The sequence below is a fragment of the Phycomyces blakesleeanus genome, assembly GCF_001638985.1.
Source record: "Phycomyces blakesleeanus NRRL 1555(-) unplaced genomic scaffold PHYBLscaffold_6, whole genome shotgun sequence".
Lineage (NCBI taxonomy): Eukaryota > Fungi > Mucoromycota > Mucoromycetes > Mucorales > Phycomycetaceae > Phycomyces > Phycomyces blakesleeanus.
The window spans coordinates 708,584-815,415 of record NW_017265139.1 but is presented as its reverse complement, the minus strand read 5'-3'; the positions used below and the strand labels follow the sequence as shown (position 1 = coordinate 815,415).

Below are 106,832 nucleotides of genomic sequence, written 5' to 3'. Positions count from 1 at the left end.
CAGTAGTGCTTATCTTGATGATGTCAGTAAAAGAGTATCAGACTATAGCCCTCATTATCTATATCTATTTCTTTAAGTTTTATACATAAACAAGAAAATAATGCTATTAGCTAAATATATATTCACTATCTCAAAAATATTATTAGTACAACACAAATAATATAAATATGTCTTTTCTACCAATGTGTTTAGACAGTACTACTTTTTTTTAACTGTTAATTATTAGAAGGCTGTTTTTCTTTGCCTTTGGTATTAGAGAGTAATTGATAATTTATTTAAAAAAAACATAAATTATTTGGTCATTAATTATCCTAAATATACATATACCTCTTTATAAAGCCCAAAGAATATCTAATTGCTCACAAGTAAAGAGTACGTGTCTGTTTCACCGGTGCTCTTTTAATGGTACCCCCTTGTCAACTAAGCAGTATTTTAACTTACATCATAATTATTAATGAAGAAGAATCTTTCCAACCACGGGAATTATTTACTGACAGGTGTTTCACCTAGCATTGACATTACTGTAATCATTGCTATATCATCATTATGAGAGAGAAAAAGAAAAAGAGCCGCAAGCATTTTGGTTAAAAAATAAAGAGTATATAAAGATGTCTTTTACATTTAATAAATAGCACCAAAATCCTCTTCGCAGCTTTATTTTATATATTACATACGTACCAACCCAACCAATATGTCTTCTTCCAACGCCAGCCAGCAGAGAGATAGAATATCTACACAGCAATACTAATGTGATCAATGTGTCTTGTTTTTTGATAACTACCAGAAGCTGCAAAACCACAAGAGAATTCACAGAGGAGATTCAGTAACAATGACTGAAATTGACCAGTCTATTCTGGATGATGTTGACATGTACCATGACGAAAATGATACTAGTAATGAAGATGAATCTGTTAGCAATTCAGGTAATGAAAAGAGCTGTAATTGTATTATTTATTTTCCAATTACTAAATAATGTATTACAGAATATACTATGGAGTCTATGGAGCTTGATAATACTATTTCATATAAGTGCGCATGTAATTTTGAGGACAGTGAGGGTGAAGCTCACATTTACGACAGCAGCCGAATCAGTACAAATACTTTTACCAAGGCCGAGTTGATGAGTATTCATCTGTCTCAATTGATGCTACAGCATAGAATTGCTAGAGCAGCATATAGAGACATTGTTCAATTTATAAACACTGTCATCCGAGACTATGACGATATAATGATGGGTAAAATATTATATTTTCTGTTACCTTGTACTTTAATTCCAGATCACTAACATGTAGTGATATCGTTTTTTTTAGAACCTGGGGCTAAGATCAGTCATGGCGAAACTGTTGATGCTTTGCTCAAGTCAAAGTCAAGTGTCAAGGGCCATGAGTATGATGTCTGCTCTAGTGGTTGTCGATTGTATGGCATTAATGACGACCAGGAATCTTGTGTTAACTGCAGCAAACCGCGATACAAGACTGATCCCAATCAAAGTCAGACACCAGCCACCAGTATGAAACTTATGTCAGTTGGGGATATGCTTTCTCAAATGTTGGCAGATCCAGCCACAAGAGAACTCCTCTGTTACAGAGCAAACCAGGAATCTGTAGCTGGTCAGCTAACCGACATTTTTGATGGTGACAATTACAAGCAGTTGGTGCAGCAGGGCCTGTTCTCCAATCCCGATGATATTGCCATTGAGCTTTATACCAATGGGTTTGTCAATCAAAAGAAAGGCAAAAACTCATATACCATCATCCATTGCATAATATTCAACCTAGACCCATCCATCAGGTAATTAATTAATTTATTACTATTTATTATTATTATTACATTTTTTTTAAAAAAAAATTACTAATAAAATACTTAGATATACCAACAAATACCTTTTGCAACTGGCAATCTTGCCTGACCCCAAGAAGCCAACTCATTTGGACTCCTTTCTTATACCCATCATCAATGAATTGCGAGATCTTGAGGCACATGGCTTGGTTGTCAAGCACAATGGAGTGGAGCTTTGCAGATTCAAGGTCTATCTTCTGCTTGCTTCTGGCGATATTCCAGCTGTAGCTGATATGGCCCACATTGGTTCCCATACAAGTTTATTTGGGTTGCCGTTTTTGTGAGACCAAAGGCAAATGCCCTACTAACAGACGGCATGGCATGTACTTTGATGACATTTCCGCCCGGTTAAGACCTTTGGAAGACTTCAAAGTAGGCAACCCTGTAAGTATACAAATGTTCAATTAGCCATCTTTTTTTCATACTAAATAACTGCTTGTAATAGTCGAAGAACATATACCAGCCAAGCATATATACCCAACTCTCAACCTTCTCTGGATCATCATTTTTTGCATTAGATGAACTTCATTTAATTGCAAGAGGGATTGGAAAGCTTGTGTATGACCTGATTACCGTCACCCTCACAAAGGAAACCAAATTTTATTATACCCATCCAGACAATACCCTCAATACCACTGAATACCCTTTTCATATACCAAGAGCAGACCTTGTAACAATCGGAAACTGTATCACCAGCTCACGAAAATATATACCCACCTCATTTCAAGGCAGTTTTGACAACGTATTTGCCAAGATCGATGGTACTCGCGCAGTGGACTGGCTTGACTTTCTCTTATACCTTGTCCCCACTTTGGTCGTGCCTTATTTACCAAATAGGGCTGTCAAAACAGCTCTATTATCTCTCATGAAAGGTTGCGCGCTTGCCTTGCAATGGACGTTGACATCAGAATTGCTTGATGAGATGGAGTCGTAAGTTATTATACGTCTCATATATTATCATTACAAATAGCTGATTGTTACTATTTTTTAAATATTAATAATAGATACTTCAAGCACTGGCACTCGTTTTTATACCAACAAGTCCAGAATAATACCCTGTCTCGTAGTGTTTTCCGACCAGTGCAACATTACCTGGTCCATATACCCTATATCATCAAGCAGCAAGGCCCCCTGCGATGCTACTCCACTCACTCAATGGAGAGAGTAATTGGCGTCTTCGTGAAATTGATAAAGTCCAAATCAAAGGGTGGCCAAAACGCCAGTTTTCTCATCGAGCAATTTGCGATTCACAATTATACCAGCACGGCAATCAGCATCTGTGATGAAATCAACCTCATTTGGCCAAAGCCATATGGAAGAGAGAGCTACATGGACCTTCCTAATGATCCTAGTGGTGCGCAGTTGTGGGAGCCATTTCATCAGTTTGTTAATTTGAATGATGATTCGGTGGAAGGTGTAGGCGGCCCTAGTGTGAAGGAAGCTTTATTGAAATACTACCGGAGAACAACAGGCTTGACTGGCCACGAGTTTGGTGACTCTGTTGTTGTTGTAGCTGCACGTCTGTGAATGGACTCGACTGTATATTCCTCATGCATGTACCAAAGAAAGAAAAACGAGACCAGCCGTGGCAACCATTACGTGATGTTTACTTGCCCCTATAGAAAGTAAGTATAATATTTTTTGATATACAATCAAAAGTTGCTTACATTCTATTTATTTATTTATTTTAGCAACTGTAATGTAATTGTTCACAGCTGGCTCGTCGGTACAGTACAGTTCTACTTTCAGCATGTAGATTTCTATGGCTTCCCACACTTTCTTGCTTTTGTGGAGGTCATGAAGGAACATGACACGGCTGGTCATGACTCATCAGTACCTATCGTCAAACAACGGTCACAAAGCACCCGTACACTAGGCCACCAAACGCAACCAACTTATGCAGTTATAAGTGTAAATGACATTTGTCATCAAGTTGGTCTGGTCCAATACCCACCGAATGGAAACCAGTTTTATGTAATCGCGCCCTATTATATCTTTAACAACAACATGTGCATTACTAAAGGCAATCTTTCCATTCTGTAATCCTTTTTATTTTTATCTTATTTTTCTATATGCTCTATATCCTTATATCTTTTATATTTTTTATATCATCCTTGTATCTTATATTCTTTTTTTAATTTTCTCTATTTCTTATGTTTTTTTTAATCTCTATATGCCCCGTCTTTCTTTTCTTCTTTATATACCCCGGTTTTTTTTCTATTCTCTATACACCTTATGCTTTTCTCTTCATTCCCTATATGCTCTATATGCCATTACGCGATTTAAATAAAATCAAATTGCCAATTCATCAAGATAAAAAGAATATCTAAAAAAAAAGAACGTAGTTTAAAAAATAAAAAAATGGCAGTTATGTTACCATTTCATTCACACATTCCAAAAATTATTAATCTTAATAATTGTTGACATCTTTGATATTCAATAAAACATATATTTCAATACTCAAAGTGGTCATTACAACTTACAAACATTTTTTACAGTATTGAAAATATTGTACAGCAACAAAAAAAGTGTTTTCATGTTACTTTTTTAAATTGCTATGAATGACATTACCATCTTACAATAAACTGCAGAGATTTTATTGGGTTTCGACCAAAAAAATGGCAGTTATGTGCCTACTTTCGGCCCAACTGCCATTCATCCCGCCGTAGTGCTGCCCACAAAACCTGTGGGTTCACATCACACACCAGCATCAATGCATATTACATATGCAACCGCAGATTCACTCATCTGCCCAATAACAGAGGCATGAACTATTTTGCATTTTTATTCTCCAGCTGGATAGTTTGAATGGATGAAGAGAACCGCCAATTTGCCATCACATAGAAAAATGCAAGAAACGAGGCCAAGCAAAAAAGGATGGAGAAAGCAAATGGTGTCCGCTGGTCAAAGCTCCATCATCTTCCTTATTTCAACACTGTTGAATGCACCATAATCGATCCTGTGCACAGCCTCTTCCTTGGTACGACTAAAAGAGTCATGGAAAAGTGGAGAGTGGTTAACCTTATCACCAAGATGGGATCTAGCCGCCATGCAAGACGAAGCAGACAAGTTGAAAGTTCTTGTGGGTTTCACTTCCTTGAGAAAGAAAATCGCAATGAATTTTCCTTTTATGAAGGCTGGTGAATGGAAGTCCTGGTGTCTCATATACTCCCTTGCCATTCTGCTTGGCTGTCTTCCACAAGAGCATTTTGACTACTGGATGTGCTTTGGCAATGCTTGTTGCTACCTTACCATGCCCAGCATCACATACTGCTACCTAGCTGAGGCTCATTTTTGTTTGCAGTTGTTTTGCCAAAAGAGTGCGGAATATTATGGGGAGCAGTTTATCTCCCCGAATATGCATCTACATCTCCACATACAGAAAACAGTGGTTAACTTTGGACCGTCGTATGGATATTGGCTATTCAGCTTTGAACGCTTTAATATTATACTTAAAGCGTATAATACAAATGGCAAGGATGGTTTTGAAGCAACATTTATGAAGAAATATATGGAAAATACATCTAAGGCCAATCTCATCCATACAATTATGCCCCTACTTAAAAACGAAAATCAAAAAACATTACTGAGTGAGCTTACAAACACCAATATGCCACTAATCAATATGCCACCAATCAATATGCTACGAAATTTTAACTTGAGTGTTTTCCTTAACTCTATGAACAATATGCATCAAATCAGAGGTAACGAGCCATTAACTCAAAGCTGCTATCTGCTCAAACTTGGCCACTATGAACCTATGAGAGAACAAGAATATGCCCATCTCCTCAACTTTTACCATATAAGATATGCCAATATAAATCTACGAGATTATTGGGAGGCAGTCGCCTATATGCCGTTTATAAACAATATCATTCAAAAGATGTCATCCATAAATCTTCTTGGCCAGGTTTACAAAAGTGAATCATTTATACAGTCATTATTTATAAGAACTAACAGCACTGCAATCAAAACGTATACTGGTCAAATACAATACATATTCTTAAATGACATCATTGACCTTAGACTATATGAACCAATCTGCCACACTTTTGTCTACGTAAAATGGTACAACTCTGCAGTTGAGAACGCAACAGAAGTGAGAGATGTTGTGACTAATGACTTTGAGTTCTTTGCAGACGACTTTCATTGCATATTGCCAGTTCATTGCATCTCATTATCTGCTGCCATTGGTGAACCTGTAAATGAAGAAGGAGTTGTCAAGATAGTTATTGTATCAATTCTTAGAAAAATATATGCTTAGTTCAAAAATAAATATGTTTATGTAATTCTATCAAAAGAATTTATGTTGGTTAAAGATAAGATGATACAAAGAAAAATTTCTTTATTGCTTTATGGCCCACTCAGGCAAAGCAACTGCTAGATTTGCTGGTGGGTCTATTCCAATATCAACTCTCTTTCTTTTGCTGATAGAGTCCCCTTTCTTTCCCAAGTTGCTCTTACTCAATTTGTCTACCTCTTTATAGAGTATCTGAAGCTATATATTTGTTACAAATTATATAAGTAAATGAAGTATGGCTCTAAAATAAAACATTTTTTAATTATTATTATCTCATTGCTTCTCCAGCTTGGCTTAAGGACTGTTAGCTCATTTTCTCCATCTGACTTGGCATTGGACACTAGGCATTTCTGAAATACAAAACTGCAGTCTTTATTTCCCATGAAACTTTCAAGAGCAACTTTGTGCCTTTTAAATGTGACATTGTGGTGGTTGAAGAGCTATATATATATATTTATACATGTTTAAGAAACTTGCAGTAGTCTTCCGCTGGTTTCTTCTGCTGGTCTTATTGTTGCCCCTTCTCTTTTCAACTATCATGTTTGACTCTTGATGTTGAGTATAGTGTATTTTTCTTATAATTGACAAAAACAATTATACTCTGATCGTTTTTTTCAAGACCTAAAAAGTGTTGTCAGAAATGACAAAACCGAATATCTTTTCTGTTTATTTTGTTAAGAAACAGTTTCTTTACAAAGTAAACAGAAAACATGTTTAGTTTTGTCATTTGCAACAGCACTTTTTAGGTCTTGAAAAAAAGCGGTATTTGAATTTAATAGCAGAGAAAAAGAAATATTGACACTATATTTTCCATTTATAATGGCAGACGATGAGAATTGATCCCCTAAAATAGTAATATTATATATTAGTCGGTGTTTAAAAGATCTTTTGTTGTGAATATATGAAGTTAAGACTGCATAAAGTTCAATATTTAGGATTTTTTAAAAAACTGGCGAACATTTAATGTCATTTTCATATATCGGCATTTGAAATAAAAAAATTGGCACAAATCTTGAAATTTGCAATTATTAAGAAAATATACTATAATATAGTGATTTCTCACTATATTGACAATATCACTTGTTGGTACAAGTGCAATCTGTGGCTGGTGCTCCAGATACGCAAGGGTGGAGAGTGCTAGCCCAGTGTTGAACACACTAGTGAACTTGGCAGTCAAGTCCCACCCAGACTTATCAGCATTTTCAGACATCATTAATAAGTCCGTGCTATTAAACTTGGGGTTCTATAGATACTCTCTCAACAGTCTCTATGCAATATTTTAGATACATACCACAATCATTTTACTTTCTGTACTTATCAACACCTCAGGGCATCTCAGACCTGACTTGAATGTCCCTTCAGTAAGGGCACCAGAGCCTCTGACTGGAAGAGGTCTCTGCGACAAAGTTCTATCTTTGATGACTTTTTTGATGGTCTCTAGAGAAGCCATTATGTCTGCAATGCTTCTTTCTATTCTCCCAATCGTTTCTTGAGATAGACCCTGTTGGACTAGGAGACTCAAAATATCGACTTTCCTCTTAATAGAGGCAAAATACTTGTTGTCAACGGTTTTGACTGACTCAACAATATCATCACCATTGGGTCTTAGGGCAATAGGAACAGGGTTGAATCCAGCATTTTGGCTGACTGAGCTGTAGAAGAAGTTTCTTAGGGAGATGTTGGATAAGTCGAAGTTGGACATTTTGTATAAAGAAACAAAGAGATAAAAATAAATATTTGGCAAATATATATATGTTTATTTTTTACATATTTTGTTCACTACTTTCCTAAAGTCAAAGGGTTGAGAATTTATGTAAAGTTTAATTAAAAAATCTTTGTTTTTAATAAAATTAATAATTTATTTAATTTCAAAATATTGATAATTATAGTCTTTTTTTAATGTTTTTTTTACAAGTGCATTTTTCTGATATTCAGTGACTCGTATTGCTAATTATTTGAATCTCTTTCTTTTGCTCATATTTCTTACTGAGAATTTTCTAAGTAGTAATTTCCAACTTCTTTCTTTTTTCTCTTTTTATGTATTCTTTCATAATATTTTGTAGTTGATAATTAAGACATATGCATCTTTTTATACAAAGTTTGAATACCAAGATAAAAACAAGACTCCTTTAAAGATCTTCTTTATTAATAATCTTTTTCTTCTTTTTTTGTCATTCCTAGTCTTTTTCATTTGCACTAGTCATTTCTGAATGAAGTATAATAGTAAGTCTTTTTATTGTTCCAAATTCATCTCTTTCTATTATGCATCTCTATAAATGCTTTTTTTAATTTATCTAATTAACTATATTTTTTATTTAAAATAGTTAGCCATACAATATGTAAGTTAATTAATATATATTCTTTTAGTATATACATTGCTAAGAATAATCTATTCTGATATCTGTACTAATATAAAAAATCAATTTAGTATCTAAGCAATATCAAAGTATTTATTAATATTATTTTTCTCATGTATATTACACTGTAAGTAATATTAAATACATCTGGCTTAGGATAAAATTGACTTACTTCCAACTCCACTAAAATCAAAGAAGTACACCTCTGTTTTTCAAGGTTAACTAAGTTCTCAAAGACATGATTCTTAAAGACAAAAAATGAATGGAAGATTTTATAATATGTGTTGCTTATTTATATTAAAAATTGATAGAGGTTTAATAGTTAATAGCTTCTCCATGCTTCTTCCTAACTAATATCATATGATCTTGAATGCTCAGGAAGAACTTCACATAAGTACTTGCTGTGGTTTCTGCTCACTCCTCCAACAAAGCAACCTCCAGTTCTTTTAGCGTGGTAGGCTGAGATCTTCTATCTCTAACCTTGTTATCAAGATAGCTCCAGATATTCTCAATCGGATTGAGATCTGGACTTTTTGCAGGCCATGGTAAGATAGCCACATCGTTTCTTTTTTTCCACTGTTCTGCCAACTTGCTCTTATGTGGCTTGGCATTATTTTCTTGGAGAAGGTAGGTGGTGGTGTTCTTGTCAGGAAGAGCAGCAAGAAATGGGAGATAGTTGTCTTTAGTGTCTGGATATACATTTCTTTTGTCATCTAGTCATCTAATATAACTAGTGGGCCAACACCTTCTGCCCAAATATATCCCCAAACTGATACTGAACCATCTAACCCTTGCACTGCTGGTATCAGACAGTCATTGTCATATTTCTCATGCAGTTGGCGCCAAACATATTGCTGTCCACCTTTCTGAAAAAGGGTGAATCTGGACTCATCACTCCAGATTACTGATGTCCATTCATCATTCCAATTTTTTTTCTCCCTAACCCATTGCAAGTGTGCCTTCTTATGTGCTTCATCTAGATAAGACTTGGCTACAGCAACACAAGAGCAAAGGTTCATATTGTGCAGATATTTGCGTACTATTACTTGACTGATTGAGATGTCATGCATCTCTTTAACACTGCACGTGATGGTAGCTTGTTGTGTGCCAGACGTGGCATAGCGGAGATACAAATAGCAAGAGAAGAGAATTCAATAGTAAGAAAAAGATAGTCTTTATTGATTGATATTTTGAATGATATTTATACTATTTGTTAATTGCTAATTGCTATATAAGTGTTGAATAATGTTATTATTGAGGATAGTCCCAATGATCAATATTTGGGGATTATATAAGTGATGTGAGAATATGATATGTTAAGATAGTTATAATAGATAGATTTAGCTATGTAGGTGCTGTGACTGTTAGAGCATCTGCTCCTAACAAGCTAATGTGACACATCTATTTTTTTTGTAGTAAACTTCAAATAACGAATTGCCCATGGTGATAGCTTCTTAGAGAACCCAGGATTCTCCTTCTCAGCGCATGTCTTCTTTGTCTTGTATTTTTTAACTATATGATAAACAGTTGATTGGGGTATGCCTTCTGCGTCTGAAATCTTATAGGAGCTACATCTTTCTTTATATCTTCCAATAATCATTCCTTTTTTGAAATCTGCTGTCTTATAATATGAGTTGGTTGTTTTAGCTTTATTGTTCTTTGACATTGTGATTTGTTTTATTAGAGAGATTACAGAATTAAAATAAAAGAAAAATAGAGGATGGTCTTCTTGCATAGAAAGAAGTCATGGCAGAGTTGGAAGTGAGTCAACTTCACCCTAAGCCAGGTGTATTATATTTTCTTCTATTCATTCACTAATTATTTATGACACTGCTCTTAAAAAGTGCTTTTCTTCTTTCAATCTAGTATTTAATATCTGATTCAGAAAACAAATGAACAGTGATATCAAACAAGAAATATCCAATGGTTCAATATATGTTTAAAGAAGAAGAAACTGTGAATTACAATATTTATTGAGAAAACATTTTTTTTTCTATCAAATAAACCAAAAATTGAAAAATTATATAATAAATTTGATCTATATAAAATACCAAACAAAAAGTCTGGTTATAATTGTGAGCCTGTTTTGCAACCTGTTTCGCATCCTATTTTGCATTCTATTTCACCAGATTTTGAGACATCTGACCAATAGAAATTGAGTAAAATTTTGTCAATCCTTGATATGATTGGCCCATACTTGGCATTCATATCTGGACTGAACACCCCAATTGAGAGCTGATGGTCAAAATATGATGAGAATATACACTAGACCTCTTTTGTATTTGAGAGCTAAATAAAAAATACTACTAAATTTAAGCAGAACATAAAATGATATATTTCACAAGAATAAAAACATCATCTACATAATTAAATACATATTTCCAACCTATTAAAAGACCCCTTTTACGTAGGAGAAATTGGTTCTTTAACTCAATTAAAATGGTATTTAAACTCAGTGAAATTACATAATTTTTTCAGTAACACTAAATTACTTTTTAAAGTAGAGTCACTTTGATCAGATGAGACTTTCTATGTATATTACCGGACATATAATTATCACTAAAATTACAAGGAAAGAAATCAAATATTTTTTTCCTTTTTTTAAAGTGATTTTTAAAGGCAGTTTAGTAGAAAACAAATATAGAAAATTATTGACTGAAAAAATAGAAAATTTTACCTCAAATTTTTCAAATATTGAATAGGGTAAGAGGAACTTTTCTAATTTTTGTCTGTCACATTACACTTGTTTTATTTTTAGATTTGGAAAATTTTAAAAGTTTCCCTTATAAAGCAATAATTTGCACTTTTCCAAAATGCATGAAGGTCTCTAATTAGCAGGGAACGGTCAAAAATTCTCAGAATAATATTACTAAATTGAGCTTTGACTATAGTATGAAGAGATTGTATAAACAGGTAGTATAAATGGGTAATATACACTTAAAATTGATAACAGTATAGTGTAATTTAACATATATATCAATAAAATTAATTTTTTTAAGCTGGTTAAAAAAATACCGAAATCACTTCTAATAAACAGTTCAAATATAACAAGATTTACAAGACTTTTCTCTATCAATATAGATTGCTAGCTTATCTTCTTTTTATAATTTGTTTTTATCTTTCTTCAAAATTAGATGAAAAAAAAATGAATTTTAGTAGTATTTTAAAGAAAATTCACAATAATAAAAATCTTGTAAAAATTATGATTTTAAATTACCTGTGTTGTGGTGATTGAATTTTTAAAAGAAGTTGTTAAGAAGAATTTAAGATTTGAAAATGAGAAACAAACATTTGTGAAAACTTGTATAAAGTTTGTTTATTGAGAGAATATTTGATATCAAAATTTGACAAGGTTTCTATACTGAACTACTACTGCTATTTTTATTATTTTGAACTGGGAAAATTATATGAACAGAGTCAGATAATCGATCCTATCTGAGTCTTAATCTGAGCAACATGATCTTGAAATAATTAATGTATAATTATTTATACAAATGTGTGTAGTTTCAATGAAGTATTAACATCAAAAGTAAATGTGTTTATGAGCTATAATTATACTTATAATAATTCACTAATGTGTCTCATATTATAGTGTTATAATCATATGAAATACAATCACTATCATGTATTTTAAAGCTATGTATTGAATAATAAAGCAATTAGTAGACATTTTTGATTAGAATAGCTGAGGACTTATATTATTTCCTCCAGACCTATTCTCAATTACAGCAGTAGTCAATACTCATTTATGATAATATATAATGTAAATATGTCTTTAAACATCTTTCTCCAGTTCAGCTGTTATGGACAGTTTGAATACTTTGCTTTATAATTTTTACTATAAAATTTATTTTTATACTTATGTATAAGATATATCTTTAATAATATATCTCAACTGTTTTTATTATTTTGTACAAAATATATATTTTCAAAATTTTTGTAGTAATATTAAAAGTATATAAATTCTGAATGTAATGTGTACTTAAAGAAGTAGACCAAAGTATAAAAATCTTTAAATGAGCTGAACATTTAGTGAAATATTATTTATAAAAAAACAAACTAAATATAATTATACAGAATAGAATTCTCTTTCTACTCATGTCAATAGTTTTTTATTTATATATGTAAAATATTTAATTCAATATATTTAAAAAAGTTAATAAAATATAATCTTCAATATAAAAACATACAAATTCTTAGAGCATCTACAGTGGTATGTGTAACTAAAATAATTTTGGAAATTAAAAAGCCGCATTTAAAAGAGATAATTTAGACTATACACAACAGTCTGAGTAAAATTAGCAGTGTATGTAAAAAAGCTCTGGATGTTTTTGTGAATTGTTAAATTTAAATAGCCAGTAATTATTAATAAGAAATAATAAGTTAAAACTTTTAGTTAAGCAATTCACTGAGAATGAAAAAATCTAAATTTTCTAGTTAAATTAACATTCTTGTTAAATTTACACAGACCACTGTGGATGCTCTTAATGTAATAAATATCTAAAGAGGTATCACCAAAGTATAAAAATCTTTAAACACTACGGCGGGATGAATGGCAGTTGGGCCGAAAGTAGGCACATAACTGCCATTTTTTTGGTTGAAACCCAATAAAATCTTCGCCGTTTGTTGTAAGATGGTAATGTCATTCATAGCAATTTAAAAAAGTAACATGAAAACACTTTTTTTGTTGCTGTACAATATTTTCAATACTGTAAAAAACGTTTGTAAGTTGTAATGACCACTTTGAGTATTGAAATATATGTTTTATTGAATATCAAAGATGTCAACAATTATTAAGATTAATAATTTTTGGAATGTGTGAATGAAATGGTAACATAACTGCCATTTTTTTATTTTTTAAACTACGTTCTTTTTTTTTTAGATATTCTTTTTATCTTGATGAATTGGCAATTTGATTTTATTTAAATCGCGTAATGGCATATAGAGCATATAGGGAATGAAGAGAAAAGCATAAGGTGTATAGAGAATAGAAAAAAAACCGGAGTATATAAAGAAGAAAAGAAAGACGGGGCATATAGAGATTAAAAAAAACATAAGAAATAGAGAAAATTAAAAAAAGAATATAAGATACAAGGATGATATAAAAAATATAAAAGATATAAGGATATAGAGCATATAGAAAAATAAGATAAAAATAAAAAGGATTACAGAATGGAAAGATTGCCTTTAGTAATGCGCATGTTGTTGTTAAAGATATAATAGGGCGCGATTACATAAAACTGGTTTCCATTCGGTGGGTATTGGACCAGACCAACTTGATGACAAATGTCATTTACACTTATAACTGCATAAGTTGGTTGCGTTTGGTGGCCTAGTGTACAGGTGCTTTGTGACCGTTGTTTGACGATAGGTACTGATGAGTCATGACCAGCCGTGTCATGTTCCTTCATGACCTCCACAAAAGCAAGAAAGTGTGGGAAGCCATAGAAATCTACATGCTGAAAGTAGAACTGTACTGTACCGACGAGCCAGCTGTGAACAATTACATTACGGTTGCTAAAATAAATAAATAAATAGAATGTAAGCAACTTTTGATTGTATATCAAAAAATATTATACTTACTTTCTATAGGGGCAAGTAAACATCACGTAATGGTTGCCACGGCTGGTCTCGTTTTTCTTTCTTTGGTACATGCATGAGGAATATACAGTCGAGTCCATTCACAGACGTGCAGCTACAACAACAACAGAGTCACCAAACTCGTGGCCAGTCAAGCCTGTTGTTCTCCGGTAGTATTTCAATAAAGCTTCCTTCACACTAGGGCCGCCTACACCTTCCACCGAATCATCATTCAAATTAACAAACTGATGAAATGGCTCCCACAACTGCGCACCACTAGGATCATTAGGAAGGTCCATGTAGCTCTCTCTTCCATATGGCTTTGGCCAAATGAGGTTGATTTCATCACAGATGCTGATTGCCGTGCTGGTATAATTGTGAATCGCAAATTGCTCAATGAGAAAACTGGCGTTTTGGCCACCCTTTGATTTGGACTTTATCAATTTCAAGAAGACGCCAATTACTCTCTCCATTGAGCGAGTGGAGTAGCATCGCAGGGGGCCTTGCTGCTTGATGATATAGGGTATATGGACCAGGTAATGTTGCACTGGTCGGAAAACACTACGAGACAGGGTATTATTCTGGACTTGTTGGTATAAAAACGAGTGCCAGTGCTTGAAGTATCTATTATTAATATTTAAAAAATGGTAACAATCAGCTATTTGTAATGATAATATATGAGACGTATAATAACTTACGACTCCATCTCATCAAGCAATTCTGATGTCAACGTCCATTGCAAGGCAAGCGCGCAACCTTTCATGAGAGATAATAGAGCTGTTTTGACAGCCCTATTTGGTAAATAAGGCACGACCAAAGTGGGGACAAGGTATAAGAGAAAGTCAAGCCAGTCCACTGCGTGAGTACCATCGATCTTGGCAAATACGTTGTCAAAACTGCCTTGAAATGAGGTGGGTATATATTTTCGTGAGCTGGTGATACAGTTTCCGATTGTTACAAGGTCTGCTCTTGGTATATGAAAAGGGTATTCAGTGGTATTGAGGGTATTGTCTGGATGGGTATAATAAAATTTGGTTTCCTTTGTGAGGGTGATGGTAATCAGGTCATACACAAGCTTTCCAATCCCTCTTGCAATTAAATGAAGTTCATCTAATGCAAAAAATGATGATCCAGAGAAGGTTGAGAGTTGGGTATATATGCTTGGCTGGTATATGTTCTTCGACTATTACAAGCAGTTATTTAGTATGAAAAAAAGATGGCTAATTGAACATTTGTATACTTACAGGGTTGCCTACTTTGAAGTCTTCCAAAGGTCTTAACCGGGCGGAAATGTCATCAAAGTACATGCCATGCCGTCTGTTAGTAGGGCATTTGCCTTTGGTCTCACAAAAACGGCAACCCAAATAAACTTGTATGGGAACCAATGTGGGCCATATCAGCTACAGCTGGAATATCGCCAGAAGCAAGCAGAAGATAGACCTTGAATCTGCAAAGCTCCACTCCATTGTGCTTGACAACCAAGCCATGTGCCTCAAGATCTCGCAATTCATTGATGATGGGTATAAGAAAGGAGTCCAAATGAGTTGGCTTCTTGGGGTCAGGCAAGATTGCCAGTTGCAAAAGGTATTTGTTGGTATATCTAAGTATTTTATTAGTAATTTTTTTTTAAAAAAATTGTAATAATAATAATAAATAGTAATAAATTAATTAATTACCTGATGGATGGGTCTAGGTTGAATATTATGCAATGGATGATGGTATATGAGTTTTTGCCTTTCTTTTGATTGACAAACCCATTGGTATAAAGCTCAATGGCAATATCATCGGGATTGGAGAACAGGCCCTGCTGCACCAACTGCTTGTAATTGTCACCATCAAAAATGTCGGTTAGCTGACCAGCTACAGATTCCTGGTTTGCTCTGTAACAGAGGAGTTCTCTTGTGGCTGGATCTGCCAACATTTGAGAAAGCATATCCCCAACTGACATAAGTTTCATACTGGTGGCTGGTGTCTGACTTTGATTGGGATCAGTCTTGTATCGCGGTTTGCTGCAGTTAACACAAGATTCCTGGTCGTCATTAATGCCATACAATCGACAACCACTAGAGCAGACATCATACTCATGGCCCTTGACACTTGACTTTGACTTGAGCAAAGCATCAACAGTTTCGCCATGACTGATCTTAGCCCCAGGTTCTAAAAAAAAACGATATCACTACATGTTAGTGATCTGGAATTAAAGTACAAGGTAACAGAAAATATAATATTTTACCCATCATTATATCGTCATGGTCTCGGATGACAGTGTTTATAAATTGAACAATGTCTCTATATGCTGCTCTAGCAATTCTATGCTGTAGCATCAATTGAGACAGATGAATACTCATCAACTCGGCTTTGGTAAAAGTATTTGTACTGATTTGGCTGCTGTCGTAAATGTGAGCTTCACCCTCACTGTCCTCAAAATTACATGCGCACTTATATGAAATAGTATTATCAAGCTCCATAGACTCCATAGTATATTCTGTAATACATTATTTAGTAATTGGAAAATAAATAATACAATTACAGCTCTTTTCATTACCTGAATTGCTAACAGATTCATCTTCATTACTAGTATCATTTTCGTTATGGTACATGTCAACATCATCCAGAATAGACTGGTCAATTTCAGTCATTGTTGCTGAATCTCCTCTGTGAATTCTCTTGTGGTTTTGCAGCTTCTGGTAGTTATCAAAAAACAAGACACATTGATCACATTGGTATTGCTGTGTAGATATTCTATCTCTCTGCTGGCTGGCGTTGGAAGAAGACATATTGGTTGGGTTGGTACGTATGTAATATATAAAATAAAGCTGCGAAGAGGATTTTGGTGCTATTTATTAAATGTAAAAGACATCTTTATATACTCTTTATTTTTTAACCAAAATGCTTGCGGCTCTTTTTCTTTTTCTCTCTCATAATGATGATATAGCAATGATTACAGTAATGTCAATGCTAGGTGAAACACCTGTCAGTAAATAATTCCCGTGGTTGGAAAGATTCTTCTTCATTAATAATTATGATGTAAGTTAAAATACTTCTTGGTTGACAAGGGGGTACCATTAAAAGAGCACCGGTGAAACAGACACGTACTCTTTACTTGTGAGCAATTAGATATTCTTTGGGCTTTATAAAGAGGTATATGTATATTTAGGATAATTAATGACCAAATAATTTATGTTTTTTTTTAAATAAATTATCAATTACTCTCTAATACCAAAGGCAAAGAAAAACAGCCTTCTAATAATTAACAGTTAAAAAAAAGTAGTACTGTCTAAACACATTGGTAGAAAAGACATATTTATATTATCTGTGTTGTACTAATAATATTTTTGAGATAGTGAATATATATTTAGCTAATAGCATTATTTTCTTGTTTATGTATAAAACTTAAAGAAATAGATATAGATAATGAGGGCTATAGTCTGATACTCTTTTACTGACATCATCAAGATAAGCACTACTGATCGAAAGGGGTGTTGATTGAAAGTGCTGATGTGAGTTAAAGCACACCTTTTTCAAAAATGTACGGTTTCAGTCAAAAATGCCCCTTGGTAAATAATAGTAATGACAGTTAAAATTATTTTTACCTTTGATGACAGCATCAATCAAAACGCGTTTTAGTCAATAATGATAATAAGTATGATATGAACTTGAGTATCATAACATTTACTTTAATGTTGATAAAAAGGGGCTAATTAACTATATGATGTTCAGATGTTATATAGCTACTGTAGAGTATATTTAAAGTTATAATTTTAACTGGTACAGGGTTTTGTCATCGAGAACTTTAACCAAATTTCATGCTATATCTGCAATATGTATAGAGTTATATTATTATATCATATACTTTAAAACGTTTAATATGCAGACAGTGCAAAGTATGAACATTTATACATATAATATTGATTTAAAGTCTAATTCATTTTATCTTTATATTTCTTACAGTTTTGTTGTGTCGACACAAAAAGACTGTATCATGTTCACATGAGCTACTGCAGACAGGTGCAGACAGGTGCATACAAGTGCATAAGCATCCCTTCTTTTATATGTTTTGTTTGTACATCTGTCTGTATCTTTTTCATATAAATAGCTATCAATTGCTTGTAATAAATCGTTGCCTTTCTCAAACTCAAATCGCTCTTATTCTACTTGTCTAAACTACCACCTTTTCTTTTTAACTCACTGCTTATAGCTAAAAAAAAACTTAAACATGTCCGATATTAACACAACTCTCCTCAACTCAATTCAAAAGATTGAGGTTGATCTTGCTGAAATCAAGCAAGCATTGCGCGAGCTTCAAAGGCGATTCAGCAATCAATTTGCGCCAGCAGTCAGTGCGGAAGATCTAACTACAATGCAACAAAGCATTATTGAGCAGAGTTGTAAGTCATATATATTCTGTGCTTAGATGTTTATTTACTTTATTAATATTGTCATACATTTTTTGTAGCTCTTGAGCGCATTGCCAAGTCTGTGAAAAGAGCCCAGCTCACAGAGTACCCTGATCAGCTCGGTAAGCAAGTAATCAATACTGGCGGTGAGTTCAAAGGAAAAAACGAAGCACAAAAATACAATCTGTTGCTTCAGATTCTTCACGAGCAGGACTGGAAGGCGCGCTGCAAAGAAGTTCCACAAGGGCAGCCTTTGCCCCCATTAGTCCCTCTTTCAGACCATGATTTGACAGTAAAAAGACTGCATCTCAAAACATTAGGCCGTACGGTAAATCATTATATCATTGACAAAGACTATCCTGCGGCCTCAAAAGAATGGAAGAATATCCCAGAGAAAAACAGGGAATACTACATGATGCATTTGGAGAGTTTGGCGAAGAATGGTGGATTGCACATCCACCAATGTAAAAGAATGTGGTGTGCAAGAAGCCTTCTTCGGGAAAGCTTCAAGAGCGACAACCAGACACACAAGAGAAGAATGGCAGAGAAGAACAAAGTAAGTTTATCAATTAACAAATCTATATATTGTAAACTTTAATCAACATCGTTTCCTTTTATTATGCTATAGACACAGCGAGACATAAGTGATTCTTTGCTTTCTTCTCCTGATATGTCAGAAACTGGTGATGTTGAGTCGCCCATAATGGCAGATGTGCTGTAAGTTACCATTGTTGCTTTTTCTCATGCGCTGTTAATACAAAACTAATATAAACTTCATACTCTTTTATGTAGGTCTCCTCCACCCACAGCAAGTGTTGAGCCTGCTCACAAGAGAAGCCGAAGATCGTAGTTTGGCAGCTGTGATTGGCTGAGTTTGATTTTTTTAGTCTGTCTTTAGTACTTTTTTTTCTTATCTCGTCATTTTTCTTTTTATGTTTTTTATTCCTTTTTTCTTTCATATAAAAAATTTATTGACCTCTTTCATATGATTGCTAATGTTGTGATTACAAGAATTTGAAGCTAATGTACAGCATCTACAATTCCACTACATTCAAATATAAAAGGAAATAGTATATAGCCTTTTTTTGAGAAAAAAATTAATAGTAATATTTTTGTACTGATATATTATACTTGGGAGTCGTTCTATTATATGTAAGTATATTGAGTAGAATAAACACTTTGAGCTTTCTAACAAGATGCTTATTCCAGTTGTATGAATCAGATTCGAATTAGCTTCATGTTACATGACTTGAATCTTTGCTCAAGTTTTTCTTCTTCTATGATAACGACTTTCTATAGTGCTTATGTTTTATTGCTTTTCTTATATATAAATCTTAAATATTAATACATTCTTTAATATATATATATATATTCTTAGAGTAAATGCTTATTTTACTGAACAAGTAAGCATATTATATGAAGGTAAGCATTATAATAATATTATATCTATTTATTTATTTTAAGTTTTTTCTCCAATATTAGTATATTTGTAGAAATCGGTAAAAAATAATAAGTGCTATCTAAGATATATTAGAATACCCAAAGTATATGAAATAAAATTTGAATAGTAGTGTTTTACTGCATACGTTTTGCAGTAGCTAAACAGAACCATTTTTTATTGCGAGTGGCCGATGGAATTGTTTTTTCATTATTACTATTATTATTATCATTTTCATTTAATAAAACATGCATTGAAATAAAAATTCAATTCAATTAAACCCGATTCAATATTGTATAATAAAAAACAGACCATTCTGTTAAAGCTGCAAAGGAAAAACAAGAGGTTGTGCTAGAATTGAAAGCAATAGAACAAAAGAAAGAATGTAATAGAGGAAAGGAAGGACGCTTGATTTTTTTTTTGAAAAATGGTAACAGTGCCTGTTTTGGCTTTTTACATAATAAATAACTGCCATTTTTTACCATGTAAAAAATGGCAGTTATGTTATCAAAGTGATAACATGTTACCATTTTCTCTGCCGTAGTGCTGCTCTTTTATTCCACTATCAAGGTAGCTCTTTGGTGCTTTTATCTTTAAGAATTATAAGGGATATAGACTCCATGATCTTATCTTTAGCTTACAATAACTAGACTTAATTTATTATATACTTCTGCTCATAAATTATATGGTGTAGCTATAGGTTAGCATTTTTTTCTACTTTGAAACAAAAAATAAAAACCAATTTATTTGAAACACAATTTTTTTGAAGCATTTTTTTTTGAAAACGCATTTTTAAATCTGTGATTTATTTTGACCAGAATTTATTGCAGATAATTGTGTCTATATATGGGCATGTAAGGTACATCTATATTCTTATACAAGAAATTTCTCTGGCGATTATTTGTTAAAGAGCACAGTTATAAACTAATCCATAACAGGCAGGAGGTGAAAAAGTGGGTAAGTCAACTTCACCCTTCTGGGCGGCCCCCTGGGCAGACCCCCAGTGAACTCCTGGGGCATCTCTTTTTTTCCTGTCGTGTATCTTATTGATCATATACTTATTCAATCATAACATTTTATTAACGTAGTCTATTACTTGCAAGAGAAATATCATTGCTAGCTTTCTATAACAATTCAAATAATAACAATATTTATTTATTTATCTTTGACTGAACCAAATCTTTCTGTTCACCCTTGCCTTTAGTCTTCATGTTGTAATTTTTGGTCTAGTTTTATGAAAGCAACTAGTACCCTTCCCAATATTTCTTAATCTATTCTTTCCAGATATTACAAAAGCTGATAGCTGCAAACAAAGTTCTTATCTTATACTGTTAAATATGCTTACTTCAAAAAAAACAAACTGGTAATAACAAACACTAGCTATATACAATATTGTTTTATGACAATAACAATAATTATGCTTAGCTCATTATTTTTTGAAAGAAAATAAAGTATATTCTATTAATAAAAAAAATATGAATAATTAAAAGTAAAATTTATTATTGTATTTAACAAACAGTGATTCTGAAATGCAGTAAGACTATTATATTACTTTTTGCAAATTAAGAAAATTACTATTCTTTATGTAAAGATCTAATGTAGAATCAATTATAAATTAAATTGCTAAAAGTACAAATCGATTTGAATAGAATACAGTCAAAACTCGATTTAGTAATATTTGATTTAGTAATGATTGCGATTTAGTAATATTTTTTTCAGCACTTTTATTCGCAGTCACATAGAGCAAACCTGCAATATTGCTAAAAAACATATGCGGAGTAAGAAAAAATCCATTTGATTTAGTAATAGTAATACAATTTGGCTTCTTCTAAAAGTATTACTAAATCGAGCTTTGACTATAATTACAAAATGTAACTCAAAGAACAGAGTTCAGGAGTGACAGAAATGAAAAAGAAGATTGGAAAAGATTAGGGTATGAATATCGAATGAGTAAAATAAAGAGAAGAAAGATTATCAATTTCAGCAATTCTAGAGAAACAACATTTTCAGGATGAGAGACAACATTTTGACTTTATCCCACTAATTGATTGTGACTATCTGTCCGGGGCCCAATGTCTTCTCTCCAATCCTTCAGGGCAAAATGGTGTGTCCTGAAATTGTTAATTCAATATTTGATTATAAAACCTTCTTTTCTATTATTTACTCATCTTGTAAGAACTTACTAATCAAATATATTAGAGAATAATGTTTTTCTCAGAGATATCAAAGACATTACTTTGCTTATTGCAGATTAGCAACTAGAAATTACAATGTTAATAAGTACTTTCTAGAATTTATTTCAATATGAGCCCTATCAATAAAGAAATCCGTGTTTTAATGGAAAAGAACATTTTCCTGTCCAATAACCTCTCCTCATCGCACCAGTTAATGCTTATAATGACATGCAGCTGGCAATTGCAAAGATGCAAGAATATGCCCTTGCCAACAACTTTGTACTTGTCATCAAAGATAGTAAACCAGCTCGAGTTTACTTGAAGTGTTCTTAGGGTGCACTGGAGAAATGATCCTGAATACCCTTGTGTGAAGGTTCATGGTTACATATGGATATTTAGAGCAATTTTTCATCTCAGCATGTTTTTTGGTGTATATGTTTATAAAGTCATGTTGTAATTTTCTATTGGCTCAGATATAATAACCATCTAAGTTATTTTATCGTTATTATTATTATTATAAAGTTTGAACAAATAAAGTAAATGTAACACTTGTTTCCCTTTTATCTTAACATTTATATCAAAATAAACACTATGTCCTCTACTTCTGAACTTTATAATAAGAAGTGTTATTGCACAAAATGCAGTGATAATCAATAAGGCTACAGCTTTGTTTCTACACAAACCCTCCAGCGTCACAATAAAAGAGCAAGATATGAAGACATGGAAAGAAGTGAAAGAAGTATGTTTTGTTTTTCATTTTCATTTTCATTTTGGTTATTTTATATAATGTTTTATTTCAATAGATGTATCTGTTCAAAGAAATCTCATGGATATTGATTTTGAAAGTAAGAAACGTTAATTGTGATAAAAAGAGAAGTAAACTAAAAATTGAATTCTATATGTAGCTACATCAAACCAACAAACTGGACCCATGGAAGCAATGGGCGGTCAGACCAACTCGCCTGTTTGGGAAGGAGCCCCAATTTCTGACGATGGGGTTGCTTTTAGCAATGAGTCGAATGGCGAAAGCAGTGATGGTGATGAAAATGACAATGATGAAGAAAGCAATGGTGGTGAAGAAAGTGAAGACAATGAAGAGAATATTGTTGAGATTGAAGTCAAAGAATTCGATACTGAAGGTCAGTCCGTGTTAATTAACTAATAAAAAAAGACCCAAAAAAATTCAAGGAAAAGAACCAAAAAAGAAAAATATGAAAAAAGGGGGGGTGTTAATTTTTTTTGTTTTTTTTTACAATAGATCCTTTTGCCACCCCAAATATGCCTGAAAATCCGGTACACAGGTTCATTGCTACTTTTGTGGTAATGTTTGCTTCCTGCTATGTGGTCAATAAGGGCGCTGTTGTCTAGATCGAGTTCATCAACAAGCTCTTGTCGATTTACGAGCAGGATTTCCAATTGCCCATGAGTCTTTCTGGTCTCCAAAGCATGACAGGATTCTCAGCCATGACAAAAGGGATTAAGAGATTTGTCGTATGTCAGGATTGCCACAAGGTGTATGAGGAAAGTGTACCTGCTCCTTTGAATTGTGATTTCGTAAAGCTTGGTGCATATACCATCTGTAATTGCAAATTAATGGTCCAATCATTGTCTGGTGGTTTGGTCGCAAAGAAGTCTTATGTATATCATTCTCTCACACGTGCTCTTAAAATTCTTTTCCTCCGTCCCGATTTCGAGCAAAAGATCATGCACTGGAACCAAGAATTCAAGATCACTGATACATTGTGTGATGTTTACAATGGTGAAGCCTGGAATGATTTGAAGGACAATGACGATGAAATTTTTGTTGAGCATCCTCGTTCATTTATGCTGACATTAAACATCGACTGGTTCCAGCCTTTCGATGGTACTAGCTATTCCTGCGGTGCTATCTACCTGGTGATTAACAACCTGCCTAGAAGTGAGCGCTTTAAGGCAGAAAATACAATCCTTGTTGGCCTCATGCCCGGACCAAAAGAGCCAAAATCAGAAGAGATCAATCATTATCTCAAGCCATTAGTCAACGAAATGATACAGCTCTATCTTGGAATACAGATACCCACCTACCAGCAAACAGACGGTGCAACAGTTCGTGCAGCCTTATTGATGGTTGCATGCGATATATCTGCTGCCAGAAAGACTAGTGGGTTCACCGCGCACAACAGCACATGCACCTGTTACAAATGCGACAATCAATTTTCTCATCTACCAGGCACTTCTTCTGTCGATTTCCGTGGATTTGATTGTGACCAGTGGCGCCATCGAAGTGATAGAGCAAACCGTGTGCATGCTGAGGAGTGGAATAGTGCGAGTACACCCTCAGAAAGGCAGCAGCTGGAGGTCGAATATGGTGTTCGATGGTTGCAGTTGTATCGTCTTGGATACTTTGATCTAGTACGTGGAACGATCATTGATCCCATGCATAATCTTTTTCTGGGAACACCAAAGAGAATGATTGAAACATGGACAAAAACCAAAAAAATGAAAAACAATGATCTGCTTGCAATGCAGACAGTTGCAGCAACAATGATATTGCCCAGCGACTATACCAAGCTGAAAACGAAGATAGGAAAGGGCTTTTCCCACATGAAAGCAGATGAGTGGAAGTTTTGGGTATTGATGTACTCTCCCGTGCTTCTAAAACCAGTTCTTCCGTCCAATATGTTCAATGGCTGGATGCACTATGTAAAAGCATGCCATATACTTGTAAAGCCGTCAATCAGTTTCATCGAAATAGACCAAGCACACAGATATCTACAAGAATTCTGTCAATCTTGTGAAGATACATATGAACCAAAAGTTCTCACCTGCAACATGCACCTGCACCTCCATCTTCATGACACAATTCGTGATTTTGGACCCGTGTATGGCTATTGGCTCTTTGGTTTTGAGAGATACAATGGTTTGTTAAAGAATAACAAGACAAACAGAAAAGAAGGGTTTGAAACAACCTATATGACAAAATTCACTGCAGACGTATACAAAGCTGATTATGTACGAAATACGTTATCATGTCCAAGCCTCATTCCATTCCTTCCTCTTTTTGAAAAACTTACCTCTATGACCGCACCTATAACGACCTATGCCACTTATGCTCCAACCAACCAACAACCTTTCTGACTGCAACAATTTGTAGACTCATCCTTAAGTCAAGCAGCACCTATCAAAGGCAATGAACCACTCCCTCCATCCACCTTTCCTTTACAGTCCTTAAAAGAATCAACAATGAGTGATATTGATTATCCTCAATTGTTAGATTATTATAAAATCGCCTATGCCATGCCCAATCTCATATCTTACCACGATGCCAGATTGTCACAATATTTTGTAAATAACCGAATCACAAAATTGAAATCAATTGATCTCCTTGGCCAAACATATATTGGGAACAACAGTTCTGGTAAGCGCGGGTCACTTGTTCAAGCTTTCTTCCGTAGCAGCAATGGCTGAACTTCAAGCCTATATACCGGACAAAGTCAGTATCTTTTTATACATTCATTTACTCTGCCTCCTCATCCAAACCACCGAGCATCAACATTACATCAAGACCAGCATTTTTTTTGCATACATCCGATGGTATAATTCGACAAATGACAATGAACACAGAGATGAAGGTATTGCAATCTGCTTGCCAGAATTCTCTGCTGATAATTATCACAGCATCTTGCCTGTACATCGCATACACTTAGAGGTCGCAACTGCTGTAGATGTAACTGATATGAACGAAGAAAGAATGCTGGTCATTCCTATGCCAAAAAAATACTATGCCTGAAGCCTTTATGAATAATTATGCACTATGATTTTTTACGAGAATAATTAAATAAAAAACAAAGAACAAGTAATGCCTCTTTATGCATTTTTTTGGTTATTTAAAGTATAAGACGTTATGAATGAAGAAAAAAAGAACAAAAAATATAAACTTTATTTAGGGCCCATTTCTAAGAGCCCACTGAGAAAACTGTGATGCAATTGCATCAGGGACTGGTCCTTCAACAGTTTCGCCAAAAGTACGTGACAGCAATTGATGGCTATTTAAGCCTAAATCAGCTACCACTTTGTTGTCAACAAGTGTGATAAAGTGGTTGTACTATATTAAAGACATTAATATTTTATTCAGTATAATACAATATAATATATTAACTAAATTAAATATTTCAACTTTCAAAAAACTAAGTACCTCATCACTTCTCCAATCTGGACGACGAAGACGAAGCCCACTATAAAAAACATGAGGCGAAGTGCCATCGTCTGACTCACCAACAGACATAGCCTCTTCTATAATGAGACCAGAGCAATCTCTTTTCATCTCGTCATCAATAGCAGTCTTGTTAGACTGGTACGCTGTTTTGCGACGTTTCAAGTGCTGTTGAAAATATTAAATTAGTTTTCTTTTTTTGCTTTAAATTAATGACTTAGATAAGAATTATTCAAATAATAAATAAATAAAGTATAACTTACCTCCTTTTCGCGGCTACTCCTTCTGTTGCAAGCATTGTCTGACTTCTTTTTAGCCTGAGACTTATTAGCTGCACGCTTTCTGCTAGTGAAGTTCGTGTAGACAAAGTCACGAACATCACTTTTTCTCAGTCCTGCTCCTACAAAATTTCTTTCCAAGTAGGCAACGAGGTTTTCTGTCAACTCAGTGTTTGGTGACTGGTTGAAGTTGGCAACCGTGTTCCACCTTGGCTTGCCATTGTTGGCTTGAATTTCAGCCAAATGTTTTGGTTTGAACTTAGGGTCCCACAAATGCTCCCAAAGAAGTCTCTATTGAATCTTGGTAAGTTATTAAAGATATAATTTACTATATGTATGATACATACATAGGCTTTTGTTTTGTTGACTGATTTTGCATCAGAAGCCATGGTGGGAGAACCAGCTACATTCATTTCCATGCTCACAGGAGCAACAGCATGCACTAAAGCCATCAGCTGACTCTGCAAAACAGCAGACACAGGAGTATTCGAAGTTTTTGCTTTGATATCAGCAACGTCTTTCATGACAGTAGTCATGTCACGATGCAAGATGGCAAGAGAGTTTGTCATCTCTCTCTCAGCAGGAGTGCGTCGAGTGGGATAGCTTTCATTTTGGTTAGACATATTCTATTAATTTAAAAATATAAGTTCAAATATGTATTAACTGTTAATGCTTTTATATTCTTTGAATAAATTTCTATTATACACTACGATTATATTTATTATCAAACATACCAAAATAAAAGACAGAAAAAGATGGGGAGATAGAGAGAGAAAGTGTGAGTATAAGTAAGAATAATTGTAAGAGTGCGTGAGCAAGGGTGAGTAAGATTGTAGCAACAACGTATATTTATATTTCCAAAAAAAAGGATGTCTAGTCTTGATTGATCTTGGTAAAAAGAATATATCTAAAGTAACTTCTTGTACACACACTGTGTAAATTGATACAAAGATTGCTTTTAGATACTACACCATTATATCTATTATGCTTTTTGGATATTTTTTTTGAGTTTCATTTTTTTTAATTACCTATTTTGTTTTTTTTTGTATTTTATTTACTTATTTTTTTTTATTTTTCCATATTTTTCCATATTTTTCCTTATTGACCATTTTCTTTTCTTTTCTTTCTCTTTCTGATTTTTGTTATAACTGTGAATTTTACTGGTAAGATACATTCTTCTTAAAAATACTTCTGTACAGACAACAACAAGATTAACACATTCTGTTGTCATAGATACATATATACTCTCTTAGTGTTTTACTATATTTGCAAACTTTTTTGGTAACATATCTTCTTTTTTTTAAAGCAATTCTTTTCTTCAAATGTAACTAAATAATAATTATTATTTCAGTTGTCATAGATACTAGCGTATTTTTTCCTTCTGATGTATTCTCTTTACAATGGCCATCCGGATTAGTCCAGGTTAGTAACTATACTTCATGTCATCATCCTATAAAATTATTCTGACTTTTCTCCTTTTTTATAGACAATATCGCCAAAAATATTCCCTACGATTAAACAAGACCATCAACACGGTAATATTTTATTTTTTATTTACTTTTAATATTTATCTGACAGAATATAATTTTTATTACAGATGAATGTTCATCTGCAAAACACGCAATGAATCAAGAACCTCTATCTCTTGGCGCCATCATTGACATGGTAAGACTTCTTCTTTTATTCTCTTAATATGTATGATAGTATTATTTATACTGTATATTAATATATGTTTTTTACTAAAGGTTATATCAACTCTTGACAAGTACTATCTAGGTCTACAAATAAATTGACTTTCTTTGGGTACGTTCATTACATATTCTGTCACCCAATTCACTCAAACTAACTTCTCTATATTATTTTCATTGTTAAAGAAATTATACTTGACGCCATGCCTCGAACTCTCAAAGTTTTATTTTTATCTTCTTCAGTCATTATATTGTATGTATCCTCAAATTAATATATCACTCACAACATGTAAATATTTAAATACACATCTAACTTCTCTTCTATTATGTTAAATATTATCTGTGCCAAAGATAACTACTGAATATGAGGGTTTACAAACATTATATATAAAGCACTGCTTGATTTGAGTCATATGAAGGATACCGGTGAAGACGGCCCGAGGCATATAATATTATTCCAATACTATCAATCTAGAATCATTCTATTTTTTCTAATAAATACAAAAATAAACTATAATTCAAACCAATAATAATTGAGTATCAAGTAATTGGGGAGCAGATAATCTATGACCTCATAATAAAGAGTGTTACTGATTGGCTTATAAGCAATAAAATGTCCATGGTTCTAACTATTCACCCAGGGATATTTCAACAATACACATGCGACGTAGTCCCTGATTATTAACCTTTAACATGGAAACAGATTGTATTACAGCAAAAAAACAAAGTTTGAAATAAAGTTTTCTTGGTACTCTATTATATACAAAGATATAAAATTACTATTGACTCCAACTTCACTAGTGCTATCGAACTTTACACTTGTAGATAGCAGGTCTGTGCACATGTAACCAGATCAGCTTTGGTATCAGTGGAAATAGGCAAAACCCCACTGTAAAATGCAGAATATTCACAATAGTATGCCTGAATTTCCCGGTGTGTATTTATTGTTATTTTTCCAGTGGTGGTCACTATAAAAACACCCAAAAGATTGACGACAACAACCATAAGAAAATTCCTTCTAGTGGAATGATTGGGTGCCTATATCTCCTTAAGGTATCCTACAAGAAGGCAGCCAAAATATACTTTCTCTTGGAGGCCACTCATGAGATCCAAGCCTTTCACAATCATCTCCTTGACGATGAATATATGGAGTTTATTTTGAAGGGCAGACTCTCAAGAGTTACAACAGAAGATTCTATAATGATAACAAAGCTTATCGAGACAAATACCAAGACTCGTGAGATTCAAAAAGCAATCAATAAAGAAGCATACTCTGACCATAAGTTGGACATTAAAGACATTGATAACATGAAGGCAGCATATGCTTGTGTTTCTGCCCCTACTCTTCAGGATGATAGAACAAAGCTCATCAAAGCTATGGAGTTGAAGGGTTACCAAGCTCACTATGAGACTAATAAGAGTGGGTGCCTCAAGAGAATTCTGTTTAGCCACCCCAAAATGTTGGAAAGAGCCCAGAAACTCTCTAAAGTTATTGTGGTGGATGCAACATACTCGACAAACAACTTGGGAATGCCTTTTATTTGCATTGAGTGTGTTCACAATCTTGGAGGGAAAGCCTTAAAAGCTTTTCCAATTGTATTTGTCTGGGTCTCCAACGAGCAAACTGGTTCTTACGTTTCATTTTTGGAACAAATCAAGGCACTTGTTTTTGAGAACAAGCAATCAACCATTCTGTTTGTAACAGACAAGTGTTCTGCTTTGCTGAATGCACTTGACACTGTTTTCCCAGAAAACAAGAAGCTTTTGTGCTACTGGCATATGCTGAACAGTGTGGAGAAAACTTTCTCTGGGAAAACAAAGTCTGTAGCTGAGAAAGAAGAGCTTATGGATCATATAAGCCACATGATCCATAGTAGAACTAAGGTGGAGTTTAACTTGGCTCTCCTAAAGTTTAACAACACTTGTGCTGGACTAGAAGTAGATGATGGCAAGACCAGAGCACCGGCATTTACCTACTTCTCTGAAAGGTGGTTGCATTGCAAGGATAAGTGGGCAGGGTATATCACTAGCAAGCTTATGCATTTTGGGTGTACCACCACTCAGCAAGTAGAAAATGCTCATCAAGCTTTTAAGAGAGGCATCTCTGTTATTTCTTCTCTGGGTTGGCCTTTGAGAGTGTGGCCAAATACATTGAAAGGCTAGAGATAGATTTCTGAGCAACAAGAATAAGAGAAACAAACACGATTGATGCTCTTATTAGACGAAACCAACGTCTCTCATATCTTTTCATGAAGGTGTCAAAGCGAGTGTTGCTTGTACTTGACCAGGAGCTCCATTTACCATAAAATGATAAGAAGTGCTATTGCATAAACAAAGTTTGATATGGCCTACCTTGTCATCATACCCTACCAGTCGAAAGAGGTTTTCAGATCTCTGATCTACCAGACAGATGGGTTATTGATGCTAGAAAGGAAGACAAGGCACGGGATCAGCTAAATATGCAAGTTCTTGTCATCGAAAAACCCAAGCAGTGGATGAGTGAAATCATTAAGCTTGAAGCTTTATTCTGCTCTTGCAAAGGCAGCCAGCAAGTTGCTGATCTTTTAAAAAAAGTGAAAAAGCTGTAAATGACTTTGATGACAAAAATGGTTATTCTTCTATCAAACTGCAAGTGCCAGAGAATGTTAAGTATCCAGGAAGTTGCAAAGGCAGCAGCCGTCCTAAATACTTGCCAAAGGACTTTGGTTACCCAATGTGGAGAAAGACAAGTATCTTGGCTGGAACTATAAGTTTTGTGATTTACTTATATTAAACATAGGATAAAACTAATGACCTTAATGGAATTATAGGCCGTGATTGAGGCAATGTACCAATGAAAGGTTACAAAGATGGTTGAAAAGAGTTTATCTGGCCTTAAAGTCACAAGAAAACAAAACAAAATATTAAAAAAATCAAAAAAGAGCCTCTCTACTCAGATAAAATGCGTTTTTAATTTAAAATTTAATTGAGTTTATAAGAAGAACTCTTGTCTTATATATACACAACTTTCTTAGTCAATGCTACCAAAAACAAAACAAAACAAATTGAAAAGGAGCCTCTCAACCCAGGTAAAATGCACTATTATTTTACAGTGTGATTGAATTCATTAAAAGTAATCTAATACTAATACTAATATTTGTTTTAGTCGATGCCACCAAAAACAAGAGTTTCTTGACCTAGGTAATATGCTTTCTTATTTTATAGTGTAATTGAATCCATAAAGAGAAATATTGTCTTATAATTATATACTTTTTAGTTGATGCCCCCCAAAACAAATGGGTTCAAAAGACCCATCACTGCTCTAGAAGACTATCAGTATGATAATCGCACCTTTGTTGGCAAGAGGGTCAAACTCAGCCTGGTTTTCCTGTCTCTCATGAGATAATCAATGATGTCAAGGGTGGGTTTAGCCCTACTGCTGATGGATGATGTGGTTTTCGGGTCCTTGCCCACTTGATCTACAAAGATCAAAATAAGTTCCTGCCTGTAAAAAGGGATATGCTAGCCACCCTGCCAAAATACAAAACATTGTACGCAAATACCTTTGGCATTGACACAAGCCAACTAGAAAAAATTATTTAACATGGCTCTCAACTCGATTATAGCAACACCAGCAACACCAACATCAACACCAACTTCATTCCAGTATGTTCAGATGCCAGTATGTGGTTTAACACATCCGACTGTGCTCAACTAGCTGCAAACACATATACACAACCAGTCTGCGTCTACTCAGACAGCCCCAACATCCCCTCAACAACCTTTCTTCCATTTGCCCTTTCAAACAACAAAACCGAACAACAACAACCTCTGATTTTCAATCATGTTAACAGTAATCACTGGACAACAGTTGACCTTTCCCATAATATCTCTAGAAAATGGCCAACTGTTCCTGAATTATTTTTTTAGGTTGTGTCAGAAATAAGATTGATGATAACTTTGATACTTACTGGAATAAGTTCAAAGAATTTAATAAGCATGACCGCAGAAATGCCATGCTCTCTCTCCATTCACAGAAAGATGAATCAATTGATCTTATTCCAAAATAATTTCTTTTCAATATTCTTTTCTATTTTTTTACTCTTTTAATTATACTTTATTAGCTATACTTTATTAGCTAGATCTTTTCTTATTTATTTACTCATTAGAGACGTTTGTGGACTCAGATTTTCAACTTTTTGCACGAGCTCATTGCCTTAGAATGGAAACCCAATGTTACATACACATCTATATAGAGACACTACTCTACTAACTTGATTAAAGTTTGGTAGATTTTCTACCAGACCTTATTCAAATTGGTAGCCTCTAATATTCATTTATTTGCTTTTCTAAACTGACGTTATTTAAACAGCAGAAATAGATAGAGAAATGTAACTTTCAAATAAAAGCTTACAATGGCATAGAAAAAGTCTGATTATACATTTTTATACGCAATTTACTTTAATTATATATCACATATGGCTTGGAGAAAATATATGCAATACAATCTCCAGTTACATATAGAATTTACAGTTGTTTTATAGTCAAAGCAACGAAAAGTTTAGTTGAATCAATAGCATACATTATTAGTTGTAATTTTAGTAGTTGCCTTGTCAAATATATTATATAGACAATGAGCAGTCCTTCTATGGATCCACTTTGAAAACTTCAAAAAACCTTTTTTTAGCTAATTATTGTACAACTCTACAAATCTTAGTTCACAAACGTCTCTATTTACTTTTATATTTTATTAGCTAGACAATCTTTTTTAAACCTTTATAAGAGTATCTTCAGCAGTTGACTTTATCTCCACTTTTACATTAAATTTAAAGATTTAGCTAAAGTCTGTCCTCCCAGCAGTTTGATTAAATTCACTTTAAATATAAAAGACAGTCCCTTTTCTTTATCTTCCTATTAAATTTAATATGAAGATAAAATCTATTGATGAAAACACTCTCAAAATTTATTTAAAGAAAAAGATAAATGGAACTGCTGGGAAAATTGATCTTTTCTTTAGCTAAATTAGTGGTGTTTAACTTTAGATAAATTAAAAATTCTCTCACTGCTGAAGATGCTCTAAACCTTATTAATTTGTTTTTTTTGTATTAATATAAGCTATCTATCACTTGTGGGTTAAATGACTCTCTGCTTTGTTTTTTCCTAGAGATCATTCGTGGGAAGTACTTTACCCTTCGAGTTACACTTATATCCAGCGAATTAAAAAGCATAAATGTCAGATGGTGTTACACAGATCGAGCCAAACTATCTTCGAATATGTTAAATTATGCATTTACATCTATCTATTTCATCAATTCAAGCACTGTCTCTCTATAACTTTGGATCCAAGTAGTGTATAGATACACTCTTTCTGGAAATTATTGGTGCAAAAATAAAAACAAATTTGGTGTAAAAATAAAAATAAATTTGGTGCAATTTTTTTACCATTTCTCTGCTAAATTCAACCTTTTTGGTGCGTTTAGTGCATTCCATTTTTGCACCAAATAATTTTGTATTTTTGCACCAAATTTATTTTTGTTGTGCACCAATAATTTCTGGAAAAAATGTATATGTACGTATGTTAGGAGTTTTAGTTGAATTGAAAAGGTCGATTATGAGAAAACTAATGTAATATCTCAAAAATTTGCATTTTTCAATAAAATAAAATATTGTATTTGGTTGTAGATTACTTTTTTCTCATTTGTTTTCTATGAAACTTTTACTGAATTCATATATTATCTGAATATATGTAATTAAAAGCTTTTTTTGGTTCTTTATGAATATTTTTTAATTTTTTGTATTTTTGATAAAATATCTCATGTACATGTTGTAAGAAAATGATAGAAAGGGTTTTTACAAAAGAAATAAATATAAAAAATAAAAAATAAAAACATGAATTTTATAAAAATATATTAGCTTAATTGCCATATAAACTTTCTTAGATATAAAACGCTTCATTACCTTTATATCAATTATGAGAGTTTTTGAAAAAATGCAAATTATATGGATTATAATCTTTTTCATTTAAATGACATAAAATAAAAATATATGATTTATGTCTTAAGTTGAATTGTGAAAATATTACTTATCAGTAACAGTAAGTATGTGATTTGTTGATGGGACCCAAATAAATTGTATATTTTACAAATACTCGACTTTAGCTATCATTTTTATACAATAATTTTATACTATTTTTGCTTTTTTACTATATAACAATATATAAGAATTATATAAAAAAGTAAGCATATTAGTGTCAAGTTATTAGTAATAACTCTAATTGACTCAGAATTTGTCTAAGATATGTTTTTTAAATATAAGCTATATTTGTTTTATAATTATTAGATACATTTTTTAATATATGTGAAATTTATTAATATTATATTTATCCTCAGACGTTTTTGTAACTCGTTTTTTCTTTTTTGAAGAAGATTTAGCAGTTTTTATTAGTTTTTATTTTAAATAAATATCAAAAAGAGGTAATATTTATTACATTAAAAAATTTAATAATCTTATTATCGTATTTAATAAAGAAATTCAAATTATAAAGGTTTTATTTTTAACAGACAACATATGAAAAGTCATGACTTTTGGGAGATGACGTTTCCAGATGGGAGACAACGTTTTGACTAGATTCTAAACTCAGCCATACAAAGATGGGAGACGACCTTTTGGTCAAAGTATAAACCCCAACAAATAAGTGTGGGAGACAACATTTTTTTATTAGGGTATACTGTCTTAAAGTAGCATGATAGGCACCCATTTTATTATTATATACATACAGACCCATATCAGTACTGAATAAAATTTTAAGATTCCGCCAAATCAAGACATCACCATTACATTATTTTTATTTCTTTTTTCAAAGCTTTTCCTCATTCGAATCTCACCATGTCTCACCAAAACAAAAAGGAAACTCTTCTCAAATGAAAGCAGCTTTCAGATTATCAAAAAGGACTGATAATTGGTGGTGCTATAGTAAATGGCACTGCTGCTGAAATTTCTGAGAAGAATGATATACCTCTAGCAACGATGTATTCCACAATCAATAGATGGAGACATACTGAAACCGCATTTCCTGATAAGCGAAAAGGAACTTTGAAGATAATGGATGAGCAAGATGAGCATCATTTGATTAATGAGATGAAGACAAATCGTGAGACAACACTTGGGGGTCTTATCACCTTCATGTCTGACACCCTAGGGCATCCCATCTCCAAGTCTACCATTTGTTGAACTATTCGTAGATCTGGATTATCTTCTTGTAAAATTGTATACAAGCCACTGCTATCAAAAGCACACAAGAAGAAGCGGTTGGCATTTGCTAATCATGCCAGAGAGACCAATCAGAGATGGGATCGCGTCATCTGGAGCAATGAGTCAAGGTTTATGCTTTTCAGCAGAGATGGCAATACTAGAGTATGGCGGTATCCTCAAGAAAAATACAGAAAAGAGTTCATTAGACCAAGACTGCAGTGTAGTAGAGGCTTCATTATGGTTTGGGGCTGTGTATGGGCAGGAGGAGTTGGCCCATTGAAAACCATAAAGAACATGCTTGATCAGTATGCATATATGAACTTAATGAAAAGGAAACTTTTTTCATTTATGGAATCTCTTAGTGAGAACAATGATGGGGAGTTTATCTACCAAGAAGATAATGCTTCTTGTCATAAGTCTAAGCTTGTAGAAGAGTGGAAGAAGTATCAGAACTTCCCAGTGATGGTATGGCTGCTGAACAGTCCAGATCTCAGCCCCATAGAGAATTTATGGACATATCTTACCAGAAAAGTGAAGGCCAGAGTCCCCTCTCCAAAAAATCTTAATGAGCTGGAGAGGGCTATTCATATAGAATAGAATAATATTTCGGCTGACGTTTGCAAGACACATTGCATGTCAATGCCTAATCGCTTACATGAGATGAAGAAGGCTCATGGAGGGTCAACACATTATCAATTTTTTTAATAAATTTACTTTTTATTTTTTTAAGAGCCATATCTTAGTATATATATGTTTTCAAACATGGGGTTTTAAGTGAATATAGACAAACTAGTGTAAGAATGTTAAAGAAGTTGATGTCTTGATTTGGCAGAATCTTAAAATTTTATTCAGTACTGATATAGGTCTGTATATAAAATAATGCATGAATATATTGTATATATATATGTATAAAATTACATACTTACCACTGCAAAAAACCTCTAATTTCACCTGTGAGAAATAGGTAGATAATATGATACATAGTAGACACTGGAAAAGAGGTGCGGTTTTCTTATGTGTAAAACTGTAATTAATTATGTGAAAAGACCAGGTTTTACGATGCGATCAGATAGTTTTTACAAGTGTATGAAGCTGGCTTACTCATAGGTGGTAAGACCAACTTTCGAACATAGGAAAAGGTCAGAACAGCAGGATAGTAAGATGTGTTTGCATTTTCTGTATATGGGTTTTTACCACATGCACTAAAATGGCAACTCAGAATTACGTTTTGTTGTAATATATCCTACCGCTTTCAGATTAAAAGAACAATAAATGAAAGATTGATTATATGGATATGCCAGTTTTTATATTGTTTAATTTATGGATATGCCAGTTTTTACAGGGTTTTGTTGTCTTTGAATTTATTTTATCCAATCTTAGAGACTTCTTCTTGTACTATTTGCTTCCATACACTTCTCCAATCTTTAATTTATTTATAATAATTATTGGTTTTTTTTGTTTTTATTAGAAAGAAAAGAATATTATTAGGTTTATAGTATAGTGGTTATATTTAATATTCAGGAACGTTCTGGCTAGTGTTCTATCCTTCATACAATTTGAAATGGCCAATGTTCTGATAAAACAAGTATTCTCCAAACAATATCTCCCAGAGAAAAGCTCAGTTGTGTGTTGCTTGCTTGTAAATGATTGTTCTATGAAATTAGAAAAGTGTTAGCTGTTTGAACAAGAAATCGTGGATATTAAGAATATATATATGTAATTATGCTTGCAATATAATAGCTTACCAGAGACAAAAAGAAAAGGCGTCATGAATGCGAACCATAGTACTCAATATACTTTATTTGGCTATAAAAATGCTGAAAAAAAATTATTGTTTGTGAACTGTGTGGTAGAATATTTTATTTACCTACCTGAAGCAAAAGGATTTATTTGCAGACCAAGAGAGTACATAGGAGGCGCTGATATTGTCTTCAGTAAATGATATGCATTAATATACAAAATAAATAATATTGTTATATGTACAAAAATAAAAATAAAATTTACCATGTCGATGACACTTGTATGAAATGAAAGTTCTTGATTCGCGATGTGCTCATGAGAAGGAGGTTCATCTATAATAGAAATTATGTTAAGCCGTGTGCTTATTAAAAAGAGATAGATTGAAATAAAATAAAATATTACCGTGTTCATAACTGTGTTTAATAGTAGAGAGTAATTTTGGCGATATGGCCTATACAAAAGAAAGGAAAAGGTTGGAATAATTTTATAGAATGATGGCATAAAGTATATTTACTAACCTTAGCTAATCCAGACGAACATTGTGAAGGGGATGCATCAGAAGGTAACAAAACGCGAGTGTCTGTAGTAATAGAAAACAATTATTATCATTTTAGTTATATATATATATATATAATACTAAAGAAGAAGATATCTTACCAAGAAAGTCTGTAAATATAATAAATGTTGGAAAGAGAGAGAAGAGAGAAAACTTGGAAATGAAAAAAAAACAAAAAGAACAAAAGACCAAAGGGCCAAAAGGCCAAAAGACAAAAATCATATATTGGATTGAGTTGAAAAAAGCATGTTCAAAGCCGATTTGTACCCCATTGATTTCAGGAAGTATTAATAGAGATACGCATATTAAAGAAATCCTGAGTATTTATAGCAACAAGTGTAATATAATAAATGGGTTCTTGCTTTTACTTTTACCATCTTTCCATTAACTACACTTTATTCTTTCACTTAACATCTAACTTCTTTTGTATGTTAATAATACCCTATATATACAATGAATAGATATATAAAACAAATATAATTAACAATCAACTCATGTATAACATTTTATTAGATAGCTTTCAGACCATGGTTAACAATTGTTAGTCAATTGCCCCAGCTCCATCCCCGGAATATACTGAGCTTTTAAGAAGGCTCACCGCTATGGAGGAAAGCCTCAAGACCATAGATTCAAACATTGGCATTGTCATCAAGGGGAACAAAGATTCATTGGAAATACTTGATAGCATTGCCAATGCCTCTGGAGAACTTCTTGCAGTTATTGCTCCTATTACTATACCTGCTTCTGCTTCTGTCCCTTTCGCAGCTTCTTCCATTGGTTCTACTCTGAATTAGTATACAACACCTTCTGAGACTTTTTTTGGTATCTCTTCTGCTGCTCCTTCTGTTGGTCCAGTGGTTCTTACTGGTGCAAACACTGGTGAACTTAGTAAACAGGATCGCACTAGAGTTTTAGTAAGTGTTGAGATGTATAGTAGTTCATTAACATAATATCTCATACTAAGTATAGGCTCTTAGCCAAGGAGAGTTGAAGAAACACAACTTCAAATCAAATAAGCCAGAACTAGTTGCAACTAATGACAGCAAGCGCAGTTGGGATGTTAATGTTGATTACAGACTTCCACCCAACAGACAGCCGATGCATGACCTTCATGCATACCTGGCTCCAAAGGTTGTTGGGACTAGTGTTCAACAGACCAATATTAGCAATTGTATCTACACAAACTTTTGTGGAACGAGACGCCGAGTCAAGGAATCCTATGAAGCGCGCAAAAAGACAAATTCACGGTCAAGAAAAGCAGATCGAGAGACAATGTATATTAGAAGTATATTTTGATTGCAAATTAAATGTATTCATATTAATACATTTATAAACTAGCATTTTGACCATCGCGAGCTGACCTACCATACATTCAAGGCTGAAATTGATGTGAAGGTGGGTAAGAGCTGCAACGGACTCTTACAGAAAGAAGCAATGTCTGAGGGCGAATCTGAAGACAATATGCCTGGAGTCTTGAGCAACCATGCAATTTGTACAGTGCATCCAAGTTGGAGAAGTGATGAGGTAATTTCTTTTGTTTACATTATTGTATATAGCTTTTTTTTATTTTTTTATGGATGTAAATGAAACAGAACTTTGATTAATCACTTATTTGTATTTAGTACAATCACCTTCTTGCGGTTGTTAATGATTTTATGCGTAATCGCATGGACTTCAATTCGTGTCAGATGTTGAAGAGGTCGTTTGGTAGAGATGCTGTTTTAGCAGTCCCGCCTAGATTGATGTCCCTTCTCCCTCACTGGGCTTTTAGATATGAGTTTCAATAAATTTTGTTTTCTTATCCTCTACATCCTCCAGATCCTCCATCTGACAATGATAAATGTACCAACAAATACAAACACTATGATTATTCTTTTCTGTGTGCCTTTAAAAAAGGGAGTTATATTTTATTATTTTTTAAATGTATTGTTTTTTTTGGTAAAGGAATGACCAGCATCTTTTTTACTTTTCTGCGTGTTGTGTGCTCAGCAGTTGCTACTTCTAACATAATTCTATGCACTGGCAATACACATTGGAAATCGTCAGGAGAAAATGTTGGAAAGCAGGTTTCAACGTGTTTGTACTCTCGCGATTTATCATTTTCGGGTGTGTACCATTTGATAAATGCAAAAATATGTTGAGAATTGTAAAGAAGTTGTGTTGGGTGGCGATGGGTGCGGAGCAAGGGAGTAAGGGATGAAGAGGTGGGTGGAGGAGTGAAAGAATGGGTGAAAATGTACTGTATTTGACCCGTGTATGCAATGATATGCTCACCAGTACTTCCAATGAACTTTGCTTGTACAAGAGAGCCACGACTTCCAGATTCACCTTTACCCTTGTAGACCTGCCCAAGGATGTTGATGTATTTCAACAGGGTGATTGTATTGTCAACAAAGTATGGCGATTCCGACGCTTATTGAAAGTGAACTAATTGTTCATTGTTGTACGCAACTTTGTAGTATTGTAAGAGATGAACATAGTGAATGTCACTCATTGTGGTAGCGGATTTTAATGATAGAGGGAATGCAGAAGGAGGGAGAGGTTCGTTGCCTTTTACAAGTACATTTTGATCTTCAGAAGCCTCAACAAATGACTGTATGCGGAAGGTACGTTGACAGATGGATGGAATGGTGGCGGGTGTAAAGGAAGAAGTGAGTTTGGTAAGGAGAGGAAATGCAGATGTCTGGCGGATACTCTGAAGGAAACTGTTGACAAGATCGTCTTTGTGCACATCTTCAATAAATTTCTTCATAAATGTTTCTTCAAACCTGATCTTCCTGTTTGTCTTCAAATTTTTTAACAACCTGTTAAATCGCTCAAACCCAAATAGCCAATAACTGTATACTGGTCCAAAATCACGAATTGTATCTCGAAGATGAAGGTGTAGGTGCATATTACAGGTGAGGATTTTGGCATTGTACGGCTCGTCACATCTGGTGCAAAAAGTTTGAAGAAACTGATGGGCAGTGTTGACTTCATCAAACGTGATTGTTGGCTTGATCAACAGGCAGCATACATTATCAAAGTTAATCCAGTTTTCGAATCTGTCTTTTGCAAGAGCATCTTTCAACAGAACTGACAAGTATACAAGCACTCATGACTTCCACTCGTCTGCCTTCATATACGAAAACTGCTTTCCTATTTTCGAGTTCAAAGAGGTGTATCCACCAGGCACAATCATCATTTCTGCAGTCTTCTGCATTGCCACAAAATCGCCATCTTGAATGTCTTTGTCTTTGATCCAATGATCCATCAATCTTTTAGGCGTTCCCAGGAATAAATTATGCATGGGATCGATGATTGTTCCACGTACTAGATCAAGGTATCCAAGGCGATGCAACTGCGACCATGTGGTATTTCAGGTACAAAACAATAGAAAAATAAAATATTTGATAATAGAGACGTATAGAAATACTTTGAGACTGTATATAAGTTGTCTTTATTCATAAATAAAAAGTGTCCCTTTTTATAAGAAAACACAATCTGCTCTTGTCATTACGTCTTAGTTTCTTAAGGCTTTCTTCCTTTACTATATTTGGTTATTAGAGTGTATTTACTGCTTAACTAGTGTCGGTGTTACAATTATGACATCAAGTCATAAATCGTACTTCTTTAGCTCTTAGCTATTCTTTTCTCTTTTATACTAGAGCTTTAGGACTTCCTACTAAATTAGCTCCATATCGATCTGACACAGTTTACCCGGCAGTATGATATAATTATCTTAACAATCTTTGATATTATCTACAGTACTAACTGTAATAATTATTAGGCTGATTACTTAATCGTTTATATATATTTTATACTGACAAGATGATAGCTACTACGCTATCCCAATATGAATATGTTCTTATATGTGATAAATCCAACATCCGAGTGTCTGGATCACCACATTATCCCCACCCAGGTATTAACTAAATACCGTTCAAGTACTCTATGCAATTCTTCTGATCAGCTTGTTCTTTTTTTTTTATTTTAAACGAGTACTGTGGTGCTCAAATAACTCTTTATTTAGACCTTACTGCGTTTTTTCTTTTGATAAGCTGTCTTTGCATAATTCTTCCTTTTAGTACCCGAATTTTCTTTAGGTGCGGAATATGCAACTTTCATATCCTTTAATAATTTCTTATTGGCCTTATTGATGTCTTTGATACCTTCTGGAGCTTCACTAATTCTTTGCCAGTATTCTTTTATGAACTTAGGATCGGTAAAATGATCCTCTGGCTCCCAGGTATCGTGAGACTCATCATAATCCAACCATTTGCATCTATACAAATAATTGTTCTTGTCATCTTTTATGTGCCCAATAATTGCTTCGACTTCAAAAAAGTCATTCTTTTGCTCTAATACCTTGTCAGAAACTTTTTTCAATAAAGGAGGATAATTCCTTGGTTCTAAAAATCCCTTTTCATTTTTCAATACATAAGTATTGGCAGCAGTCTTTCTAACAACAGTGTAGAATCCCTTATACTTCAGATCTAATTTATTCTGTTTTTCTGTCACCAAAATCATTACCGTGGTTCCTGCAACCAGATCTATCATTTTGTGACTTCCATCAAAGCGTTCCTTTTGCTTTTCTGTGACATGCTTTACGTGTTCAAACATGGCAGGTAGACTATCTCAGTCATTCTTTTAATTTTTTCTTGCAACTCTTTCTGAATCTGTTCAGCAGTTGCACTATCCTTTTCTTTACTAAAATCAACAAAGTCATTTGGATTCCTTCCAAACATTAACGAGAATGGTGTACTCTTAGTCCTAGCATTATACTTGCTATTCAAAAACAACTGCGCAGATGGCACCTTCTGATCCCAATCAGCGACATTACCAACTATTTGTTTTTTAATGGTGTTCACTGCCGACTGGACAGCTCTTTCACTTGCACCATTAGCTCTAGGATGGTACTGCGAAATCAACGCATGTTCAAAACCAACATTCTCTTTTATACATGTCATCAGCGAGTTCACAAACTCCCGTCCACAATCACTCTGCAACTTTCTCATCGGACCCCATGTACTAATGACGTCCAGTACTTGTAACGCAATCGTAGCTGCCCTTTTATCAGGTATGGCACGCAATACATAAAATTTGCTTGCGATGTCTATCATCACTAACAAGTACTCATTTCCTCTAGTCGATGTTGTAAATGGCCCAGCCAGATCTATTCCCCAACTGTCACCAGGAAGTGTTGCAGTCACAGGTCTTAAAGGATTGTAACCTTTTCTTGTGATATTATGACGTTGACACTGTATACACGATTGTATAAGATCATTTGCTTGACTCTTCAAGCTGGTCCAATAGATACCTTTTCTCTTTAAGGCATGTAGTATAGCTTCTACACCAAAATGACCTTTCAAATGTTCTTCAACTAATAACTTATTCCTTTCATTTTCTGTGGGAGGAGTAAAGTACTCACCACTCAAGATGTCTGGTAGCGGTTCCATAGTGACAGCACTATTTCTCATGATGGATCTAACCATACTATCCCCACCCAGTTCATTTGATAATGTTTCAGTCTCTTCAGATAAACGTGACAACGCATCAGGAAGCACATTCGAAACACCAGGCAAATGAACGATCTTAAAGTCATACTGTAAAATCGTGTCCATCCATGCGATCATCATCAGATTCGCAACACGTTGGGTGTGAAGATATGTCAATGCCTTGTGATCCGTGTACAAGGTAAAGTGAGAACCATAGACATACTTGTGAAAACGCTTGAGTGCAAATACTAACGCTAGTAATTCTCTTTTGGTCGCAGAATACTTTCTTTCACTTTGGGATAAGCTCTTAGCCACAAAAGAAATATATTTTTTCTTGCCATCCTTGACTTGATACAACACTGCACCAATACCAGTAAGAGATGCATCACAGCTGATACTAAAAGGAGAGTTCATATCTGGGTACGACAACACCAGATCACTCAAAAGTGCTTTTTTCAAGTTATTAAATGCAGTTTGATGCTTATTTGTCCATAAATGGGTAATCGACTTTTCATTTCTCAATGAATCTAGTGGCGACATAATGGAAGATACATTCGGAATCAACGTTCTAAAATAGTTGATCAACCCACAATAACTTTGGATATCTTTACCCGTCTTTGGTTGAGGAAATTCAAGAACATTAACAAGTTTTCTGCGGTCCATTGTAATTCCTTCAGGTGAAATATGAAAACCAAGCAAATAAATTTCTTTCTGAAAGAAATGACATTTTTTCGGATTCAACTTCAAATTGACCCTTGTTAATCTCTCAATGACTTGCTTCAAGTGTTCCTTGTGTTCCTCGAACGTTTTGCTTGCACAAACAATGTCATCCACAAAAAACCGTACAAAAGATAGTCCTTCCAAAGCTATACTCATAGTTCTTTGAAATTGTGAACTGACATGCTTTATACCAAACACTGTACCAATAGGTTTGTACTGTACACCACGCCATGTGAAACTAAGTTTGTGTGTGTCCTTTGGGTTCAACCTCAAAGAATTAAACGCAGATTTCAAATCCAGAGTGGAATAAATATTCGCACCCTTTAAATCTTCAAACAATTCACCAATCAATGGCAAAGGCATACGATCAATTGACTTCAACAGGCAATTAATTAATCTGGGATCATGGCAAACGCGATATCCAGTAATTTCTCCTTTACCGTTTGTCTTCTTGACAACAGTCAAAGGCGTATTCCATTGTGTGTTTGCAGACGCTCTTTCAATTATACCATTGTCCAGCCATTCTTTCACCTGTTCATCTACTACACCTTGCATCTTGTAAGGAATGGGATAAGGGCTTCTGAACGCCGTAGCATTTTCTGGAGTGTCCGGACATACAACACTTTCAGGTATAGTACAAAACGAACCCTTAGGAATATCTTGATTGTCTTTAATGAACGGTTGAATATAATCCATAGCATCCTCAAACTGTTTGGGACCTACAGCCGGATTATTTTCCTTTCGTTCATTTTCTCTCTCAATGGATTCAAGAAGATCACTCTTATTATTGAAGCGTCTATTGGCTTCTCTACGTTCCTCACTTGAATCAGCATCATCATATGATAAAGGTAAACCATAAATACCAATACCAAGAGAAGACATATAATCAGTACCAATACTGAAATCATACTCATGACTATTAGTTAAATTCATTACTTCAAACTCGCATTGAATAGTCTTACTATTGCAAGTTACACTGATCACACAAGTACCGATTCTTTTAATCTGGGTATTGCTATCAGCCAAACGAATAAAATACTTATGAACATTGTTTTTGTTCAACAAATCTTTATTAATGTGATTTATGTAACTAATGGCTATTCCATTCTTCAAGCAAAAATTCTTGTCCACCGAACTGAACGTGGCCCCACAGTCCAACAAGGAGATGGTTCTAATAGAATTATTTGCCAAAATAGAAAAGGTAATATTAGTGCTCATGTTCTTAAAATCTCTTTTAATAACCATGTCTTTAAGATTGTACTTACAATCTAATGCCATCTTGGCCAGAGCACTAGTGTTGTCTTGGTACTCTGACCAAGACAACGAGGGACTCCCCTCAACCACAGTGGAAGCTCTTGCTGGTCTACCAGCAGAGGAGCGGACTGCCATCCTTGACACCTTTGTCAAGTACTTCTCCCATTCTGGACAGGAGTGTCCCTTAACCCAGGGAGCCTTGCATGAGAAACAGATGCCATCCTTCATCGCCTTCTTGAAGTCCCATGCCTTCTTGGGAGACTGAGAACCACGCTCGCAAGAGAAAGACCTTTTCTTTCCCTTGTGGGAACCAGCAGAGAGAGAGGACGCACCATTGTGAGCAGCAAACGAACTCCAGGAGGACGCGGCAGTACCATTGGCAGGATTATGTAACAAAGCAGTGGAGTCACTTGTTGACACACTCACCAACGAGATGATGTCCTCAATCTTTGAGGGCATCTTGGTGCCATAGTTGGCTGACAAAGGAATGAGACAAGCTTCCTGGACTTCCGGACGCAGATTCCACCAGAAGCAGAGAACCAATTGAACACCATCGTCCAACGAGGCCTGGCGGCAGAACTTTTGGAACTTGGCACCAAAAGAACGAGCGGATTCTCCTTTGCCTTGTTTCATGCACCAGACACGGCCCATGTTCAGGAACTTACAGAACGGCATGTCATAGTGATCCAGAAGAATACTTTCCGCCTTCTTCCAGTTGTAGGCCTTGCCTTTGAGCTTGTCCTCAAACCAAGAACGTTCTTCCTTGTTCAAACAAGTGGGCAACAGACGTTCCCAGCAGGAATCCAAGGACAGAGAGTGTGCTTCCAGGACTGTGGTAAACTCCTGGCAGAAGTCATACACCGAATCGAACACATCGCGGTTGGCCTTCACCAGAGGACCCTCAGAACGAAGCTGGAGAAAAGGTAGGTTACTGGGAACCAGAGTGCTTCTCTTGTCATGAGGCTTAGACGCAGGAGCAGTGGAAGCCTTGAGGTCCTTGAGTATTTGCTCAGCCTCAGCAAACAGTACTTGTGCTTCCTTGGCACCCTTGGAAGCAGACTTGGCAGCAGTAGAGGTGGGATCCCTCTTGGAAACACCCAAGTAGTGGCCTAGAGCGGCATAGTAGTTGCCCTTCTTAGTGTTGAGGTCCTCCTCAGCAGAAGCCAGCAACATTTCCACGGTGGCCACAAGGTTGTTGTTAACTCTGACTCCAGAGTTACCCAAATAGATGCGAGGAGAATTGGCACCCTCATAACCAGAACGGCCAGCATCGGAACCAGAAGAACCTTCTTCAGAATCAAAGGCACCGTCCTCAGAACACAAGGGAGTCATCACGGTATCACCATCGTGGTCGGCAGAACCAGCAGCAGAAGGAGGAGGAATGACACCAGAGTTGACACGGGCGGTTTCTTCACCAGAAACGATAGTAGAGTTGACAGCGGATTGTTGAGACATTTCGAGAATTCAAAGTAAAAAATGTGGTATTTCAGGTACGAAACAATAGAAAAATAAAATATTTGATAATAGAGACGTATAGAAATACTTTGAGACTGTATATAAGTTGTCTTTATTCATAAATAAAAAGTGTCCCTTTTTATAAGAAAACACAATCTGCTCTTGTCATTACGTCTTAGTTTCTTAAGGCTTTCTTCCTTTACTATATTTGGTTATTAGAGTGTATTTACTGCTTAACTAGTGTCGGTGTTACAATTATGACATCAAGTCATAAATCATACTTCTTTAGCTCTTAGCTATTCTTTTCTCTTTTATACTAGAGCTTTAGGACTTCCTACTAAATTAGCTCCATATCGATCTGACACAGTTTACCTGGCAGTATGATATAATTATCTTAACAATCTTTAAGATATTATCTACAGTACTAACTGTAATAATTATTGGGCTGATTACTTAATCGTTTATATATATTTTATACTGACAAGATGATAGCTACTATGCTATCCCAATATGAATATGTTCTTATATGTGATAAATCCAACATCCGAGTGTCTGGATCACCACAGACCATCGAACACCATTTTTGACCTCCAGCCAATGCCTTTCTGAGGGGTTACTAGCACTTTCCCACTCCTCAGCATGCAACCTGTTCTCTATACCATCACGAAGCACCCACCGAGAGAAGTCAAACCCACAAAAGTCAACATTGACACCGTTTTCCAAGCAAGGGAAATGTCTGTTGCACTTGTAACATGCACATGTACTGTTGTGCGAGGTGAACCCACTTGTCTTTCTTGCTGCCAGGATGTCACAGGCCACCATCATCAATGTGGCACGGATGTGGACACCACTAGGACACTCAAAAGTTGGGATTGCCAGTCCCTCATACAATCTTATCAGATCATCTACCATAGGCTGGAGATAATGGTTTATCTCTTTGGATTTGGGTTCCTTCAGGCCAGGCATCAATCCTACGAGAAGTGTGTTCTCTGGCTTGTATCTTTCATTGCGAGGCAGATTGTTTACTACCAGGTATCACTGGAAAAATAGGGTAATTTCATCTGGATCAAATGTACTAAAAATGTAGATGATTGAGCCAATAACATCACAATTTTTGTGATATATCATTTTGAGCAATGATACGATATCATCTATGGTGCTGATGTGTATCATCATAACAATGGGTACACAAAAACCCAATGTAGAACGATTGTCAGTCCGCAAACTATGGAAACTGAATAAATATTGTAGTTACGCTTTACTCCTACTGAGTCTACCTCTTTATGTGTTATATTTTGAGGTCTATAAAGAGCTAGCGTCCCATATTATTATTTTTACTGGGGTTTTTTATTGGCGGCAGAAATGCTTTAAAAACTATCAAAGAAATGATTGTAGGTTTTTTACAATATAAAGAAATGATGATAGTTTGTTTTTTATACACACAAAAGCAATAAAACTACGTTTTTTTACAATGGAAAAGAGAAACAAAGCATGGGTAGATTTTTATAAACAAGCCTCTTTGGTTTGTTTATTTATTTTATTTTTATTTATTTTTTTGAAAAAAGATTGGGTTATACATTTTTTGTTCAATTATGTTTTATTTGATAGGAAAATCTTTTCTAAATAAAAATCTTAATTTTGCAACAGTTTTGATATTATAGCTATTATAATCGTTAATACTTCTTGCTCGCTATATATAATTTAAAGCCTTCTGGAAGTAGACATGGAATACATACTTTAATAGCAGAAATGCTATTAAAAAATGATTAATAGAAAAGAAGAATTAGTAAATGATTTAAATTGAAATTTCTTCATAAATACTTACAAGATGAAGAAGACTTGACATAAAATTGATATAAATATGTTTTTCAGAATTATCAAGACAATACCAGTAGTCTTTGAATAGAGATACATTCTAAAAATAAATAATTATTAATGTTGTGCGTAGTAAAGACGTATTTATTAAATATATTGTAGTTAACTTACTAAATATTACTGTTTATACGTCTTCATGCATAATATCAGACATAACTAACAAATCGTAATAAAAATAAATATATATTTATGAGTAAGACAAAAGAATAATCTGACTTTTTTTTAAGAAAAAAACTTACCATCATATTCGATTAAGAGATGATGAGACTTAATGGAAATGAGTAGCAATAACTAGATAAACAATATGATAAGTTTTGTGATGGTTGAAGTTGAAGAAGTTTTTAAGAGGAAGAATTGAAGATTTGAGATTAGAAACAAAGATTCGTGAGAACTTGTATAGGTTTTGTTTATTGAGAAAAGATTTTGTATCAAAGTTTGACCAGGTTCCTAAACTGAACTACTACTGCTATTTATATTATTTTGGATTGGAAAATTATATGACTGGGATCAGGTAATCGATCCTATCTGAGCCTTAATCAGAGCAACGTGATCTTGAGATAATTAATGTATGATTAATTATATAAATGTGTGTAGTCCTAATGAAGTATTAACATCGAAAGTAAATGTGTTTATGAGTTATAATTATGCTTATAATAATCCACTGATGTATTCCATATTATGGTGATATCATCATATGAAATATAATCACTATCATGCATGCTAAACCTGTGTGTTAAATAATAAAGTAATTGGTAAGCACCTTTGACTGGAATAGCTGAGGCCTTATATTATTTCCTTCAGACTTATTCTCAATTACAGCAGTAGTCAATACTCATTTACAACAATGAGTAACAGAGATCTGTAAGAGAATGATATCTTATCTTGATATATCAGACAGAATATAGCCAAACAAAGAGACACATATTTGGTATTGAGCTATAAAATAAAGAAAAAATTGTAAGTGAAATTGTAAAAACATAAGCAAAAGAGAAACAAAGAAAATATCAATAATAAATGTCATTAAAAGAAAAAAAAGAAAAAAAAAAGACTTGTCTTAAAATCCAGTTTGACCCTGATAAAATGCGGGGTGTAAAAAGTAATACTCCAAAAGAATATGACCACCATCATCTTGAAATACTACTTTGCGCCTCATTGAGTTAGAAAAGAAGTTGTCTAAATGTGGATCAAGCAGTTGGAAGATATGCTTAAATATCAAATGAAAGGTAGAGAGTTAATCTGCACCGCTTATCCTCTTTACTAGTATGTGAATTTTAAATATGATATAACGAGTGTAGTGAATTGTATAATATTAGTTGAAAATTATTAATATTTATTTTATTAACAGAAAATGACAAAGTGTATTCCTACTGCTCCCCGCCGACCCAACCTACGCATTAATGCTGTTCTTAATAGCACAAATGCAGGTGTTGTTGTTCCAATTGATACACCAACTCCAGAAGTAGCAGTTGACATAGCCTCTGAAGTTCAAGTCGCTGTGACCCCAATGGATCACGTCCTTACCTTGTTGGCAGCCAACAATGTGTTGATGCAATCCTTGCAACAAAATGCAAAAGGAGTGACTGATGCAATAACTCATTTGAAGAATGGTCTGGATTTGTCCAACAAGACAAATGAATTTTTGAAGAACTCGGTCCTTCAGCTCATGACTGAAAATGCCGAAATAAAAAAAGGCAATGACCAGCCAAAATTCCGTGATGCCTTCTGCTGTACCAGCAGATTCTTCTTCTTCCATGGATGATGATCTTGACCTTGGAGCGAAACATCATCCCTTGATTTCTGTAAGTAAATTGATAATAATAACATTACTGATTAATATATCTAATACTGTTTTTATAGCAACTTATCAATAGTTACATCAAGAAACCGAACTTTGTTAGCACAGACCCGCTCAAAGTTGCTGAGAATAATAATAGATCAGCATGGTCAATGACTGGCATGTATGGCAATAAGTACAACAAGACACTTGCACTGGCTCTCTTCAAGTACCTGAGACCTCAAAGATGTTGCACAAATGTGTCAAAGAGTATCATTATAAATATAATAAAGAATCACTACCAAAATCAAGTGCGAGTCTTCCGGACCTCAGCAGAGAAGATTATGGCTAGAAATAAAGCTGGAAGAAGACACAACAGAAAGAAGACTGTAAGTTTTAAAATAAAGTTAATTTACTATTGATTTAATGTTTTAATACAATATTCTTTGGTAGCTTCTTGACCATTGTATTATCACGTACCAGACATACACAGAGGCTATTCATGAGGGCATGAATCGATATGATTGCAGAAATATTCTTTCTATTGAGATGATGTCTGAAGGCAAGTCAGATGGAGATAACAAAGTGTGGGCATATCGTCCCAGCTGGAGAACTGATGAGGTAATGTTAAACATCTATTTATGTTTTAAAGAAAATAATAATACTTTATTAATACTTTTTATTCTTTAAACCAGCTCCAGACGTTTATTAGTATTATTGATGAACTTACTGTTATCCATTTGAAGAAAAATTCAGAAAGCTTGAAAAAGCGCATCCCTTATGAGAAAGAAGTGAGCATTCCCGAGAATTTGGCAGTCACTTTACCAGATTGGTGCTTTTCAAAATAAATCATTTTTTTCTTGCCAACTATTTTAGAGTTTTTTTTTCTACTTGTTTATGTTTACAGATTAGCATGATGTATACAGATGTGTGTATAGCATGCCAAGTACAAACAAAAATTTATAGAAATAATAAAAAATAAACGTGCAGCTATATATATTAGTCTGTATTAATTAATATTTCTTTTTTATATGTGTTTTATTTTTGTATTTGAATCTAAATATATATTTTTCGTGGCAAAGGAACTATACACATCTGAACTTCGCCTTCTAGACCAAGGTGCTCGCCTACTGCGACTGGATAGCAGATTCTATGCACTGGGAGAATGCTGTTCATGCTGTCATCTTCGAACCTCACCTCATTCACCTCAACTCCTTCTCCTGCTCTGGGCTGAAGTAAAACTTCCTTGTACCATCGTATATATGCAAATACATGCTAGCTTGCATGACCAGCAAACGAGTTTACAGCAGTATTGACAAAGAGGTACTGAATTTGGTCTGCGTACAACTTGGTACTTCTACCATCACTTGTCTCAAACAAGGCTTGCATGAACGACCTGCACTAATTCTTCGTTTTGCTCTTGTAGATTTGCCCAAGAAGATCGATTGATTCAAACTTCTGTATCCGATTGTTAACAAAATTATCGGAATGACCAGCCTGACGATAATGAACAAGAGTTTGATCATCGTATGTCTCACAATAGTATTCCAACAAATGCTCATACTTAGATTCATCCATAGAAATCTCCCCCTTTAGAGCTAAAGGAAGTGTGGAAGGGGGCAAAGGCTCGTTTCCCTTGATGATATCAAAGTTGATCTCAGGAGAATCAAGAAAAGCATTGATATCGAATTGGATTGAGGTGGCAGTGGAAGTGGAAGTGGCTATGGAATTGGCAGTGGATGCAGTGAGCTCAAGGATAATCGCCAAATGCTCAGGTCGAATTATTGGCAAAGTTTGGTGAATAAGATCTCCCTGGTATGCTTCTTCAAGATACTTCTTCATATATGTTCCCTCAAACCCATCTTTTCTATTTGTTGCATAGTTTTTCAAGATACCATTACATCTTTCGAAACTAAAAAGCCAATAGCCATAAACTGGGCAAAAGTTCAGTACAGTCTCTTGCAGATGAAGATGGAGATGCATGTTTGGCAAAAGGAACGGAGCTTTATACAACTTCTCGCACTCTCTGCAGAAAGCCTCCAAAGATTGATGGGCTTCATCAAGGTGAGCCATGGATATGCTTGGCATTGAGAGGTACTGGCATGCATTGACAAACGTTGTCCAGTTACCGAGATGAGCTTCAGGTAGACAACCACGCAGGAGAACAGGAGAGTACACCAAGCACCAAGACTTCCACTTGTCGGCCTTCATGAATGGGAAGTCATGCCCGATCTTTGTCCCTAATGGCGTGCAGTCCTCTGGCAGTACAAGCTTGTCAGCATCCAACTGCATTTTGGCCAAGTGTGCATCTGTGATGAGACCTGAAGATCTCCATTTCTCCATTATCCTCTTTGCTGTTCCGAGGTACATATTGTGCATTGGATTGATGACAGTGCACTCCACAAGGTTAAAGTAAACCAGGTCATGCAATTCTGATCATCAGACACCATTTTCCCTCTCTAATCTCTTTCTCTGTGCATCACTGCTGGCCATTCTCCACAACTTGGGATCACGGCGGTTTTTGGCATCAGTGCGAGGCACCCACTCAGAAAACATGAACTCAGAGTAGTCCACAGCATTAGAGTCTGGAAGGCGAGGGAACTGTCAGTTGCACTTATTGCATGCACATGTGCTTGAATGAGAGGTGAACCCACAAGTCTTACGGGCAGCAGGAATGTTGCAGGCAACAAGAAGAAGGGCAGCATGGACAAGATCACCAGATGGGCACTGTATGGTAGGCATCACCACACTGCAATACAACTGGTTGAGTTCCGCGACAAGGGGACGGAGGTAGTGATTGATCTCACTTGTCTTTGCTTCCTTGGGTCCTGGCATGAGACCAACGAGAACAACATTCTCCTTCTTGTACCATTCCAATCTTGGCAAGTTGTTGATGCAAAGGTATATCGCACCACAGGAGTAAGTGACCCCATCGAAAGGTTGAAACCAATTGATGTTCATGGTAAGCATTATGGAGTGCTCATGATTCGCAAACAGTAAACCATTGCTATCTTTCAGACTGTTCCACTTCGTACCGTCGTAAATATCAAACATCATGCCTGGAACTTGCACTCTGATTCTCCAATGGTTGATGGTGTCTTTGAATCTAGGGCAGCAAAAAAGGATACACAATGTTTTGATTATGGAGCTATACATGTAGATCTTTTTGGGGATAGTCAAGGCTCTTGATGTTGCAAAGAAAAGAGCGTTTCCACATTCTCTACCAGAGAGTCTCTCGAAATTACAGCACTCTGGAACAACATCGGACTCTTTGTATACTTTGTTACAATTGCCACATGCAACAAACCACTGGACACCTCAAGTCATGTTGCTGAGACCGGTCATAGAGTTGACATCGTTTATACTGAGGGGAAGACAGAAAGACTGTCCAAAGTGTGCCAATACTTTGTTAAGAAACTTTAACAGAACAGCACCACCAGAATTGACAACATATTTGGATATGAAGAAGGCAGCAAAAGAAGCAATGAAAGCATGAGTAGGATCGACTGGCATATTGGATGAAGAAAAGTGCTCTATTTGAAAAAAAAATCAATACTTGTTGACTTTATTGATTTATATGTGCTTTTTGTACTAACCTCTAACATCATCAGATTCACCGTCAGAAATATCCAAAATGGTTGCTTCAATGACACCCTCATCTTCACTTTCAGAATCAAACAAGGAATCAATGTCAAAAAGAGGTAAGTCTTCGGCTGTTTTGTTAGGTAAAAAAGAATCAAATTATTAGATATTATAAATGATTATAAAACTTTAATAAAAATACTATGCATACCTTCAACTTGATCTTTGGCATCAACTTTGTCTTCAAAGTCAATCTCCATGTCATTGTCATTTGACATTACTTCTACAACTGAGGCTATATTATATGAAAATAAATATTTAATTAAAATTGTTTCAATAATAATTTTCTTAAATTTGAACTTACAAGAATATCCTGACTGATATTGTCTCACGATATCCTGTTGTGCATGTCTTCTGAGTGTTTGGGTAGACACCAAAACAAATCCCATGCTATTGGAAGAGCATTTAGAGCACTTGCATTCTGAATTGTTGTTGTTGTTTGACATATTGTGTGTGTATGTTTTATTTTTTAAGTCTTTAGAATTGACAAGAATGGGAAATTGTTCAGGAACACAATTTAATATATATCTTTCCAAATTACACCAGCTTCCAAAATGACATAGTTTATTCTGGTTGTTAAAATGGGCAGTTCTCTAAACAGTAATTGATTGCCTCATTCTAAAATACAATAATACACACTTTTGTTAAAACATGTCGTCATGTACATTTTATTAGCTGTAGAGCATATACAACAAAAATATTTGTAGTAATATCACAACCATTAACCTCATCATACTTATAAATAAATATTACAACAATAAAAAGCTTTATTATCTCACTCAAAAGATATCATTTGGTTTAAGTTCCCTACAACTATTGACTCTGCGACATGGCTACAAGTCCCAAAAAGAAATCTTGCAGACATTTTTTACAAAAAAGAGTAAACTCGTTTTTTTATCCAATAAAACAGACCAAGCATTATCATTGCCGTCAAAAACAAAAAAGACAAAAGTGATGGAAATTTAAGCTACCACTTCACAAATAATAGTACCCTACGCCATAGATGAAATTACCCTATTTTTCCAGTGTATATGGCACCCATCGAGTGCGTGACGTTATCAAAAGGTTGAAACCAGTTGATGTTGAGAGTCAACATTAATGAACGCGAATCCTTTGTGAATTGCACGCCATCTTTGTCTTTGAGCTCTTTCCACATGGCACCATTGTATATGTCACACATCGTGTCCACCATCTTCAACTCGTGATTCCAATGTCTAATTTTATCCTCGAATCCTGAATGAAGAAAAAACATTTGTAAAGCATTAACAACAGACTGGTACAAGTATGAACGCTTGGCCACCAAAGCACCCAATGCTGATGTTTTTGTCAATTGGCAGTTGCAAGACGAGTGTGCACCAAGCTTTACAAAATCGCAATGAGATGGGACAGATGCACTTTCTTTGTACACCTTGTGACAATCCTGACACACAACAAATTTCTTTATGCCTTTGGTCATGGCTGAGAAACCTGTCATGCGCTGAAGACCAGGAAGGCTCAAGGGCAGTTGGAAATCCTGCTTGTAAATTGTCAAGAGCTTGTTGATGAACTCGATCAAGACAACAGCGCCCTTGTCAACCACATAGTGGGAAGCAAACATCACCACAAAAGTAGCAATGAACCTGTGCACTGGGTTCTGGAGCATATCGGGGGTGGCAAAAGAGTCTATTATTAAAAAAAAATTAATGCTATTTTTTTTTAAAAAATTTTAACACTAACTGACCTTCACTATTCAATTCATTGTTGTTGAGCTCAACAACATCGTCTTCGCTTTCGTCTTCACTGATTTCATTGCTGTTCCTTCCACTGTCATCATTGTCGCTATTGCTGATTGCATCATTAGTAACAGAAACGTCTTCAGTGTCAGACATTGAAGCTCCTTCCCAAACAGGTGAGTTTGTCTGAGTGTACAATTCTTCCAGGGCTCTGGGTTGATGGGTTAAGATAGCTACATTTAGAATATAACACCTGGTTAATATCTAATGGTATCTGAATTAAATAAACCTTACCTTCATTATCAACCTCTATCATATTTCTTTGGGTAGACATGTCTATTACAACACGTTATTTCATGGATTACAATACAATTAAATAAATTCAAATATTGTACCCCTTTCACATCTTATGGCATTTAGTCTTGCCCTTTTGTTATGATGTTGAGCAGTTCTTCTGGCAACAAAACTATAGCCGAGATTGTTCTGACTACATCCAGCACAATGGCACTTTTCATTGTAGAGTTCAGGAATTGTGGACATAATGTTTATTTATTTTTACTTTGAAGTGTTAAGAGAAAAAGGAAACAAATACAACATTTACTAAATTTAATATGTCTTTATAATGAATTCTTATGTCTTTATAATAATAATAATAAATAATATTTTTGCCTGTTGTATCCAAGCCAATAGAAAACCGGAAAACAGTGCTTTCATCTTGAACACACAAAAAAAGCTGAGATGAAAAAATACCCCAGATTTTCTATTGTTATAATTTAACTTTGTACATGGTAATTCCTGTATGTTTTTCTAGTGATTGCAACAACTTCTGGAGAACTTTGGATATCATAACGGCGCCCTATTTCTATTGTTGCTCTAACAATTACCTGGAGTGTTCCAATAGGCTGATCACGGAATTGCTCAGCTACAGACTTAAGAGTGCGTGCATAAGGATTGCAAAAATTGATTGCATTTTGAATGGTTTCAATTGTTAAAGAATCCAATCCAGAAAATAAGGTTGAAAGCCTTGCTAGTTGTTCGTTTGTATTGCAAAAATAAATCTGTGAAAATCATGCAGTAGTAGGATCTTGAGAACGAAGTGAGCCAATATTATGGTACATTGTACCATTTATACAGAATGTGAAAACACCATTTCTTCCACTGGCTAAATTTTTGTCAACATTTGCCTTGATTGAAGCAAATGCAAAAGCATTATTGAAAGCTCTAATGTTTGTATGAAAGTTTTCAGCTTGTTGGTTGGATTGATCATAGTTTGTTACAAAATCCAATAATGCTTGTGGTGGTACAAGAGGTAATGGAACAGTAATTTTTCTATTAGAACAGCACAATCCAAACCTTGGGCTTGTTGAGCTACTTGCTTGTAGACACTCATCAATCCACATACGGGCATTACAATAAAGACATGTACGTTCCATTGGTGGGAAAACATGTCTACGATATTGGTCTCCCTCATGTAAACAAATGTTTGGCCCAATAATGTTTTCAGGGATAAATGGGACCATGCGAGCAATTCTATACTGTAAAGTAGCAGAGATATTTTCGTTCATTCCATTGACTCTCTTGGGATTAAAAGGACAATCATGGTGACTTATTCTTAAATGTGTATTTGAGCCACAGCTTGAGCAAGTGCACGTTCCAATTACTGTCTGTTCAGGTACACTCTGAACAACGCGGGAAGAAGTGTCCTCTTTTATTCTCTCTTCGTTATTTGTGCTCATATTCTCATTGATGTTGATTGCATTATTAGGGCAGCTGCAATGAGTTGATTGCCTGTGTCCTGTTAATTCACAACTTGGGCAATAATAGTTTTGAGCTTGTACATATGATACTGCACTATTCAATGGACAATCTCTGTGCATTGTTCTTATGTGTGTATTAGATCCACATCTGCAGGAATGTGAGTACTGAGTAGTTTGAGACATTTTGAGTAATAACAGTGTTAAGCTTGTTTAAATAACTTATAAATAAATTTATATATAAATAAATTTGAATATTATCATAGTTAATTTATATTTTTGAATTTTATTTTTATAAGAAGTAATAAGTTAGTTAAAAGATCATATGATGAGTTAGGAAGATGTATATCACGTAATGGGCTAACTCCATCCTGTCTTAATAATATGATGTATCTTATCATGTACTTATCATCTTCAATTCTGTCAATGATATCCATATCTTTCTTACTGCTCACATTAGTGTTTTCTCTATTTGTTTATAAAATAATACAACTGATTAACATATTGTCTATCTTTTTGTATTTTTGCTTTTCATAAGCTTACCTAAAGGCCAGGTTAGAAACCATTGCTGGTGTAGACTGGCTTTGATCAGGAAAATAAACTGCTTGAGAAACTTCAGCATTTACAAGTGAGTGTGTACTATTTGCAATACACTTTTCTAGACAGCTTTTTTATGTTTGACTGTTATTAAAGGTCAACTTGCAAATTTGGCATTGGTAACAAGAGGCTTTTGTAATTGTATACATGTTTAAGATAGGTAAAAAAAACTTTGTTATATAAGTAAGAGTAGAATTAGTTACTTTCTGAATATATAGCTTTACACTTAATTATATCAAGACAATAATGTTATATGTATTTTGAATATATACTCGGGATCTTAAACAAGTATCTGTATGCTATCAGTGAAGTTACTAGATCAATAATTCTTTAAAAGTAACCAATAGATTTGCACAAATAATTTGATGCTAAAAATTTGAAACTAATAATAGTTTCTAGTAAAACTTTTTCTCTTTCTTTCTTTTTCTATAACAAACAAGTAACTAATTTGTTTTTACAATTATGAACAATACAGAAAATACGGTCATTCAGTTGTTTCAAGGAATACAAGCTGCACTTATTTCTTTAAAGAGTGGTCAAGAAGCATCAGAAAAGAAAACAAGATGTGATGCAACTTCAAATGACAAATCTTTACAATGTATTTAAAGATTGTGAATTCCCAAATAAAACTATTGCAACATCTAGCAATGTAAGCAAATGTCATAATAATTAAAGTCTTATTAATTAATATCAAATATAATAGACTCCTACTGACATCATTCCAAAACCAGTATCAAACATCAATAATATTACTACAAAACATATATATATGATGATAAAACATGATCTTGAGATCGAGCTAACCAAGAAAATCAAAAGGATTGTTAATACATGTACCAAGATTATATGTGATCAACTGCCAGCTCTTCCATCTGTTCAGGATCTTAGAACAAACCCGGCTGGTCATTGCTTTCTCAAGAAGATAAAACCAGGTTGTGTATAAATCATTTCATCATACTCAAAGACAATGGAATTGATTTCACCAGATGCCAAAGAAACTGGGTATCACTTGCAAAGGTTAGCCAGCTCTTGAGAGGGCATATGAAACAAGAATTTTCTGATAAGTTCATATCTGATAGGTATAATAAATTATATAATTAATGTAATGATACACCCAGCTTAGGGTGAAATTGACTTACTTATAACTCTGCTAAAATCAAAGAAGTACATCTCTGTTTTTCAAGGTTAAATAAGTTCTCAAAGACATAATCCTTAAAGACAAAAAATGAATAAAAGATTTTGTAATATGTGTTGCTTATTTATATTAAAAAATGATGGAGGTTTAATAGTTAATAGCTCCTCCATGCTTCTTTCTAACTAATATCATACGATCTTTAATGCTCAGGCAAAACTTCACATAAGTACTTGCTGTGATTTCTGCTCACTCCTCCAACAAAGCAACCTCCAGTTCTTTTAGCGTGGTAGGCTGAGATCTTCTATCTCTAACCTTGTTATCAAGATAGCTCCACACATTCTCAATCGAATTGAGATCTGAACTTTTTGCAGGCCATGGTAAGATAGCCACATTGTTTCTTTTTTTTCACTGTTCTGCCAACTTGCTCTTATGTAGCTTGGCATTATCTTCTTGGAGAAGGTAGGTGGTGGTGTTCTTGTCAGGAAGGGCAGCAAGAAATAGAAGATAGTTGTCCTTCAGTGTCTGGACATACATTTCTTTTGTCATGTAGTCATCTAATATAACTAGTGGGCCAACATCTTCTGCCCAAATATATCCCCAAACTGATACTGAACCAGCCAACCCTTGCACTGCTGGTACCAGACAGTTATTGTCGTACTTCTCAAGCAGTTGGTGCCAAACATATTGCTGTCCACCTTTCTGAAAAAGGGTGAATCTGGACTTATCGCTCCAGATTACTGATATTCATTTATCATTCTAATTTTTTTGCTCTCTAACCTATTGCAAGCATGCCTTCTTTTGTGCTTCATCTAGGTAAGGCTTAGCCACAGCAACGCAAGAGCAAAGGTCCATATCGTGCAGATATTTGCATACTGTTGCTTGACTGATTGAGATGTCATGCATCTTTTTAACACTGCGCGTGATGGTATCTAATGTGTTGTGTCTATTTTTTTATGGTAAACTTCAAATAACAAATTGTCTGTGGTGATAACTTCTTAGAGGCCTCAGAATGCTCCTTCTCAGTGCACATCTTCTTTGTCTCATATTTTTTAATTATACAATAAACAGTTGATTGGGGTATGTCTTCTGCATCTGAAATCTCACAGGGGCTACATCCTTTTTTATATCTTCCAATAATTATTACTTTTTCGAAATCTGTTGTCTTGTAATATGAGTTGGTAGTTTTAACTTTATTGTTCTTTGGCATTGTGATTTGTTTTATTAGAGAGATTATAGAATTAAAATAAAAGTAAAATAGAGAATAGTCTTCTTGGATAGAAAGAAGTCATGACAGGGTTGGAAGTAAGTCAATTTCACTCTAAGTCAGATGTATTTAAAAATAATATATATTTAAAAAATAAATTATAATCTTTTATTAAAGTATTTCTGACATTAGAAAAAGATATTGACTCTATAAAGTAGATATTATACTTTATTACATGAATACTTTTTTAGAAAATTAAAGAATATTTCATATTATAATATTAAAATCTTTTTCAAATAGTATAAACTTAAGTTATATTAAAAATATATATAACTTTCTTAATACTAACATTCCTTTAAAATAGTCACAGTTTGTAAAATAAAAACAATTTAAATATATATATAAATAGAAAATTAAATATCGAAATAAAGAAAGAAAAAGATTTATTTAACAATATATTATTTTCTCAGCATAGTCTGAGAAACAAATATTTTGCAGCCTAGCATGCTATTTATACCATTGCATTATAACATATACTTTATATTTATTAAGATCTTAAAAAATTAATTAATATATCTACTATAATGCCAAACACACAAAAGAATAACTCTTGTAGACTCTATAACATGTTTTCAGATTTTACAAAACAAAAGATACTTGGTCTTCAACTTGATAAAAATAATATTGTTAGCATTTCAGCCAAGCTGAATATACTCAAATCAACAGTTCAATATTTTTTAAAAAAAATATAAAGAAAGAGGAACTACTGATAACAGAAAGTCTTCTGGAAGAGCACAGATACTTATACCTAAAGACAAAAGATGTATTTTCTTGAATCTTATAAAAGATAGATGGTTAACTTTAGATAATTGAGTTAATAATGCTAGTACTTACACAGAAAAGAATTTCAGCAAGGTTGCCATATATAAACCTTTACACAACATAGATTATTTTTGCCTTAAATCTGTGTCAAAGCTTTATCTTATTAAGCCACATATTGTAAAATGTCAAACTTGGTATAAAATAATAAAAGACTGTAGTAATAAGTGAAAAACTGTTATCTCAAGTAAAAAGCTGTCATTTGTACTATATAAGTAAAATTCAAGAAGAAAGATCTACTGCCAAATAAATAAAATATTTAATACAGATCATTTTATCTCAAAGATACAAGAAAATAATGGATTAGTTATGGTCTTGTGATATATCTAGTCAGAAGAACTTAGCTCACTTGTTTTTGTAGATGAAAATATGAATGGTCTAAGATGTATAAAAGTTCTTAAAGACTAGTTTCTTTTATTCTTACATGCTCTTCCTGTATCTAGCAGCAGTAGATATACTTTTAAGAAAAATAATACCAGTATAAATCAATCAAAAGTTGCAGGAATGTTCAAAAAAGAACATGATATTAATGTTTTGCAATTGCCACTCAACAACTCTGACTATAGTCTTATAGAGAATATATAGAAAATCATTGATAATAGAATCAGAGCAAGAAGCTACAAATTAAATCTGCATAGTGAGCAGAAGACTACTTTATTAAAAGAGTAGAATAAAATATCAGCAAATACTTGCAGAAGATGCTGATTGAATATGCCAAATCGATTGATCTTACTTGAAAAAAAAGATTAACTAAATCTGCTAATAAAACTATATCTTTTTTTCCATTAATAATATAAATGTTTTTCACTTTTATTATTCCAAGTATTGTATTTCAATACATATTAGGGTGTTTCAACAGTTTTAGATATCTGATTGTTCTGATTTCGTGAATTAAATATATAATCCAATAATAATCAACCTATAAAAAATCAACTGAGTGCCCTAAGTATGATATAAAATTTATATTTTTTTCTTAAAAAAATAAGCCCGCGATTTCTTCATTTTTCAACTATTCAAACAATTATTCAAACAACTAAAAATTTTGATAGTTGTTTGGAGATAAAATTTATCTACTTTTCAGATTAATGAGAGCCAATGATTTTTCAATATTAAACCCCCAAACCAAAAACAATCAAACCACTAGAACTGCTGAAACACCCTATTACACATCTTTAGAAAGAGATTTGAAGTTGTATATCTTTATTATTCACGCCAGATATTAAAATGGGTGAAACATATCTTTTTGGTACTGTACATTACTACTTGGAAGGCTTCTGTAATAAATGATACAAGAAACATTTTTCAATAACATCCTACTTTCAAATCAAAAAATGAAAAAAGCATTTCAGAGACATGTCTGTGCGTGCGTATGATACATTACAAAATATGTCAAGATCGGGTATTGATTGCATTTGTGTGTGCGTGCGTATGTACAAAATATATTAATTTTACAAAACATTAAATATAATAAAGTGTTTTACTGTTGTAGTACAAGGTTTTGGCACGCATTTATTTAGTTTTTTTATGAATGCATCACATTTAAATTCATTTGCGGCAGCTTTGTATAACTTTAGATGCTACAACATCACCATTTGGCCAACTTTTATATTATGTGGAGTCAAGAATCATTAGTTTTATATAAAAAAAAAGCCACTGTACTCAGTATTTAGTTGTTTCTTTAACTTTGAAATATATTTTAACAAGAGTATCTTCCTCTACTGAGATCATAACAAACACTAAAATACAACTCAAAAAATATTTTAAGTGGTACAGAGAAGAACAAGATAAGCTCTATAGATATATTATTATAAAATGTATAAAAATTGTGACAAGAGCAGCTTTAAACTTGAAGAAGTTAATAATCAGAAGAGATTCTCTACTTGGTCAGATATAGAAGATTAATAAGCAATTAGTTTTCTGCTAAAGACTTAGTATATAAAGCGAAATATTATTATTGTTTTAAAATTAATAAAGTTATAGAAAAACATAATTAGTATATTATACAAAAGAAGAGTATATCAAAAAAGTCTGGATTTTATTCAACATAAAATGTAATAGCTATAATATAAATGTTTTTTACTACAATAACTGCTGATTGCCTTAATAATTACTTGAAAATAATAGAAAACACTATCTTGAAGAGTGTCTATCACTTTTGCCAAAAAGTGTGTAAAGTCTGGCAAAAATTACTTCTATAGTTGTTAAATTTATAAATAAAAAAATGACTTTACAAAGATGAGAAATATAACTTTTCAGAAATAGTTAGCAGATTTGATTATATATATTAGACATGAAAGAACTTTCTAGCCCCTTACCATAGGCAGTACAAAAGTAAAGAAAAAATGCTGACAATGATTTCTGAAGCTATTGCATATTATTATCTTTGGAATTAACATACCTCTTTTATCTTTCTGAGGCATTCAATGACATAAGTAATTTGAATAGATCTCTCTTGTTTAGGTCTTATATCCAATAGACTATCCATAATATATTATTTGTTATTAACAGCAATATATATATACTCTGACAATAAAAATCCTTGATGAATCACATTTTGTATACTGTTTTTTTATAGTATTCTTTACTTTTGTCTTCCTTGCACCTTTATCTCAAACTTAACTGCCAATATCAAAAAGTACTAAAAGAATCAAAACTACTCTGTCTAGCTTTGAGCTGTCAGATTTTGAGTATGAAGGCCTTGTTTGGCTCTCAAAAGTTAATCATACTCCAACTGACATCAAAAATCATATGAACATTTTTAGAACTACAGTTTTCTATGCTATAAAGCACTGGGAGACTACTGGAACAGTTCAGACAGAGAAAAGATCTAGAAAAACAAAGAAACTCAATGTAACAGATGTTATAAGTCTTTGTTTAAGTGTGAGACAGTCTTTTTGAGAGTTATGATTACCACCAGACAAATTTGAGAGCTGCAAACATTATTGTCTGTAGACAAACAGTTATCTGATATCTACAAGCAAACAGCTTGAATTCTTATATCTCTGTATCTAACTGAAATTAACCTATGAGCAGAAAAAGAATCGGTTGTATTGGACTAGAGCTAGGTCAGTTTTAGTATTGAAGACTGAAGCAGAGTGATGTAATCAGATAAGTCGAGATTCATGATAAAAGACAATGATTCTGATTCATACATAATTTTTAAACCAGGGAAAAGATACCAAGAATGTCATACACTAACAATAAAAAAGTATGGAAAAGGTTCTGTGATGATATGGAGTTGTTTCTGGGCTAATAGCAGTGGGTTATTATCATTTATCAAAGGGTCTGTAGATAAGAATGCATATATCAATTGTCTGTCAAAGGACTTTAATCTCTGTCACACACAAGTAAATGAGAAACATGATACTATGTTTATATTTCAAAAAGATAGTGCTAGCTGTCATATTGGATTCTATATAATATGGTAGAAAAACTATTAAGAGATTAAACAATTTGACTACTGGCTGTTGCAAAGTTCAGATTTGAATTCAATTGAGCATTCTTAGTCTGCTCTAAAGGCTAAGATTCAAAAGAGAATGATTTCTATTAGCAATATGCAAAAGCTGAAGGTCTGTATTCTTCAAGAATGCAAGTTGCTTTACTCAGGAGGTCTACAAACTCTTGTGGGAAGTATGTCTAACAAAATTAAACCAGTCATAAAAACTTGTGGTGATCACATCATATATTACACTTTATTTTATTATTTTTATTCTATAATATATATATATATTTCTCTATAACAGCATAATGTTTGGCTCTATTTTATCAACTTTTTAAGAAGATATAATATAATGAAGCTGATATATGATTTATTTGGAGACAGAAATCAAAAGTTTTGTTAGTGATTTCAGTTTAGAGAGTGTAGTTAGACCAATATTGAGAAACTAGTGTGCGAGAGGCAGGAGTGACTCAGTGCAAAAGAGTTGCAAATAATTTATATAAATTGTTGAACTGTTTGATATGCAGTTAGACAGGATGACACACAAATTTAGAGTACATCAAAGAAGGATGAAAATATAAAAGAGAGTAGCAGATTGAAGAGTAGAGGGATGCACTATCATTTAATATAATGTACTCTCTTATGTATGACAATTCAATTAAAATCTCTCAACACTTCAATGCAAACAACATTTATTATAATTTAAATATTCTGAGAAGAATGAGCTACCTTTTCCAATATAATTACTCTGAGCAAAAGCAACAGCTACATCAATTGTATCACTCATAATCTAAACAACAACAAAAATAATATCAAATTAGAAGGAGTTCAAACCAAGACACAACTATTGTCAGTACTAAAATGTAACTATTCATATATCAACAGATCAACTCTTATCTGTCTTATAGAGAGTATTCAAAGAACTGTTCTGCAACAAGCAAACAGAAACTGTGTGACAGCAGTCTTAATTATGTTGTCATAAAAGACCAACGACATGTTAAGAGTTTGAAAGGGAAGTCAGACCCCAAGGTATTGCATGCCTAGAACGTGCTTAACATGGTGATCAAGGTCTATAAGAAGGGGCACTGACATATTAACAACAGCTGAAGAAAGGTATGTTTGCAATTTGAGAGGTACTAACTTCTCAACAAAGTCAAGAAAGTAGTGAAGACCTGTGAGACGTGTTAAGTGAGAGTTTGTGTCAAGCAGAAAGAAGCTCACATATCTGTTTTATACAGTAGGATGTGATACTATTGGCCCTGTAACTCAGTCTAAGAAAGAAAACCAATATATTTTAGTAGCAGTTGACTATCTGACCCATTGGCTGGTGATGGCTGCCATTCTTGAAATCAATAAAAAGATAACCACAGACTTCTTATTTCAATACTTAGTCAAAGATTTTGATGTGCCTAAATACTTGTTGACCAAGTGAAGGTCTAATTTCTTGTCAGTACATGTAGCTAATTTCCTGTAACTCATAGCGTGTCAGCATTTGATAACAGTAGCATATCAACCACAGGTAAATGAATTGTGTAAGAAAATGAACCCAATTATAGTATAGATCTTATCAAAACTGGTTCAAGACCATGGCCCACAAGACAGCTGGGGCTGACACTTGATTACCATTGCATGAGCAATCTGAACTATATCCAATAAAGTGACCCATTATAGTCTTTCTATGTTCTTGTATAATTATAAAATGAGAATGTCATGACTGTGGTCAGATTCCACCTGGGACTTTCAGGAGATAGATCTGCAGAAAGTTTTGAGAAGCTAAGCCCAAATCATACATAGACTGATTGAGTAGTACCGTCTGCTGGCACAAGAGAGAACTGCAGCTCAGCAGAAGAAACAGAAGAAGAGATATGACAGACACTGGAAAAACATCTCTGAATACACTAGTGATGAAATTATTCAGTGATAGTGTATATATAAAGTATTTTTCATCTTAGTACCACTTTTTAAGTTCAAATAAAAAAACCTACTTTAACCACACTCTATTGGCTTGGATATAACAAGCAACAAAAATTATTTTATTTATTACTACAATGTCTTTGTGAATAGATAAATATGACATTGGTTTCCCCTTTGTTTCATTTTTAAAAAATGAAAGACATTATATCTTCTACTATTAAATAAAGCTTTGAAGAGTACTATTGTATCAAGTGCATTAAAAATTATAATAGATACATCTTAGTGTCAAAGAGAACTGCCCAGCATCATGATAAGAAAGCAGCTTTAAAAGATGCTATCAGATGCGAACTTGATATGTTATTTACAATATAAAAGTTGTGTTTTTATATACTATAAGCTTTTATATTAAACACAAGTGCGCAAAGACATATAAGAAACATTGATGGGAAATGTAAGACATTTTTATTTAGGTATCAAAAAAACAACTTTCTTATTATATTCTATATTTATAGCTATTGTAGTCCAAGAATCTAAATCTATGGAAGTACTTGCATGTCAGTCTGACTTACTTATTTTGGATATTTCTTCTATGTCAGTTAACAATGAAGTCAATGTTAATTTCAATAACATAGACTTTGAGTATGAGAGCAATGAGAATGCTGAAGATACTGTTGGTATTGCTGTTGAAGAAGTTGATACTAAATGTTTGTATGACAGTCAAAAAAAATCTAAAAAAAAGTGAAGAAAATTAATATTTTTTTTTATATTTTTAAATAGACATGTTTTCAAACAGCAGTATGTCTGAGAATTCTATGCACAGATTTATTGCAACATTCACTGTGCTATTTGCATTACTACGTGGTCAACAAGGGCATGGTTATCTTTATTGAGTTCATCAATAAACTCTTGAAGATTTATAAGCAGGGCTTCCAGCTTCCCACAAGTCTGCCTGGTCTTCAGTATATGACTGAATTTTGTGAGCTCTCCAAGGGCATAAGACAATTTGTGCACTGCAATAATTGCTATGCAATTTATGAAGAAAATCAATCTGCTCCTTCTCACTGTGTCTTTTTAAAGACAGATGCTTGTACAGCTTGTAACTGTGAATTGATAAAGAAATCTTTGTCTGATTCTTTGGTTCCCAAGTATAGTTTCATTATCAGTCTATCAAAAATGTATTCAAATTTTTTTTTTTAATCATCTAGTCTTAAAAAAAAAGGTATATAAATGGAGTACAGACCCAAATTTAGCAGACACAATGTGCGATATATATAATGATGCGGTTTGAAAAGAGCGTAAGGATAATAACAATGTTTAATTTGTTGAGCAGTCTTGTTTGCTGATACTGACACTCAATATTGACTGGTTCTGACCATTTGATAAAGTTACATACTCTTGTGGTACAACCTACTTAGTCATTAACAACTTGCCTTGCAGTAACCAGCTTAAAGCTGAGAACTTAATCCTTATAAAATTTATATCTGCTCCCAAGAAATCTAAAACTGACAAGATAAAAAACTATCTTGAACTAATTGTAGATGAGTTGATACAGCTGTATTGTGGAGTAAGAATCCCAACATTTGTGTCTCCTACTGATCAAGTGATTTGTGCTGCATTGATGATAGTTGCCTGTAATATCCCAGCTGCCAGAAAGACCAGTGGATTTACTGCACATGATAGCACATGTGCATGCTTTAAGTGCAACCATCATTTCACTCACCTTGACAGCACAAAAAAGGTTGATTTCTATGGATTTAAAGAGTCTGAGTGATGTCATCATAACTTTGAGAAGAATAGACTGCATGCTGAGGAGTGGAAGAACGCAGTTAACATCTCAGAAAGACAGCATATGTAAATTAAAAATGTTGTTCAATGATTGCAGTTGTACTGCCTTGGATACTTTGATCTAGTATGTGGAACAATCATTGATCCCATGCATAATCTGTTCTTGGGGACAGCAAAAAGAATGATGGATCAGTGGATTGAATGTGATGTTATTGGAGACAGACATTTTACTGCTATGTAAAATTTAGCTGATAAGATGATTATGCTAAGAGAATATACTGTATTGAAAAGCAAAATTGGCAAAAATTGCATTTATGAAAGCAGATGAGTAAAAGTCGTAAGTATTGATGTATTCTCCTGTGATGTTGAAGTCAGTACTCTCATTCTTGCATTTCAATAACTGGATTAATTTTGTTCATGCATGCCATCATCTTGTAGAGCCCAGCATTATATTTGATGCTATTAATACTGCCTATAGATATCTCAAAAAGTTTTGTGAAAAATGTAATGAGATTTATATCACTAAGATTCTTATCTGTAATATGTATTAATATCTTCATCTTTGTAAAGCTATTCTTGATTTTGAATCAGCATATAGTTTTTGGTTCTTGTGGTGATCCAGACACTTGGTTGTTGGATTTATTACATCTAAGAACATATTCCTATTATTATGGTAAAACAGCTATCATTACAAGAACAAATGAATAATTTATTTATTTTACTTATGGTAAATCAATAAGACCAATAATTAATTACAGTAAGTACTGTAATTATGACAGCTCAGTAAGCACTGAGTTAATATGAGGACACTGCAATTAGATTAAATTATAAACATGGCAGTACCAGCTCTCTAATATCTAAATGAACTCAGACTTAAGAGATTAAGATGTGACTGACAAAGCAGATTGTGTTTTGATATAAAAAGAACAACTTTTTATTCTTTAATAAAGACAACCTATATACAGTCTCAAAGTATTCTTATATACGTCTCAATCTTTTTACTGTTGATTTTATTTTATTAAACTTCACAGTTCTTTGCATTTGAGAGATACAATGACCAACTCAAAAATATCAGCATAAATGGCAAGAACGGTTTTGAAGCCACGTTTATGAGATGCTTTGTTGAAGATATATACAAAAGTAATTTTGTTAATTCTGTTCTTACATGTCTTACTCAAGCTCTCTTTCTTTCTGTCCTTTCCAAACTTATCTGTTTATCTACATCTGTCTTTACCTTACTATCTGCCTCCTTCACAATTATTCAGTCACCATTCATTTTGCAAGCATATGTGGATTCTTCTGAAACTATCAGAATTTCTATCTTAGACAATGAATCTCTCTCACCTACATTCTTCTCACTTTCAGTTAGTAAATCTTTTTCAATGGGTGATATTGATTATCCCCATTCGTTGGAATACTACAAACTCGCATATCTCACTCCTAATGTTGTCCATTATAAAAATGCTGCTACCTCTCCATTCTTTGTTAACAATCAGATTATAAAGTTGAAATCAATCAATATTCTTGGCCAAGTGTACTATGGCAATAATGGCACCACTGGCCGCAGATCATATGTCCAATCATTGTTTCTTGGCAGTGATAGAAGTATAGAACCAATCTTCACTTATCAAATCAAGTATATCTTTATTCATTAATTTACTCCTCCTCCAATGTTGCCCTACTATGAAGCCGATTCCACTCATCATAATCAACATGTATTTGCATTTGTCAACTGGCTTCCTTTACTTGGAGATAAATCACAAGAGAAAGATGGAGTTGAAATTTGTGGTTCAACACCTTTGCCATCAAACTATCATTTAATTTTATCTATATATAGAATTTTTTTAGAAGTAGCAATTGCTAATCATACAACAGGACTTGTCAAAAAAAAACTGGTAATTGCCTTACCAAAAAAACTTTATACTTAAAAAAAACAATAATAATTATTCTTTCTTTTCTTTCTTTCTTTTTTTAAAAATAAAAAGAAAAGTAAATGGCGATAACAAAAAAAGACAGAGAAAAATAATTAATATCTCTATATAAATCATCAGCATTGAGTTTGTGAAGATGAGAATAAATAAGATGAGATAAACAATAATTTTTATTATTTTTATTGTGGCCCATCTCTAAGGGTCCATGGAGGGAAACATAACAAACGTCATCAGGAACTGGTTTCTCAGATAGGCTGATGAGATTTCTGTCTAACAACTGGCAAATGCTGTTACCCAAGTTTGCTCTCACAATCTCATCAATGTTAAAGATGATGTTGTTAAACTAAAAACATATTTATATATATCACGTTAAATATTATTCAAATATAAAAAATTATTTCTTGCAAAATTATTTATTTCATCACTTCTCTAAAAAGAACAGGTAACCTTTAGAATGCGCTTGCAAGGTCTTTCAGGAAACTCATCCTCTGACTCGCCTTCAGAAATTGCTGATTTTATCATCAGTCTAGAACAGTTTCTCTTTATTAAAGCATCAATGACATCTTTGTTTAGCACATATGCTATTATGCAGTGGTCGAAGTGCTGTAATTTTTTTTATATATTAATATTAATTATATGGTTGAATTTGGGATGAAATATAAAGTAACACTCACTTCAGTTTCTCTTGCAGCTTGTCTTCTAGGAGCGTTAGTGACAGCTTGCATCCTAGAATTTTCTCTGTCTTTACAAGTTGTGCTCTGAAAGTTTGTGTGCACTATAGTACAGAGTTTGCTTGTTTTTATACCCTGTCTAACAAACTTTGAAAGCAGTTAACCAAGAAGATTGGCAACAATTTTCTTGTTGGGGCTACTATTAAAAAAGACATCTGTTTCCCACCTTGGCTTTGCCTCGTTGGTGCTGACAAGAGCAGGATCATTGAAAGTAAATTTGTCCCTCCGCATATAACCTCGAATTGACACGGTGTTGTGTGTTCTTCAGCTTTGCCCACTCTAATTCATCTCTCTTTTTCTCCAATCATTTCCTCTTTCATTTTTTCTCATCATCATCTACATTACCACTCTAAATATTAACACATCCCTTCAATGTCACATTTTCATATACATATATATTTTTACTTTTATTATCACTTCTACTTTCCTGCATTTATTCTTCTTTTAGCATTTTTTATATATACATCTTTCCTTTTCCTTTTCTAGTTTTTCCCCACATTCTTGTATATAGACATCTCATATCTTTTGAATATACTTATATCTCTTGCATTATTTTATTTGCTTATACTCTCAGTTCTCTTTTTCTTACACTATTTATTTTCTTCTATTACTGCTATTCATTTCTCATCTTATATCCCATTTTTATTATCTTTTTATTACTATTACTATTATATTCTAATATCTTACCCCTACATTTTACCAAAAGCACAAATATTATCCCACTCTTTCTATTATGACATTAACATCTATCTGTCTTTACATATTATATCTTCTTGTGCTATAAGTCACATCTGTAATCTCTAAAAAACATCTCATTTTTCATATTTTTATTTCATTTTATTTTCATCTTTTAAAGGTATATAAGAGACCTATTTCTACAACAATAAACATCATCAGTTATCTCTCTCTTAAAATCACTGTCTCTAAATTGTTTTCTGCCTGACTCATAGGAAAGCAGTCATATATCACATTAAAAGTCTTATATCTTTGTTCAAAATTCTCTTCCTCTTTTTTCTCTTTCTGCTCCTTTGTATCTGTGTGATTGTCCTAAGTGAAATCAACAGTGTTCTCTTAAATTCTCTTCTAAACTTATCTTCTTGTATCTTGCTGTCTATCTGTCTTGATTGTCCCATGTGAAATCAGCAGTATTTTTATTTTCTTCTTCTACCTTATCTTCTTGTACCTTGCTGTTTTACCTCTTTGGATTGTCCCAAGCAAAATCAACAGTGTTTCTATACCTCCTTTCACCTTATATCTTAACACTTTTATTTCTTTTTTATCCTCAACTGTCCCAAGTAAAGTTGAATATTCAATCGCCCTTCTAAATACTCTGTATCCCTTCCATATTCATCTTTCTTTTTATTATTCTTTTTCCTACCAGAACTCGTACTCCAGAATTACATTTGTAATTCATGTTCAATATATTTTTCTCTTATTTTCTGATGAAGTTGCACACGCAACAAACTCAACACGCATCAGAATCAACTTCTATTTAACAAAAATAGTTAATAGTTGGAATATTGGATATAGTAATACTTACAAGGACTTTGTTCTTGTTTTTACAGCTGATTTCAGAAGCGATGCCAGGAGGAATTCTGATAATAGAACTGACAGCAACAGAGAAATTATCAAGAGAAACAGAAGCGTATGTTAGATATTCATTTCCTTGTCCAAAGCCAGCACAAATGACTTTTTGCATCGTAATGAGTTTACCACGTACATTAATCATGAATTTTTCCATTTCTTTTATCTTAGCTAAAAGCTTTTTGTATTTATCAGATGAATTAGAAGCAATTTGGCATATTTCAGTCATAATCTATAATATTAAATAAAGTATATTTTCTGTTATTTAATCTTTAACTTTTAATTCATAATATTTGATTTCAAATTAATGATTTATTTCTTATGTACAAGCAGATATGTATGTGAGAAAGTGAATAAGTAAAAGGGAGAGAGAAAGTGTGTTTTTGTAAGCAAGAAGTGTTGTGATATTCCAAACAACTTCTTTATATAAGTATACTAAATGGAACTGTAAATATATCCAGAATATCCTCTTGTAACTTTGAGATGACAATCCATCATTATATTATCTTTTTGGACTCAATTGGTTTTTAATCCTTTTTTTTCAAACACACACTTCTTTTTTTATCTTGTCCTTCTGTAATGACTATGGGTAATTGGGTTTGAATTCGGAGACTAGTTTAGGCAACTAGACAATGAGACAGAAGTTTGAGCTTAAGAAAGATGCTTTTTATTGATAGAAGACACAACGAGTATTTATACTCTTTGACTAGATAGAGAGAACACACTCAAACATGTATCATCAACAGAGACGTAATGGAAACCAGGGAAAAGGATTGAAATAAGAATTCAGATACAAACAATAGAATAGATACAAACAATAGCAATGTTAGAGACCTTGTGATTATATAAGTCTAAGTGCTACTTTATCTTTGGTCACAACACTTTCTATTTCCTGTTTTATTCTTTTGTTGTTTTTATTCTTTTTTTTTCTGATTTTTCTTTTGTTTCATTTTTCTTGTTTTCCTTTTCTCTCTCTCTTTTTAACTTTCATTATATTTATGTATTTTTCTGGTAAGACATATTTTCTTTGCAAAATGAAATACTTCCTTACAAACAAAAAAATAATTAATTTATTTCACTGCTATAGACAAGCACACACTTACTCTGTCTCTTTTGCACTTTTATATCTCTCCATTTTTCTTTGATAAGACAATCTCTTTAAAATACTATATATATACATATAACTAAAAAATAAGAATTGTTTCTGTTGTCATAGACACTGATGTTTTAACTTCTTCTGATACATTCTCTTTACAATGGCTATCTGGATTAGTCAAGGTTAGTAAATATACTTTATGTCATCATCCTATAAAATTATTCTAACTTTTTTCTTTCTTTCTTATAGGCTGTATTGCAAAAAAATACTCTATACAATTAAACATGACTATCAAAATGGTAATATTTTATTTTATTTTACTTTATTTTTATTTCTTTTTTATATTTATCTAAAAAAAATGACTTTTATTATAGATGAACAACCCTCTCTCAAACATGCTCTACATCATAAACTATCATCTCATGCTACCGTTATTGACATGGTAAGTCTTCTTTTTCTTTTATTCTTTTTATATGTACTGCAAGATTATTTATACTGTATACTAATGTAATACAATACTCTACTAGAGACTATATCAACTCTTGACAAGTATTATCGATGTTTACATATAAATTGTTTTGCTTTGGGTATGTAAATTAATTATTTTATTGTCTAATTTACTTGAATTAATTTCTCTGATCCTTTTCACAGTAAAAGAAAATCAGAATAAATGCTACATTTAACATTTTCATTGTCTTTTTGCTCAATCCATTTGTTTCTAGTATTTTCAATGCAAGTATAAATTAAGTATATATTGATTTGCAGAAATCACTGAAATGTATATCTGGTCTGAACAGATTAAAAGTTCAAAAAAGAGCAAAAAAAGGGCAAAACTTTAGACCATTTTAGTAGATAATAGTTTTAATTAATTTTGCTCTTTTTTTGCCCTTGTTGTGGTGCTTGAAAGTTTAAAAGAAGCTGTTAAAAAGAACTGAAGATTTGAAGGTAAGGAACAAAAATTGGTAAGAACTTGTGTAAGGCTTGTTTATTACAAAAAGATTTGATATCCAAATTTAACTAGGTTCCTACACTAAACTACTACTGATATTTATATTATTTTGGATCAGAAAAATCATATGACTGGATTCAGATAATCAATCTTATCTGAGCCTTAATCAAAGCAACATGCTATTAGAATGATTAATGTATGATTAATTATATAAATGTGTGTAGTCCCAATAAAGTATTAATATAGAAAGTAAAAGTGTTTATGAGTTATAATTATGCTTACAGTAATTCATTGATATATCCCATATTATAATGATATCATTATATATAATATAATTACTATTGTGCATGATAAACCTGTGTGTTAAATAATAAAGTAATTGGTAGACGTCTTTGACTGGAATAGCTGAGATCTTATATTATTTCCTTTCAACTTTTTCTTATTTACAACAGCCTTTTTTTTGAAGGTTTACAAAAAGGGAAAAATTAATTAACTGCTATGAGTAACTAGTTTTTGTCCAATACTACTTGCATGATAATATCATGCATCTCTTGTAGTTGCATTACACTTAGATAGCAAATAATGATTAAAAGTATATATACTTGTTAAAATTAATTACTGGCATATATAAAAGTGAGAAGTACATTACTCTTTTACTTATTATCTTAAAAAATGCTGCATACTCTAATAAATATACTTGCAAAATTAACTTAGAATGCATCTGCAGCTATCACTCAACACACATTGAAGAAGATAATCAAGATGTTGTCCAACTCTAAATTATTTGCTTTTGAGAAAAATTATGACATATACAAATATTTTGCAAGCATATGGAAATTAAAGCTACAACAGAAAAAATTGATGATTAGAAAGGCCCAAGACAAAATCAGCAAAGGATGCTATTTTTTCAAAGGGCAAAACAAGACAAAGAAACTTGTGACTCAAAAAGAAAGATTAGATTTTCTGCTTGCCTTGGATGAAAGGGGCTTTCTGGAAGAGTTTTGAATGAGCAAGAGCTCTTTTTATAAGCTGTATGATTTTGTAAAAAACTATGAGCTTTACTAACAATTGTCAGGATTTTACTCAATTGATATTAGACTCAGATTTCTATTGTTCTTGACCAATTAGAATAAAATAGTAATTCTTTGTCAAGTGGCCATTTTGTATGACGTTCTGGAATAGAAAGTAGGTGATTCAAAATAATAGTTTACAAATGTTTATCTACATATACAAAAGCAAATTTATTTATCTGTTTTCTACAATAAAAACAAATAGAGGACTCTATCAAGAATATAACAATCAGGTTCTTCAAAGTAATTCTCTCTTTGGAGCACAAGTTTGTTTACTGATCAACCAAATCTGAGAAAGCAGAGATAAAACAAGCAAATGAATATCCATTAGAATTTCAAAACATTGTTGAATTTTTTGATGAATGCTTATTTAAGCTGGCAAAAGTATCATTGTGAAAACCAGAGCAGTCTTTTGGTCGCAGATCCACTTACTGTGTAAACAGTGTCACAGTGTATGATCATAGACACATAATCGATACATGTCAACATGTTTCTTTGAAAGTTTGCATGATATGCATACTTTGTCTAAGTGTGAGTTTAGAAAATTCCTGAAGTGATTCTTTTCTGGTGACAAGTACGTGTTGGCATATGCGGAATACAAGACTACAAACTATATTGTTCCAATAAAAAAGAAGCCAGGGAACAGTGAACTCTTGTTAGCAAATAAAGGGTTCAATACAAAGATCTCGAGTATGCAAGTAAAAATTGAGCATGCATTTGGAATCTTGAAAAAGAGATTCTACTCCCTCAAATCAATCCCTGTAAGGTTAAAAAAAAAGAAAGATGTTGTAAAGATTAATGCATGTATTTGGGTTTGTATTGTTCTGAACAATTTTCTGATGTGTCAAGATGCCAACAAGTGATCTCAGGAAGCCAAGTGTTAATGGAAAGATAGAGAGAAAGCTGAAGTTGAATGCCTGAAGAAGACAGAATATTTAGAAGAGTCTGATATAGTAGATAGATCCCAGAATATAGACAGAAATTCAAGGTGGATCTAGACACAACATGCTGTTATGTCAAAAGAAAATAATATATCTTCATGAATAAAGAAAATAAAATTTAATCATTTTAAATGCATTAAAAAAACAGAAGTATTAGCTTTTATATCTATTAGATAGATCCCACTTTTTGGCATTTGACATCTGTTATTAAACAGATATTTCAGTATTATTTTTGTTCTTTTCTTTCTTTAATATTTTATTATCGAACTATTTTAAAGAAGTAATTAGAAGATCAATTTTGTCTGCTTTAATGATAGTATTTTTATATAGTCTACATGTCTTTACATTTTTTAAATGAAATAATATTAGTTCTGAGAATTTATATATATACGAGGTAGACTGGTTGTCCTCATTGGGACAGTTTAAGAAGCAATAACCATACTATGAAAAGAAGGAAAACCCTGTTCGTCTAAGTTTATTTCAATACTGGTTTTATCTATTTAATTGGCGCCCATTTCCATCTAATTAGCATCTGTTTCCATCTAATTAGAACCCATTGACATCTGATTGGCTTCCATAGAAATTGAATTTGCATTCATTACCAACTGAATTTGCTCCTATTGCCATCTGAATTTGCCCCCTCCCTTTTACTATTGGCGGAAGGGTACATGGCACTCAAATTTTTTATTCTTACGCCTTACAATTTTTTGTATATAACTGTAGTATTTTTTTTGTAAACGTCGTACTTTTTTTTTGTAAACGTCGTATTTTTTTTTGTAAACGTCGAATTTTTTTTATATAACCGTAGTATTTTTTTTTGTAAACGTCGTATTTTTTTGGCATAAAACATGGATATTTTTATTAGGCATAATTAGTTGATAGAGAAATAGAACACATAATAAGAAGTAAGATATAATGAAATACAAAGTAATAAAAAAAGAAAAGCATAAAGCAGTAAAATAAATAAAAAAAGAGGGACATAAAGTGGTAAAAAAAAATAAGAAAAAGAGGGATATAAAGTAGTAAAAAAAAAATAAGAAAAAAAGGGACATAAAGTAGTAAAAAATAAAAATAAAATAAAAAAAGACATAGAGTGTAAAGAGCTTAAATAGACATAAAAGACATACTTAAAGCTTTCGCTCTCTGTTCAAACAGCGAGGAAAGAATGAAATGGCATGGTTAATCCAACCCAAACAGTCCGAAAGGGTGACAGTCTTAGCTGATTCTGTAATCCTTAAGATGAGCCCATCTGACTCTGTAATCTCTTCTCTGCGGACACCAAACTTGATCTTGGACCACATTTTCTCAATTGGATTCAGGAAAGGTGAATACACAGGAAGATATGCACACTTGTACCCACGGGAAGAAATAAAGTTTTTCACCTCATCAGCCTTATGGATAGGAGCATTATCCATGATGAGATAACGTCCTTGCATACCCTGGCTGTCCAGAACGTCCATTGTATGACTAAGAAAGTCGAGGTAGTGCTGGGTTCTGGTGCCAATTTGACCGTTCATCTCAACGTTGGTGTAGATGTCCAACTTTCTCTTCTTCTTGGTTGCGACTGCAGTGGGTTTCTTCAACGAGAGGCTGACGATCCCTCTCTCGCACATTGCACCAAGGATGGTGATGGACACACCTCTCTGCGTCGGGACAGTTGTCTTTGCTGGGGTGCCACTGACGGAACGGCCAAAAGTTCTCTTGATGTGCATGTTGAAGTCTGCTTCATCGATGAACACACAGTTCGACAGATAGTTGAAATCCGCAAGTTGTTGCCACTCCAAAATGCGGTCTCGTCTCATCTCAATTGTGTTGGTGTCGTCTCTCTTCTCAGGCAGCTTCTCCAACTTCTTTATCGTCAGGGCACACTTCTTCACCAAGTGCTTCTGGATTGCTGATTTGGTAATCTGCAGCCCAGAGAACTCTTCCAAGACAGCTATCCTTGCTTGTTCCAAGGTAGCATATGGTTTATTTTCGAAAAACTTCAAAAAAAAAGCAGAGTGCACCTGGAACAACTTTTGGTTGCCATATTTTCATTCTTTAGGCGCAGAAACCTCCTCAACCTCCATCGTCTCCAGCCCATTGGACTCATCAGTCTCCACTGTGGCAGCATCAAAATCGGCCTGGATCTTCTCTCTGGCCAGCCTGACATAGTTCTGGGCAGTCCGGACATTGATCCCCGTTTCCCTGGCAGTGGCAGCAGCAGTCTGGTTTTCCGAGAAAACCAAGGAGAAGAGCTTGTTCACCTGGTTTTGGTTGTACTTTCGGTACGAACCTCGACCTATGCTTTCTGCAGTGGGAACAGAATCAGGATCGACCTTCTCCGGCAGATTCGTCTTCGGCTTCTGTGCAACAATTGTCTTGGTTGTGGCCTTGTTGACTTCGGTTGGCAGGAAACTTTTGAGACTGAGGAGGTTTGTGACTGCTGGGTTTCTGGCCGAGGTACGGGTCCATTCCATATCGGCATGGTTGACAAAGACATCTGTCACAGATCGGAGTACAACTTCTCCATGCATTTTGTCGACAATCTCTTGGTTGAAATCGCACAAGGGGTCGAAAGCAATTCCAGAAAACTGGGTTTGGTCTGCAGAACCGCTGTGACTGACCATTTCACAGTGCTTGTCCATAACAAATTCGAGGGAGTTGTTGGAAGTAGACATTTTTTTTTGAAAATAAAAAGGGTGTTAAAATCGAGGAAGAAAGATAACTGAGAAACTTTTATTAAGACACTGGGGTATATATACCAAAAAAAAATATATTTTAATAACTTAAACGTTTCTACCAAGGTATAGTCTTGTCCTGTTGTCTTAATATATTTGGATAAAGAACGTGTTGAAGAATAATGAATGTTTACATATTAAGCTTCTTCACACTTTTAAGAACATTTATTTTATTAGCCAATTTACAGTGCTACCAGAGCCTTTATGGTGTCCTGTCCTCTGTCTCGAAGGAAGGGGTGGGATTTCTCCTCATGGGTTTGCCCAACCAAAAAAAAAATAAAAAAAAAATAAAAAAAAAAGAAAGTTTTTTTTTGTATAGAGCCAAGGAAAAGCTCGAAATTCAGTTATTGAGATTTTCAGTTTTTCAGAAATTTCTGCGGTTAGATACCATTTTATTTTCAGTTATTAAGATTTTCAGTTTTTCAGTTATTGAGACTTTCATTTTTTCAGTTATTGAGACTTTCAGTTTTTCAGTTTTTCAGTTTTTCAGTTTTTCAGAAATTTCTTGCAGTAAGATATCATTTTATTTTCAGTTATTGAGACTTTCAGTTTTTCAGAAATTATTTGCGAAAAAATGGTTATGTATATTATAAAAATTTATGAATAAAAATGCTAGTTATACTATTTGGAGAATTATTTTTAAAATTGCTATTACATTTTTCTTTTTTTTATTTCTCTTTTTTTTTCTTTTTTTTATTTCTATTTTTTTTATTTCTTTTTTTTTATTTCTTTTTTTTTTTATTTCTATTTTTTTTATTTCTTTTTTTTTATTTCTTTTTTTTTTTATTTCTTTTTTTTTTATTTCTTTTTTTTTCTTTTTTTTTATTTCTTTTTTTTATTTTTTTTTATTTTTTTTTTTATTTTTTTTTTTTTTATTTTTTATTTTTTTTTATTTTTTTTTTTTATTTTTTTTATTTTTTCATCTCTTTTTTTTTCATCTCTTTTTTTATTTCTTTTTTTTGTCATGAGCTTGTGCTATTTTTTGTTACTGTTTTTGTGTGTGTAATATTTGGGTTTTTTTTGGTATTTTGTATCATGAGGGTTTCCAAAATTGAGATCGGGTAGTATTGTGAGCAAAGCATAATTCTTGGACCGCTTTCAGTTGTTTAACAGATTGTTGGACATTTACTTGTTTCGAGTGCAGATTACAAAGAGTTGTTGAGTTTGATATTAAGAAGATCAGGATTCTGACATTGTAAAATGGTTGGAGCAGGTGCTGAATAAATATAGCATTTTTGGATTCTTTTTTGTAATGGTATTAGATGCTTGTGTAGGACCAGGTTCATAAGAAATACAATTGCTGTGGTAGTCAATCAGATTACTGGATATTTGAGATAAAAATTGGCAAGTTTTTGTGTGGTCGGTAGAGTGAATTCTACTGTTGGATTTCGAAAAAGTATAGTCGGTGAAATGCACTTAAAAGCATTATGAATATGTGTAGACTGGTTCCTATCGTACAGGTAGATGTTTGATCTTGTAGTTTCTTTGTAGGTGGAGGGTTGAATCGTCACGTTTTCTTTTCAGATTTATAGCTTTTGTTCAAAATACTATAGATTATTTAGAGATTAATATCAATGACTCCGAGGTATAGGCTTTATTTACATACAGAAACATAATGTGATCTGGAAATAATAAAAAAATCCATGAGGTGTAGAGCTTTAGGCAGTGTTTTCATTGTCAGAGTAATATTTAGTTGTTGAAGTGAGCATGAGAATGAGATTTATTGCTGATTTAAGAAGAGAAATAAACAGTTTTGGTATATAAACACCAAATGGAAAGAGAGAGAATTAGGATATCTCTTTTAAAAAAGAATGTTTATAATAAATTTATGGCTGCGGGTAATATATTGTCCTATTTATTTTTTATCTCCTTGAGTTCAATTTGTACTACTTTATTTAGTGGACCTTGGAATATTATTTTTTGATATAAAAAGCTGAAAATATAATGACTAATACTATTTAACAACAACTCAATCTTCTTTACATCTATTCTTGCTGCTTCAACTTGTGTTCTGATTTTTATCTTGCATCTTAAGTAATTACTATTTAATTATAACTGCTATGTGCTAGATATAACTATATTTATATAAAATATGTCACTTTAACATATCTTCCTATTTCTTTATTTTTTCACCTTTTATTATCAGAAAACCCTACAATGTTACATGAAAAACTTGAAGAATATAACAGTGCCTTTGAAAAAAGCATGGAAGAGCTTGAAGAGCCTGAAATGCCAGAAGATCCAAAAAGTTCTGCCCCATCAACAACAGACGAAACCCCCAAAAAAAGTAGAGGGCAATATCAAAAGCCTACGGATAAAGATATAAAAAATCTTCTTTATCTCTACTTCATAAGGGGATTAACTATCGAAAAAGCCAGCAAGATAGTAAATATGAAACAAACAACTGCTGGTAGCTATATTTTGAAGTGGAGAAAGTCTCCAGTTGTTTTTTTCATTAAAAACAACAAGGAGGCTACAAGTGACAAAAAAATGAATCTTTTATTTGAAACTTACTCTGCAATAAAGAAAGAATACAAATAATATCATTGCATTTTCAATTTTAACATAATTATTATAATGAGATACTTGCTTTATTATCTTATAACTGCAGTAAGGTATTTAACTTCAACAAAGTAATCTGGAGAAAAGTTTGCATATTCTGTTAGTTCTCTCTATAGATATTTTCTATGACATATCTTTGTAGAAAGATCTACATATATTGAAGTGCTATTACATTAGGCGTTTGGCACTTATATAAAAGAAATATGGCAGTTATATAAAAAAAAATATGGCGTTTACAAAAAAAAAAGTATTATGGTTATATAAAAAAAATACTACGGTTATATAAAAAAAATTGTAAGGCGTAAGGATAAAAAATTTGAGTGCCATGTATCCTTCCGCCAATAGTAAAAGGGGGGGAGCAAATTCAGTTGGCAATGGATACAAATTCAATTTCTATGGAAGCCAATCAGATATCAATGGGTTCTAATTAGATGAAAACAGATGCTAATTAGATGGAAATGGGCACCAATTGAATGGATAAAACCAGTATTTATCTCTTCTGAGATTTTATTCTAGGTAGTCAATTTACTTTTTGTCAGCTATTTCAAAAAATAGAGAGTTTTTTGTTTCATTTTGATTTTTTGATGATTTTTTAATTATGATAGGCCAAAAACGAAGTCACAATTACAAAAAACGCCCCTTTTTTCCCGTAGTGGAATAAATATAAAACTTGGTACAATTTTCTGTCATTTCTTTTCTTAATTCATCTTTTTTGATGCATTTGGTAAATTCTATTTTTTCAACAAATCAATTTTTATTTTTGTACAAATAATATCTGAAAAAGTGTATATCAGCAGGCAAAACACAGAAATGTAGAAAATAAAAAGTAATAAGCAATTTAGGTTTTTTATCACAATTTATATCTACATTTTGTGTGAACAAGTTTTGCAAATTGAGGCCAAAGTAAAAATTAAAAGTGCAAATTAAAAATGCAAATTAAAAAAGAAATATGCAAATTTAGTAGGATAGAATGCAAATTAGTTTTCTGTGTGGCAGCAAACTGATTCAAAAAAAAAGCAAACTTTTTTTTATAAACCGCAACTTTTTTTAAAAAACTGTAAACTTATTTTTATAAACTGCAATCAAATATGAAAAATTCAGTAACTTCACTAATGACATAAAGATACTTATTTAAGATCTCAAGCATATATTCAGAATACATACAACATCATTGTCTTGATATACTTAAGTATAAAGATATACATTCAGAAAGTAATTAATTCTATTCTTACTTATATAGCAAAGTTTTTTTATCTACCTCAAAAATATCCAAAATTATAAAAGCCTCTCATTATCAATGCCATACTTGCAAGTCAACTTTTAATAACAGTCAAATATATAAACGCTGTTCTGAATAATATATAACAAATAGAACAGAATTATTTGCCAATGTCAAAGTTTCCTAAACTGTCTCTCTTCCTGAGCAAAGTCAGTCTATATCAGCAATGATTTCTAGCTTGGCTTTTGAGTAATCTTATAAAAAACAAATCACAAAATGATAAACAGTATGTTAATTAGCTGTATACTTTGATAAACCAACAGAAAAAACATTAACATAAGCAGTAATGAGGATATGAATATCATTGACAGTACTGAAGATGATGAGTCCATGATGAGATACATCAATACACATATCATGATAATCATACTTATTATTATTTATCTTACTATAGTATGTTGTTGGAGACAAATGCGAGAATGTCATGAACAAAATTGAAGACATCACACACTTGCTAGTTTTTTGATTTTAGCCAGCCTTTTCCTGTTCCCAGAAACAATGATAAAAAAAATCTTGTGTTAATGCAGTTGATCTAAGAGTTCGGAATTTCTTGTCGAGCCCACAAAAAGATTGTAGAACACTTCAACCAAATCCTTGTTTGTTCTATCCATATTATGTACCAAGCATGCAGTCCACACCTTGGAAACAAGCTTCTTGAGCACTTCTTGGATATCAAAGCAGACGGATACGACATTTGCATCAGAGATTGTATGCAGTTCAACAACAAGAAGGATATTGCATGCGTAACATGCAGTGAAGCAAGATACAAAAATGGCCAAACTAGTGAAAGTGACACCAGGGTTCCTGTGAGATTGATCGTACAGCTTCCTTTGGCCAGACAGCTTGCTTTGTGTTTGGCTGATAACAAGACCAGAACTGAAATGCTCTATTGTCATAACCACCAATCCAACTAAGACGGGCAGAAAGCAGATGTTTTCAATGGTCATGTATACCAATCCATGAAGCATCTGTTTTCTGGTGAAAACAATATTGCGATTTCGTTGTCCATGGATGGGTTCAACCCATACAATGTACCTGGATCAGTAACCATTGTTCATGCAACTGTCTTGAACTTGAATCTGATGATCCATTATGAGAAAAACAGGATGATCCAAATAGCAATGCTTCCTGGTTGCACTGGTCCCAGTGACATCTGGTCTTTTCTTGAGCCAATCCTGAGAGATCTCTGTTTGCTCCAGACAGAAGGCATGGAAGTAAAGACACCAGCAATGATGATTAGGGCAAAGGTGTATGTCCTCATGACCACTAGCAATATTCTGGCTCTGGCAAAGCTGGCATGCCATGTTGGCCACATGAGTAAGAATGGCTGTCATATTTGTCGCGTAGTGGGCCAAACTCCTAAACATGGCCAGTACTTCCGCATGTTGCCTGGAACCCAGACGTGCTCACTGGAGAGTTTCAGAAACTACAATCTGGCAAGCAGTGAAGACAGAAAGGGGCTCAATGGTCAGTCATCATTAGCCTCAATGGAAACATTCTCTGCCCCATTTTTTTTTGCATTAGACGAGATGCATGGTCTGTGCCATGGAATCAGTAAACAGGTATGGGGACTTGTACGCGGAAAGTATGGAATCAAGCATCCTCTATGTCTTTCTCTTGCCACTCAAAGGGAGATTGGGGCTGCAATGGTAGCTGCAAAATCCACAATCCCTACATTGTTGCATGGTGCCTGGAGAGACATGACAAAGAATGCCGGTTTCTTTAGAGCTGTGGATTGGGCAGACATTTTACTCTTTGTTGTCCCCACGTTGGTTGCAGAGCGTGTTCAAGACTCAGTTGCCCAAAAGGCATTACTTGGCCTGGTTCAAATATGCAATTTACTCATGAGCTGGGAGTTATCAGCAGAGGATCAAACCTCGATAAGAAGGTATGTTTAATGCCATATTTTATTTCATTTTTCATAGTAATTTACATTTATCTTTTTTCTTAGTAATCTTGTAGAATGGAACTTATTCCTAGAGAGTCTTCTTTCTACAGCAGATATTGACATTGGCGTGTGCACAATTAACCAGTACATTATTCAGCATTATCCTCAGATGATTGATCTATATGGCCCGCCAAGAGCATATAGCACACGATCCGTGGAAAGAGCCATTGGTGAGTACTCCAGGTCCATCAAGAGTAACTCCCAAGTCAGTGTCAATGCTGGAAACATCATGATCAGACTGGTGCAATCCCGGCATGTAGCAGAACTGACAACCGTTGCAAACACAAAAACTCCACCAGCTAACCTTCTAGTTTATAGTGCATATACTGATGGGTGGCCTGTTACAGAAGGAGGTGATCCTGTCAATGCTGAGTGTGAGATTGAGTTCTGGGGGCCTTTGAAGAATTTAACAATTTTTGATAGCTTTGAAAATAGATCTCATCTTTCATTGCTTCTTAAAACGTTTTATGATTTGAAGGGGGAAGAATGTAGTATGCTTGAGCCTTCCATAAAGACAAGCCACAAGGCCTATCTTAATGGTTGTGTTATTGATGCTGCATTCAACCAAAGTTTTACAAGAGAGGCATGTTATGTTCATGTGCAGCTACAAGTGGACATGAACTCCAGAAGATCCTGCTCTTACCATCCAGGATATAAGCATTTCTTCGGAAAGATGGTTATATTCTTCCAACATGTACACAACTCGAAGAGATGGCCACTAGCTCTCATAACCATATATAGTGTGCATTTGAAAAATGGATTGCATATTACATCTGTAGTAAAGCCAAAGACTATAGTGATTCATGCCAGTGACATTGTAGAGTTGGTTGGCTTGGTGCCATCAAATGTCAATGGTAGCCATTATATCATTTGGCCTAGCCTTAAACATGGCCCAAAATTGACACTTGATGCCTTAAGTGATATATAATTTGTTTCTTTTTCTTTTTGTAATAAATTCTTCTTTTTTTTCAAATTGTCCTAACAAATTTTATCCAAGCAGCAGAAAGTTTAGATATTTTCTTTTTTTTATTTCTCACATCCAATATTTCTCATTTCCAATATATATTTACTAAAAATGTAAGATATTTAATTAGAATGGACATTTGTCCCTTCTGAGATTTAATTTTAAGTGATTCATTTGCTTTTTATCAACTATTTCAAAGAACAAAGATTTTCTTGTTTCAACTTGGATTTTTAGTGATTTTTTGATTATTATAGGCCAAAAATGAAGTCACAAATTCAAAAAAGACCACCTTTTTCCCATAGTGATAGTGATTATTGTCTGTCTATCTAAGTAGTAAATTAGATATTGTCACCTTATATAAATAGAAGATTGTCTGTTATCCACTTATATAAGTAGCGCATCAGCTGTAATCTATCTATATAAGCAGCAAATATGCAGTCATCAGCTTATATAAGTAATAAATTGACTGTCATTTATCTATATAAATTGAAAATTGACTATTATTAGCTTATATAAGTAGCAGATTAGCCACTATTGTTTTATATGTAGACTAGATCAGTTATTATCAGTTTATATACATATCAGATACACAATCATTGATTTACATATGGATCTGATTGTTAATAATTAGTTTATATATATACCAGATTGGCAGTCATCAGCTTATATATATACAAGATCAGCTGTCATCCACTTATATATGTATGAGATTGGCTATCAATAGTTTATATATATATCAGATTAGCTATTATCAGCTTATATATATTTGAGATAGACTGTCATCAGCTTATATATATAGCAGATCAGCTGTCAATACTTTATATATATAGCAGATCGGCTGTCAATAGCTTATATATATATCAGATTGGCAATCATTAACTTATATATATATCAGATCGGCTGTCATCAGCTTATATATATACTAGATTGATGATCATTGACTTATATATATATGAGACTGGCAATCATTAGCTGATATATATATCAGATTGGCTGTCATCAGCTTATATATATACTAGATTGATGATCATTGACTTATATATATATATGAGATTGGCAATCATTAGCTGATATATATACTAGATTGGCTGTCATCAGCTTATATATATACCAGATTAGCAATTATTAGCTGATATATATACTAGATTGGCTGTTATCGGCTTATATATATATGAGATTGATTGTTATTGGCTTATATATATGAGATTGACTGTTATCAGCTTATATATATACCAGATTGACAATTATTGGCTTATATATACTAGATTGGCAATTATTGGCTTATATATATACCAGATTGGCGATCATTGACTTATATATATACCAGATCAGCAATCATTCGCTTATATATATAACAGATTAGTGATCATTGACTTATATATATACTAGATTGGTAATTATTTGTGTTGTGGGGAGAAAATAAAGCAAAATATAATATAGACGAAAGAATTCGTGAGAACTTGTGTAGGTTGTTTATTTCAAAAGAAAAGTAAAGAATGATAAAATTCGATTGTCTTTCTACACGGAACTATCTACTGATATTTATATGTTTTTCTAATTTGTAATTCAGTGTGTGCTTAAGTAATCTTTATCACGATGAGTCATATTCCAGGAGTATTGTTCTTCTGGAAAGATCCGGAAAGACCAATTGATATGATACTTCTCCAGTCAGATCAGTCCAAGAGTTTTGGTAAAGAAGAGCATTTATGCTATTGGTAATATTTTAGTATTCCGACCCAGATACTCGGGTAATGTTTCATAATATTAGATAGTTGTAGTTGTAGTCTCTCAATTAAGTATTTGTATAATAAAAGAAATATGTAGATGAAATATAATGATGCCATATATATAATGTATATGTATTTGTATATCCCATGTCATGGTGATAATAAAAAATAATCAATTATGTGTATGATGATCTGTGTATTAGATAATATCATAAAGGGAGATCCGTTTGACTGGAATAGCTGAGGATATTATTTTATCCTTCAGTCTTACTCTCAGATTCAGCAGTAATCAATACTCATTCACAACAATTTGCTTATATATATACCAGATTGGCAATCATTGACTTATATATATACCAGATCACCAATTATTGGCTTATATATATATCAGACTGGCTATCATCTACTTATATATATAGCAGACTGGCTATCATCCACTTATATATATATAGCAGAACAGCTATCATCTACTTATATATATACCAGATTGGCAATCATTGGCTTATATATACCAGATCACCAATTATTGGCTTATATATATATCATACTGGCTATCATCTACTTATATATATAGCAGACAGGCTATCATCCACTTATATATATATAGCAGACCGGCTATCATCTACTTATATATATAGCAGACCAGCTGTTGTCTACTTATATATATATATAGTAGATTGGTGGTCAATAGCTTACATATATATATTAAATTAGTACTGGTTTTATCCATTCAATTGGCGCCCATTTCCATCTAATTAGCATCCGTTTCCATCTAATTAGAACCCATTGACATCTGATTGGCTTCCATAGAAATTGAATTTGCGTCCATTGCCAACTGAATTTGCTCCCATTGCCATCTGAATTTGCTCCCCCCCTTTTACTATTGGCGGAAGGGTACATGGCACTCAATTTTTTTATCCTTGCGCCTTACAATTTTTTTTATATAACCGTAGTCTTTTTTTTTGTAAACGTCGTACTTTTTTTTGTAAACGTCGTACTTTTTTTTTGTAAACGTCGTATTTTTTTTTGTAAACGTCGAATTTTTTTTATACAACCGTAGTATTTTTTTTTGTAAACGTTGTATTTTTTTTATATAACCGTAGTATTTTTTTTTGTAAACGTCATATTTTTTTTATATAACTGCCATATTTTTTTATATAAGTGCCAAACGCCTAATGTAATAGCACTTCAATATATGTAGATCTTTCTACAAAGATACGTCATAGAAAATATCTATAGAGAGAACTAACAGAATATGCAAACTTTTCTCCAGATTACTTTGTTGAAGTTAAATACCTTACTGCAGTTATAAGATAATAAAGCAAGTATCTCATTATAATAATTATGTTAAAATTGAAAATGCAATGATATTATTTGTATTCTTTCTTTATTGCAGAGTAAGTTTCAAATAAAAGATTCATTTTTTTGTCACTTGTAGCCTCCTTGTTGTTTTTAATGAAAAAAACAACTGGAGACTTTCTCCACTTCAAAATATAGCTACCAGCAGTTGTTTGTTTCATATTTACTATCTTGCTGGCTTTTTCGATAGTTAATCCCCTTATGAAGTAGAGATAAAGAAGATTTTTTATATCTTTATCCGTAGGCTTTTGATATTGCCCTCTACTTTTTTTGGGGGTTTCGTCTGTTGTTGATGGGGCAGAACTTTTTGGATCTTCTGGCATTTCAGGCTCTTCAAGCTCTTCCATGCTTTTTTCAAAGGCACTGTTATATTCTTCAAGTTTTTCATGTAACATTGTAGGGTTTTCTGATAATAAAAGGTGAAAAAATAAAGAAATAGGAAGATATGTTAAAGTGACATATTTTATATAAATATAGTTATATCTAGCACATAGCAGTTATAATTAAATAGTAATTACTTAAGATGCAAGATAAAAATCAGAACACAAGTTGAAGCAGCAAGAATAGATGTAAAGAAGATTGAGTTGTTGTTAAATAGTATTAGTCATTATATTTTCAGCTTTTTATATCAAAAAATAATATTCCAAGGTCCACTAAATAAAGTAGTACAAATTGAACTCAAGGAGATAAAAAATAAATAGGACAATATATTACCCGCAGCCATAAATTTATTATAAACATTCTTTTTTAAAAGAGATATCCTAATTCTCTCTCTTTCCATTTGGTGTTTATATACCAAAACTGTTTATTTCTCTTCTTAAATCAGCAATAAATCTCATTCTCATGCTCACTTCAACAACTAAATATTACTCTGACAATGAAAACACTGCCTAAAGCTCTACACCTCATGGATTTTTTTATTATTTCCAGATCACATTATGTTTCTGTATGTAAATAAAGCCTATACCTCGGAGTCATTGATATTAATCTCTAAATAATCTATAGTATTTTGAACAAAAGCTATAAATCTGAAAAGAAAACGTGACGATTCAACCCTCCACCTACAAAGAAACTACAAGATCAAACATCTACCTGTACGATAGGAACCAGTCTACACATATTCATAATGCTTTTAAGTGCATTTCACCGACTATACTTTTTCGAAATCCAACAGTAGAATTCACTCTACCGACCACACAAAAACTTGCCAATTTTTATCTCAAATATCCAGTAATCTGATTGACTACCACAGCAATTGTATTTCTTATGAACCTGGTCCTACACAAGCATCTAATACCATTACAAAAAAGAATCCAAAAATGCTATATTTATTCAGCACCTGCTCCAACCATTTTACAATGTCAGAATCCTGATCTTCTTAATATCAAACTCAACAACTCTTTGTAATCTGCACTCGAAACAAGTAAATGTCCAACAATCTGTTAAACAACTGAAAGCGGTCCAAGAATTATGCTTTGCTCACAATACTACCCGATCTCAATTTTGGAAACCCTCATGATACAAAATACCAAAAAAAACCCAAATATTACACACACAAAAACAGTAACAAAAAATAGCACAAGCTCATGACAAAAAAAAGAAATAAAAAAAGAGATGAAAAAAAAAGAGATGAAAAAATAAAAAAAATAAAAAAAAAAAATAAAAAAAAATAAAAAATAAAAAAAAAAAAAATAAAAAAAAAAATAAAAAAAAATAAAAAAAAGAAATAAAAAAAAAGAAAAAAAAAGAAATAAAAAAAAAAGAAATAAAAAAAAAAAGAAATAAAAAAAAAGAAATAAAAAAAATAGAAATAAAAAAAAAAAGAAATAAAAAAAAAGAAATAAAAAAAATAGAAATAAAAAAAAGAAAAAAAAAGAGAAATAAAAAAAAGAAAAATGTAATAGCAATTTTAAAAATAATTCTCCAAATAGTATAACTAGCATTTTTATTCATAAATTTTTATAATATACATAACCATTTTTTCGCAAATAATTTCTGAAAAACTGAAAGTCTCAATAACTGAAAATAAAATGATATCTTACTGCAAGAAATTTCTGAAAAACTGAAAAACTGAAAAACTGAAAAACTGAAAGTCTCAATAACTGAAAAAATGAAAGTCTCAATAACTGAAAAACTGAAAATCTTAATAACTGAAAATAAAATGGTATCTAACCGCAGAAATTTCTGAAAAACTGAAAATCTCAATAACTGAATTTCGAGCTTTTCCTTGGCTCTATACAAAAAAAAACTTTCTTTTTTTTTTATTTTTTTTTTATTTTTTTTTTGGTTGGGCAAACCCATGAGGAGAAATCCCACCCCTTCCTTCGAGACAGAGGACAGGACACCATAAAGGCTCTGGTAGCACTGTAAATTGGCTAATAAAATAAATGTTCTTAAAAGTGTGAAGAAGCTTAATATGTAAACATTCATTATTCTTCAACACGTTCTTTATCCAAATATATTAAGACAACAGGACAAGACTATACCTTGGTAGAAACGTTTAAGTTATTAAAATATATTTTTTTTTGGTATATATACCCCAGTGTCTTAATAAAAGTTTCTCAGTTATCTTTCTTCCTCGATTTTAACACCCTTTTTATTTTCAAAAAAAAAATGTCTACTTCCAACAACTCCCTCGAATTTGTTATGGACAAGCACTGTGAAATGGTCAGTCACAGCGGTTCTGCAGACCAAACCCAGTTTTCTGGAATTGCTTTCGACCCCTTGTGCGATTTCAACCAAGAGATTGTCGACAAAATGCATGGAGAAGTTGTACTCCGATCTGTGACAGATGTCTTTGTCAACCATGCCGATATGGAATGGACCCGTACCTCGGCCAGAAACCCAGCAGTCACAAACCTCCTCAGTCTCAAAAGTTTCCTGCCAACCGAAGTCAACAAGGCCACAACCAAGACAATTGTTGCACAGAAGCCGAAGACGAATCTGCCGGAGAAGGTCGATCCTGATTCTGTTCCCACTGCAGAAAGCATAGGTCGAGGTTCGTACCGAAAGTACAACCAAAACCAGGTGAACAAGCTCTTCTCCTTGGTTTTCTCGGAAAACCAGACTGCTGCTGCCGCTGCCAGGGAAACGGGGATCAATGTCCGGACTGCCCAGAACTATGTCAGGCTGGCCAGAGAGAAGATCCAGGCCGATTTTGATGCTGCCACAGTGGAGACTGATGAGTCCAATGGGCTGGAGACGATGGAGGTTGAGGAGGTTTCTGCGCCTAAAGAATGAAAATATGGCAACCAAAAGTTGTTCCAGGTGCACTCTGCTTTTTTTTTGAAGTTTTTCGAAAATAAACCATATGCTACCTTGGAACAAGCAAGGATAGCTGTCTTGGAAGAGTTCTCTGGGCTGCAGATTACCAAATCAGCAATCCAGAAGCACTTGGTGAAGAAGTGTGCCCTGACGATAAAGAAGTTGGAGAAGCTGCCTGAGAAGAGAGACGACACCAACACAATTGAGATGAGACGAGACCGCATTTTGGAGTGGCAACAACTTGCGGATTTCAACTATCTGTCGAACTGTGTGTTCATCGATGAAGCAGACTTCAACATGCACATCAAGAGAACTTTTGGCCGTTCCGTCAGTGGCACCCCAGCAAAGACAACTGTCCCGACGCAGAGAGGTGTGTCCATCACCATCCTTGGTGCAATGTGCGAGAGAGGGATCGTCAGCCTCTCGTTGAAGAAACCCACTGCAGTCGCAACCAAGAAGAAGAGAAAGTTGGACATCTACACCAACGTTGAGATGAACGGTCAAATTGGCACCAGAACCCAGCACTACCTCGACTTTCTTAGTCATACAATGGACGTTCTGGACAGCCAGGGTATGCAAGGACGTTATCTCATCATGGATAATGCTCCTATCCATAAGGCTGATGAGGTGAAAAACTTTATTTCTTCCCGTGGGTACAAGTGTGCATATCTTCCTGTGTATTCACCTTTCCTGAATCCAATTGAGAAAATGTGGTCCAAGATCAAGTTTGGTGTCCGCAGAGAAGAGATTACAGAGTCAGATGGGCTCATCTTAAGGATTACAGAATCAGCTAAGACTGTCACCCTTTCGGACTGTTTGGGTTGGATTAACCATGCCATTTCATTCTTTCCTCGCTGTTTGAACAGAGAGCGAAAGCTTTAAGTATGTCTTTTATGTCTATTTAAGCTCTTTACACTCTATGTCTTTTTTTATTTTATTTTTATTTTTTACTACTTTATGTCCCTTTTTTTCTTATTTTTTTTTTACTACTTTATATCCCTCTTTTTCTTATTTTTTTTTTACCACTTTATGTCCCTCTTTTTTTATTTATTTTACTGCTTTATGCTTTTCTTTTTTTATTACTTTGTATTTCATTATATCTTACTTCTTATTATGTGTTCTATTTCTCTATCAACTAATTATGCCTAATAAAAATATCCATGTTTTATGCCAAAAAAATACGACGTTTACAAAAAAAAATACTACGGTTATATAAAAAAAATTCGACGTTTACAAAAAAAAATACGACGTTTACAAAAAAAAAGTACGATGTTTACAAAAAAAAATACTACGGTTATATAAAAAAAATACAACATTTACAAAAAAAAATACTACGGTTATATAAAAAAAATTGTAAGGCGTAAGGATAAAAAAATTGAGTGCCATGTACCCTTCCGCCAATAGTAAAAGGGGGGGAGCAAATTCAGATGGCAATGGGAGCAAATTCAGTTGGCAATGGACGCAAATTCAATTTCTATGGAAGCCAATCAGATGTCAATGGGTTCTAATTAGATGGAAACGGATGCTAATTAGATGGAAATGGGCGCCAATTGAATGGATAAAACCAGTAGTTATAAGCTTATATATATAGCAGACTGACTGTCATCCACTTATATATATAGTAGATTAGTGGTCAATAGCTTATATATATATATCAAATTGGTGGTTATCAGCTTATATATATAGTAGATTGGCAGTCAATAGCTTACATATATATATCAAATTGGTGGTTATCAACTTATATATATACTAGATCAGCTGTCAACAGCTTATATATATGCTAGATTGCCAGTCAACAGCTTATATATATGCCAGATCAGCAGTCAACAGATTATATATATATCAAATTAGTAGTTATTTGCGTATATTTTTACTAGATCAACTGTCAACAGCTTATATATATGCTAAATCAGTGGTCAACAGCTTATATATATATATCAAATTAGTGGTTATCAGCTTATATTTATATTAGATTAGCTGTCAAATACTTATATATATACCAGATTGGCAGTCAACAGCTTATATATATATGAGATCAGCTATAATTAGTTTATATATAGTGTTAATTGGTTGTTATCAGCTTATATAATATTGCATAATATTGTATAATCTTGCATAATCTTGCATAATTTTACATAATTATATATTGACACATATAAGAGAATTTAAACATATGTAAAAATATAAAAAAATAAAATTTATGTAACATATGTCATTATGTATATTAGCGTAACATAAACAATACAAATACATTACTGAAAAAATTTGGTAAAATTTGGCTATACTTGTTATATAACGTGCATAATCATGCATAATCTTGCATAAATGATTTATGTAAACAATATGGTTGAATTCGTGGGAAAAAATGCTAAAGAATAGCTTTTTTCATAAAAAAATTCCTTTTTTAGTCAGTCTGAATGCACTTAGCATGAGAAGTCTTGGCATTTTTAGTGTGAGAAGACATGTTATATAAATAGCAGCGATATAAAAAGCTTGGCATGGAAAAATATTTAACCTTAAACTAGCAAAAAGCCGTTCAGACAATAAGTAAAATATGTCTCTCGTAATAAAAGTTCAAATTCTTACTAAGTAATAATTTTTAAAAAAATTTGTCATATAAAAAAAATTTAGTCATATTATATAAAAGTATCAAAAGATGTAAAGAGCAGGTACAGAATAAATAAAAATTAACTTTCATATTTTTTTATCAATTTCTCATATAAAAATCAAAATATTATTATATATTCATAAAAAAATATTGTAACAAGTCAACTAAATAATACTTATTATATTTTTTATATATTTATGTATTATATATAATGATATATAAACAATTATAAAAGAGATGAGAATATATAAATACTTTTAAGATTAAGTATGATTAGAGTATTTAAGTTATATTTCTTGATATTATTAGATATAAGTAGTATATTATTGTATGAATTTGATATAGATAAGTGTGGATTAATATGCTATGATAATAATATATATAAGTTAGAGAATATTAAATGTTATTAATATATATAAGTTATAAATTAAATATTATTGACTAATATTGGTGAGAGATCAAATACTATTGGCTAATATGAGTGAGGGATCAAATATTATTGGCTAATATTAGTGAGAGATCAAAGACTATTGGCTAATATTAGTGAGGGATCAAATTTTATTGGCTAATATTAATGAGAGATTAAATACTATTGGCTAATATTGATGAGAGATTAAATACTATTAGTTAATATAAATATTATATTAAATATAATTAGTTTATATATAAAATAGATTAGCTTTTATTAGCTTATATAAGTATTAGATTATCTGTTATCTATTTATATAAGCAGCAAATTAGTAGTCATCAGTCTATATAAGCAGAAAATTATCTGTTATCTATCTATATAAGTAGTATATTGACTATCATTGACTAATATAAATATGATATCAACTATTAATGTCTTATATAAGTGACATACACTATGGGAAAAAAGTGGTCTTTTTGGTGGTCTTTTAGGTGGTATTTTAGGTGGTCTTTTGGGTGGCAGTTTTGGTAAAACCAGCAAAAAGACCATCCCTATTTTTGGAAATATAATTAAATCTCCATTGACTGATGGATGTTGGGTTTTATTCATATCCCAATATTTAAATTTATATATTATTCTTCTCGTTCTATTGGTAGAAAGAAAATAAAAAAGAGCTTTCTTATTGGTATAGATAGAAAAAAAGAATCTTTGTATTGTCACTCATAAAATACTTTCGTTATACTATTACTTTTAATTGGATAATATAAACTTTATTGCAGTATGCACATTGATAGTATTGCTCATTTAAACAAAAGCATTCTTTCAATTGGTTCTCATATATATATTCTGATTCATTCACAGTTTTAATTGAGCAAAAAAGTTTTATTTCATAGAAGATTATGTGAAGTTTTATAGAATAAAATCAACAGTAAAAAAGATTGAGACGTATATAAGAATACTTTGAGACTGTATATAGGTTTTCTTTATTAAAGAATACAAAGTTATCCTTTTTATATCAAAACACGATCTGCTTTGTCAGTCACATCTTAATTTCTTAAGTCTGAGTTCATTTAGATATTAGAGAGCTGGTACTGCTATGTTTATAATTTAATCTAATTGCAGTGTCCTCATATTAACTCAGTGCTTACTGAGCTGTCATAATTACAGTACTTACTGTAATTAATTATTGGTCTTATTGATTTACCATAAGTAAAATAAATAAATTATTCATTTGTTCTTGTAATGATAGCTGTTTTACTATAATAATAGAAATATGTTCTTAGATGTAATAAATCCAACAACCAAGTGTCTGGATCACCACAGATCATTATTTAAAAATGTTTTTATTGGTTGTTATAATAGAAATAATATTTTATTCATGAATCGTACTGGCTAAAATTCCTTTAGATTATTACATATTCTCACATTAATTACACAATTTATTGTACCTACCAGATATGAACTTACCAGAGTATTCTCGCTTCTTACGCCCTCTCCAGAGCTGGCTAACCCTTGCAATTGATGCCCAGTTTCTGTGGCATCTGGTAAAATCGATTCCATTGTCTCTGAGTATGATGGAATGATTGATACACAGCCTGTTTTTATCCTCTTGAGGAAGCAATGACCAGCCAGGGTTTGTTCCAAGATCCTGAACAGATGGAAGAGCTGCCAGTTGATCACATATGACCTTGGTACATGTGTTAACAATTCTCTTGGTTTCCTCGGTCAATTCTATTCTAAGATCGTCTGTTATCATCTTGTATATATGCTTTAAAGTTATATTGTTGATTTTTGATACGGGTCTTGGAATGATGCCAGTAAGAGTCTATTATGTTTGACATTAATTGAAAGGACTTTAGTTGTTATAGTATTTGCTTACACTGGTAGAGGTTACAATAGTTCTATCTGGAAATTCCCGATCTTTAAATTCATTGTAAAAACTTGTCATTTGAAGTTGCATCGCATCTTGTTTTTTTTTCTAATGCTTCTTGACGGCCTAGCAATGCTTCTTGACCACTCTTTAGGGAAATAAGTGCAGCTTGTATTCCTTGAAGCAACTGAATCACTGTATTGTCTGTACTGTTCATAATTGTAAAAAAAAATCAGTTACGTGTTTGCTATAGAAAAAGAAAGAAAGAGAAAATGTTTTACCAGAAACTATTATTAGTTTCAAATCTTTAGCTTCAATTTTTTAGCTTCAAATTATTAGTTTCAAATTATTTGTACAAATCTATTGGTTACTCCTGAAGAAATATTGATCTAGTAACTTCACTGATGACATACAGATACTTCTTTAAGATCCCGAGCATATATTCAGAATGCATATAATATCATTGTCTTTATATAATTAAGTATAAAGCTATACATTCAGAAAGTAATTAATTCTATTCTTACTTATATAACAAAGTTTTTTTTTACCTATCTCAAACATGTCCAAAATTACAAAAGCCCCTCGTTACCAATGCCGTACTTGCAAGTTGACCTTTAATAACAGTCGAACACATAAAAGATGTCTCAAATGATGCATGACAAATAGGGCAGAATTACTTGTCAATGGCGAAGTTTCCCAAACTGTCTCTCTTCCTGATCAAAGCCAGTTTACATCAGCAATGATTCCTAACTTGGCTTTTGGGTAAGCTTATCAAAAGCAAAAACACAAAACGATAGACAGTATATTAATTAGCTGTATACTTTGATAAACAAACAGAGAAAACATCAACACAAGCAGTAGTGAGGATATGGATATCATTGACAGTACTGAAGATGATGAGTCCATGGTGAGATACATAAATACATATATTATGATAATCATACTTATTGTTGTTTATCTTACTATAATACAATTTTGGAGAAGAATGCAAGAATGTCATTGACAAAATTGAAGGCACCACACCCTCGCTAGTCTTTGATTTTAGCCAGCCTCTTCCTGTTCCCAGCAACAATGATAAAAAGAATCTCGCGTTCATGCAGTTGATCTAAGAGTTCAGAATTTCTTGTCGAGCCCACAAAAAGATTGTAGAACACTTCAACCAGATCTTTGATTGTTCTATCAATATTATATACCAAGCATGCAGCCCACACCTTGGAAACAAGCTTCTTGAGTACTTCTCGCATATCAAAGCTGACAGATACGATATTTGCATAAGGGGTTGTACACAATTCAACAATGAGAATGATACCACATGCGTAAAATGCAGGGAAGCAAGATACAAAAATGACCAAACTAGCGAAAGTGACACCAGGGTTCCTGTGAGATCGATCGTACAGCTTCCTTTGGCCAGACAGCTTGCTTTGTGTTTGACTGACAACAAGATCAGGACTGAAGTACTCTATCATCACAACTACCAGCCCAGCAAAGATGGGCAGAAAGCAGATGTTTTCGATGGTCATGCATACCAATTCATGAAGCATCTGTTTTCTGGTGAAAATGATATTGCGATTTTGTTGTCCACGGATGGGTTCAACCCATACAATGTACCTGGATCAGTAACCATTGTTCATGCAACTGTCTTGAACTTGAATCCGATGATCCATTATGAGAAAAACAGGATGATCCAAATAGCAATGTTTCCTAGCTGCACTGGTCCCAGTGACATCTGGTCCTTCCTTGAGCCAATGCTGAGAGATCTCTGTTTGCTCCAGACAGAAGGCATGGAAGTAAAGACACCAGCAATGATGATTAGGGCAAAGGTGTATGTCCTCATGGTCACTGGCAATATTCCGGCTTTGGCAAAGTAGGCATGCCATGTTGGCCACATAAGTAAGAATGGCTGTCGTATTTCTCACATAGTGGGCCAAACTTCTAAACATGGTCAGTACTTCCACATGTTGTCTGAAACCCAGACGCGCTCACTAGTGAGTTTCAGGAATTACAATCTGACAAGCAGTGAAGACAGAATGGGGCTCAATGGTCAGCCACCATTAGTCTCAATGGAAACATTATCTGGTCTGTTTTTTTTTGCATTAGATGAGATGCATGGTCTGTGCCATGGAATTGGTAAACAGGTATGGGAACTTGTACGTGAAGAGTATGAACTCAAGCATCATATATGTCTTTCTCTTGCCACTCAAAGGGAGATTGGTACTGTAATTGTAGCTATAAAATTTGCGATCTCTAAATTGTTGCATGGTGCCTCAAGAGACATGACAAAGAATGCCAGTTTTTTTAAAGCTGTGAATTGGGCAAACTTTTTACTCTTTGTTGTCCCCACGTTAGTTGCAGAGTGTGTCCAGAACTTGGTTGCCCAAAAGTCATTACTTGGCCTGATTCAAACATGCAATTTACTCATGAGCTGTTAGTTATCAGCAGTAGATCAAACCTCAATAAGAAAGTATGTTTAATGCCATATTTTATTTCATTTTTCATAGTAATTTACTTTTTTCTTTTTTCTTAGTAATCTTGTAAAATGGAACTTATTTCTAGAGAGTCTTCTTTCTACAGCAGATATTGACATTGGCGTGTTCACAATTAACCAGCACATTATTCAGCATTATCTCAAGATGGTTGACCTATATGGTCTACCAAGAGCATATAGCATATGATCCATGAAAAGAGTCATTGGTAAGTACTCCAGATCCATCAATAGTAACTCCTAAGCCAGTGTCAATACTGAAAACATCATGATCAGACTGGCGCAATTTCAGAGTGTAGCAGAACTGACAACAGTTGCAAGCACAAAAACTTTACCAGCCAATCTTTTAGCTTACAGTGCATGTTGTGTTGGTTGAAGTTGAAGAAGTTTTTAAGAGGAAGAATTGAAGATTTGAGATTAGAGACGAAGATTCGTGAGAACTTGTGTAGGTTTTGTTTATTGAGAAAGGATTTTATATCAAAGTTTGACCAGGTTCCTACACTGAACTACTACTGCTATTTATATTGTTTTGAATTGGGAAAATTATATGACTGGGGTCAGGTAATCGATCCTATCTGAGCCTTAATCAGAGCAACGTGATCTTGGAATAATTAATGTATGATTAATTATATAAATGTGTGTAGTCCCAATGAAGTATTAACATCGAAAGTAAATGTGTTTATGAGTTATAATTATGCTTATAATAATCCACTGATGTATCCTATATTATGGTGATATCATCATATGAAATATAATCACTATCATGCATGCTAAACTTGTGTGTTAAATAATAAAGTAATCGGTAGACACCTTTGACTGGAATAGCTGAGGCCTTATATTATTTCCTTTAGACTTATTCTCAATTACAGCAGTAGTCAATACTCATTTACAACAGTGCATATACCAATGGGTGGCCTGTTACAGAAGAAGGTGATCCTGCCAATGCTGAGCATGACATTGAGTTCTGGGAGCCTTTGAAGAATTTAATAATTTTTTATAGCTTTGAAGATAGATCTCATCTTTCATTGCTTCTTAAAACGTTTTATGATTTAAAGAGAGAAGAATGTAGTATGCTTGAGCCTTCTATAAAGACAAGCCGTAAAGCCTATTTTAATAGCTGTGTTATTGATGCTGCATTCAACCAAAGTTCTACAAAAGAGGCATGTCATGTTTATGTGCAGCTACAAGTAGACATGAACTGCAGAAGATCTCTCTTACTGTCCAGGATATAAGCATTTCTTTGGAAAGGTGATTATATTCTTCTAACATGTACACAACTAGAAGAGATGGCCACTAGCTCTCATAACCATATATAGTGTGCATTTGAAAAATGGATTGCATATTAAATCTGTAGTAAAGTCAAAGACTATAGGGAATCATACCAGTGACATTGTAGAGTTGGTTGACTTGGTGCCATTATATCATTTGGCCTAGCCTTAAATGTGGTCTAAAATTGACACTTGATGTCTTAAGTGATATATAATTTGTTTTTTTCTGTAATAAATTTTTTTTTTCTAATTGTTTTAACAAATTTTATTCAAGCAGCAGAAAGTTTAGATATTTTCATTTTTTTTATTTCTGACATCTAATATTTCTCAATTCCAATCTATATTTATCAAAAATGTAAGGTATTTAATTAAAATGGACATTTGTCCCTTCTGAGACTTAATTTTAAGTGATTTATTTGCTTTTTATTAATCATTTCAAAGAACAATGATTTTCTTGTTTCAACTTGGATTTTTGGTAATATTTTGATTATTATAGACCAAAAATGAAGTCTCAAATTCGAAAATGACCAATTTTTTCTCATGGTGTAAGAAAAGTAAGAGAAATAAAAGGAGAGAGAAAATAATTTCAGAAAAGAATAAAGGGAAGAGAAATTGGTTTTTAGAAAATTGGGAAAGGAATAAAAATAAAAATAATGAGAAGTCAAATTTTTAGAATAAGAAATAGAAATAGTATAAATAAAATTAAAGTTAAAATTAAAATATAAAACTAGTATTGGGGGTTTGAGAATTTGGAACTGATTAAAAAGATTGAAATTGATTGAAAAAGATATTGGTTTTGTGGCCAATAAAAACCACACTGCACTGTGTCAGAATATAACTTGTTGTGATAAAATACTACCATATAGATAATATCAAGTAACAACTAATCATAACCATTATTTATCCACCTTATAAGAGACTTAGTAGAATAATTATTAGTCATCACATTGGTATTAAATTTGTTATTTAATGAACAAGAAAATAATTTTGGCAGAGTTTGATTTTTTCTTTACTTTGAAATAAATAATAAATAAAATTAACTTCTTGTGTTTTAAAGTTTTTTGCTACACTTGTGTTGAGTTATAGTGTGTGGTGCAACTGGTCAGAAATCAAATTATATAATATTCTAGAGAGATGTCTCTGCACATAACTTACGTTTGCACTTTTAAATCACTAAGAACATAGGAAGTTACTAAATCACATGACTTACATTTGGTTCTTCTATATTTTAAAACAAGTACATGAATTACTCTCACACATGTAATCCACAATTGTAATTGTGTGCCCAATTGAAATTAATAATAGAGACAAGTAATCATTTAAATGTGAAGAGAATATATGAATCTAGCACATATAATCCACGATCGTAATTGTGTGCCTAATTGAAATTAATAATAGGGACAAGTAAACATTTAATTGTGAAGGGAATATCTGAATCTCGCACATATAATTCACGATCGTAATTGTGTGCTCAATTAAGATGAACAATAGGGACAAGTAGGTAAATTTAGGAATTAAATGACACACTATATAGCATTTGAATTTATACAAGAAAACTTCTGGCTATCAAGACAACTATAAAAATTTGAAAGGCTTTCAAAAATTTAGACAAACAGGTAGAATAAATGGGTAGAATAAACAGATAAAATAAACAGGTAACATAAACGGGTAGTATAAATGGGCAGAATAAACAGGTAGTATGAATGGGTAGTAAATATCTAAAATTGATAACAGTATAAATAGCACATAAGAGAATTTAGGAAGAAGTGTTAGGATAAATATTAGAAGATGAGTATATACAAATTATAAAACAAAAGAAACTAAATTACAAGAGTGATATTATTGCCACTTTGCTTTAATCAAGGTTTTCAATTTTTGCATGGATCATTTTCAATTTTTCCTTTAATACAAAATCTTTACAAGAATAAAATATTGAAATAAGCTTAGACAAACGGGGTTTTCTTTCTTTTCATAGTATGATTATTGCTTCTTAAACTGTCCCAATGGAAACAACCAGTCTATCTTATATAATATATATTATATGTATAGTTATTACTGCAAAAATTGTATAATTGTACTGGATTGAAATATATGTTGAATTGAGGGAAAAAGATAATTTCACTCAGTTTAAAGAGATGTTCCCCCCGAATGGAAACATAAGTTATATCTTTGGAAAGAAGACTTATATCATGGTGAAATACTTAGATTTACATGCCGCCTAAATTAGCTGGTATTTTTTATTCAGCTTTTAAATAAAAAAGAGATCTAGCATATATTCTCATTAAAGTTTGGTCATCATTTCTTAAATGGGGTGGTCAGTTTAAATAAAACCAATCTGCGTGAGCTAATTATATCAAAGGTTCTCCAAACTTTACTCAATTTCTATTAGCTATATATCTCGAAATTTGGGGAAACAGGTGGAGAAACAGGTTCACAATTATAATCCGGCTTTTTATTTAGTATTTTATACAATTAATTTTATTATATAATTTTTTAATTTTTGGTTTATTTGATAGAAAAAAAATGATTTCTAGATAAATATTTTGATTTCACAGTATCCTCTCCTTTTACGCATTTTGAACCCATTGGATATATCTTGCTTAATATCATTGCTCTATTTAATACCTGAACCAGACATTGAATACTAAATTGAAAGAAGAAAAGCACTGTTTAAGAGCAGCATCAACAATAATTAATGAATGCATAGAATATGATATATAATATTGCTTATAGTGTGATATACTCAATCAAAGTAATATCAATAAATACTTTGAGATAGTCAAGATTCTAAAATATCTTTTCTTATCAGTACAGATATCAAAAAAAAGCATTATGTAACTTACAAATTGTATAGCTAGCTGACTAAAATAAAGAGTGTGACTAAAAAATATATTTAAAGAAGTATTTCTACAGATTAGTAATGGAAAAAAGATAGATTGAATCAATAAAAAAACTTATCATCATACTCAATTTAGAAATGAATAGAGCTAATGAGAAAGAGTGAAAATGACAAAAGAAAATAAAGGAAAATGATAGTCAGTGAAGAGCTTTGAGGGAATATAATTCTTATCTTGGTATTTAATACTATGTATGAAAAGACGTGTAAGTGTTCTATTTATCACCTATAAAATACTGGTTTTATCCATTCAATTGGCGCCCATTTCCATCTAATTAGCATCTGTTTCCATCTAATTAGAACCCATTGACATCTGATTGGCTTCCATAGAAATTGAATTTGCGTCCATTGCCAACTGAATTTGCTCCCATTGCTATCTGAATTTGCTCCCCCCCTTTTACTATTGGCGGAAGGGTACATGGCACTCAATTTTTTTATCCTTACGCCTTACAATTTTTTTTATATAACCATAGTATTTTTTTTTGTAAACGTCGTACTTTTTTTTGTAAACGTCATACTTTTTTTTTGTAAACGTTGTATTTTTTTGGCATAAAACATAGATATTTTTATTAGGCATAATTAGTTGATAGAGAAATAGAACACATAATAAGAAGTAAGATATAATGAAATACAATGTAATAAAAAAAGAAAAGCATAAAGCAGTAAAACAAATAAAAAAAAGAGGGACATAAAGTGGTAAAAAAAAATAAGAAAAAGAGGGACATAAAGTAGTAAAAAATAAAAATAAAATAAAAAAAGACATAGAGTGTAAAGAGCTTAAATAGACATAAAAGACATACTTAAAGCTTTTGCTCTCTGTTCAAACAGCGAGGAAAGAATGAAATGGCATGGTTAATCCAACCCAAACAGTCCGAAAGGGTGACAGTCTTAGCTGATTCTGTAATCCTTAAGATGAGCCTGTCTGACTCTGTAATCTCTTCTCTGCGGACACCAAACTTGATCTTGGACCACATTTTCTCAATTGGATTCAGGAAAGGTGAATACACAGGAAGATATGCACACTTGTACCCACGGGAAGAAATAAAGTCTTTCACCTCATCAGCCTTATGGATAGGAGCATTATCCATGATGAGATAACGTCCTTGCATACCCTGGCTGTCCAGAACGTCCATTGTATGACTAAGAAAGTCGAGGTAGTGCTGGGTTCTGGTGCCAATTCGGCCGTTCACCTCAATGTTGGTGTAGATGTCCAACTTTCTCTTCTTCTTGGTTGCAACTGCAGTGGGTTTCTTCAACGAGAGGTTGACAATCCCTCTCTCGCACATTGCACCAAGGATGGTGATGGACACACCTCTCTGCATCGGGACAGTTGTCTTAGCCGGGGTGCCACTGACGGAACAGCCAAAAGTTCTCTTGATGTGCATGTTGAAGCCTGCTTCATTGATGAACACACAGTTCGACAGATAGTTGAAATCTGCAAGTTGTTGCCACTCCAAAATGCGGTCTCATCTCATCTCAATTGTGTTGACGTTGTCTCTCTTCTCAGGCAGCTTCTCCAACTTCTTCATCGTCAGGGCACACTTCTTCACCAAGTGCTTCTGGATTGCTGATTTGGTAATCTGCAGCCCAGAGAACTCTTCCATGACAGCTATCCTTGCTTGTTCCAAGGTAGCATCTGGTTTATTTTCGAAAAACTTCAAAAAAAAAGCAGAGTGCGCCTGGAACAACTTTTGGTTGCCATGTTTTCGTTCTTTAGGCGCAGAAACCTCCTCAACCTCCATCGTCTCCAGCCCATTGGACTCATCAGTCTCCACTGTGGCAGCATCAAAATCAGCCTGGATCTTCTCTCTGGCCAGCCTGACATAGTTCTGGGCAGTCCGGACATTGATCCCCGTTTCCCTGGCAGCGGCAGCAGCAGTCTGGTTTTCTGAGAAAACCAAGGAGAAGAGCTTGTTCACCTGGTTTTGGTTGTACTTTCGGTATGAACCTCGACCTATGCTTTCTGCAGTGGGAACAGAATCAGGATCGACCTTCTCCAACAGATTCGTCTTCAGCTTCTGTGCAACAATTGTCTTGGTTGTGGCCTTGTTGACTTCGGTTGGCAGGAAACTTTTGAGACTGAGGAGGTTTGTGACTGCTGGGTTTCCGGCCGAGGTACGAGTCCATTCCATATCGGCATGGTTGACAAAGACATCTGTCACAGATCGGAGTACAACTTCTCCATGCATTTCGTCAACAATCTCTTGGTTGAAATCGCACAAGGGGTTGAAAGCAATTCCAGAAAACTGGGTTTGGTCTGCAGAACCGCTGTGACTGACCATTTCACAGTGCTTGTCCATAACAAATTCGAGGGAGTTGTTGGAAGTAGGCATTTTTTTTTGAAAATAAAAAGGGTGTTAAAATCGAGGAAGAAAGATAACTGAGAAACTTTTATTAAGACACTGGGGTATATATACCAAAAAAAAAAAATTTAATAACTTAAACGTTTCTACCAAAATATAGTCTTGTCCTGTTGTCTTAATATATTTGGATAAAGAATGTGTTGAAGAATAATGAATGTTTACATATTAAGCTTCTTCACACTTTTAAGAACATTTATTTATTAGCCAATTTACAGTGCTACCAGAGCCTTTATGGTGTCCTGTCCTCTGTCTTGAAGGAAGGGGCGGGATTTCTCCTCATGGGTTTGCCCAACAAAAAAAAAATAAAAAAAAAAAATAAAAAAAAATAAAAAAAAAGAAAGTTTTTTTTTGTATAGAGCCAAGGAAAAGCTCGAAATTCAGTTATTGAGATTTTCAGTTTTTCAGAAATTTCTGCAGTTAGATACC

At 33.2% G+C, this 106,832-nt stretch overlaps 29 protein-coding genes across 29 annotated transcripts; 14 read left to right on the top strand and 15 right to left on the bottom strand.

Annotated features, from left to right (window-relative positions):
* The first annotated feature begins 3,430 nt into the window (after positions 1–3,430).
* On the top strand, positions 3,431–4,152 carry PHYBLDRAFT_158189 (hypothetical protein). Its single transcript, XM_018433751.1, has 2 exons — positions 3,431–3,464; positions 3,531–4,152. Exons 1-2 carry the CDS (start codon positions 3,442–3,444, stop codon positions 3,880–3,882), a joined length of 375 nt encoding a protein of 124 aa, XP_018294041.1. The 5' UTR covers positions 3,431–3,441; the 3' UTR covers positions 3,883–4,152.
* A 564-nt stretch (positions 4,153–4,716) lies between these two features.
* Positions 4,717–6,103, top strand: PHYBLDRAFT_142986 (hypothetical protein; the record flags this gene model as incomplete). Its single annotated transcript, XM_018430914.1, has 2 exons — positions 4,717–4,819; positions 4,884–6,103. 2 exons carry the CDS (start codon positions 4,717–4,719, stop codon positions 6,101–6,103), a joined length of 1,323 nt encoding a protein of 440 aa, XP_018294040.1.
* An 850-nt stretch (positions 6,104–6,953) lies between these two features.
* On the bottom strand, positions 6,954–7,841 carry PHYBLDRAFT_165973 (hypothetical protein; the record flags this gene model as incomplete). The annotated part of the gene is made up of 3 exons (XM_018435342.1): positions 6,954–6,983; positions 7,203–7,382; positions 7,431–7,841. The coding sequence occupies 3 exons, from the start codon at positions 7,839–7,841 to the stop codon at positions 6,954–6,956; spliced, it is 621 nt and encodes a 206-aa protein (XP_018294039.1).
* Positions 7,842–13,661: 5,820 nt separating this feature from the next.
* Positions 13,662–16,853, bottom strand: PHYBLDRAFT_59530 (C2H2-type zinc finger transcription factor; the record flags this gene model as incomplete). The annotated part of the gene is made up of 10 exons (XM_018440515.1): positions 13,662–14,013; positions 14,182–14,396; positions 14,426–14,510; positions 14,541–14,690; positions 14,775–15,259; positions 15,321–15,393; positions 15,425–15,676; positions 15,753–16,233; positions 16,310–16,561; positions 16,622–16,853. 10 exons carry the CDS (start codon positions 16,851–16,853, stop codon positions 13,662–13,664), a joined length of 2,577 nt encoding a protein of 858 aa, XP_018294038.1.
* Positions 16,854–18,292: 1,439 nt separating this feature from the next.
* PHYBLDRAFT_59535 (hypothetical protein) lies at positions 18,293–19,966 on the top strand (the record flags this gene model as incomplete). The annotated part of the gene is made up of 6 exons (XM_018440516.1): positions 18,293–18,464; positions 18,533–19,029; positions 19,102–19,190; positions 19,266–19,319; positions 19,852–19,895; positions 19,938–19,966. 6 exons carry the CDS (start codon positions 18,293–18,295, stop codon positions 19,964–19,966), a joined length of 885 nt encoding a protein of 294 aa, XP_018294037.1.
* A 4,024-nt stretch (positions 19,967–23,990) lies between these two features.
* On the top strand, positions 23,991–24,521 carry PHYBLDRAFT_102049 (hypothetical protein; the record flags this gene model as incomplete). Its single annotated transcript, XM_018427659.1, has 1 exon — positions 23,991–24,521. A coding segment is annotated over one exon (531 nt), but the record flags the coding sequence as incomplete, so codon positions are not given.
* Positions 24,522–25,307: 786 nt separating this feature from the next.
* On the top strand, positions 25,308–25,854 carry PHYBLDRAFT_142980 (hypothetical protein; the record flags this gene model as incomplete). The annotated part of the gene is made up of 2 exons (XM_018430913.1): positions 25,308–25,409; positions 25,507–25,854. 2 exons carry the CDS (start codon positions 25,308–25,310, stop codon positions 25,852–25,854), a joined length of 450 nt encoding a protein of 149 aa, XP_018294035.1.
* Positions 25,855–26,007: 153 nt separating this feature from the next.
* PHYBLDRAFT_165967 (hypothetical protein) lies at positions 26,008–27,178 on the bottom strand (the record flags this gene model as incomplete). Its single annotated transcript, XM_018435341.1, has 4 exons — positions 26,008–26,169; positions 26,260–26,445; positions 26,541–26,846; positions 26,903–27,178. The coding sequence occupies 4 exons, from the start codon at positions 27,176–27,178 to the stop codon at positions 26,008–26,010; spliced, it is 930 nt and encodes a 309-aa protein (XP_018294034.1).
* Positions 27,179–30,849: 3,671 nt separating this feature from the next.
* On the top strand, positions 30,850–31,628 carry PHYBLDRAFT_165966 (hypothetical protein; the record flags this gene model as incomplete). The annotated part of the gene is made up of 3 exons (XM_018435340.1): positions 30,850–30,972; positions 31,258–31,311; positions 31,500–31,628. 3 exons carry the CDS (start codon positions 30,850–30,852, stop codon positions 31,626–31,628), a joined length of 306 nt encoding a protein of 101 aa, XP_018294033.1.
* Positions 31,629–36,321: 4,693 nt separating this feature from the next.
* Positions 36,322–37,991, bottom strand: PHYBLDRAFT_165965 (hypothetical protein; the record flags this gene model as incomplete). The annotated part of the gene is made up of 8 exons (XM_018435339.1): positions 36,322–36,338; positions 36,575–36,675; positions 37,219–37,269; positions 37,341–37,402; positions 37,478–37,545; positions 37,616–37,664; positions 37,732–37,793; positions 37,871–37,991. The coding sequence occupies 8 exons, from the start codon at positions 37,989–37,991 to the stop codon at positions 36,322–36,324; spliced, it is 531 nt and encodes a 176-aa protein (XP_018294032.1).
* A 380-nt stretch (positions 37,992–38,371) lies between these two features.
* Positions 38,372–39,556, top strand: PHYBLDRAFT_165964 (hypothetical protein; the record flags this gene model as incomplete). Its single annotated transcript, XM_018435338.1, has 5 exons — positions 38,372–38,521; positions 38,564–38,683; positions 38,739–38,975; positions 39,108–39,293; positions 39,392–39,556. 5 exons carry the CDS (start codon positions 38,372–38,374, stop codon positions 39,554–39,556), a joined length of 858 nt encoding a protein of 285 aa, XP_018294031.1.
* A 214-nt stretch (positions 39,557–39,770) lies between these two features.
* Positions 39,771–41,058, bottom strand: PHYBLDRAFT_165963 (hypothetical protein; the record flags this gene model as incomplete). The annotated part of the gene is made up of 3 exons (XM_018435337.1): positions 39,771–40,113; positions 40,217–40,832; positions 40,938–41,058. The coding sequence occupies 3 exons, from the start codon at positions 41,056–41,058 to the stop codon at positions 39,771–39,773; spliced, it is 1,080 nt and encodes a 359-aa protein (XP_018294030.1).
* A 719-nt stretch (positions 41,059–41,777) lies between these two features.
* On the bottom strand, positions 41,778–46,675 carry PHYBLDRAFT_165962 (hypothetical protein; the record flags this gene model as incomplete). Its single annotated transcript, XM_018435336.1, has 2 exons — positions 41,778–41,953; positions 44,476–46,675. 2 exons carry the CDS (start codon positions 46,673–46,675, stop codon positions 41,778–41,780), a joined length of 2,376 nt encoding a protein of 791 aa, XP_018294029.1.
* Positions 46,676–47,197: 522 nt separating this feature from the next.
* On the bottom strand, positions 47,198–47,851 carry PHYBLDRAFT_59518 (hypothetical protein; the record flags this gene model as incomplete). The annotated part of the gene is made up of 2 exons (XM_018440514.1): positions 47,198–47,700; positions 47,752–47,851. 2 exons carry the CDS (start codon positions 47,849–47,851, stop codon positions 47,198–47,200), a joined length of 603 nt encoding a protein of 200 aa, XP_018294028.1.
* A 295-nt stretch (positions 47,852–48,146) lies between these two features.
* On the top strand, positions 48,147–51,172 carry PHYBLDRAFT_165961 (hypothetical protein; the record flags this gene model as incomplete). The annotated part of the gene is made up of 8 exons (XM_018435335.1): positions 48,147–48,197; positions 48,880–49,061; positions 49,145–49,169; positions 49,896–50,201; positions 50,242–50,349; positions 50,408–50,713; positions 50,778–50,945; positions 51,020–51,172. The coding sequence occupies 8 exons, from the start codon at positions 48,147–48,149 to the stop codon at positions 51,170–51,172; spliced, it is 1,299 nt and encodes a 432-aa protein (XP_018294027.1).
* Positions 51,173–51,725: 553 nt separating this feature from the next.
* On the bottom strand, positions 51,726–52,694 carry PHYBLDRAFT_165960 (hypothetical protein; the record flags this gene model as incomplete). Its single annotated transcript, XM_018435334.1, has 1 exon — positions 51,726–52,694. One exon carries the CDS (start codon positions 52,692–52,694, stop codon positions 51,726–51,728), a length of 969 nt encoding a protein of 322 aa, XP_018294026.1.
* A 948-nt stretch (positions 52,695–53,642) lies between these two features.
* Positions 53,643–54,412, bottom strand: PHYBLDRAFT_165959 (hypothetical protein; the record flags this gene model as incomplete). The annotated part of the gene is made up of 4 exons (XM_018435333.1): positions 53,643–53,857; positions 53,921–54,037; positions 54,118–54,201; positions 54,271–54,412. The coding sequence occupies 4 exons, from the start codon at positions 54,410–54,412 to the stop codon at positions 53,643–53,645; spliced, it is 558 nt and encodes a 185-aa protein (XP_018294025.1).
* A 329-nt stretch (positions 54,413–54,741) lies between these two features.
* On the bottom strand, positions 54,742–56,218 carry PHYBLDRAFT_59515 (hypothetical protein; the record flags this gene model as incomplete). Its single annotated transcript, XM_018440513.1, has 5 exons — positions 54,742–54,799; positions 54,980–55,628; positions 55,687–55,911; positions 55,973–56,014; positions 56,074–56,218. The coding sequence occupies 5 exons, from the start codon at positions 56,216–56,218 to the stop codon at positions 54,742–54,744; spliced, it is 1,119 nt and encodes a 372-aa protein (XP_018294024.1).
* A 527-nt stretch (positions 56,219–56,745) lies between these two features.
* On the bottom strand, positions 56,746–57,618 carry PHYBLDRAFT_142970 (hypothetical protein; the record flags this gene model as incomplete). The annotated part of the gene is made up of 1 exon (XM_018430912.1): positions 56,746–57,618. The coding sequence occupies one exon, from the start codon at positions 57,616–57,618 to the stop codon at positions 56,746–56,748; it is 873 nt and encodes a 290-aa protein (XP_018294023.1).
* Positions 57,619–67,189: 9,571 nt separating this feature from the next.
* Positions 67,190–70,040, top strand: PHYBLDRAFT_142968 (hypothetical protein; the record flags this gene model as incomplete). Its single annotated transcript, XM_018430911.1, has 5 exons — positions 67,190–67,291; positions 67,378–67,687; positions 68,016–68,338; positions 68,483–68,593; positions 69,417–70,040. 5 exons carry the CDS (start codon positions 67,190–67,192, stop codon positions 70,038–70,040), a joined length of 1,470 nt encoding a protein of 489 aa, XP_018294022.1.
* Positions 70,041–70,093: 53 nt separating this feature from the next.
* On the bottom strand, positions 70,094–72,860 carry PHYBLDRAFT_142967 (hypothetical protein; the record flags this gene model as incomplete). The annotated part of the gene is made up of 5 exons (XM_018430910.1): positions 70,094–70,195; positions 70,543–70,659; positions 70,764–70,919; positions 70,991–71,074; positions 72,588–72,860. The coding sequence occupies 5 exons, from the start codon at positions 72,858–72,860 to the stop codon at positions 70,094–70,096; spliced, it is 732 nt and encodes a 243-aa protein (XP_018294021.1).
* A 4,373-nt stretch (positions 72,861–77,233) lies between these two features.
* PHYBLDRAFT_165954 (hypothetical protein) lies at positions 77,234–79,347 on the bottom strand (the record flags this gene model as incomplete). Its single annotated transcript, XM_018435332.1, has 4 exons — positions 77,234–77,337; positions 77,389–77,404; positions 78,142–78,669; positions 78,742–79,347. 4 exons carry the CDS (start codon positions 79,345–79,347, stop codon positions 77,234–77,236), a joined length of 1,254 nt encoding a protein of 417 aa, XP_018294020.1.
* A 4,515-nt stretch (positions 79,348–83,862) lies between these two features.
* PHYBLDRAFT_59509 (hypothetical protein) lies at positions 83,863–86,124 on the top strand (the record flags this gene model as incomplete). Its single annotated transcript, XM_018440512.1, has 3 exons — positions 83,863–84,139; positions 84,164–85,136; positions 85,200–86,124. The coding sequence occupies 3 exons, from the start codon at positions 83,863–83,865 to the stop codon at positions 86,122–86,124; spliced, it is 2,175 nt and encodes a 724-aa protein (XP_018294019.1).
* Positions 86,125–91,859: 5,735 nt separating this feature from the next.
* Positions 91,860–94,983, top strand: PHYBLDRAFT_165952 (Homeodomain-like DNA binding domain-containing transcription factor; the record flags this gene model as incomplete). Its single annotated transcript, XM_018435331.1, has 4 exons — positions 91,860–92,465; positions 92,538–93,065; positions 94,739–94,778; positions 94,919–94,983. 4 exons carry the CDS (start codon positions 91,860–91,862, stop codon positions 94,981–94,983), a joined length of 1,239 nt encoding a protein of 412 aa, XP_018294018.1.
* A 1,916-nt stretch (positions 94,984–96,899) lies between these two features.
* PHYBLDRAFT_142962 (hypothetical protein) lies at positions 96,900–97,614 on the bottom strand (the record flags this gene model as incomplete). Its single annotated transcript, XM_018430909.1, has 4 exons — positions 96,900–96,928; positions 96,995–97,352; positions 97,407–97,447; positions 97,521–97,614. The coding sequence occupies 4 exons, from the start codon at positions 97,612–97,614 to the stop codon at positions 96,900–96,902; spliced, it is 522 nt and encodes a 173-aa protein (XP_018294017.1).
* Positions 97,615–97,956: 342 nt separating this feature from the next.
* On the top strand, positions 97,957–99,265 carry PHYBLDRAFT_142961 (hypothetical protein; the record flags this gene model as incomplete). Its single annotated transcript, XM_018430908.1, has 5 exons — positions 97,957–98,003; positions 98,064–98,159; positions 98,235–98,304; positions 98,390–98,496; positions 98,602–99,265. The coding sequence occupies 5 exons, from the start codon at positions 97,957–97,959 to the stop codon at positions 99,263–99,265; spliced, it is 984 nt and encodes a 327-aa protein (XP_018294016.1).
* Positions 99,266–99,352: 87 nt separating this feature from the next.
* Positions 99,353–100,255, top strand: PHYBLDRAFT_142960 (hypothetical protein; the record flags this gene model as incomplete). Its single annotated transcript, XM_018430907.1, has 3 exons — positions 99,353–99,777; positions 99,922–100,043; positions 100,125–100,255. 3 exons carry the CDS (start codon positions 99,353–99,355, stop codon positions 100,253–100,255), a joined length of 678 nt encoding a protein of 225 aa, XP_018294015.1.
* A 338-nt stretch (positions 100,256–100,593) lies between these two features.
* PHYBLDRAFT_59504 (hypothetical protein) lies at positions 100,594–101,111 on the top strand (the record flags this gene model as incomplete). The annotated part of the gene is made up of 2 exons (XM_018440511.1): positions 100,594–100,610; positions 100,775–101,111. 2 exons carry the CDS (start codon positions 100,594–100,596, stop codon positions 101,109–101,111), a joined length of 354 nt encoding a protein of 117 aa, XP_018294014.1.
* A 3,709-nt stretch (positions 101,112–104,820) lies between these two features.
* On the bottom strand, positions 104,821–106,376 carry PHYBLDRAFT_165948 (hypothetical protein; the record flags this gene model as incomplete). The annotated part of the gene is made up of 3 exons (XM_018435330.1): positions 104,821–104,859; positions 105,171–105,494; positions 105,534–106,376. 3 exons carry the CDS (start codon positions 106,374–106,376, stop codon positions 104,821–104,823), a joined length of 1,206 nt encoding a protein of 401 aa, XP_018294013.1.
* Positions 106,377–106,832: the final 456 nt, after the last annotated feature.

Bases quoted from the DNA above. Each gene is read 5' to 3' on its own strand.
- PHYBLDRAFT_158189 (XM_018433751.1), top strand. From the start codon at position 3,442: ATGTTTACTTGCCCCTATAGAAA. The intron at 3,465-3,530 runs GTAAGTATAATA...TATTTATTTTAG, and splicing joins TTTACTTGCCCCTATAGAAA to CAACTGTAATGTAATTGTTC.